The 120930-nt window shown below is 39.9% G+C and overlaps 3 protein-coding genes and 2 pseudogenes across 6 annotated transcripts; 3 read left to right on the top strand and 2 right to left on the bottom strand.

Annotated features, from left to right (window-relative positions):
* The first annotated feature begins 4224 nt into the window (after window positions 1-4224).
* On the top strand, window positions 4225-5879 carry UQCC6 (ubiquinol-cytochrome c reductase complex assembly factor 6). The gene is made up of 2 exons (XM_074226731.1): window positions 4225-4511; window positions 4987-5879. Exons 1-2 carry the CDS (start codon window positions 4404-4406, stop codon window positions 5083-5085), a joined length of 207 nt encoding a protein of 68 aa, XP_074082832.1. The 5' UTR covers window positions 4225-4403; the 3' UTR covers window positions 5086-5879.
* Window positions 5880-10922: 5043 nt separating this feature from the next.
* On the bottom strand, window positions 10923-27404 carry HSP90B1 (heat shock protein 90 beta family member 1). The gene is made up of 18 exons (XM_074226730.1): window positions 27149-27404; window positions 24210-24312; window positions 23230-23371; window positions 22667-22783; window positions 21823-22154; window positions 21343-21454; window positions 20886-20999; window positions 20314-20430; window positions 19381-19518; window positions 19200-19277; window positions 19036-19101; window positions 17680-17949; window positions 16909-17154; window positions 16203-16339; window positions 15748-15826; window positions 15490-15645; window positions 14122-14244; window positions 10923-13449 (listed from the first exon to the last, which is right to left on the bottom strand). Exons 1-18 carry the CDS (start codon window positions 27198-27200, stop codon window positions 13420-13422), a joined length of 2412 nt encoding a protein of 803 aa, XP_074082831.1. The 5' UTR covers window positions 27201-27404; the 3' UTR covers window positions 10923-13419.
* A 338-nt stretch (window positions 27405-27742) lies between these two features.
* Window positions 27743-110837, top strand: LOC141515287 (putative tetratricopeptide repeat protein 41). 4 transcript variants are annotated; one of them, XM_074226729.1, is made up of 18 exons: window positions 27743-27848; window positions 28530-28685; window positions 42432-42502; window positions 49858-50686; window positions 52885-53065; window positions 62751-62965; window positions 73524-73684; window positions 75953-76397; window positions 78230-78469; window positions 81893-82091; window positions 85016-85194; window positions 90039-90178; window positions 94890-95058; window positions 99276-99423; window positions 103945-104094; window positions 105160-105293; window positions 109945-110074; window positions 110160-110837. In XM_074226729.1, exons 4-18 carry the CDS (start codon window positions 50068-50070, stop codon window positions 110818-110820), a joined length of 3771 nt encoding a protein of 1256 aa, XP_074082830.1. In that variant the 5' UTR covers window positions 27743-27848; window positions 28530-28685; window positions 42432-42502; window positions 49858-50067; the 3' UTR covers window positions 110821-110837. The 4 variants fall into 4 exon arrangements, with proteins under 4 accessions (XP_074082830.1, XP_074082827.1, XP_074082829.1 ...); XM_074226726.1 differs by having other exon boundaries at window positions 49858-50830; XM_074226728.1 differs by lacking the exon at window positions 27743-27848 and adding an exon at window positions 27859-28010 and having other exon boundaries at window positions 49858-50830.
* On the top strand, window positions 28434-38688 carry LOC141512257 (p21-activated protein kinase-interacting protein 1-like; annotated as a pseudogene).
* LOC141510899 (epsin-2 pseudogene) lies at window positions 66573-67380 on the bottom strand (annotated as a pseudogene).
* Window positions 110838-120930: the final 10093 nt, after the last annotated feature.

The following is a 120930-nucleotide window of genomic DNA, read 5'->3' as shown; positions in this document are numbered from 1 at the left end:
CAGCTAGGCCATGATTAAGTGTCTGAGGTTAGATTTGAACTCAGGTCCTCCTGACTCCAGGGCCGGTGCTCTATCCACTGCGCCACCTAGACCCTCCTTTTACAATGGAGGACACAGAACCAGAAAAGCTAAATAATTATTAAAAAAAAAAAACAACCCTTGTTCATTAGTGCCACTGTCAGTGATATCTGAAAGGTCCTGGAGAAAGTAGGGTGGGTCATAGGCATGACAACATCCAGAACAGGGCCTACCAGTCTGAGCTATGTTCTTTTTGACAGGTCACAAGAGCAGTTAAGAGAATGCTATGGCTATGGGTTAGCTAGATTTGGACAAAGCCTTTCAGATTCTCCCTCCAGCTCCTCCCTCACCCGGGGAGAAGGCCAGCAACATATCAATTACACAATTGAAATCATTAGCAAAGCTTTTAATAATGTATCCCATACTATTCTTATGGAGAAGATGGGAAGGTGTAGGTAATTAGATTTAGAATGGTTGAATGCTGGGCAGACTCAGAGTCGTTATCTTAATTTGGCCAGAGGTCTCAAAAGGAGTGTCTCTAAAGCTGATCCTGTATTGTTTGACACATTTATTAATGACTTGTATAAAGACATAGATGATGGGAGCATCAGATTATTATATTACACAAAACTGGAAGGATAGATAGTACAATGGATAACAGTCAAAATTTAAAGAACTGTTGGCAGGCCAGAACACTGGGCTGAATCTCATAAGATGGAATTCCACCAAGATAAATTGGGGCAAAAGATCAACTTCATAAGTACAGAATGGGGGGACATGTAGTTAGGGAACAATTTTATTTTGTTAAGAGTTAAGGGTTTTTACACTGTACAACCTAAGAGCAACATGGGGGCAATGATCAACCTTGATGGACTCACTTATTCCATCAGTGCAACAATCAAGGACAATTTACGGCTGTCTTCAATGGAGAATACCATCTGCATCCAGAGAAAGAACTGTGGAGTTTGAACAATGACCAAGGACTATTATCTTTAATTTAGAAAAAAAAATTGATATCTTATTGTCTGATCTTGCTGTTTCTTATATTTTATGTTTCTTCCTAAAGGATATGATTTCTCTCTCATCACATTCCATTTGGATCAATGTAGACCATGGAAACCATGTAAAGACTGGCAAATTGCACTCTGTGTGTGTGGGGGAGGTAAGTAAGTTTAGGGGGAAAACTGTAAAACTCAAAATAAATAAAATCTTTAAAAAAAAGAGTTAAGGGTTTTAGTGGATTGAAGTTTAATATGAGTCATCAGTGGGATGTGACAGCCAAAAAAAAAGTCTATTCCACAAATAATAAGCTAATAATAAGTTAGCTTTTTACTCTGTCTTGGAATATTCTGCTGCATCTGAAGTACTGTATTTAGTTGTGATAATAAAAATGATATAGTGCTTTAAAGTTTGCAAAGTAATTCACTTTATTTTATCTTTATCTTTATTGATGATCATGGAGAACCCCGAGTGCATCTGGACAAGTAAGATGACTGTCTGTATAGATAGACAGAGTGAGAGCTCCTCCAGCCAGAGATCACTGCTACTGAGCTGTGTGGTTTTGCTCTTGTCTGGTTTGCAGCCCCAGCAGCTTGGTTCGAAGTGCACCACATTTTGGGGGTTTCTTCAGGAATGGTCTGAAAAGCTGAGCCCCCAGGTGCAGCGAGTGCTCAACAACCCTAGGAGTTAGGTACCCTTATCCTCATTTTACAGTTAAGGAAACTGAAGCTGAAAATATCCTAAAGTCACACAACTAGAATGTGTTTAAGGGAGGATTTGTACTCAGTTTTTCTCTAAGTTCGACATTTCATTACATAATTTTGTGTTACCTGTTGCACATATAGATTTGATATGTATTCATGAATTTGTCCAAATATAGCTTCAAGGGAAGCATGACTAGATATTTCTGGAGTTTTCTCCCCCAGCCTTCTCCAAGACTTTAATTCCTGCCAGGAAGCGAAGCAGGAGGTTGGCTGGGACTAGAGACGGGTTACTTTGTTATCCTCAGAGTCCTAGAATAACAAAAATATTTCCTCCCCATCTAAATATTGTTGGTCTAGGAAAAATAATGTTTAGTTACAAGCTGAACTTTTGATCATCACCCCATAATTGGGAAGTGTCCCAATCTATATATATCCAAGGCTTGACTACCTTCTCATCAAATTCCAGTTTCACAAATATCTAGGCAGCAAATAGCAAAGTAAACCCATTTATCTAAGATGAGAGCAAACTGTATCATAAAATTTATGCAGATGATAGTATAATAGTCAATAGAGTGAGTTATGTCATTGGAAATGAGATATCTTAGGGCAACCAAGGTCTTTTTTTTGTTGTTGCAAGGCAAGCAGGGTAAGTGGCTTGCCCAAGGCCACACAGCTAGGTAATTATTAAGTGTCCGAGGCTGGATTTGAACTCAGGTACTTCTGACTCCAGGGTCAGTGTTCTATTCACTGTGCCACCTAGCTGCCCCCCACCACGTCTTTCTTATCTGTACTTTTACCCAAGGAGAAATTTCCAAAAAGTCTCTTGCATGGCAAGTTGAAGATAGGGATGTGATTGAAGAGATAGCTCCCTACATGTTGACTTCTTCTCTTTTTTCAGGAACCTGAACAGAGTATAGAATCTCATATCTTTCTCAAATCTGAAAGCTAGAAGATTAGAATCTCTCCTCCCAAGACAAATTCATGAATACATATCAAATCTATATGTGCAACAGGTAACACAAAATTATGTAATAAAATGTCGAACTTAAAGAAAAACTGAGTACAAATCCTCCCTTAAACACATTCTAGTTGTGTGACCTTAGGATATTTTCAGCCTCAGTTTCCGTAACTGTAAAATGAAGATAAGAGCACCTAATTCCCAGACCTTGGGAGCTTTGATTCTGCTCCTGAATCTGGCATGGAGCTTTGAATAATTAGTCCACCAGTTACAAGAATATTAAGCTATTGGGCTTTTAGCTTTGGGTTTCACTAAGGACCCCAGTTTAAGGATATGATAACCCAGAAAGTGAGTAGAAATGGGTACTCAGGATTGTGAAGGGCTTTGATAATGAACAGACTTCACATTGTAAATGTTTTTCCGTTGTTCTTGAAGAGGACATCAGGGAGGTGATGTCATAATAAATAAGAGAATTGGATTTGAATGAGGGGGTGCTGTGCAAAGTCACCAGTCTCACTTTCTCCGCTGGGTCCAGTGGTCAGATAGGAATCAGGACAACTGAAGCTGACCCTCAGGTAAGGATTAACTGAAGGAAGTGGATATTTAGCCTGGGGAAGAGAAGCAAAGGGAGTTCAATTTTAACAGTTTTCATGTATCTGAAAGACTGTCACATTTATAGACTTTGAGGGCAGAGTAAGGGACCATGGGAAGGTGTTTCCAAAATTGCAATTTTAGGTTTGATAAATTGAGGGCATGCTTCCTAAAAATGAATTGTTCCAAATTTTAATGGCTTTTCTGATTGCCCTCATTGAAGATCTTCAAAACGCGATGGATGAGAGAAAGAATTGTGGACTTTGAACAAAGACCAAAGACTATTACTGTCAAATTAGGGGAAAAAATGTTATATTCAGTAATTTTACTATCTCATACTTTATTTTTCCTCCCTAAGGATATGATTTCTCTCTCATCACACTCAATTTGGATCAATGTATAACATGGAAACAGTGTAAAGACTGGCAAATTGCCTTCTGTGGGGGTGGGGGAGGAAGTAAGATTAGGAGGAAAAATGTAAAACTCAAAATCTTTTTTAAAAAAACGAGATGGATGACTTATTTATAGAATGCTGCCAGGGTCTCCGTCTTATCTCTATTTCTGATGAAAAATTGGCTTATCAGCCTCTGATTGGGGCTTGTAAATCTGCCCCCTCTGCCGGTGGCCTGGGCAAGTCTGCCCCAGTTGGCTCCTCTGTCCACAGAAATGACCGCCGGTGCCCGCCTCCCTAAGAGCCTCGGCCCGGCGCGAGGACCAGGCTCACGTGCGGGCCTGGCCCGGCCGGAAGCGGAAGTGGCCCCCGCCCGGCACGGCCCGTGGCTTGCGCCAGGACACTTAGGTCCCGATACGCCCTCTAGGGGGCCGCGCCGCGGGGCCGGCTCCTGGAGGCTGCGCGCGCAGCCCCGGACCTTCCCGTTCGGGCGGATTGGCGGCCCAGCCGGGGTGCGCGCGCAGCCCTCGAGCCTCGCCCGGAAGTGTCCGCGGCAGGTGGGGGGCGGGTGCTGCCCGGGAGTGGCGGCTCCAGACCGGAACACGTGTAGCCGCCCGCCGGAAGCGGGGCCTGCGAGACTCCGCCCCGCCCTCGCCCCCGGACCCGCGGGCCTTGGCCGCCCGCATCCGTTGCTTAGCAACCAGGCCTTCCCCGAGCCCCGGATCGTGGCGCTGCCCTCGGCATGCCCGCCGGCGTGTCCTGGCCCTCCTACCTGAAGATGATGGCGGCCAGCGTGGCGGCCATGCTGGCCGGGGCCGAAGCGGTGCACCGCTACTACAGGCCCGACCTGGTGAGTCCGGCGGGCAGCGTGCCAGCCGGGGGCCGGCGCCACCAGGCCTTCCCTGGCCCTTAGCCCGTGCCCTCTGTAGGGGCCTCCTTCCCCCACCCGGATTCACCGTCATGTTGGGTTTTTTTTTTGCAAAGCATTGGGATTTAGTGACTTGGATGGGCGATTATTAAGTGTCTGAGGCCGGAAGGTCTCCAGCCACTTGTGTACATTTTTTAAATTTTGTTTTGCCGCGTAATGGGGAAAAAGTGACTTGCTGCCACCTCCCTACAAACATGAAAGTGAAGCCCGGTGGAGGAAAGGGGCCCCCTCAGTTATAAGTGTCTGAGGGCATATTTGAACTCAGGTCCTCCCGACTCCGGGGCTGGTGCTCTTGTGCCACCTAGCCGCCCCTACTTTCATGGGACAGCTGCCCCATGAATGAGGCTGCCCGGCCCCCGCTGATGCCACTCTTCATCTCTCTTTGATTCCTTTTCAGACCATCCCTGAAGTCCCCCCAAAACGGGGCGAGCTTCGAACCGAGCTGCTGGGGCTGAAAGCCAGACAGGAGCAGGACCGGACGGCTGGGCAGCGGTGATCCCCGCCGGACACCCGCACGCTTGTCTTTAGGGACAGTCGTCTTGCTTTTCGACACGCTTCTCCGTGATAGTTAATAAACTCGGCTGTGATTTCTAAATTATATAAATCATAAGGTCAACAAATTCTGCTGTGGGGACTTTCACTCCATCTTTGTGTAGACCAGGACAGTCATCTCTTGTCCTGACTCCCTTGGGCTTCTCCTTGATGCTTAATGAACTCAGCTGTGATTTCTAAATTACATAAATCATAAATGTGACAACTCCTGCTATAGTGACTTTCACCCTATATACCGAAACAGTCGTCTTTTTGTCCTGATGCACAGGGCTTCTCCAGGATCTTTAATAAACTCGGCTGTGATTTGTAAATTATGTAAATCATAAATGTAATAAATCCTGCTATAGTGACTTTCACTCTGTATACCGGAACAGTCATCTTTTTGTCTTGATGCACTGGGCTTCTCCAGGATTGTGAATAAACTCGGCTGTGATTTGTAAATTATATAAATCATAAGATTAACAAATCCTGCTGTAGTGACTTTCACTCCATTTTTGTACATATGGGGACCGTAGTCATCTTGCTTGTCCTATCACTTGCGTTCTCCAGGATCATTAAACTTAGCTGTAATTTGTAAATTACTTAAATCTTTCAAATTCTGTTCACTCTGAATTGTATATAATGGAACAGTCATCTTTTTGTCCTGATGCACTGGGCTTCTCCATGATCTTTAATAAACATGGTTGTGATTTGTAAATTATATAGATCATAAAATTAATAAACAGCTGAAGTGACTTAGATGACCTGAGTATTGTTTGAATGACCTGTCCTCAGTCTTTGGAATGTAGTTTGGGAACTAATTTGGTTGGTTATGATGTAAATTTTGGAATTAGTAGTTGGCTTTGTGAAATGGCCTTTTTTTGATTATTGACTTAAACATTTCAATATAGAAAGACTAAAAAGAGGAATTTGTATGGCAGTCTCGATTTCTTTATCTCTAAAATGGAGATTAGAGTAATATTTACTTTACATGGTTATTGTATTGAGGTAATATGAAAGCATTTGATAAATTATTTTAATTCAGCAGTATAGTCATGATCTCAATAATGTGCAGATTTGCAACCCATCATCCAACAATATCTCCTCTGGTTCTTTTATTGTGCTTGTTTTTGGACAGATTCCCTGTAGAAAATGTATATGGGGGCAATTAGGTGGATAGAGCACTGGCCCCTGGAGTCAGGAGGACCTGAGTTCAAATATGCCCTCAGACACTTATTAACTGAGGGGGCCTCTTTCCTCCACCAGGCTTCACTTTAATGTTTGTAGGGAAGTGACAGTAAGTCATTTATTTCCCCATTACCTGGCAAAACAAAATTTAAAAAATGTATACAAGTGGCTGGAGACCTTCTGGCTCTTTCAATATTTCCTCAATAATGGTGCATTGCCCATGTATGTTGCTACTCCTAATCCTTGAATCAGCCTGGAAAAATAGATCTAAATAGGTTGTCAGAAATTTGTATTTTTATCTCATTAGCAATGGGAAGATAGTAAAGTTTCTAGAGCAAAGCAGTGATGGGGTTAGACCTAGGTTTTAGGAAGATTACTTTGGCAGTTAATGAAGGATGGATGTCTGGGGAGACAATGGATACAGAAGACCAGGAGGAGGCTGTTTTCATAGTCTTGGTGAGAGATGAAAGTTCTTTTGTGAGGAGACAGCAAAAGATGGCTGGCAAGGAGATAAAACTCAACAGGCATTTGCAACTGATTAGATCATGGGGGATAAGAGTGAAAAGTTGAGAATGAAAATTTGAGAAACTGAAATTGGGGGAATGCATGCCAAATGAAATGCTTTCTTTTATTTTTTTCTGTTTCCTATTTTTCTTAGAACTTAAAAGTGTTTTTAAAAATTTTTAATTCTTGACAGACAAGTTTATGTTAACTCTTGTTACCAAGGTAGGGACTGATCGCCATTCTCTGGTCCAGACTTGACCAGTGCCAAGAGAGACAAAGATTTGATTCTTTTTTTTTTAAGCTTTTTGCAAGACCATGAGGTTAAGTGACTTTCCCAAGGTCACACAGCTAGGTAATTAGTAAGTGTCTGAGGCCCCATTTGAACTCAGAACCTCCTGCCTCCAGGACTGGTGTTCTATTCACTGTGCCACCTAGCTGCCCCAAAAGTAGGATTTTCAAAGCTCTCCCAACCAAGGATTCAGGCCAATTCTGAAGGAAGAGGTTGGGGAGCTCCAGATTGATAAGATAAGTAGGTTAAAAATCAAAGTGGGCTACTCACATCAGGACAGTGGCTACACAACATATTGGCATTCACCTCAAGCCCCTGTGGTAATTATAGAAATCAGACAAAGAGAGGAGGAGTTATAGAGTATGTTGTTGTGGATTGGCTGCTATTTTTTGGATTTACTCTGCTCATCTCTGGGCTTAGGTCCCAGACACCTGGGTGCCCTATCAGTTCTGTTTTGGCTAGAATCCTGGATCATTGTTGTCATGCCCCAGTCATGTTTTCTTTTGGATTACATTAATCTTGGTTTACATTATTTATAGCTTTCATTGATAGGAGCTCCATAATTATTATGACTTTCATTGATAGAAATGTGCCAGGTAACCCACATTATTCATGATCTTTACTGCTAGAGACTTTTGCTAGGAAACCCACGTCATGACTTTCACAGCTTAAGGGGTCCACATAATTGTGGTTTTCACCTATTTACATTGACATGTCTTGAGGATGGGGACAAGAATGAAAAGAGGGCTCAAAACTATGGCCAGATGCCATGGAAAGAGTGATGAAGACAGAATATCTACAGTATTATGTTTCAACCCTAGCTCTGACAGTTACTATGGGACCTTGTAATTCTCTGGATCTCAGTTTCCCTATTTGTAAAGTGAAGGGCTGACCTTGAAGGATGTTTCTGACTTTAGGACCATAGTTCTAGCTAAGATATTAGCAGATTTAGCTATCTGAGGACCTTGGGATATTTAGCAGGAAAGTTATGGGTAGTTAGGGGAGTTGTCTTCAAGTATTTCAAAGGGTTATCCTGTGAAAAAGGGTGATGAAACAGTGGTCCCCTCCAGAGGGCTGCATTAAATAGAGAATAGAGAAGAAAATTTTGGCTCAAGATTAGAATTAACTTATTGAAATAGAAAGTTGCCCCAAATGGAATGACCTACCTGAGTTTCTTGTCACTAGCAATAATATGAGCACAAAATGACTATTGCTTGGAGATCTTGTACAGCATGAAGATGCTTCAGGTAGAGATAGAGAGGGAAGATCATAGAATTGGAGCAGGAGCCTTAGAAGCCTTAGAGATCAGCCCCTTTATTTGAACAGATGAGGAAACTGAGGGTTATAGAGTAGAATTTTCCCAATACCTAAGGGAAATCTTTGAACTCAGGTCCTTGAACTCAAGCTCTGAGGCTCTTTCTATTCTTCTAGGTTGTCTCCCCATTCTATTTAAGGTTCCTTATAATTTGGATTCATGATTTGCTTAGGAATGCAACTGAGACCTATTGATACGTAAAATATTGGGAGAGATGGAACCAAGATGGCAAAGGTGAGGACTCACCCAAGTTCACTCTGACCCCTCCAAATACCTTTAAATAATGACTCCAACCAAATTCTAGAGTGACAGAACCCACAAAAAGATTTTCCAGTCCAAGATACTTAGAATGTTGGGACTAATTTAGAAGGTAACAAACCTCAGCTAGTAGTCACTGAAGTGTTTTTTTTCTTCCAGTCTATCTCTGACCCCTTTTTGTAAGAGAGCTTTTTTCTACTTGGAAGGGGAAATTCCAGCCGACCCTTCTTATCAAGCTGGAGATAGTTTGAGTAGAGGCCCAGGAGCAGATGGACCTTCTAAACATCCTTTGAACTCAATCCAACCAAGGGGGAGAGGGTTTATTGTAAAGTTGATCATAGTGGGAGAATTTTTTGTTTTCTAGGACAGCTGCTCTTAGGGAACATCTTTCCTGCTGGAGGGGGCTTGGGGTGGAGAAAAACGGGGGGCAGTGGGATAGATCTATTTTGATAGATGAAACTACTTTGGCTCCAGCCATGGATTCTTGAAGTGGTAAAAGCCCATGGGAGTTTTTATAGTGCAGGTGATATAGTATGTAATCAAAAGACCAAGGGTCTTCTGCCTCTGACATTTGTTGCCTGTGTGATTGTGGACAAGTCCCTCAGTTTCCCTCTCAGTTAAAGGAAGGAGTTGAACCAGACCGCCTCTGAGGTATCTGTTAGCTCTAGATCTAGGAACCAGTAAGTCACATTATGTCTCTGGGTCTCATCTGTAAAATGGTGATAATAATAGCACCCACCTCTAGGTTTGATGTGAGGATCAAATGAGTAAATATTGAAAAAGAACTTAATGCATTGCCTGGAATAAAGCAGATGTTAAATAAATGATGTCACTGTGGCTATTTTATTATGATTGCTGCTTTTTATTATTTAAATTTTATATCATATATAATACTTTCTATAAATTAATATTACACATTAATAATTAAAATTCATCATAAATCATATAAATCATCATTTATACAAATATATTTCATAGACATCATAATTAAAATTATAGACAAATATGTTTCTGTATATTTATATTTATCATATATTTTATTATATAATTATAAATATTCCTATTCATATCAATATTTAGAATTATTTATTTTACACAATTTATATAATACTTCCTCCACACATCTGGACCAACAAAAGATTCATCCCAGTTGGTCAAAGCACAATACAGGTATGGGGTCTCACAACTCAGTTTCATTCAGTAAGCCCTTATTAGGTCTCAATTGTGCCAAGGGGTGAAGATATAGTGATGAAGCAAAAAAATAACCCCTCAAGGAGCTTCCATTCTAACAGAGGCGATAACATGGGCACAAATAGGTAGCTGTGGATGGACATCAGATACAGGCAGTTGACTACGGAGCTAGAAAGTCTGATGTTAGATGTCATCTAGTTCAACCCTTTCATTTTTACAAATGAGGGATGTGAGATCTAGGGAGGTTAAGTGATTTGTTTGGGGTCATACACTTAAAGGAATTCAAACTCTGGTTTTTACAGAAGTCAATCCTGTACCTGGGGCAGCTTGGTGAGGTCATAGTGCATAAAGAACCAGGCCTGGAGTCAGGAAGATGCAACAATCTGGGTTCAAATCGGGTTTTGAGACACCTACTAGTTTGTGTGACCCTAGCCCAGTCACTTAGCCCTGTTTGCCTCAGTTTCCTCATCTGTAAAATGACCTGGAGAAGGAAATGGAAGTATCTTTGCCAAGATAACCCCCAGTGGGTTTAGGAAGAGTCGGATGCAACTTAAAAACAACAAAAATCCAGTCCATGGGAAATAACCCTGGAAAGGAAGGGACTATCAACTGGAGAGAGGGGTGGTTTATGATGGTGCTAAGTGGGGGTCAGGAAAGGTCTCTTGTAGAAGGTGGGACTTGTGGGGCAGCTAGGTGGTGCAGTGGATAGAGCACTGGCCCTGGAGTCAGGAGGACCTGAGTTCAAATCCTGCCTCATAGACACTTAATTACCTAGCTGTGTGGCCTTGGGCAAGCCACTTAACCCCATTGCCTTGAAAAACCTAAAAACAAACAAACAAAATTTAAGAAATTTTAAAAAAGGTAGAACTTGAGCTGCAAATGACCATCAATATTGTAATTTGACTACCAAATTTCAGCAATACTTATTAAGTACCTACTATATTTGATGCCAAGAAAAATGTTGTTAAAAAGTTGACTTGGCTGCTTAGGGAAGGGGTGGATTTTCTCTCTCTCACTTTTGGGGGGGAGGGTTGTCTCAAAGTATTTATTGATCTAGTTTTTCAGTTTTATTGATGTATTTTGCTCTTATATTACAAAACATTTAGCATTTACTCCCAAGAGGTCTCTTGTAACAAGTAAAACTATAAATTAGCATTAATAATACAGCAACCTTATCTGAAAGTGCATGTAATACTTCTCAAATATAGCTATTAAAACAATGAACAGAAATCTATATAATTTCCTCCTATCTCTCACTTGGCACCTTAAATTCATCACTTGGATTTTGTGGTTAATCATCAGCTGTCTGAAGTTAGGAATGGTCATTATGGAGGCCATTCTTTTTAGCTTTTAGTGTTTAGTATCATTGTCAATTGTGTTTCTGGGTCTGTTCACTGCATTCATCAGGTTATATATGTTCTGAAAATTGTTTATATTTGATGTTACAAAATCTTCTGCCTCTCCTGCCTTTACTCTGCATTAGTCTTTTGGGGCCTTTATGAAATCAGCCATTTCATTTTTTAATGGCCTTCTACCTCATTCTTCTGGTCACTTACTTTTTTTTGTTTTGTTTTTGCAAGGCAATGGGGTTAAGTGACTTGTCCAAGCCCACACAACTAGGGAATTAGTATCTGAGGCCAAATTTGAACTCGGGTTCTCCTGACTCCGGGGCCAGCGCTCTATTCACTGTAACACCTAGCCGCCCCTGGCCACATACTTTTAACCATTATTCAATGTTTCCAACGTTTTATGATTGCTGTATTTTTATACATCTAGAACTATTTCTTATTTAGTCTCTTAGGGAATAGGCTTATTAGTTGTCAGCAGGGTCAAAGGAAAATGACTGTTTAATACCGTTTTGTGTATGATTTTAAAATGCTTGCCAGAAGCATGACTACTCATACCCATTCATGGATCCATCATCAGCTTACCAATGTGCCTTCTTTCCTACAGCCCATCCAAAACTGTTTTTCTTATCATTTTGGCCACTTTGATGGCTGTGATAGAATCTTAAAAATTTCCATTTCTCTAACATATAGTGATTTTGAATATTTTTCATGCTTTAAATAGCATGGGTTTTTCCCTTGAGAATTGCCATTTTTTTAATTCTGAAGACCATTTATCAAAGGGGAAGACTTTTTTTTTAACAATATGAAATCAGTTCCTTTATCTTGGAAATGAAACCTTTTATCAGAAGAATCAGGGGCAAAAATTTTTTTCCCCAGTTGATTTCCCTTTGAACTTTCTATAGATCTATTTTTTCCATTTCTATTTGTTTATGATTTGGCTTTTAATGTTACATACTCCTTTGAAGCTTGTCTTTTTTTAAGGTGTTGGTCTAAATCTTTTCCCATAATGCTGTTGAATTTTCTTCACTTTTTGTCAAACTGGTTTATCAAATACTAAAAGTACTAGATAAATTATTAAGCTAAGGCTATCTATATCCAGTGTAGTTGCAGATTCTGAACGCTGAGCAAAGCATACTATGGCCCACTTTTTTTTTTTAGTTTTTGCAAGGCAATGGGGTAAAGTGGCTTGCCCAAGGCCACACAGCTAGGTAATTGCCTTTGACCGAATCTGAACTCAGGTCCTCCTGACTCCAGGACCACTGCACCACCTAGCCACCCTTATGTTCACTCTTTAAAACCTTTTTCTTTCTCTCGTTCCCCCCCCCCTTAGTTCTACTACTTCTACAGTATGATTAATATGTAAATATGTTGAAAACTATCTTTGCATGTTATTAGAACTGATTATAAAAATCTAAGGCTAAAGTTTATGTGTGGTTACATCTGATGTTTTTGCCTACCCAGATTTTTTTCCCTGAGAAATTACCAGGCCAAATTCAAAGTGTGCCTCAGTCAGTGGAATGCCTTTATACTAATTTCAAACTCATTCTAAGGAAAGGCATCTTTGGCTATCTTTTAAAGGATCCTTGGTTCCTCTGTTCCAGCTCAAGCTGTTTCTTGCCCCTCCTTCCAAATTAAAGTCAGCTGAATTGTTGCTTTTTTTTTTGCAAGGAAAAGGGGTTGACTTGCTCAAGGTCATACAGCTAGGTAATTATTGTGTCTAAAGGCTGGATTTGAATTCAGGTCCTCCTGACTCCAGGGCCAGTGCTCTACCCACTGTGCCTCCTAGCTGTCCCTGCTTTCAGGTTTTCTTATATCAACATTTTCTTAAAAATGAAAAGAATTCCCTTAAATTTAAATGCCTTTATAAAGTGGGTAGACAACAAAACCACATGATATTTGGGAATTTTTTTTAATTTTTGTACACATGACAAGATTTTACACCAAATAGTTAAATAGTACAAATTTACATTCATGAGGAATGTTAAAAAAAATTTTCAACTAAAAAAAATCCCAAAAACAAAAACAAACAAAAACCGGCTTCTTCCTGGGACCCACAATTCTGACATTTTTACAGTGAAGGGGGTAAAAAAAAACAAAGCAAAAAAAAAAACACACAAAAAAATATTCCAAGCCTCCCCAAACAGAACAATTTATAAATTCACATTTTCTCTCTACACTGGATACAGTGGATTCCAATGGTGAGAGTTACAATTCATCTTTTCCGCTTGGAGATTTCTATAAAGACAAAACAGGCAAAAGGTAAGTAAATGTCAGGTAACTACATGAACAATAGCTTTCCAATGTTATAGAACATGACTTATTTTTGCATATATGTGTGATATATATATATGGTGTCTTGCCATGTTGGCTAGAATCACACTGGAGTCATTTAACAATATCAATTTCTTTCTCCTTGGGGTAAGGGTTTATCAACATTAAATATATTTAAGAAAAATTTGGCAGCTATAAAATGACACTGTAGCTTCTACTGAACCCTACCACCTCTCACCCTGACTAGAACCACTACTATCATCTCCCTAGTCCAAGACCTCACTAGAGACCTCTTCGTGGGCTCTCTTCCACTTTCTGCAGTGGATATTGGAGCACATCCCCTCCAGTCACTGCACTGGTCCAGGCCCCCACTCAGTCCTTTTCTATCTCCAGTTCTATGTCTACTGCCCCTCCTACCTCCTCCCATCTGGAGTACATTCCCTCTGAGCATCTCTGGTCATTCTTCAGTCTCAGACCAAGAGTCACCTCCCCAACCATATCCCCCTCCCATATACAGTGTGGGTAGGTCTCAGCCCAGGGGCACCCTCAGGTTCAAGGTCTTAAATTGAACAGGCAGTCGAGCGCCACAGCCCAGGACTGAACAGGACTAATAGCACAAATTCTCTCTGTACGTACTTTCTTTGTTTCTTCCTCTTCCTCTGCATCTATGTCAACTTCTTCTTCATCTTCTGGTTTTGAATCTTCTGATGTGTCTTCTGTCGTATCATCTTCCAGGTCATCTTCAGGATCTTCTTCCACCTTGGGTATAAATTTAATGTAAGTAATATACCTTCCAGCTTCAGTGTGCTGGGCCTGCATGAAGGTAGGCTGAATTTAAATCCAGCTGTGTGATTCTAGTCAAGTCACTTCACTCGCTTGCCAGTTCCCTCCTCTGTAAAGTGGGGATACTACATAGTGCCTCCCTGTCCCATGTTGTAGAGATCAAATGAGATTCTCAGGTAAAGCACTGAGCCTCATAACTGTCATGTCATTGTTACCATTACTATGATTAAACACAATGAATGGCAGAGGGGGCAGAGGAACAGGAGAGAGCCTCAGGGCCTTTCAGTTTCTGAAGAATCAGAACTGCAGGAAACAGAGGAGGAAGAACTAGAGCGGGGGAAGCCTTTTGATTCATGATCTGAGCCTGTGTGACCAAGCTCACACTCTTTTGATGGCAGGAGCAAAGGGGGGCAACTGCACTCACCCTGACCTTCTAGACATTCAGGTGCTCTCAAACTGGGGCCCATGAAAAAGGGTTTTTAAAAAAACATTTTGCAAAATACATTCCTTTGCAATACTATATATTTTGTGCACTAGAGTGACATTGCCTGGAAGCTTTAAAAAAAACTTAAGTCCTTGGAAGCATCATTTAAAAAAAAAAACCATCTCATGAATTTCTGCTTCTAAAAAAATGAAAATCTTTAATAAGCTGATCAGTGAGCTGGGGTAAAAAGTCTTTTGAAAATGGAGCTCACACTCCAGGGGGGAAGTTGGAACCATGGCATTCGTAAAAAGTGGATTTGGTAGGTTCCCCTGGCACCACGTGGACTGTATCTTACTGACTTGAAATACAAAAGCACAGGAGGGATGTGGCATCTCCTGACCTTAAGAAATAGCCAGGGAGGGTAGAGGAAAAGTCTTCTGATCTCCATTAAAAAGGCTATGTGATGCCTCCATTCTCCTTTTTGACAAGAATCGCCTCCATACAAAACATTTATTCCAAATCTTGGTATCCAGGGGGCAACTAGATGGTGCAGTGCATAGAGCACTGGCCCTGCAATCAGGAGGATCTGAGTTCAAATCTGACCTCAGACACTTAATTACCTAGCTTGTGTGACCTTGGACAAGTCATTTAACCCCAGTGCCTTGCAACCCCCCCCCAAAATCCCCCAAAAAAGTAAAACAAATCTTGGCATCCAGTACCATCAAAAATCCCAGTGTACCAAAGAAGAAAAGCTGAAATTGTTAATTAATAGAAACGGAAGAGAGAAAAGGACAAACCTTTGCATCTGGATCGATGTTCAAACTTAAACGAAGCATCCTTTCAATCCTGTCACCATATTCTTTGGTATTTGGTAGAAGGTATCCTGACCTTAGTGTTGCTGTTTCAAACAGGACCACAGCAAGGTCTAAAACGGTTTTGTCATCTTCATCTTCCTGATTGGGAAAGAGACAAATTTTATCACCATTAATAAGAAACCCTTATGAGTGAAGCTGAAGACTGAGGAGAGAAGGCCCCAGCAGCTCTTGCTGTCTCACCTTGACCCGTCGGAGCATGTCCTTGATCAGTGGATGTCGAGGGTTAATTTCAAGAGTTTTCTTCTGACTGGCGTAATAACTGTCAAAAGATAAAGGGAACAAATATACAAAGCTCAAATTTCATCCAGGGCTCGAAAAAATCCTGCATTTTTCTTTTACTACTTCCCCAGGTCAAGCTACCTCTAGAAAGGAGGAATTTGTACCCTATTGCCTTAGTAGGGGCAAACATGGGCAAGATGATAAGATGATGACTCATGTAAAAAAAAAAATCAAATCTGATTTCTAAGGTTTGTAGAACTTAGGGTATCGAGGGGTGGGAATGGGGGAGGAAAGGTGGCTTATACCTAAGCTGCCAATCATCTCATGAAGTGCCCAGCCCAGCAGCAGGGGTCCCTAGGAGCCCCCGGAAAGGGCCTGCCCTGCAATTTGCCAAGCCCCAGAACCTCTGTGCTTACTTTGCAGAAATATCCATGCCTGTCTGGTAAGCCTGAGCTTTCATGATCCTTTCCATGTTGCCAGACCAGCCGTACTGGCTGGCCACAAGAGCACAGGGAGACTCCGTCAGGCGCTGGGAAATCACAGCCTTTTCAATCTTAAGGAAAAAAAGGAAGCAAACGTGAGTCAGTCTCAAAGGGGACGACATATTTATTGTATTGCTTGTTTGTAATCAGTCTGGGCTACAAGGGGATCTCATGATGAGCCAAATACTAGTTATTGAAATTTGTCACTGGCAAGCTTCATTAATTCTACATCAGGCAATAAGACCTGGGTTTGAGGGTGGATTCTAATGGTGTGAGCTCAGGTGACATCACGAAGCCTCTCTGGGCTCAGGCAAATCGAGAGCCATTGCTAGTATGGGAGCTGCCTATTCTGGGCAAGGCACCAGGGATACACAATTTCTGCATGAAGGAAAAGGACCAGGTGATTGTGGAAGATGTCACATAGAGAGGAAAGCTCTGGAAACATTTTAGGAGTGGGAGAATATCAAGAACTTTAGAACTAAACAGAGAGGGAAAGGAGAGGAGGCAGCTTACTCAAACTATTCGAAGATGGCAGATCTGAGTTCTGAAGAGCCATCTAAGGAGGGGTAAGGGAAGAGCAGCACCCCTGGGCCCCAGATGGCCTATGCAGACCCACAATGAGTTAGTTTCAAGGGGTTACCTTGTCCTTCAGAGCCTTGTCCTTCATCCACTCCAGCAGGGGCTCATACTCCTTTTCCACAGCGGCTCGGCTTTCCTTCGTTTTCTCACTTTCATCAAACTTTACTCCTTCCTTGGCCACATTCTGGAACCTCTTTCCATCAAACTCTGGAAGTGCCTGGATACAGTACTCATCAACGGGCTCGGTCAGATAGATCACCTCGTAGCCTTTCTTCAGAAGTCTCTCGACAAATGGGGAAGATTCTGCCTGCAAAGTCAATAGACTTCATAGATGAGAGATTGTGCTGACAGTTCCTTTATATTGTGAAATAGCTAACTAAAAAAAAAATGACAAATATATTACATGTTAATATCAATAATACTTTTTCTGGGACAAGCTACATTTTTCAAAATAAACAAAAATAAGAAGAATGGGATTTGTTTTATATATTTTTGCATATCTTTGTTGTCTGATTTAACAAAAGACAGATTCTTATCAAAGCTTGTGCATTCAATCTGAAGTGATTTTTTTGGGGGGGTTGATATATATATATAATATATATATATATATATGAAGAAAATCTGACACTATATAGTAGAAGAGGGGGGAGCACTTTAACAGGGAAATAGCATTGAAGATCATGAAAACAGCCTTTTGACTTCAGGGATTTCTAAGAATTCACAGCCCAATTTGAGAACTGTTGTTTTCTAGTTCAAATTGTATTGCTCCCTGACCCCCAATAAATAGTGATACAATCTATCCTGAGCCTCAATTCTCTAACCCCATGCTTACCTCCTTTCGGCTAGATCCTGCCATGAAGTAAATTTTATCCTGTTTCTCCTTCATCCTTTCCACATATTGATCCAGACTGGTAAGGTCACTTTCATGATGAGAAGACTGGAACCGAAGCAGTTTAGCCAGACGAGTCCGGTTGGAATGGTCTTCGATCACACCGAGTTTGATGTTGGTGCCGAATTCTTTCCAGAAAGTTTTGTTATATTTCTCTTCAGCAATCTTCTTGATCATATCAAGGGTTTTACGGACCAGTTTCTTTCTAATAACCTAGAAAATTAAAGGTGTAACAGACAGGTTAGTAGGGATGATAAGATTTTCATTTAAATGAGATTCTAGGCAAGAAACAGATCTTAGCAAGTTAACAAAGCACAGGTCAATCTTTGGCTTGTCACACGTGGTCTCTGTGACTGGACCTCCTTTTCTTAGAATCATGCTTTTAAATTCATGGAATAAAAAACCTTTAGAACCCTGAATTTGTTAGGAACAGACCCTACACTAAGCCCCAACCTGCAGTCCTTCAGTTAAGACCCCTCTGCTTTGGAGGGTCTCAGCATGAACAGGAACTTCTTTCTACTCTGCTGCTTCTGCTTAGGGTTTCCTTCTGTTACCCCACCCCCCAGAGGTACCTCTAGGTTAGACCCTTTAACATTCTGTATGGGCCCCAAGACTCCATCATTAACTGTTGTGCTTTCTAATTCTGTGGCTTAGGAACACTGTGGACGACCAAGTTTGTGGACAGCCCAAATGTGGTTATTTGGCCTTAGTCTCAGTATTGGAGAACATGGAAATATGTGCCTTGAGAAGTCAGGGCCAACAGAGGAGAGATGTTACTTGCCCAGGGATCCCAGTGATCCTAGACACTTGCTGGCCCTACTTTTAAGGCCAATCCTCACATTAATGCTCTTTTCCTAACCACAGATCATGTTTGTCAAAATTTCACCAGGAATTCTTTAGCATTCTAAAGGAAAACCCTCTAAAAAAAATCCAAGGGGGAAACTGATCTAAAAAATGAATTAAAAAACTCAGTTAAAACTTTCTCCTTTACCCAAACTTATTTGGAAAATGAGATCGTACAGTGTCATAAGTCACAATGGGGGGCAGCTAGGTGGCGTAGTGGATAGAGCACTGGCCCTGGAGTCAGGAGTACCTGAGTTCAAATCCGGTCTCAGACACTTAATAATTACCTAGCTGTGTGGCCTTGGGCAAGCCACTTAACCCCATTTGCCTTGCAAAAACAAAAAAAAAGTCACAATGGTCCCTCAAGCACAAACGAAGGCCTCAGATTAAAAAACTTGAGCTCAGGGATTTGATGCATGTTTGGATGAAAGACTCAGGAAAGCTTCAAATGCTCACCTTAAGTAATTTATGTTGCTGAAGAGTTTCACGGGACACATTCAGAGGAAGGTCATCAGAATCCACCTAAATAAACAAGTTGATCAGTGATCATGCTAGACGACACAAGCCAATAACTAAAAACATCATCAGGACAATGCAGAAAAAGATCTTCATATACTTACAACACCCTTAATAAAATTAAGGTACTTTGGCATCATATCATGGAAATCATCTGTGATGAAGACTCTGCGTACATATAGCTACAAGAGACCCAAAATAAAAGTATAATCAGAAAATTATATTTCATATAGAATTTTTAACTTGAAGACAACATAAAACAAACTAAAAAAAAGCAAGTCAAACCTTAATATAGTCACTCTTCTTTGATCCATATTCATCAAATAATCCACGTGGAGCAGAAGTGGGAACAAACAGTATTGACTTAAATGTCACTTCTCCTTCAGCAGTAAAGTGGATAAAAGTCATGGGATCATCACTTTCCTGTGGAAAGAGATTACTTGACTGTTTCAATATACTCAAGGAAACAACATGAAAGCTAAATCTTTTCCCATAGGGAAGAGATATTGACTTCTGGTGAGCCACTGAGAGGCTAAGTATCATTTCTGAGTTCAGAAATGAAAACAAATGTAAATTTGCTCCTTCTGTGAACAGTTTAAGTCTTTTGCTTTAGTTCATTAAACTGTTCCACTCCTTTTGTAAACATGGGGGAATTATACAGATGAATTCTAGCTAGATAGAAGAGGGAAAAGAAAAAAGAAACATGGAAAGCTGTGAAAGTATGAAGAAATGGAAGGAAAAGGTCAAGGTAAAGTATGGGGGGGCGGTAAGGGGACAGGGAGTGTGGTTGATGAGGGAGAAGACCAACCGAATGGGACAGGAAGGAGACAAAAATGAGTTCCAAGGATGGAATTAAAAGCCTGAGTTTTGAATAATCACTAAGATCTTTCCCCTTAATTTATTTTGATTAAATAATCTACTAATAATTACTATGATAGGAATTATGGAAGGTATTTTAAGTCTAGATCCTATGAGAATAATTGAAACGAGTACTACAAAATTGGCTCAAGTCAAGTTAGAAACCAACCGGTGAAAAATCCAATAGTGTATATCAGCAGATGAAACTCATTACACAGGTTGTTTAGATAGTCCAGAAAAATAAAGCTTATTCCCCAGTCAGTTATACCCAGTAACTAAAAATTTCAGAGCTATGAATGACATACAAAATGACCCTTCCTCCTGTCTTCCAATCCAAACTATACATTTAGACAAGTTTACCTTTGAAAATGATTTGTAGAATGCTTTGTATTCATCTTCTTCTACTTCTTTTGATGGTCTCTGCCATATCGGTTTGATGTCATTCATTAGCTCCCAATCCCAAACGGTTTTCTCAACCTAAATTTGTAGATGTGATTGTTAGAAATACCTCCTTATGTCCTTACACACATATACATTCATGAGCCATATAAGCCCAGATTAATTCCCTTAAATTATCAAACATGTTTCTTCACCTTTAAAATGGAGATTACTTGGCACTTACACCTCCCAGGGTTGTTTATAAAAAAAGCTTTCCTCAGTTACAACTCACAAAGGTGTGATTGGGCTAATGATTGTTGTTTTAACTATGGTCATATGTAACATCCTCCAGGCTCTAAAATGACAAACTCTTCCACCTGAATAACCCTGACAAAGTCAGGGGAGAAGCATCAACTGGACCTCAAGTGCCTGGAAGCACAGCAAGAGCAAGGTTATTGTCTTGGGCCTGGAAGGCTTCCTAAACCCAAACCCACGTGTGGGTTCCTACTTCTCTGCTACTAGTCTCACATGAGTTCCTAAGAGGCCAGCCCTACCTTTTTAGTCTTGGGTTTCTTCTCCTCCTCATCTTCCACTGCAGCTTCTTCATCTCCTTCTTCTTTTTCCTTAGCTGCTTCTTCTTCTTCAATGGGTTCTTCTACGGTTTCTGTCTGCAGAGACCCAAACAGGGTTTTCTAAACCATGTCATCAGAGGATGCCTATCTAAGATTCATTCTGGGGGCAACCATAGTACAAGTTACTCCATAACTCTGACACTCCTTATCCCTTTTTTTCAGTCAGAAGCAGTTAAGCCTCAGACTAATTTTAAAATATATTTGTAGTTAGAAGAGAATCAAATCTAGGCTTATCTATCTGTGAGATCTAGATCAGAACCACCTTGAAAAGCAAAAATGCCAAATCCCTTCACAGTACAGAGCACAGAGCATTCAATGTAAGGTGGTTTGGAGGGGAGAAGGTTTGTTGTATGAATTCCAAAGCAAAAAGCACATTTACCTTGCTACTCCACAGGTATATAGGAAAGTTTATAAACTGTGAATATTTCTTGACAAGGTTTTTAATGGTATCCAGTTCAAGATAATCAGATGCTTCTTCCTTTAAAGCCAGACTTCAAGAGAGAAAGAAAAAGGTACATTTAGAAAAGACATAGCCTCATCTTTTTTTTTTAAGTGTCTTGTCCAAGGTCATACAGTTAGGTAATGATTAAGCATCTGAGGCCACATTTGAACTCAGGTCCTCCTGTCTCCAGGGCCGATGCTCTAGCCACTGTACCACCTAGCTGTCCCCCTGGCCTCATCTTTGAAAAGCATCCTAATAACAGTAATAAAGCAGCCCATATCACTACCCCATTGTAAAACTTACACAGCCCTATCTTCAGAACCCCATGAGGTAGGAAATTCAAGTCTGTAATGCCCAAACATCAGGAGTACAGACTATTATGAGCAGATACAGCATAATAGGAATTGTGATACTTACGTTATGGTGGTACCTCTTCCCAAAGTGTCTCCTCTTGGGTCAGCGATGACAGAAAATTCATTGGAGTCAGATTCCCAGATGTGTTGGGAATCATTATTATGTTTCGATGTAACAATAACCCTATCTGCTACAAGGAAGGCAGAATAGAAACCTACACCAAACTGGCCAATCAACTCTGAAGTTGACTGACCATCCCTCTGTGCCTCTGTCATTTTGTTTAAGAATTCACTTGTGCCAGACTTCGCTATGGTACCAAGGTTTTTAACTAATTCTTCCCTGGTCATGCCAACACCAGTGTCTGTAACATGCAGCAGGTTCTTCTCCTTATCACACTACAATCAAAAGAAGGACAAGATGTTGAAACCTTTAAGATGCTGAACACTCAAAGCAAATTGTACAACCTAACCCTGGGCTAGTACTCTCTACCATAGCCAGCTGAAATGAAGGTTTGGATCAAGGATAAAAATGCATTGCTATTTTAGAACAGTAAAAAATACTTCGAAATGAGCAAATGCTCTCCTTTTTTTTTAAAAAAGTCAAATACAATAGAATTTGATACACCACTAAGTCTATAGTTGATGTATTTAGAATTTAATTTGTGACTCAGGTATTTATTATACTTGAAGGTCCCCATCCATTAATGTTCACATTAACTTTCACTTTACATACACAAAAGTAGACAACATTATGCTCTCTCCCTGAGTGATGGCACAAACCCCAAGAGTCAATACGGGGAAAACCCAAATATATCAGGATGGGAGAAAAGACTGTAAATATTCTGTCACCTATTTTCTAGAAATTTCTTTTGATTTTAAGTATTAGTTGATCATAATTTCAAGCTTACCTTAATTTTTACAGTTAGTTCTTCATTTCCAGAAAGAGCATTTTCGTCAGTCAGTGAAATTAGCCTTATTTTATCTAAGGCATCAGAAGCATTTGAAATCAGTTCTCTCAAGAAAATCTATAACAATTTGAAAGAGAGGGCCCAGATAAAATACACATCAAACTTAAGACCCATTTGAGTTCTGTCCAAATATCCCAAAAAATCTAGTCAAATCTTATACCTAACTTCTTTTATGAGATCTCATTTGGTAAACTGGGTGATTTAATTTTCTTAATATCCAATTTGAGAAACCACAATCTACTCATCTCTCATTCAACTTTTTTTTCTGTGATAGGGTGAGTTTAAACATAATTGATCTTAGACTTATAATCACCGGTTCAAGATAACAAAATGATATTTTCTTGAGAAAAGGTAGGAAGGTTAGCACTGTTTAAACATCATTTTTACTACATTTGTGGACAGTTCTATGGAGATGTGGAAAAAAAAATCTATCTTGGCAGGAATTAAGAGCTATTGCCTTGCACATGTACTTTACATTAAGGGGCAAAGCACACAATTCTTACCTCCTTATTTTTGTACAAAGAATTGATTATAAGTTTCATCATTCTGTTCACTTCTGCTTGGAAAGCAAATTTCTCAGATTTTTCTCTAAGTTCTTTTATTTGGGATGCATTCAATCCATCCAATTGAATAGCTTCTTCTTCTCTATGGACAGAGAAAGAAATGTCATGCTCAATACAATAAGTGTTAGCAAATAAATACAAGGACCCCAGTGTTTAATATGATACTGGAAACACAATATTTGTGATCTGTTGACTCTTTCTTTTCACCCATAAATAAGGGTAAAATTGAAGTCTTTTCAACAAACATTTCTTTCACTCTATTATCATGTTGTACCAATAATGTTTACTAATCAATAGTTTGGGTAATTAATTTCAGCTTTAAAAACAATATTCCAACACAACTTTTCAACCTAAATAGGCTTTTAAGTTCTCTATGTTTCTACCCTGTGTTTTCTAATAAAAATACAACATATATATTTATTTTTTTTGCAAGGCAAATGGGGTTAAGTGGCTTGTCCAAGGCCACACAGCTAGGTAATTATTAAGTGCTTGAGGCCAAATTTGAACTCAGGTCCTCCTGACTCCAGGGTCGGTGCTCTATCCACTGGACAACCTAGCCGCCCCCCACATATATTTATTCTTGATATTCCCTTTTTAGTCCCATGGACATCACGTCTCTCCATTTGAGATTTACTTCTGATTTCAGGGGTCAGTTATACTTGGGACAAATTCTATTCTTACAAACCTGTTCCTCACCCTCATCTTCAGTTCTACTGGGAATCAAGAGGTAATCTTAACACAGGAAAATGAAATAAAATCTGACTTGTTTGTTGTGCCTTTGGTAGAGAACACTATCATTTCAATTTTTTTTCAGACATCTGACAAGATTTCATATGCCTTTTCCTTTTTGAGACCTGAGAACACAAACAACATCTGGCCCTTTTGTAGTAACTCATTGAGAGTTTCACATCACCACTAACCTCTGGACTACTTCATCATCTGTTCGAGAACCTTCTCTGCTTTTACCAAGATCCTCTTCCACTGTAGCATCCACATCCACTTGGTCGTCTGCTTTAACTGAGCCTAAGGGAAAAGGAGGTTCCTTGTGTGAGACAACAACCTTCCCAGTCACATGGGAGCAGATAATTAATAGGGGGCCCAGTGGTGCAGGAAGGGAAGGGGTGGAGCCCAGAAGCCTCGTGTACACGGGACTAAACCTCAAAGTCAGCTTCTGATTCAAGGTTGGGGCTGACTAAAGGGATGACCAGCTGCTCCGCCCCAGAAACAGATTCGTTAGTTTTCTACTTGGAAAGTCCTGGGTTCAAATGCCAGCCAGAATTCTTAGGCATGGCCTATCTCTTCTCTGGTCTTTTCCCTGCTGCCTAAACCAGACAGTTCCGCTGGCAGCACATACCTCAGAATTGATGAGACTCAAACAGACAACGCATAAATAAGGAGTTTGAATCCTTACTTTATGACCCTAATTGTGAACACCTCCCAGCAATGCAGAAAAATGGTTTTGGAGAGACTAAGCAGAGAGATCTGCTAAAAGGTCCTCAGGGGCCAGTCAGTCCCACCCAAGGACTCTGGGGGAGGAAGGGAATGTGTTTGAGAGGCCATTTAGTCCAACATCCTCCTTTTACAAGAAGCAGACTGAGTCCCAGGGAGAATAAAGTAATGTGATTACAGGTTTCCTCAACAAAAAGGATTCGAATCCCATTCCTTTGACTACAAAGCGAATGCATTTCTCTCTGGACTTCTTTTAGAGTAAGGAACTTCAACCCAGCTTGACCTCCAATACATAATCTCTGCAGGATCAGTCCCCTTTTAGAGAGGGGACTCCCAGGCTGGCCCTGCATCTATCACTCTGGAGCTGAGCATCATTATGACAAGACCTCCACTTATAATCATTATCCTCTACAAGAAGCCTCCACCAGGGCCTCCTTTGTTCTAGTGTTCTAATAGTATCACCAAAAGTTAGAACAGCATATTAAGATTAATGACAGTGTGCATCATGTTCACATAGCCGGCTCCCCTGACACTGGGAGCTCCTTGGAAGCAGGGACTGCTTTTTTCTCTTTCTAAGAATCCCCAGCACTTAGCCCAGGGCCTGCTACACACAGCGAGTCCTTAACACACACCAACTGACTTGATTTATGAATAAGAAACTGCAGCTGGGGATTGGGAGCAGAGAATGACAAGACTCGGATCCTTGTGGATCTGGACTCCAAGACCTGCCCCGAATTGCCACAAGATGCTGTGTCTTCACACATCCACTCTCTCCCTAGGATGCTTCTCTCCACGTGGTCCTTCCTGTTTTACAGAAGGGGAAATCAAGGGCCTCTAGGCTGCTCCCCTCTTCTCCCTGTGATTATTCAATTTTACATTAAAGGAAACTGAGGCTGCTCCCTTCTCCCTGGGGTCATTCTATTTTACATTAAAGGAGACTGAGGCTGGCCCCTTCTCCCTGGGGTCATTCTATTTTATATTAAAGGAGACTGAGGCTGCCCCCCTCTCCCTGTGGTCATTCTATTTTACATTAAAGGAAACTGAGGCTGCTCTCCTCTCCCTGGGGTCATTCTATTTTATATTAAAGGAAACTGAGGCTGCTCTCCTCTCCCTGGGGTCATCCTATTTTACATTGAGGGACACTGAGGCTGCTCCCCTCTCCATGGGGTCACCCTATTTTCCATTGAGGGACACTGAGGCTGCCCCCCCTCTCCCTGGGGTTACCCTATTTTCCATTGAGGGACACTGAGGCTGCCCCCCTCTCCCTGGGGTCATTCTATTTTACATTAAAGGAGACTGAGGCTGCTCCCCTCTCCCTGGGGTCATTCTATCTTACATTAAAGGAGACTGAGGCTGCTCCCCTCTCCCTGGGGTCATTCTACTTTACATTGAGGGACACTGAGGCTGCTCCCCTCTCCCTGGGGTCATTCTACTTTACACTGAGGGACACTGAGGCTGCCCCCCTCTCCCTGGGGTCACCCTATTTTCCACTGAGGGACACTGAGGCTGCCCCCTCTCCCTGGGGTCACCCTATTTTACACTGAGGGACACTGAGGCTGCCCCCTTCTTCATTCTACTTTACACTGAGGGACACTGAGGCTGCCCCCTCTCCCTGGGGTCATTCTACTTTACACTGAGGGACACTGAGGCTGCCCCCTCTCCCTGGGGTCACCCTATTTTACACTGAGGGACACTGAGGCTGCCCCCCTCTCCCTGGGGTCACCCTATTTTACACTGAGGGACACTGAGGCTGCCCCCTTCTCCCTGGGGTCATTCTACTTTACACTGAGGGACACTGAGGCTGCCCCCCTCTCCCTGGGGTCACCCTATTTTACACTGAGGGACACAGGCTGCCCCCCTCTCCCTGGGGTCACCCTATTTTCCACTGAGGGACACTGAGGCTGCTCCCCTCTCCCTGGGGTCACCCTATTTTACACTGAGGGACACTGAGGCTGCCCCCCTCTCCCTGGGGTCACCCTATTTTACACTGAGGGACACTGAGGCTGCCCCCCTCTCCCTGGGGTCACCCTATTTTACACTGAGGGACACTGAGGCTGCCCCCCTCTCCCTGGGGTCACCCTATTTTACACTGAGGGACACAGGCTGCCCCCCTCTCCCTGGGGTCACCCTATTTTCCACTGAGGGACACTGAGGCTGCTCCCCTCTCCCTGGGGTCACCCTATTTTACACTGAGGGACACTGAGGCTGCCCCCTCTCCCCGGGGTCACTCAGTTTTACACTAGGGACGCCGGGGCCCGGCCGCCCCTCCCCCTGCGGGCGCTGCGGTGTTCCGTGGCCGGGGGGTCCGCGGCCATGGGCGGCCCGGGCCGGGCAGACGAGGCGCGGCCCCGGGGCGGGTCCCGGCGGGCCGTCGGCGGAACCTTCCAGAAGGCCGCGGCCGCTCACTCACCGCAGGCCAGCAGCAGGACGCAGCACAGGCCCAGCAGCCACAGGGCCTTCATCGCGGCGGCGCGCGCTCAAGTCCGGCACGGCGCGTCAGGCTCCGGCTCGCAGCCTCGTCCGTCCGTCCGTCCGTCCGTCCGTCCGCCTCCCCCGGCGGGGCTCCGCTCCTCACACCCCGAGCTGCGGCGGCGGCGGCGGCGGCGCAGGGGCAGCGACAGCAGCGCGATCCGCCCACCACCCCCCGAGCCGGGCCGCTCGCTTTTCACCCCCCACTCCCTGCGGGCGGGGGACGGGAAACACGAACCGGCCAATGGCGCCGCACCACGCACCCCGCGCGGCCAATGGAAAACAAGGGCGGGGGGAGGAGGCGGAGACCCGCCAATGACAGCCCTCCAGGTGAGGGGCCCGAGGACCGAAGCGTGGCTCCGGCTGATTGGCCCGCAAGAGCTACGTCGCGTCCGGCCAATCACCGGTCTCCGCGGGCCCCTGGCTCGGTCGGCTCCGACGTCGGCCAATGAGCGCGAACTCGGGAAGCCCCTCCCCCTCCCCTTCCTTGGGAGAAAGTCGCGCCCCGGAAGCACTTCTGGATTCTTCTTCGAAAGTGTTTACCCCGTTGCTAGGAGAAACGGTGGCTATGGCAACACTTTCTTTGCTTTTCCTCCCTAGAAGAATACGCTGAGAGTCGTATTCGGCCCCCAGTTCGGCAAGTAAGGCCTCCCCCCGTTGCCGCAGGCCTCTCGGGAAACGGGACTCTCAGGCGTCCGAGGAGCTAGCTAGCGGCCCAGAGAAACTGGAAGGGGCGGGGCGAGGGTGGCACGGCGCGAGAGACTACATATCCCGGCATGCAATGGCCCCAGAACTACCCTTAGGTGCATGCCGGGAAAGCCCCCGGACTTGCCTCCTGAGCGAACCATGTGCGGACTTTTCCCTCCTCCTGGCCTTGCGCGCCTTCGGCCCTCCCCTCCCCCAGTCTGCGCCCCCCCTTCTCCCACCCGGTGCCAGTCATAGATGCCCCTCAAGCTGGGAAGGACCTGGCAGGCCATTATGTCCTACAACTGTCCAGCACCCTTGGATGGACAGAAGGGGGAACTGAGGCTCAGAGGGGGTGGCCGACCCATTGGAGGCATAGAGCCAGGGCTGGAAGGGACCCCAGAGGTCATCCAGTCCAGCACCCTTGGATGGACAGAAGGGGAAACTGAGGTTCAGAGGGGGTGGCCGACCCATTGGAGGCATAGAGCCAGGGCTGGAAGGGACCCCAGAGGTCATCCAGTCCAGCACCCTTGGATGGACAGATGGGGAAACTGAGGCCCGGAGCAGTTAAGCGATTTGTCCCCAGCTCCTATCAAGGTGGGATGGCTCTGTCATCTCAGTCTCCTTTCTTCCCACAGCATGTAGGAAGCCTCTGCTGTCAAAAGGTGCTTCATGTCCCCTGGCTTGAAGTCTGCAACACCCTTCCAGATTCACTTTGAAGGAGAGTGCTAGTGACCTTCCCTCCCATCTCTGAAATTCTGTGTGTGTGAGTTGTCCCTGGCTGGCCCTCTCAGGTACAAAGACCTTTCCTGGAAAATAGCCATTCCTTGGGCAAATAAGTTTTGATGGAATTCTGGAGAGCTAATGGCCCAACTTCCCCTCCCCTCCCCTCCTCTCCTGGTCATAGCTATGGAGAATGGAAGTGGGAGAGACCTGGGGAGGGGGGCTTCCAGCAGCAACCGTGTCTAGCTCCTTTAGGATCATAGGCTTGGCCCTGAGTCAGACCCAGGGGACAGGTTAGATGCCACAAAGCAAGGAAACCAGATCTCAAAGGAGTGTTCAGAGAGGATGCACCTGCAAAACATTTGAAAGCAAAACCTGTGATGAAGCAAATGAGACAATTTTAACTATTCTCTGATAGGTAGGTGCAACACTGGGAAAGTTTTCAATGTAACAAAAGAGCTGAGATGCTAACTTGCTACAACAATCACCTTTCCTGGAGAGGGAGATATATTAGTAAGTCGGAAAGACATCTTTAGTTTCTCCTTAGTAGCAGTTTATAAATTCCTTATACATTGATCAGTCAGAATTTATAAGCACCCTCTATGTTGAAAGTTTTCTTACTAAAGCTCTCAGAGATACAGAGGCAAAAGATGATCCCTATCCTCAAGCCTAATGAGGCAGACCACATGCAGACACCAAGCTCCATACAGGAGAGATAGGAAATCATTAAAAGAGTTTTATATTTAAAATACATGTACTTTATAATTTTGGAACCTCTTTTTTTTATAAACATCTTTATTTGAATTTTGCAAGCTATACCTACATGGGTCCTTGGGGGAAACAAGCTTTTTAGGATTTGACTTAGGTCATAATCTTTGACACTTCCCTTTTTAGAATGTCAGTAGCCATCTGCTTGTGGTTCCTGTTTGTTGACTTATCATGGTAAACAATTTACATCTATTTGGATGAACTGTATTTGTTATTAATGAGCAGACCTAGTTTCACAATTCCCTTTTAAAGCTGTGCTTCTTTCTTTGTTGGTTACATTTTTGCAGTCAGGTTTTTTTCTGACAGTTTTATTCATATCTTTAATGTTTCAATCATTTCTGAACATTCCTTTTCTCTCTACCCAGCTAGTCTTCTTTCCCCTGTAACACTATTAAAAAAAAAAGAAACAAGAATAGGAAAACAGTTCAGCTAAAGGAACCAAGCACACAAAGTACCTCTGAAAGAATATGCAAAATGGGGATTCAATTTTGATCATTTTGATGTGGTTCATCTGGAATGCAAATAGTGGCATTTTGTAACTTTGGTGAGAGAAGACTATTAAATAAAGTTGCAAAGGTGATTTTTGAAGATTGTCCACTGGTTAGTCTAGTAAAAGGTATCAGCCTGCATAAAAGTGTGGATGTGTATCAGTAACAACCAAATTTCCTCTTGGACAAAAAAGGGAGAGATTAGGGTGTTGTTTGAAGTTTCTAGCTCTTAAGTTAGTGGTCTTTCAACAGGGAAATGAAGGAAGAATAGAATTTCCTTAATTCCTAGACTCCATCCTTGGGATAAACTCAACTCCCTTAAGCTGTTAAATTTCACAATCTTTTCCGCTTTTCAAAACTACATGCTCTTTGTTTTAGTTTTTGTTTTTGCAAGGCTATGGGGTTAAGTGGCTTGCCCAAGGCCACACAGCTAGGTGTGTCTGAGTGTCTGAGGTTAGACTTGAACTCAGATACTCCTGATTCCAGGGCTGGTGCTCTATCCATTGTGCCACCTAGCCGCCACACTACATGCTCTTTGAAAGAGAGTTCTTCTACTCTCCCCATTCCCTTTTTTTAACTGTGTATTTTTTTTTGTCTCTACCCAAGCCACTAGCATCACTAGCTAAATTGAGATAGAATAGAGATAGATAGAATGGAAATAAGGTCAGTATTTCCTTTATCCTCATTTCTGGACAGCAGTCAGTCTGTCTATAACACACTAATACATTTCCCTGACCAATATATATATGATGAGTTTTCTCTCTCTCTCTCTCTCTCTCTCTCTCTCTCTCTCTCTCTCTCTGCAAGGCAATGGGGTTAACTGGCTTGCCCAAGGCCACACAGCTAGGTAATTATTAAGTGTCTAAGGTCAGATTTGAACTCCTGCCTTCCTGACTCTAGGGCAGGTGCTCCATCCACTGCACCACCTAGCTGCCTGGTCCATGCAGTTTCAACTCTCTTCCCTACAACTTTTTACATTCATTGTTAATATCATACAATGATGATCGATAATTTATGATAATGACCTTAAGACAATATGGGAATCTGAAGTGCCTAAAGAATAATTAAGGATTAAATTGAGATTCGATATAATTTTGTATTTTAATTTAAAAAATAGCACTTAGTGTATGGCACAGTGAATCAATTGAAGTCAGTTTAAGTGAAATTAACCTCTCCAGTCCCACTGGTTTCTGATTATGGAAATCTGTCTTATTTCTAACTCCTTTTAGAAACAAAAATTATATTATGAACTAATTATAAAAGATTGGAGGGGGCTGGACTTGTGATTTCCCTGGTAGAAGTTCCTTCTTCCAATGCAGGTCAGAATTTGCAACTTATGGTCTTAGAGAGGTGTTCTAGTGGTTCAATGACTTGTCACTTTGCTAGTAGGAATCCTTGTCCAGAAGGTCTGCTCTCTCTCTCCCCTATGGCTTATAAATAGAAAGCACTCTACATTGAGCTTCATCTTTGACAGCAGCAGTGTCATGCTGGCTTGGTCCACTGATTCTCCTCCAGCAGTGGGCTGGTATATTTCTACAGCAGCATCTTGACAGCTGCCAAGTCTTTCTGGCATGTCAAACTAATGGTGTCCCCTAGATGGGAAATAATGCCCTCTCTGGAGGAAACCATCTTTCTCCTCCCCAGTTTGCAGTGCAAGGATTGAGAACCAGTAAACAGGCACTTCAGATGTGCACCCATATAGACACCCAGATCCCCAACAAATCTGGAGGAAGTTAGAAAGCAAGGCTTAACATTTGGTTAAAGTCTGTACTTAAGAAAAGTTTCTGCTCTCCAGATGTGATGATATTTGTCCTTCATTCTTGAAGAAGACCATGACATGGGGGGGTGATTCCATGAGAAGCACATGAATTGAATTTGAATCATGGGGGACTGTGCTAAGTCCCAGTGTCACTGTCTCCTCTAGAGCCATCTGGGTCCAGAGTCACTGGCCAGATAGGCATCAGGTTGACTGGAGATGGCCCTGGATGTGAGGCAGTCATGGTTGAGTGACTTACCTAAGGTCACATAGCTAGTAACTATCAAGTGTCTGAGGCTGGATTTGAATTCCAGTCCTCCTGACTCCAAGGCCAGGACTTTATCCACTGCTTCACCTAGCTCCTGTCCAGGAGCTTACCTTCCAATGGGTAAAATAGCATTAAAATAACTAGGTATATATAAAATATACAAATTAGATGGACAGTAGTGATGTACATTGGCAGCTGGGGGGAGGGGAGACTATGCAAGGGGGGAGCTTTTAGCAGATACTTAAAGGAATCCAGGGAAACTAAAGGGTAGTGGCCTGGGGAGTCAGAAGAGCCCTTGGATTTCTGACCACCCTGAGGTTTTTGTGGGTAAGCCCTCTGCTCTTACTGTTCCAGACAGTCTCATCCATCCCTGTCCTGTCTCTGGTTAATCTGGGGTTGCTTGGGCTTTCCCTGACTTTACTGGAAGCTTTTCTTTCCTATATCTCACAGGGTTCTATGACTTCTTGTATAGTTCTCAGAGGAATAAACCATTTGTTAGTGTTTTCATTGAATTTCTTGGTTATTCACTTCAGTGCTGACTTCAGGGTTTTGCTGGAGTAGATGTGGGGAATGGCCTCCTGTTCACCAGATATCTCTAAAGCCATGTTCTTAACAAAAGATAAAACTTCATGAAGGGAAGATCAAAGAAGTTGAGTGGGGAAAAAAAGACCTGGGGGCGGCTAGGTGGAGCAGTGGATAGAGCATCTGCACCCTTCCGACCTCAGACACTTAATAATTACCTAGCTGTGTGGGGCCTTGGGCAAGCCACTTAACCCCATTGCCTTGCAAAAACCTTTAAAAAAAAGGACCTTAACTGTTATGAATTATACCATTCTCTTTTTGCTGGTTCTCTCCACTACTTTTAGTTTAGATAGAAAATATAGAGTTATCTTGTGAACGATAAGATAGTCCCTAAGCAGAGAGGACCAGAAATCTTTTTTTGTTTGTTTGTTTTTTTGTTTTTAGTTTTTGCAAGGCAGTGGGGTTAAGTAGCTTGCCCAAGGCCACACAGCTAGGTAATTATTAAGTGTCTGAGGCTGGATTTGAACTCAGGTACTCCTGACTCCAGGGCTGGTGCTCCATCCAGTGCGCCACCTAGCTGTCCCAGGACAGAAATCTTAAAAGATTAGTCTTTGAAGCCTCTGATTATTAGATCTCCTCTGTGACCCAGGTTACCTGCAAAGAGGTCCTAAGTGACCTGTTTTCAATCAGTAAGGATTTGTTTACCCTGTGATATTCTTTCATTGACACTAACTCACAGAAATACCCCACAAACAATGGAAATTCCTGCTCACATCTTTGTGTTCATTCTTACTGGGTGCTATGTTCACATTCTTCCTTCCACAAAATCAGATACCCTGGTATGGTTTTCAAATTCTTATTGATGATGAAATCATTTAAATATATTATTTGACTATTAAATGATTCCATATTTCTCAGATTGTCATGAAAAGCCGTGATGTATATATTGTAATAATAGCACTTATTTTGTAAAAAAACTTCACAAATGTTATCTCATTTTATCCTCCTGTAGCATTGGGAGGCAGGTGCTATTATCCTTCTTTTACAGAGAAGGAAACTGAAGTAGATAGATGCTCCAGGTATATACAGCTGGGAGTGTCCTCAGGTGTTCCAGATTCCAGACTCAGTTCTCTATCCACTGTCCCTGTTTATACAAATGTCATAACTGACCCATGCACACAGATGCATATGTGTGTGTGAGTTTATATTTAAATTTAAAAGTGTCCGAGGCAGCTAGGTGGTGAAGCAGATAGAATCCTGGAACTGGAATCAGGAGGTCTCTGAGTCCAAATTCGACCTCCGACACTTTTATTAGCTATGTGACCCTATTTGCTTCATTTGTAAAATGAACTGGAGAAGGTAATGGCAAATCACTCCAGAGTCTTTGCCAGGTAAACCCCAAATTCGGTCACAAAGAATCAGCTATGACTGAAAAGACTGAACAAAAGGGTCTAGAATACTTTGTTTTTCTTCCAGCTCACCCCTAATAGGGTAACTTCTAGAAAAGGTGCTCATTGTATCCTTTCTGGATTGCCCAAGCAGTTCCTAAGGTCCAACTCTTCTGGCCAGCATAGCCTGGCTCTTGACTTCTTCCATTTTCAGGATGATTCTGGCCATGGTTATTTTTTCCTTTGAAAAACTGCTGTTGCAGTAATCATCTTCTCCCATTGAGCAACCAGAACTTCACTCAGGAACTTTTAGCCTTCCAAACCCCCAAAGTTCCAGGAAGTCCATTTTTAGAGTCTCCTAGTGCTGGCAAAAGAAACAAGAGGGCAGGGCCACTAGATAAGTCATGCCCTTAGTGCTGATGGCTGCTATTGCTAGTGGGGGGCGGTGATAGGAGAGAGAAATCTCCTCCCTCACCCCTTTGTTGGAAGTTCAAGAGAAAAGAAGTGCTAAATGTATCTTCTAAGAAGCCCCTGCAGCTCCTCTTTTGGCTGTTCAGGCCGATGCTTCTTAAGGGATTGTTGTAAGGAAAGAACTCTGTAAAAACCTTTGACATGCTCTAAAAGTACAGGGGATTGATTTGAGATGCATTTCTCTGCCTCATTGTCACAGGGGTCCTCAGGACTTGAGCCCCCTTTCCTCTGAACTGTCACAGACTTTTGAGGGGGTAGTTCTGTGTCAAGTATATGTCGCCCTTGTAGATACCTGTTTCTAAAAGCTAGTTAAATCTGTCTCACTAATGGGTAGCACCAATTGATAACCGTGTGGGCAAGTACAGAAGAAGGGGCTCATGAGGTATTGCGTTTCAAGACACCCCTCGGGGATGACCCTGGAGCTCTACGGAGAAGTGTAGGAATGCCCAGCATGCAAGTATTCATGGAGCTTTGGAGAGGAGTCCCAGAGCTTCTCCACACTATGACTGGATTTCCATCTTCACTCATCCTTCCAACCCTTAGATAATAAAAGATTTCATTAGGTTCTTCCTCAGAAAGAAATAACATAAATCTGTAGCAGGTTCATTTTTTTTCTTTTTTTAGGTTTTTGTAAGGCAAACGGGGTTAAATGGCTTGCCCAAGGCCACACAGCTAGGTAATTATTAAGTGTCTGAGACTGGATTTGAACCCAAGTACTCCTGACTCCAGGGCCGGTGCTTTATCCACTATGCCACCTAGCCGCCCCTGTAGCAGGTTCTTTAAGGTGTGCGGTGTGCAGGGAGCCTGGTCCAAGTGAGAAAAAGATTCCCCAGGGCTGACTAGACCCACTATGGCCATGATGTCTCCTTGGCAACAGTCACTTTAAAAAACAATTTTATAGTCACTGGAAGCAAAGATGAATCAATTCACATCTATTGATAGGAAAAAGATGATAGAACATGGTATATTGCTCTGTCATACTGACTCAATAAATTGCCTGTAATTCTTTGGTAAGGGGCAATTAATCAGTGCAGGAGAAGATGGACTAATCTGTATCTGAGATAATTAATCAGTGCAGGAGAAGATGGACTAATCTGTATCTGAGATACAGAGAGATGGGAATGCTTCAAGTCCATTAACACACATAAAGGACAGGTGACTTTTCTTTCTGTTCATCCTTTTGGCAAATTAGCTCTATCAATGGGAACAAACAACATGTTACATAGAACCTTACTGAAGGAGGATATATCTTCATAAAAAATAGAAAACCAAATACCCACAAAGTGAAGAGAAGAATATAGTTACCATAATAAACAAAGTAGACATACATCACCAACTTAAATCTGCATCCATTGCTAGAACCATTACCACTTCTCACAACATCAGAAATTTCTTCTGTTAATTCATTTCAGATTCCACATTTTCAGGGGCTGAAGATGAAGTAGGTTGTTTGTGATTCACTAAAATGTCTGAGAATTGAAGTCTCCTGAAAACAAGTAAAAGACACAGGCAGCTTTGAAATATCAAAGCATCCAGTTATTGTTATAGCATCTGGGGATAGTTTCATCAGAATATGGATCCAAATAAGAAGACTCCCCCTTCTTGATTACAAGATAGAAATACTGAAGGCAGACTCACATGCTTTAGAGTTCAGCCTGGTAAAGCTGCAGCACTTTTCTCCTATAAATAGAGAAGATAAAAGGCTAAAACTACCCCACTACCCCAAATCTGACGTTTCAGCAGGCAAAGAGCAAAAATTCAAGAAATTTGGTTGGACTGAGACAGTAATAAACCACCAAAAGCAGGCCAATGTCAGTCAAGAAAATAAAATTGGAAGATATATGAGAAAAGAAGAAAAAAATAACAAAGTACAAATCAGTGACTAAATCTTTTAAAATTTAAAAAAAGAATCCAAGACAATGTAATTATTAGATGATTGGCTAGAACTAGGGACTTGGGCAGAATACAAAGGGAAGTACATTTTACTGAAAATAGACTTATTCAGCTTGAGGCTGGATAAGAAAACTGCTAAGGTTCTACCCCAATCTAATGGTTTATGAAGTCTAAATGTGGCGGAGTCACTCTCTGGGACTTTGGGACCCTGACTTTTCTAATTCAACCAGCCTCAGGGTGTGATTTGTGTGTGGCCCATTCTGACTCCTCACTGTACTACCTTTCCCATTAACCTGGCTGACTATCTCAGTTTTGTTTAGGAAGCTGAGGGGCCTTTCTTTCCTCTCTTCTCATAACATCACAGATGAAGAATTGGACATAGTCATTTAAAGTTATCTAGTTTTACAGATGTACTGAATATCCTACTGGTAACAAATAGATGAGTTGAGATTTGAATCTAGGTTCTTTGATCCCAAGTACATTAGCTCTTTTCATTAATCCGTGTTGCTTTTCTTAATCTTCCCAAATCATACACAAACCCTTTTAAGGTTATTTAAACTAAGCCATGGGGAAACAATAGATGGAGATAAAATAACAAATAGGAAAATGAACATTTGCCAGTTCTTAAAAGTTAATTGTGCCAATTCTTAAAAGTTAATTTGTCAATTCTAAAAAGTTAAAGGCATAGCAACTTATGAATATCTTCATCTCAGCCGATTTTATTACATAAAACAACTCTAAGTTCTTTTCCACATTAAAAATGTAACACCCCTTTTGGAGAAATGACCTCATAGCCCTTGTATATAATATGGCCATATCCTGTCCAGAATTCAGATCAAACATTTAAACGATTTTTGGATGGATCTAGGTCATACTTCATTGTCTTATCCTAGGGTCAAGAGACCAAACCATTTCCTTTTCTTTTTCTAGCTCCCTCTTCTTCTAGGCCTTCTATTCTTGAGTCATTCATGTCTAAGGTCCAATGTTTGTTTCCAGACACATTACGCCCTCAATTCATCCTGTCTCTTTCAGACAGAAATGAAATCTAGAATCCTTTCCTTTTTTTCTCCCTCTCCTAAATAAGACTTTAGGGTGAGAAAGTGAGGCATAAACAAAATCCATAATTCATGATCTAGATTCCAGTCCTTCTGTCATCTTATAAAGCACAAAGGGGCTATCTTTTTTCTAAGGGGATAGTGTGCATTTAAAAAAAATTTAATTTCTTTTATTTAAGGCAGTGGGGTTAAGTGACGTGCCCAAGGTCATATAGCCAGGTAATTATTAAATGTCTGAGTCTGGATTTGAACTCAGGTTCTCTTGACTCCAGGGCCGGTGCTCTATTTACTGCTCCACCTGGCTTCCCCAGATAGTGTGCATTTTTAATGCAGCAAAAATACTAGGATTATTTTAGGTGATGAAATCAGCTTCATTTAAGTTATTCATATCATAAAAATAATAGAATATTTTCTCATCCAACTTTATTGCACAGAAGAGTTCAGAGAGGTTATGGCCAAGTTGGCACAGATACCCAAGTCTCCTGACTTACAGTCCAGTTCCCTTTTTCAGTACAGCATACAAATCATAACAAGGGTTTGAGATTGTATTTTAAAAATACACAGAGCCTGGCACAATCAGTCTTTAATAAAAGCTTATTAATTGATTGAAGTAGTAATATATCTGGAGCATTTTAAGTTTTGCAGATAACCTTATTTGTTTGCTCATTTTGAACCTCCAACAACCCTGTGAGGCAAATGTTCTTATCCTTCTAGGGGTTCTTATCCTTTTTGGCTTTTCTTTGTCCTTCCACTTCTAATACAGTTCCAATCATGTAGTCAGGGCTCGATAAATGCTGACGATTTTGCAACTGAAAAAAAAAATGAGACCAAGATAATTTAACTGACTTGCCTAGGATCCTGAAGTCAATCATGATCAGATCCTCATCTTTGTGACTGCAAATCCTCTCCTCAATACTGTTTTTATTATTTTAAAAAGATATTTACAGGGGCAGCTAGGTGGCACAGTGGATAGAGCACCGGCCCTGGAATCAGGAGGACCTGAGTTCAAATCCAACCTCAGACACTTAATAATGACCTCATTGTGTGGCCTTGGGCAAGTCACTTAACCCCATTTGCCTTGTAAAAAAAAACACCTAAAAAAAAGATGTTTTAGAATTACTTATATCACATTCATTTCTTAGGAGAAACAAACAAAAACAAAAACCTTCCTTCCCCATGACAGAAACAATGAAGGGGAGCATCCAATATGTGGCCCCATCTGACAATGAGCACAGCAGTCTAGCCTAGCAGGCTCCCACCTGCAATCTGAGAGGAGAGAGTGACTTCATTATCTCTTCTCTGGAACCTTGATAGGTTTTTTTGAGATCTTTTCATTGATATTGTTGCCCTTGTATACATTGCTCTCATGGCTCTCTTTATTTTGCTGTAGCTCATTTTTTCATTCCTTGCTACACAGTTCTATTCTTAAGCCCCCTTACCCTTGTCTTTCCAGCTGTTGCCTTGACAAACTCCAAATTTCTCATCATCCCCATCACTGACCTCCTCTCCTCTGATGCTAGAGAAAAATCAGGCAGGAGAGCTCATTGTGTCCACTGCAGATTTATGGTATCCAGTCTCAACTGGGCATCCTAATATCAAAGCTGCCTTTTTTTTTCAAGGCAATGAGGTTAAGTAGCTTGCCCAAGGCCACACAGCTAGGTAATTATTAAGTGTCTGAGGCTGGGTTTGAACTCAGGTACTCCTGACTCCAAGGCCAGTGCTCTATCCACTACACCACCTAGTCACCCCCAAAGCTTCTTTTTTTAAAAAATTATTTATTTATTTTGAATTTTACAATTTTCCCCCTAATCTCATTTCCCTCCCCCCACCCCCCACATAACACAGTCTCTTAGTCTTTACATTATTTCCATGGTATGATTGATCATGTGATGAGAGAGAAATTATATCCTTAAGGAAAAAAGATAAAGTGTAAGAGGTAGCAAAATTACATAATAAGATAAGTTTTTTTTTTTTTAAATTAAAGGCATTAGTCTTTGGTCTTTGTTCAAACTCCACAATTCTTTCTCTGGATACAGATGATATTCTCCATCGCAGACAGCCCCAAATTGTGCCTGAATGTTGCACTGATGGAATGAGGGAATCCATTAAGGTTGATCATCACCCCCATGTTGCTGTTAGGGTATACAATGTTTTTCTGGTTCTGCTCATCTCGCTCAGCATCAGTTCTTGAAAATCCTTTCATGCTTCCCTGAATTCCCATCCCTCCTGGTTTCTTTTTCTTTTGTTTTCTTTTTTTGTTAGAAAAGATTTTATTTATTTTGAGTTGCACAATTTTCCCCCTATTATTGTTTCCCTCCCCCACCCCCCACCAAAGACAGTCTGTAAGTCTTTACATTGTTTCCATGGTATACATGAATCTAAGTTGAATGTGATGAGAGAGAAATCATACCCTTAAGGAAGAAAAATAAAGCATAAGAGATAGCAAAATTACATAAGATAACAGTTTTTTTTTTTCTAAATTGAAGGTAATAGTCTTTGATCTTTGTTCAAACTCCACAGTTCTTTCTCTGGATACAGATGGTATCCTCCATCGCAGATACCCTAAAATTGTCCCTGATTGTTGCACTGAAGGAATGAGTGAGTCCATCAAGGTTGATCCTCACCCCCATGTTGCCATTAGGGTGTACAATGTTGTTCTGGTTCTGCTCATCTCACTCAGCATCAGTTCATGCAAATTCCTCCAGGCTTCCCTGAACTCCCCTCCCTCCTGGTTTCTAATAGAACAATAGTGTTCCATCACACACATATACCACAGTTTGTTAAGCCATTCCCCAATTGATGGACATTCACTCGATTTTCAATTCTTTGTTCACAGCTCCACCAACAGTGTAATAGTGTCCCAGATTTCCCACAACCCTTCCAACAATGATCATTATCCTTTCTGGTCATATTGGCCAGTCTGAGAGGTGTGAGGTGGTACCTCAGAGAAGCTTTAATTTGCATTTCCCTAATAATTAATGATTTAGAGCAGTTTTTCATATGGCTATGGATTGCATTGATCTCCTCATCTGTAAATTGCCTTTGCATATCCTTTGACCATTTATCAATCGGGGAGTGGCTTTTTGTTTTAAAAATATGACTCAGTTCTCTGTACATTTTAGAAATGAGTCCTTTTTCAGAAATACTAGTTGAAAAGATTATTTCCCAGTTTACTACATTGCTTTTGATCTTGGTTACAGTGGTTTTATCTGTGCAAAAGCTTTTTAATTTAATGTAATCAAAATCATCTAGTTTGTTTTTAGTGATGTTCTCCATCTCTTCCTTAGTCATACACTGCTCCCCTTTCCATAAATCTGACAGGTAAACTAGTCCTTGATCTTCTAATTTGCTTATAGTATTATTTTTTATGTCTAAATCCTGTATCCATTTGGATCTTATCTTGGTATAGGGTGTGAGGTGTTGGTCTAATCTAAGTTTGTTCAATGCTAACTTCCAATTTTCCCAATCATTTTTATTGAAGAGAGAATTTTTATCCCAATAGCTGTACTCTTTAGGTTTATCAAACAGCAGATTACTATAATAATTTCCTACTATTTCACCTAGTCTATTCCACTGATCCATGACTCTATTTCTTAGCCAATACCAGACAGTTTTGATGACTGATGCTTTATAATATAATTTTAGATCTGGTAGGGCCAAGCCACCTTCTTTTGCACTTTTTTTTTCATTAAATCTCGGGAAATTCTTGACTTTTTATTTTTTCCTTATGAATTTACTTACAATTTTTTCTAACTTTCTAACTTTTTTCTAACTTTTCTCTTTCAAAGCTTCTTTTTAGTCTTCCCTAACTGAATTCTCCCACTGCAGCTATTCAAAAACTCCATCTCTCTTCATCTATCCTCCTTTTCCTCTCATCAGAGAACTTGCCCTCCTAATCTTTTACTGAGGACATCGTTTTTTCTAGAAGTTTTTGTTAGATAATGAGTTCTTGTTCCCCAAACTGGGATCTTTGGGTTTATCAAACAGTAGATTACTGTGGTCATTTGCTGTATCTTGTGTACCTGATCTATCCCTGATCTACCACTCTTGTTTATTACCTAAAAGCTGACTATTTTGATGATTTCTGATTTGTAATATAGTTTGAGATCTGGTATGTCTGGGTTACCTTCCTTTACATTTTCTTTTCATCAATTTCCTTGATATTCTTGACTTTCTGTTCTTCCAGATTGGTTTATTTTTAATTGAGAAAATAGAGACCATTTGATCTGAGTGCCTCCTCCCCTGCTCTACATCACATAGTCCTTTGAGATCAATCCCCATTCTTTTCTCATTAACTTAGATCTTGTTCCCACTTTTTCTTGCTTAAGCCTAGGTTCTTGTCCCCTTGAACCTCCTCCTTTCCTATGAACTCAATGCTTATCTCTAGGGAGTTGATACCTAAGTCTATATATCTGGCTCCACCTGAGTTCCAGACCTGCATCTAGAGAGGCTCTGTAGTTTCTTCCTAAATTTACCTAACTTCCTCATTTTCCTCTTTCTGTTTTCTGGTCCCTGAGTCATATTCCTCACCTTCCCTGATGCTTCACTCCTCCTTCCCCTGCATCCAGTCAGTAACCATGCCTTGTCTATGATACCACCACCAGAGCCCTACTTTTAGTCACAGTCACCCCCTCTAATCCCCTCTCCAAATCCAAACTAGACTCCCTGCCTCAGCTCTCTCTCTCTCTCTCCCCTCCACTCCTTCCTCTGCACAGCTGACCAAGTGAAAATACTATAGGACAGGTTTGACCATGTCATCCCTGACTCAAGAAACCCCAAAGGTTCCCATTTCCTCTAAGAGAAAATCTCATCTACTCTGCTTGGCAGAGTAACTTTCCAAGTTAGGTAAAAATAGTACAAATATTCCCCTTTACCTATTCTGGGATGTAGCTCCTCTGGCTGCCTTACTATTCCTTATAAGCATCATTCTATCCTGTGTTTTGTCACCAGGCCTGTCATAGCCTCCCTTACTCAGTCAGTGACCTTCTTCTTGAAGCCTCTGCCTGCCTTAGAAGTTTAGCTTCTGATGGGGGATCTTTCGTAATCCCTCTGGTGAGCTTCCTCCCTGTCCCACAAATTGTATTGACTTGGACCTCCTTGAGGGCACCATTGGTTTTGTTTCTAGCCACAATTCTTCACACTTAATAAATGTTTGTGGGACTGATGAGATTTTTCCATGACATAATTTGTTCTTGTTTTTTTTTTCAGCTGTGTAACCTGGAGTTGGACTAGGCATGACCAGTTTGCCTGAGGTGGAGTGGACAGTATCCTCTACATAAGTAAGTGGCATGGGCGGCTAGGTGGCGCAGTGGATAAAGCACCGGCATTGGAGGCAGGAGTATCTGGGTTCAAATCCAGTCTCAGACACTTAATAATGACCTAGCTGTGTGGCCTTGGGCAAGCCACTTAACCCCATTTGCCTTGCAAAAACCTAAAAAAAAAATAAGTGGCATGGCCTCCTTTAATAGACTGCCTTTTGTCTTTAAAACTGGTGAGATCTTCAGTATTTCCTACCATTGTTGCTGCTCTTTTTGGGATGACATGAACTCACTCAGAGGGGAAGGAAAATCTTTCCTGATCCTTCTTCTTTTACCCTCCCTGAGAAATGGGTCTGGGGGTGTTTATTTCTGTGCTGCATTCTTTGCCCACCTCTTTTCAGTTGATGGAGGTCATTCTCATGGTCCTGGGAATTTGAGCCATGAAGACATTGCAGGCAGGATGGTGAAGTCAGCTAGGCCAGCATGGAAGCATTGAGAAGCCAGGGTGCCAGGGTTTTGAGGCCAAGGGGGATTTTGGACTTGGAGCTGGGAGTATGCTTTATGGGGATCTAGCTAAACTATGAACCTAAACCCTTTCCACTCCTGAAAGAGTGAAGTGATGTTAAGAGGGGGAGAGGAGTATTATACTTCCATGTGTTGGGGGGGAGTAAGTTTGTAAATATATGAATATATAATTTTCTGCAGTAAACATTTTTTGCAGAAAGTCCAGTGTTATACTTGTCATTTCACTGCTACTGAAAGTTACAGTTCTATAGGCAACTCCAAATGGGACGATAGATTCTACTGATAAAAATTTTATTTTTAACATTCTTTTGCTTTTTGAAATTTTGAGTTCCAAATTATCTTCCTCCCTCCCACCCCTCTAAGTGAAATCATAAAAATGTATTTTCATATTAAACATAATATAAGAAGAAGTGAGGAAAAAATAAGAAAAGCGTCCTATTTGCTGTCAGAATTCATCAGTTCTTTCTTTGGAGATAACATTTTGCATCATGAATCCTTTGGAATTGTCTTTGATCATTGTATTGCTCAGAGTAGCCAAGTCTTTCACAATTGATCATCATTAGATTTCTGTTACTTCTGTACAATGATCTAGTTCTTCTCACTTCATTTTGTTTTAGTTCATATAGGTCTTGCTATGATTTTTTTTTCTGAACCCCCAGCCCCCTCAGCCTTTCTTATAGCACAGTATTGCTCCATCACAGTCATATACTACAACTTGTTTAGCCATTCTCTAATTGATGGGCATCCCCTCAATTTCCATTTCTTTGTCCACACACAAAAGAGTTGCTCTAAATATTTCTGTATCTTTGATCTCTTGTTATTCCTGGTCAAAGGCTATGTAGAGTTTTATAGCCCTTTGGACATAGCTCCGAATTGTTCTCCAGAATGGTTGGATTAGTTCATTACTCCACTAACAGTACATTTAGGGTGCCTATTTTCCCCCATTCTCTCTAAAATTTCTCATTTTTGATAGGTGTGAAGGTGCCTCAGAGTTGTTTTAATTTGCATTTCTCTAATCAGTAGAGATTTAGAGAATTTTTTTCTTATGACTATAGATAGCTTTGATTTCTTCTTTTGAAAATCGCCTGCTGTTATACTTTGAACAGTGTGACTGGTGTGACTCTGGTTTCTAATCAATTCTGCTATCTGCTTCCATTTTATGGGTGAACTCATCCCATTCATATTCATTCTTATGAATACTGTGTATTTCCCTTTATCTCAATTTCTTTTATTTATTCTTCTCTGTCTTTTTATTCTGTCTCTCCTCAAAAGTTTAATTTTGCTTCCAACCACTACTTCCCTTAACCTGCCCTCCCTTTTGTCACCTTCCCCTCCCCCCTTCCCATTTCTCTAATTCTATTCTCCTTCTATTTCCCTATGGGATAATTTAAATTTCTATATACAACAGACTGTGTGTGTGTGTGTATATACGTGTATATTTATACATATATAGTTATATTTCTTTTGAGTCTTGTGACTGAATGTCAGATTTTCTTTTCAGCTTGGATCTTTTCATTAGGAATACTTGAAAGGGGCGCCTAGGTGGTGTAGTGGATAAAGTACCGGCCTTGGAGTCAGGAGTACCTGGGTTTAAATCCCGTCTCAGACACTTAGTAATGACCTAGCTGTGTGGCCTTGGGCAAGCCACTTAACCCCGTTTGCCTTGCAAAAACAAAAAAAAAAAAAAAAAAGGAATACTTGAAAGTTCTCTGTTTCATTAAATGTCCATTTTTCCCCAGAAGGATTCTTGATGGTAATCTTTACTCCTTTGTCTTTTGAAAAATCATATTCCAAACCTTTGCTCCTTTAACACTAAGTCTTGTGTGATCCTGGCAATAGTTCCACAGTATTTAAATTGTTTCTTTCTGGTTTCTTACTATATTTTCTTCTTGACCTGGGAGCCCTGGAATTTGGCTGTAATATTCCTGAGAGTTTTCATTTGGAGATCATTTTCATGAAGTGATAAGTGGATTATTTCAATTTTGATATTATCCTCTTTAGCTGTGTCCAACCAGAACCTGCAGTCAGCCCTTCTGGCCCATTTATATGAGGTGGTTACATTGTGCCATGCTCAGTTGGTAGTGTGGGTTGCATTGTATTCATGAATAACTTTTGAATTCTGTTTGTGGCCCTTGGATTTTTGTTGGATCATGTGGCCCAGAAGAACTAAAAGCTTGTTTTTCAATGGAGTGGGGCAGGGGGAAGGCAAGGGGGAGTGAGTGAGTGAGCCTTCATTCTCGTTGGAAATGGCTCAGGGAGGAAATGATATACACATTTAATAGGATGAGGAAATCTGTCTTGCCCTGGAGAAGGATGAGGGGGAGTGGGGGGAGGGAAGGGGGTAATAGGTGATAGAAGAGAGGGAAGATCAAGGGAGAGGATACTCAGATACAACACACTTTTGGACAGGGCCAGGATGAAAGGAGAGAGAGAGCAGAATAAATGAGAGTGGGGAGAAATAGAGTAGAGGTACAGCTAGTAATAGCAACTGAAGGAAAAATATCAAAGCAACCTCTCTGGTGGACTTATGATAAAGAAGGCAACTCACCCCAGAGACAGAGCCATTGAAATCTGAACACAAACTGAAGTACATTTTTTTTCCTCTCTCTCTATTCTTGAAGTTTCCCATCTTCTTGGGGGGGGGAGTTTATATTTACTCTTATGTTTACTCTTATAACATTTAATTTGCATTAATGTATGGCATGGAAACAATGTAGAGACTGTCAGACAGCCTGCTGTGGGGAGGAGGGAAGGGAGGAGGGGGAAAAATTGTAGAATTCAGAGTCTTGCAAAAAATGATGGGTATATATTACTATTGTTTATAATTGGAAAACAAATAAAATGCTAAAATGTTAAAAACAAAACAACTAAAAGCTTGGATATCCTGCTCTAGATCTAAGAAAACAGGGCAATTTTCTTTGACAATTTCTTAAAATAAGATGTCTAGAATCTTTTTTTGGGTCATTGTTTTCAGGGCATCCAGCAAGTCTTTTTTCTTTTTTTTTAAGGCAATGGGGTTAAGTGACTTGCTCAAGGTCACACAGCTAGGTAATTATTAAGTGTCTGAGGTTGCATTTGAACTCAGGTCTTCCTGACTCCAGGGCTGTCTCTATCCCCTGTGCCACCAAGCTGCTCCCCAGTAATTTGTAAATTATTTCTCTCTAATCTACTTTTCAGGTCAGTTGTTTCCAATAAGATATTTCACATTATTTCCTATTTTTTTCATTCTTTTGACTTTGTTTTGTTGTTTATTGATTTCTCATGAAATTATTAGATTCCACTTCCTTAATTCTAAATTATAAGGAATTAGTTTCTTCAGTGAGATTTTGTACCTCTCTTCTATTTGGCCTATTTTGTTTTTAAGGAGTTCTTTTCTTCAGTGAATTTTTGTTCCTCTTTTATCATTAGGTCAATTCTGTTTTTTTAGTCTCTCTTTTACTAAGTTGTTGCATCACTCTAATTTCTTTTCCTTATTTCTTCTCTACCATATTTATCTCTTTCTTCAATTCTACCAGGAATTCTTGTTAGGCTTGTCTCTAATTAGCATTTTTCTTTGAGAGTTTATTGTAGCTTTTTTTTGCATTTGTGTCTTTTTCTGAATTTGGATCTTGACTTTCCATACTTCCACAGTAGTTTTCTTTTTGTTGTTGTTGTTTGATGATTTTTTAGCCTATTTCTTGTCTTTGAATTTCATATTAAAGTTGGCCTCTCCCTCTAGGGTGGAGAGGTACTGTCCCAAGTTCTAGGCTTTTCTGTGCTTCTATTTTCAGAGCTAGTTCTGGGAGTCTACAGGTTTTTGTAGTTTCTAAGATATTGTGATCCTGGGTGAGGTTTGGTCATTATTTTCCTGGTCTGTGCTCTGGTCTTTAGCCTGGTCCTCTGTGCTTCAAGCACTAGCACTCTCTTGGCCCTGGAGGTTCACTAGGGGAATATTGCCACTGAAAGTGCTAGTGCTCCTCTTCCCCTTAGAACTGTGACCAAGACCTTTCTGCTTCTTCTATGTCTGGGCTGTCAAGGTGCCAATCAATACCAGATTTCTGACTAGTTGTCCAGCCCCTTTATTGTTTCTGGACTGAGAGATCCAGAAGCTGCTGCTCCGTGTTGTGGGCCTGTGATCTCCCCAGTGTTAGAGACCTCTCCTGTGGACTGCCTAAGTTGTCTTAGGTCAGAAATATCTCACCCAAACCTTTTTTTTCCTGCTTCTCCAAAATTTAATTGGAGGTGAATGTTGGAAGAGTTCAGCTGGGTTGCCACCTTGTCCCCAGACAGAGTTTTTTAAGACAACTTAAAGTCTTAGTGAGGAGCTTGGGGTCCTGAGGGCTTAAGGGACTTACTTGTTTGTGACATGTATCTGGTCCAGTTGCCCAGGAGCTGGTTCCCTACCCTTTCCTAAGGAATAGTGTTCTTGGACTCTTGTGTGCTGGTATGTGTTTAATAACCAGCTCTTATTTAAAAAAATGTACTCACAAAGCATTTTGTATTATGAATATTTTCTCCATCACTTTGTTAAGTCTAGACAATTAACATTTGATTCCCTACTTGGTAGTGTTTGTCAGTAATTTGCCAAAATTTTGCAAGTAACTTTTGGAAGCCAGTCTTAACCAATTTCAATACGTCCTTGGCTTGTTGGGTTGTTGTTGCTGTTGGATTCTTTTTTCACTTTGCTTCTGGGTTCAAAGCTTAGTTCCACATGGTTGTGGTTGTTTGACTTCTGGATATATGGAGTGTGACTGACAAGTTGGATTGAGTAATAAGTTTATTAAATATTATAATATGCACTGTATGCTGGGTTTTATAGATATGCTGCCTTTCTTTAAGTGTTATAATCTGGAACTCCAGAAGATCCCTGTTACATGTAGGATCAGATATAAAACCTTCCGTCAGCATTGTGGTTCCTTCCATAACCTCACCGGCTCATGCCCACAATGCAGCTGATGTATATCCTTATGTGGAAGAGGTCAGGGAGCCTGGATCTGAGAGAATTATGATGATGTGTCAAGGGGATGCTCAGAGAGTCTTTGGCACAGGTCTGACCTGCTGACCAGTGGTGTGAGCAGCAGCCTCTTTGATGGACTGCAGCTGCAGAAATGGAGCTGGGGGCACCTTCAGAAAGCCTTTGATCATCCCAGCCTCGTTTTCTCTGGATCCAATTTCTTTGACTGATTTATTCCTGTTAGACAATGTCCAGTGAAGGATAGGCCTCTTCCCATCTAGGCCAACACATTACCCTGTATAAAGGGGTTTTGGTCCTTTGCATTGTCATTGCTTTTCTTTTCTTTTCCCTTAATGTTAAGGACATTAATCTGCAGGTTAAGATCTTGTGGGTTTTGAAAGGTCAGGAAACTGAACCATGTAAGAATTTGAGAATCTTAAGAGTCTGGGAGCCAGCTCTGCTAAGAGGAGTGGCTTCCTGTCACAGCTGAGATGAGTACTCATCTAGAAAGGAGGTTCCATTTGAATGTGAACTTGGTGGTGCTAATATTATGGAGAAACTGTGTCTTCAGAAACTGAGGTGGCAATGCAGGCAAGCTTGCCCCTCAAGTTCTGGGAAGGAAATGTTTGTATTTCTATTCCTGCTATATCCTTTCAATAATTATCCCTTTGTAAAGTTCATTGATGCAAATAGATTGAAAAGAACTGGGGAACCAATCACTAGGTGCTAAAGTATGTGTTTGTGTGTGTGTGTGTGTGTGTGTGTGTGCATGTATGTATGTGTATAAACACATTCAGAATGGGGACTCAAGCCAATAACAATAGAGAAGCTTTCAGAGGCACCTCTAGGACACTGAATGAGAGATGTGGCTTCTGGTCTCTGAGATAGGGAGACCAGAGAGCATCCTTGCTCTCTTGCCACCTTCTAGACTTCTGACACTTGAGCCTCTGGATCCATGATGATCTAGCTGTGTTGGCCTGTTATTGCTCCTTATCCATGGCAAGCCATCTCATGTTTCTTTGCATTTGTATGAGCTGGTCCCCAGTTCTTGGAACATCCTGTCTCTTGGTTTCCTGGTTTTCATTAAGACTTCCTTCCCAGACACCCCAGCTTCTACTGCCTTCCCCTCTCCAGTTCCTTTCCTTTCATTCTGTATGGATCATTTATGTCCCTCGGGTCTCCCCCATTAGAGTGGGAGCTGTCGAGGGCAGGGGCCAACCCCAGTGGCCCAGCCCAGTTCTCAGCACACAGGAAATTGTAAATACTTATACAGTGGTCAACATGAAATGTTATAATGGGAAACAGAAGGAAAAACACCCTGAACCATTTACCTTGTCTTGGATCAGTGTAGACTTTGATGTCTTTGTCCATGACTGTCACACACCCTCCAGGAGCTCAGCTGAGAATTTTTAGCAAACGTAGGGAAGAAACAGAGTGAGTCATGGGCAGTATAACTTGACAATGGTCTGGCCACCTCTTTTCAGGTATCAGGTATATTCTCAGTCTCAACCTTTACTTCAGTCCTCCATTTCCCCCTCTTTCCTCTCAGATCTCTTCCTTAAGTCATGATTGTTACTTCATCCCTATATTTCTCCCCATTGAGGGATCTGACCCCACAGCTATTCTCCTTGTCTTGGGCGTGAACATTGTTCATTTTAGCTTTGGACATAGTTGACCAACTCCCTTTTAGTCTGCTCTCTGGGCAGTTATAATTTTTACAATTTGTACATGTCTTTGCTGTGGGAGTTGATGTTAGGTGCAATGGATGCCATGAGGTTACTTGATAGAGGGAATGAATACCTCTATAATCATTATAATTATAATCAGCCAAGTCTTTTCAGGGAAGATTAAAAAAGGCTTCCATTCCTGGTAACCTTCAAAATGAATGTGGTTTTTACTTGTTTATTTCTTCCACTAGGTTGTTTCAACTCCGACCTCTGTTGATTTTAAGCTGCTAAGGGAGAAATGAATCATATTGGGGAAGAAGTTTAACTTTCTTGGTGTCCGATGTTATTGGGGGACATCTCAGAAGCATTGACAACTAAGAGCTGAGTCACCCTGCAGGACATCTAAGTAAAACCCGGGTCTTCTTGAGTCACATGAAATGTTTTAGAAGCCTCTTGAAATCATGGAGAAGACTCCTCAGGCTGTCTCAAAGCCACAGCCCCCAATCCGGCCTTACATATGTTCCACTCTCAAGGATTTCCAAGAAGAAAGAGATTTCTTAGCAAACAACATCTTCCCTCAGCTTAATGAAATCTGCAATTCCCGGGGGACGTATTTCAAGGCCATTGACCTAAGGTGGCCAGCAACTGAGGCTCATGACCCCCTCTATCCTAACTATCGTAGACAGTACAGCAGCCTGCAATCCCAGCAACTGAAGCTTTGCCTCGATTACATCAATAGCTCCTTCCCTTTTTTTCTTTGCATGCTGGGACAGACCTATGGAGAATTCCTCCATGAGGATACAAATTTCCTGCCCACTGGCAGCCCCGAGCTGCCAGGGCTCTCCAAGGTAGAAAAGAACCTCTATGTGGCAGCCCACAATGGCTACCCTTGGGTCCTGGAGAACTTCACCTGCAGCCTCACAGAGCTGGAAGTGACCCAGGCGGCCTTTATGAATAATTCCCAATTTCAGTATTATTATTTTCGGACTGGTGCCATGCTACTGAAATCCTTAGAAGGTGAAAAGGAAAAGATTACCTCTCCACAATCCCAGCAGAAGGAATACGAAAAACGACGGATTGGTGAGCTCAAAGCCAAGATCATTAGCAAAGGGCTTCCAGTCAGGTTTTACAGAGATCTCCAGGAGCTAGGCGAATTGGTTTTTAAAGACTGGTCAGCTGTGATAGAAAAACTTTATCCTGCTGCTGCTCCATCAGAAAATGTAGGTTAGTAAACCACCAGGGCCTGGAGCGGAGGGTCCTCATCATACTTTGTCTTTGGGTGGGCTTTTTAAATCCGAGTGTCACAGAACATTTAAAGGTAAGTAGCTGTTACAGTATTCTGATGACAACTGGATCTCTGCCGTATTGAAATGAGCTCCTGCCAAACCTATGAACAAACTGGAAAACAGAAGGGAGAAAGATGATGGGCTGGTTTGCAGGAATTACCCAAGTCAGTCAGTCAATACACTCTCATGAAGTACCCACTCTGTAGCAGATGCTTTGGCATAGAATCACCAACACACCTTTCCTTGGAGAGCTGGTTCTCTGATGTTATCCTGACTCTAGACATAGAAAGAGCATGTGTACAAATTGGATTGTAGCAGGGGATAGACTCAGAAAGGATTTCCTGTTTCTAAGTAGTGGGCTCAGGAAGAGCATATAAGTGAAGCATGTCAGCAGGGAAAAGGTAGAGTAAGATTGCTGGGCAAGTCCACAACAGCCTGTTTTAAATAGGATGTGCCATAAGTATTGTGCTCTTTCCCCTTGGACTCCAGAACCCAACTGCTATGTACAGTTTCATTTTGAGGGTAAATGGAGACTGAGTCCCAAGGCTCGCCAAGGCTGGAGTGGGCTGGGGCTCAGAAGTGAGGAGGAATAGAGATTAGAAGCTTGAGGTCCTGTGATTTAGGGGGTAGCTTCCTGAACTTGGAGTTTAGATGACCTGGGTTTGAATTCCATCTAAATCTCACTAGCTGTGTGACCATGGGCAGATTATTTTAATTTTTCAGAGCCTCAGTTTCTCCTTTTGTTAAATAGTAATAATAATTTTTGTACCATGAAGCAAAGTGGCATCATGGATGGAGAGCAAGCAGGAAGATGGGGGTTTAAGCCCTGTCTTTGATGTATCCTGTCTAGATAATACCTCAACAATACAATTTAATTGGGAAATACTTAACAAAATGAATAAAAATCACAATAGAGGGGCAGCTAGGTGGTGCAGTAGATAAAGCACCAGCCCTGGAGCCAGAAGACCAGAGTTCAAATTCAACCTCAGACACTTCATAATTACCTAGCTATGTGGTCTTAATTCCATTGCCTTGCAAAATTAAAAAACCAAACCAAACCAACCCCCCCCCCAAAAAAAAAACCCCTAAACAAACAAAAAACACAATAGGACATATTAACATTTTCTAAGTCAATATGCTGGCCTATTTTGTGTTTGGATTTGACACCACTGTTCCAGGTGACTTACTAAGACTGCAAACTAAGACCTACACTACCTATGTCTTAAGATAGTCCTGCAGAATGTAAGGGTTGTAGGAATGTGAGGCTATGAGAAAACTTTCTCACTTGTAGCTGTGTGACACCTCGTGCACCTGGGGTCTCTCTTTAGGACCCATATCTTAAGTCAAAGGCCTAGATCACTGTTGTATTGGGAGAACTGAGTGCTGAGTGGCAGAACCTGAACCCCGATCTTCCTGACTCCTAGGCTGGCTCTCTGTTGCACTTTGTACTGCAAAGAGACAGATAACCAAAAGCCAGGGAATGTAGGGGTCTCCTAAATGAGTACGTGTTGAGTCCTTTTGAACTGAATTTAGCATCCCAGAAATTCAGAGTTAAAAAAACTGTAAAAACCCCCTAGTTCCGTTTTTTAAATTTACACATGAAAGAACTGATCTCCAAAGAGAAGAAGGGCCTTGTATGGTGCTATAGAATCACCCTACTGTATAGCTTCACTGGTGTAAATTTTCCTTTTCTTGGGAAATAGCATTTTGTCCTTCTGTTTTCCAAAGTTTTTATTTTTATTTAAATCTTTCTTCATTTAGGTTTTATGTATTGTTTGTTTTCCATTAGGAATCCATTTTGATTCCTTCAAAATCTTTTATTTGAAAAGTACACATTGAGGAGGCTTCAGTGTTGGCTCATGGTTTAGTCTACACTGAGGCTGGCCCAGACACAGAGGGGCAGGCGTCTGTGTGGTGTAGTGGATATGCGCTGCCAATGACTGAACCTGTCCTTGTCAGGTAATAACAGAAATGTTTTTTTTTTATTTCAAGACTATGAACACAACTTTGAACGTTCTTATCATGAAGCTTTTACTGCAAAGTGTCCGAAGATGTTTGTGTTGTCTAAAGAATCGAAGCAAGCAATTGATGCTTTGGAAAAATTTGTGATGAAGGAACCTCATAAAGATACTGGGAAACAGGAATCTGACAGCTCTCTGGAATCTGTCCTCAGGTAACAGAGTGAGATGTTAATGATGTCTTATGATTGGGTTGAGGCAATGCAGCCACACTTTGGCAAATGGGTTTTCTTTGGGTCTGGAATGGAAATGTCTTCAGAAGGGCTCACCATCTCCAACAAGTCTTCCTTGATCTTACATTTCCCTGACTCCCTTCAGAGTCATTATCATTCATTTGTATGCTTTTCCCAATTTTCCCTCCCTATTTGTATACTTCAGCTTCTCCAAGAAGACTTGGAAGCTCCTTCAGAGCAGGGGTCTGCCTCCTAGCTTTATCTATTTACCTATCCATTTCTTTATTTCTTTATTTTTAGATTTTATATTCCTCAAAGCACCTCTTATAGTGTTGTACATGAGAGAAATTCTTAAGAAATGCCTACTGAATAAATATTTGACTTTACCTCCCTGGGCCTCAATTTTCACATCTTTAAGATGACCTTGAAATCCCTTCCATCTCTAGTTTCTGATTCTGTGTGATCCCAAGATTCAGAAAGTAGAAGAAGTGAATTTGGGAATTATAACCTCTTCAGAGGCTTTATTAAAGTCATGTATTTTGGTAATAGCTTTAGCCTAGAGAAGCAGCAAGACCTTGGAAGCCTGGAAGGCCTGGATTGACCCTCCTCTCACTCATCCCAGTTAAGTAACTGTAGGCAAATCCAGAATATTCTCCAAGACTGTAAGATGAAAAATAGGCAACAAAGTGATGGTGCCATCCATAGTGGATAGAACCCAGATTTGGAGTCTGGAAGACTTATATTCAAATCCTTCCTCTGATACACATTAGCTGTGGGACCCTGAGTGAGTCCTTTAACTGTCTTAATCTGCTTCAATTTCCTTGTCTGTAAAATGGGAATAACAATATCACTGACCCTTCAGGATCAAATGAGATAAAGTGCTCATCAGTATGGCTTGGTGGAGGGTTTTCACACGAGGATGTTTTCTACCTTTACTCCACCATTTTGGTTCTGCCTTGAGCTTGTTTCAGGAATGGTGGTGGGACGTGGTTCAGTGATTTCACTGTTAAAGGGAACTTTGGCCACCAGTGTGGGTCAGTACCTTCTCTACCATTTGGAGTCTTGGGCATGGTCTTGAATGATCTGCTACAGATCTAGTAATTACTAGCTACAGAGCTAGTAATTGTCAGGCACAGGGCTTGAACCCAGGGCTTTGTGGTTTCAAGGCCACTTCCTTGTCCAGTCAGTCAGTAAGCACTTATTAAATCTCTACTGTCTGCAGGCACTGTGCTAAGGGCTGGGTACACAAAGAAAGGCAAAGGACCATCCCTTCCTCCACTCGGGATGGGGGGGAACTGGGACCCTGATGCACTGTTGGTGGCATTGTAAACTGATCCCACCATTCTGGAGAGCAACTTGGATCACACCTATATAAACCTGTGCATACCCTTTGATCCAGCAATACCACTACTAGGTTTGTATCCAAAATAGATAAGGAAAGGACAGAATAGTGATAGCAGCTCTGTTTGTGGTGGTAAAGAATTGGAAATCGAAGGTATGCCTGTTCAATGGGGAATGGCTGAACAAGTTGTGGAATGGGATCATGCTGGAAGACCATTGTGTGTTCTATAAGCAATGATGAAGGGGATGATGCAGAAGAACCTGGGAAACTACATGATCTGAAGCAGAGTGAAGTGAGCAGAACCAAGAGAACACTGTACACAGTAATAGCAATGTTGTGGTAGTGACCCACTGTGAATGACTCTGATCAAGAAGGTGATCCAAGACATTTCCAGAGGATGCACGATGAAAAATGCTTTCCTCTCTTCCAGACAGAGAACTAAGGAACAACAAAGACAGATTGAAGCATATTTTTGAGAAATGTTTTACATGATTTCACATGTATAATTTCTTGCCTTCACAATGGACAGGGGAGGGTTGGGAGGGAGGGAGAAAACTCAGAACTCAAAATTAAAAATATATATATATATATATATATATATATATATTCACGTGTGAGAGTCCAGGAGCAGCATTCTCACATCCAACTCAGAAATCCTCAAAGCCTGACCCACAATATTTGACCTGAGATTTTTCCCCCAAGGGGAAACTACTGTTGAGGATCAGCTAATTGTCAGTGTCCTAACAGAAGACCAGGTTCCCTATAACAAGACCATTGGGACTGGTACCATTGCTATGTCATGTGCTATCAGTATCTTTTTTTTAATTGATATTTTATTTTTCCAGTTACATGTTAGGAGTTTTTCAGCATTCATCCTCTTGAATATTTATAAGTTACAGATTTTTCTACCACCCTGATTGTCTTTGTCAAAAAACTACAGTGTTACTGCAGAATCACAACTGGTTGTTGTTATACCAAGAGAGAGAAAGTGGTCTTAATTTGGTCCAGTGAAATATGAATATTTTTTTAAATTTATCATTCCCAATATTGTTAGGTATAACAATAATTTCAAGCTGCTTGTTTCCAGTCCAATGCTTATTTTTGACATATGTGACTTGGAAGATCAGTGACTTTCCTTAAAACCATGTTATTGAAAGTGGCTGCAATCTGGATTCTGCCCATTCCCATTACCTAATGGGGGACAGACTCAATGTCCATTCTTCAAATTGTCACAGGTGGGTCCTTGGGGAATGTAGAAACTTCAGTGTTCCTGTATAGAATGGTGTGAATGTTGCCCATATTTCAACTGCTTTAGGAACTGATACTGATTCAGATGATCGAAAAGATGTTGAAAGTGGTTATGAGGTGATCAAGGTGAAGGGCTACACTTCCTGGACTTTGACTTGTCTGATAGAAAGCACAATGTAACTTAGGAGAGTACATCCAAATTCCACCATGATTAATGGATGATATTTTCCAAAATATTTATAGTGACTCTTTTTGTGGTGATAAGAATTGGAAATAGAGGGGATGTCCATCAATTGGGGAATCTGGTTAAACAAGTCGTGGTATATGATTATGCTATAAGAAATAACAAGAAGGATGATTTCAGAAAAATTTGGAAAGATTTACATGAATTGTTGCAAAGTGAAGTGAGCAGAACCAAGAAAATATTATATACAGTATCAGCAACATTGTGCGATGATCAACTATGATAGACTTAGTTCTTGGCAGCAGTAAAATGATCCAAGACAAACCCAAAGGACTACTAATGAAACATGCTATCTGCCTTCAGAGAAAGAACTGATATTGTTTGAATACAGACTGGAGCATGCTATTTTTCATTTTCATTCTTTTTGTTTTGTTCAAGTCTTCTTGTACAAAATGAACAAGATGGAAATGTTTTTACATGATCGCATGAGTATAACCTATGTCCAATTGCTTACCATCCCAGGTAGAGAAGAGAAAAGGTGAGGAAGGGACTGGATTTGGAACTCAAAACTTTAAAAAGAATGTTGAAAATTGTTTTAACTTGTAATTGAGGAAAAAATAGTATATATATAAAATATATGTATATATATATATATATATATATATATATATATATGAAAAAAGTGATAATATCTTCCTCAGAGTCCCATGTGTTCTGAGGCATAATGGAATTTCAGATGTGATAAAAGTAAACCTGAATCTGGAGGAGGAGGGCCATTTAAAGAAGAGTGCAGAGAGTCTTTGGGGAATCCAAAAAGAGCTACTGTTTTAAAATCCTTTAATGTGCTGCCAGTTTAGCATCTAGAGAACATGATGAGATTAAGGGATTGTGTATGATCAAGTAGGTCAGATCCTTCCTCTGATTAGTGATTCTACACCAGAAATGTAAAACCTAGCCTCTTCCTAGAGTTACATATAGGCAATAAGACCGTGTAACTGCTATTTGTTAAAGTCTGTTGTTTGCAGAGTGATCCTGGATGTGATTTGAACAGGCTTGAAGTAGTTGCTTTAAAATAGAGCCAGCACCCCAGAGGTATATAGCTGCCTGCCTTGTAGGTGTGACAGGTTCCTGGAGGTGGTTGATGCATTGATTCTATTTGTACCACTCCCCCTTCACTCCATTAGGGTGCTACAACAGGGCTCCATGTATCATCTTTTAGAGGACCTCATTTTGTGTATGTGTGTGTGTGTGTGTGTGTGTGTGTGTATGTGGTTGTGTATAAACACACATACATACATACATACATGCATGCATATACATATAAGATAGTAATTGTAAAATTCCATATCATTAACAAAATATCTACTTTTACATATATAATACATTTATATATAAAAGATATATTCTTTTACAATTTTGTGTATATGTATTTAAGTTCAGTTTTGGCAAGATGTTAATTTTTATTTGCTAATAAGCAAGGTGTGTTGTAGTTGCCTTTAATAGAATTATTTTCTGGTTTAAATAAAATCGGGGCTACTTAAACTTGTTTCAAATTGAAAGTGAAGAAGCTTACTTTGCTTTGCACTAGAACCAGTCAGTGGACCCAAGTTCCAGTCTCAATTGGAGGGCTTCCTAGCTGTATGATCTTGTCTAAGTCATCTCATTTCACCAGGTCTGTGATGATCCTGCCCCCTATTGGGGGGCAGGGAGAGAAGCTCTACCTGTCATGCTTAGCAGTAAACATTAACCCTCTGGGCTGTTCTAAATATACCAGTACTGGGTCTGATGGTGCAGGCCATGATCAGTGGAAGGTTTCATCCTTTTCCTAGGAGATGAAGCCTTGGGGAGGAAAGAGAGGGGGTACTGTCCCTGGTGATGACTAGAGGAGAATTTTGTGATGTCTGGCTCACCATGGGCTGAGACCTGGTGATTCATTTTGGGTGCCTCAGAGACTTGAAGCCCAAACCAGTTTTTGTTTTTTTTTCGGTTTTTGCAAGGCAAATGGGGTTAAGTGGCTTGCCCAAGGCCACACAGCTAGGTAATTATTAAGTGTCTGAGACTGGATTTGAACCCACTGACTCCAGGGCCAGTGCTTTATCCACTGCACCACCTAGCCACCCCCAAACCAATTCTTGTAGACTCTAAAACTTTCTGCCTTTTCTACATTCTTTTAGAGAAAGAATGAGTCTTAATCTTTCTTTTCCATCCTGAATGGCAGTTTAATGTTTGTAGTTAAGTCTTTCCCTTCCCTTTAAGAACTGATGCACTATATAAAATATAATGTGTATAAAATGCAATAGCTGTATGATAAGATCATCTCTGGGGTCCTTTCTATCTCCATCATAAAGTTGTGGCAGAATCACCATGGCCTTGGCAGTTTCCATTTGGAAATCTCTCTCTCTCTCTCTCTGATTATGCTTTCAGTTTGCTATTTCATTTGACTAGATTATGTGACTGTTTTCATCTTTTGGCCTCATCTGTTTTAAGCTCGTACACTCAGTAGAAGTAGATTGTTATTTCTTTCTTAACATGACTGTGCAATTTTCTAGCCACTGCAATCGACTCAAGTCCTCCAGCCTCATTGCTAAGAGGGCTGAGGATCTTGGTTCCAGAACAAGATGACAGGAAGTTCTTTAATCATTTTCATTAACAGAGGTACTGTAGGACTATAGACTTAGAGTTGGCACTGGGAGTCACTCCATTTTGGTTCTGTTGTTCAGGAAAAAAAGAGCATTCTTGTGGAGCCTAAAAGCTTTGGCTTAATTCCCACTTCTCTAGGGCAACATAATTAACTTGTAACCTTGAAGAAGGAGACCCCAGATGGCTTGATAATTTTCCCATTTTCATATTGATATTTTCTATTGATATTCTATGTTATTTTGGGGAGGAGCTGATGAAAAGTCTTCTTTAATTTTACTGTTATATTAGTTTTTGTCCTAAGTGTGACATAAAATCAGATCCTATAATCTGTATTTAAAGTAGTGAAAACTCTATTTATAGAGAAAAACCAGAGCATCTAGTCTAATTTCTTCATTTTGCAGGTAAGAGCAATGAGGCCCAGGGACTTCTGTGTTATCATCCAAAATGGGTTTTTTTAATAGAAATATTCCTTCTGTTGGTGCCCTGCAACTGCTTTGGCTCTTAATTATTCTATAAACCTACATAAATTTCAAATAGATCTGATTCCATATCTCATCTTTTGTTTCCAACTTAGAACATTCCTAAGTGGTCACTGATTTGTTTCAGTATCTTTATGAATTGTGAGACCCACATCAGAGAGGGTCCACAGCTAGGTTCTCTGATTAGTGTGACTAAGGATCCCAAAATATATTCAAATTAGAACATTTTGAAGTTATAAATATGTAAAATATGATAAATGATTCCAGTGCTTTGGAAAGTATCCAGTACAAATTTGAATAATGCAGTTACTTCCTGGGCTATTTAATAGGAACTCTAATTGGGACCCAGATACCATTCTTTCCCGTGAGCATAGCATAGCAATTTAACATGTGTTTAAAATAGGCTTTCCTCGAATTTCCTAAATCATATGTTTGAAAACCTAATCTTTTTATTTTTTAATGGTAGGTATTAACAGTGTTGAGTTTACATAAATTTTTTTTAAATAATTTTTTTTCTTTTTCAGTCAGTAACCACTCAATGAATTCCTACTGTGCATTATTTGAAGTAGAGTAGTCAAATAGGCCCTGCCGTGACACATTTTTTTCCCTAAAATACTTTTAATCTAGATGTCCATGTTGTTTAGTTTAGCTGTTTGCTTTGTAATCATGAAACAATAACTGGCACTGGGGGTTACTCTGTGTTGGTTCTGTTGGTCAGGAAAAAAGGAGCATTCTCGTGGAGCCTAAAAGCTTTGGCTTAATCCCCATTTCTCCTAAGGCAACATTTCATTTGTAATCTTGAAAAAGGAGACCCCAGATGGCTTGATAATCTTCCCATTTTCCTATTGATATTTTCTCTTGATAGTATAAGGGAGGAGGTGATAAAAACTCTTCAATTTTATTGCTATATTAGTTTTTGTTCTGTGTGTGATATAAAATCAGATCCTATAATCTTCATTTAAGGTAGTGAAAACTGTGGCTCCAGATTTATATTTGTAAAGAAAGAGTCACTATGAATGTGATGCCCCCACAAGCTCACTCTGATGGTGCTAGATCCTTATCCAGATACATCTGGTTTCGAGGTTTAGAGCAGTTAGACATGAATTAGCAGATAGAGGGCATCCCCAAAGTCTTAGTACAGTCTTAAGCATTAATATACTCCAAGGGATTCTGTTTAGAAGATTAGGCTTTTGGAACCTGGATATTTTGTGGTCATAGAAGGAATATTCTCTCTTGGTATTCTCTGTCAGTTCTCTCTAGTTGAGTCCGAAATAAATAAACCAAAAATATGTAAATCCTGGGGCTATGTTATATGAGTAGCCTTGATCAGGGGCAGCTCAGTGGCACAGAGGCTAGAGGATCTGAGTTCAAATTTGACTTCAGATAATTACTGGCTGTGTGACTCTGGGCAAGTCACTTAACCCTGATTGCCCCCATACCCCCCCAAAAGAGAAGTTTTGGTCAAAAAAAATTCCTTAGTCAAAAGTCATTTTTCTAGAAACTTATCTGGGCTTTGCCCAACCAGTATACAGAACAAGGTCTGTTAATAAACCTTACTTAAACCCAATTTAGATTTAGTTGGGCCAGCAAGGGCTTGTTCCCTGATAGCATGACCCCTGGGAATGCAAGAGTCACCCCTGATCATTAAAACTGGACTTTAGAGGAGGAAACTGGGAACTGTGGAGTCTGACTGGATGAGGCCAGGGCTCTTGATCATTAATGATAGCAGTAACAGCTAGCATCTATATGCTGCTTGCATGTATTATCTCATTTAATCCTCACCCCGGGATGTAGGTGCTTTTTACAGTGGAGGGAAGCCAAGGAGGAGAAGGATCAATCAAGGAGCACACACTTAGTAGGTGTCTGAGGTTGGATTTGAATTGAGGTCTTCTTGACTCTTAACTCCAGCACTTTCCAAGTCCTGGCTGCCCTGAGAAGAATTTAAATTCCTTCAATCCCTTGGAGTGAGCATGAGGATGTGAAGAGGATCATGGCCTTATTTGGGCTAAGATGAGTTGGAGGGGGGGTCACGTGGTAGAGGGATTGATGTAAATTTTTTTTTAACATAGATTCTTTTCTTCTTTATTTGACCTCTATAGGCCTACAAATGATAAAATGACCAAAGAGTATGCATAATTTAATGACCATTTGGACAAGAGTCCCAAATAAATTTCCAGAAAGGATGAACCAGTTCACAGTTCTATCAATAATATAGCAATTTGTCTGTTGTTCAAACTCCTTCCAACAATTGTCACTTCTAATTTTTGTTCATCTTTGTCAATTTATTGGTGGAACCTCAGAGTAGTTTCAATTCTTATTTCTTTAGTTATTAGTTATTAGTAATTTGAAGCATTTTTTTTACATGGCCATTGATAACTTACATTTCTTTCTTTGAGATCTTCTTGTTCATAACCTTTAACCATTTATTTAATGGGGAATGGTTTTTGCTTTTACATATCTAAATCAGAATCATATATCTTATATATCATATCTTTATTAGAGAAATTTGCTGATGTAAAAGTTTTAAAACTTAAAATTAATAATAGCTAGAATTTATATATCATTTGACCCTTCATGTTATTTTTTTCTAAAACTTATTTTTTCTTTAAAAAGATTTTTATTAATTTTGAGTTTTACAATTTTTCCCCCATTCCTGCTTCACTATCCCTATTCATACCCTCCACAGAAGACATTCTGTTAGTCTTTATGCTGTTTCCATGATATACATTGATCTCAGTTGAATGTGATGAGAGAGAAATCATATCTTTAAGGAAGAAAAATAAAGTATAATAGATTGCAAAATTACATAAGATAATGTTTTTTTTTCTAAATTGAAGGTAATAGTCTTTGGTCTTTGTTCAAACTCCATAATTCTTTCTCTTTGGATACAGATGTATTCTTCATTACAGATAGCCCAAAATTGTCCCTGATTGTTGCATTGAAGGAATGAGCAAGTCCTTCAAGGTTGATCATCACTCCCATGTTACTGTTAGGGTGTACAGTGTTCTTCTGGTTCTGCTCATCTCGCTCAGCATCAGTTCATGCAAATCCTTCCAGGCTTCTCTGAATTCCTGTCCCTCCTGGTAAAACTCTTATTTTTAAAAAATTCAATTTTATTATTTTTTAAATGAACAAGTATTTATTTTTTCTCCTTTCTTAATTGAACAAGAAAAAAAAGAAAAAGGAACTTCTTATAATGAATAAACATAATCAAGCAAATCAAATTTCCACTTTTGGAGATGTCCAAAAAAAAAAAATCTGCCACATTCTGTATTTTGAGTCTGTTACCTCTCTGCCAGGAGGTAGTACCTTCAGAGGTGGATGCTTTGAGCCAGAGAATGTGACATGCTGAATCATGGTCATATTTATTAGTGGCAGAACCAAGACTAGAGCTCTGTTCTCCTGATGTGAGTCTAGGGGACTTTGTATAAGCCACTTTATACTTATTTTTATTCCCTAGGGAGTTGGGATGGGGGTAGGATAGTAAATTCTACTATGTAATATATACCCAATACTAATTTGGTCATGATGCGGCTGGACTCAGTGAAAATGCCTCTGAATCAGTTAAGTTTTTGGAGCTATTTTCACGATCAAGTTAAAATGTATGGGAAAAAAGGATGTATACACAAATATGTGCGTTATATAGATATACAGCACAAAATAGACATATATACACACTAACACATATATGTGTACATACATGCATATGTATTTTTAGGGAGACATCTTTTCAAACAAATGCATTTAAAGTTTACTTGTTTTTTTCCCCTCCAGAATCAGACCTATTCTACCAACCCAGTCCATTTTTCTTCTGTCTGGAGAACGTGGCTGTGGGAAGTCAACACTGATTGCAAGTTGGGTGAATTCTTTCAGAGAGAGAAATCCTGATACCTTAGTAATCCCTTATTATGTAGGAAGCAGCTGTGATCATAGCGACATCATGTCCGTGATGCATTACTTCATCACTGAATTACAGTACAAGCAATTTGGTAATTATAGAGCTTTGGAAAATGCTTCATTAAAGTATATTGGGTGGTATTCTGGTGCTTTCTTCTTTTCTGACTCTGTTTCCTCTTCCCATCCAACTCCCTCCTCAACCCAGCTGTGATCTTATTCACTTCTTTTCTCACCAAGTGAATCCTATCCTAACCTAGGATTGTATGTGTGCATGCATGCATATGTATGTGTGTGTGTGTGTGTGTGTGTGTGTGTGCGCACATGTATAAATCCTGGGGAAGGCCTTGGTGTGGGTAGTCTTTGTTGTCAAAGAATTTACAATCTTAGTCATACTCCATTAAATAGGTTTATATTTAATGAGGTATGTGTGCTGTTCTTATGTGGTTGGATGTATCTGTGTTAAGTGGGGATGAGCTGAGATAATGTAGGATGTGTTTAACTAAAAAGGGGTGAGTTCTGGGGGGGCAGTATATGTGAATTTTCAATCAATGACTTGTCTTTGGGGCATGTGGAGAAGGGATACCAGGATTAACTAAGGGAGATAATAGTAATAATAATAATAACAATAATAATAATAATAAATATTCATGTAGTGCTTGAGTTTTTTACCAAAAGCTTTCCAAACATCTCTTTAATCTTCACAACAGCCCTGTGAGCTAGCTACTATCCTAATTTATAGATGATTAAACTGAGGTTCAGAGAGGTTAAGTGACTTGCCCTGTGTTAACAGGTAGGAAGTGTTGGAGGCAGAATTTACATATTCTTCCTTACTCCAAGCCCAGAGCCTTATTTATTAAGACACTAGGTTGCCTCAGATGGGATTAATTATTAACAAAAGTGATCTTTCCCAAACACATCAAGACAGAATTGGTTGAGCCTGTATAAGTCGTGAATTGAAATATATTTATTCTATTATTCCAAAGGTTAATTGTCAGTATTTCAAAAACAGTTTCATATGCTAAGATTTTCCTTCAAAAGAAAACAAGGTGATTAATTACACAAATCATTTGACTGAGTACAGAAGTGTTAATGTAGATAAATCCTCCAATATTTTTGTTCAATTATTCAACTACTATTTATTTTTAAAACTTAATTTATTTCTAAAAATGTAAAAAAAATCTGTTTTTTCTCCTTCCTAGTTCCCTTAATTGAAAAAAAAAGAAAACCTTTCCAACAAATATGCAAAAGAAATCCCCAAGTAAGAACTCTTTATTAAGTTCTACAATGTTGCCAAATATTATTCTAGACCAACCATTAAGTAGCCTTATCTTTTAATCAGAAAAAGATTTCCATAGGGCACCAGGAGCTATCCCTCTGCCATCAATGGAAATCAGTACTCTAGAGGTGGGGTCCATAGGGGTTAGAGAGGGAAGGAAGTGTCTCCTCACAGGAGGAACAGAACACTGTTCTCCATTTCCTAGATTGCAGGGTATTGGCCCTGCATTGGGGCAAAGTTTGCAGCCCAAGCAGGAAGGGGAAGACAAAGAGAAGCTGGGTCTGAGCCAAAGGGGCAGCCAGTCCTGGAGAGTGGCTCTTCTTGGCCAGATAGGCCCTATTTCCTGGAAGACCTTTTGGCGCAAGTTCCCATGCTTGGAGAATGGACATCCTGGGTGCAGAAAGCATTTTAGTTCCATTCTCTTTGCTGCACGTGACTGGTGCAATCCGAGCAGTATCTGGTCTCCAGAATCCCTCAGCCCGGAGAGTTAAGGATCTCTTTTGTTCAAGGGTCAGAAGATTTAAATATGAATGAGATAGGAGAGTTTATCTAGTCCCAACTCTACCCCTTCTCCCAATCCCCTCCATCTGAGCCTGGGAGCCATTAGAGGACCAGCCCAGACTTGGGGGGACCAAGGACCAGAGCTGGCACTTGGATGTGGGACTGCCTATCTAGCCTGCCACTTTCTCCCCCTCTGCCTATGCCCCTTCTTCCAGGCTCATTTTTTCTTTTTTTTTCTATTTTTCACTTTAATTACTGAAATCTCTGGCAATGTCAGGATGACAGCAATTGTTTACAGCAAACCTTAATTCAATCAAATTTCCTTTAAAGAACAAATTCAGCAATCTGGGACAACATAAAATATAGATGAAAAGCAGTACAAATAAACATTGGGTTTTTTCCTTTTATACAGAAATCATGTTAATTTTTGACCAAGGCACAAAACATTTAGTGCATAAACCAGTTTCTTTCAGGATTCAATATTTTAGTCTCTTGGACCACTTGTACCCAATTTACTATTCCACCAGATACTGAACTTTTCTAACAAAATTAAACATGATTTCTGACCAGATTGGTGGTAGTGTAAACAATCTTAATGATAAAATGTGTGCTTAAAAAAACATCGTGTGAACAAAGAGAACAGTACTTTAAAAGCTTGCTTTTTATCTTTAATGCCTTCACTATTACATGCAGAACAATGAGTAGTCACTGGAAAGAAGAATTGTATGCTATTATGATAAGTTCCATCATAATCTAGTCTTTAAAATGGAATCTCTACAGAAGCAAGAAACATTTTCACTTCTGGGTCATCAGAACATTTTAAGACAAGTCTGATGAAATGAAGTTAGGGACTATCTGCCAGGACTAGAGTTAGATGAACCAGTAGAGGCCAATTCTTCTAAGTCATGACTGTAAACCACAAATTTATGTTCAAATCTCTTGCACATCATTCAGTCCAAACAGAGTTTTGTTCATTTTAATCCAATGAAGACTTCAATCTGCAAAATGTTCTGGAAAAGAAACTCTGTTCATCTGGGATGTTATAAGAGGAAAGGGTTGGTTGTACTTGTGGACTGGGATGCAGGTGGAGGAATTTCTGTACTGTGAAGAGGTTGGGACATAGATCCTGACATGGTTATCCCATGGCCCATTCTAGTCAAAGATGTCACATTGCCCAAAGATGGTATTGATGCCTTTCCAACAACTACCAGTGCCATGGAAGGCAGAGGTATTGGTTGCATGCTCATTGATGACATAGTGCTGAAAGGACTTATTCCCATGATGGGGCTTGCTCTCATCTGATTTAATGTCAGGGACTGAGGCTGATTCACCTGGAAAGGATTGATTGGAATTGGTGCTGTGGAGGAACCTGGGGCTAAGAATGGATTCAGTGAAGGAACTGGTTGTGATGGCTTGGTTATTTGAGAGTCCAGATTTACTAAGGCTGCACTGGGGCCCAAGGAGGACTCTAGTGTTTTCCAAGTTCCACTATGTTTGCCTGAGGCCAAATTCACATGTTGATAATTAAAGGCATCTGGACTTGTTTTGGGATGGCAAAGAAAAAACTGATTCAGCTGTCCTTTTAGAAGTTCAGAGGTTGTCAAATTTGGAAAAATCATCTTTAAGTGTACCATTGAAGTTATTGAAGAGATCAGAAGATCCAGAAGTGGAAACAGTTTTGTTAGTAGCTGTTGGTCTCCAAGGACCTGTGGTAGATTTTGCTACTCCACTAGCTGATTGGGAAGGTACCCATGGATCTGTGTTCTTTGGAAGTGACTGAGCAGAGGATCCTGCAGATGCCATCCATGGGTCAATGGGACTGCAGGATTGGTACCAAATGATTGCCAAGGGTTAGAAGTAGTTGATGATGTAGTTGCAGTTCCTCCCCAGGGGTCAGTTTGGTTGGTTATAGCTGATGTTCCCTATGGTTCTTCCTTCTGAGGGGCAACAGCTGAGTTGGGTAGGGCATTCTTCAAATCCAACAGAGTATTATGCTCTTTCATTCTTGGAATTTTAAGTATCTCTATGACTTTCTTTCAGAGCCATTTGTAATCTTAGATCATCTCCCTGTCTGAGACATTCTCCCTGCTCTGCAACTTCTCTGTTCATTTCTAATGCAAGCTGTAGCTGAAGTTTCTCTTGTCTTAGGTCAGGCCTGTTCCAGCTCCAATGAAACATGAGGGGAAGTAGAGCCATGATAAGATGCTGGGGAGCCTCCAGACTTGCCATAGTCTTGTTCAGAGTAGCTAGTTGACAGGTTGGGATGACTGGAACCTCTACCAAAGGTAATATGGTTACTACCAACCCCAGTGGTCACCTGAGCTATTTGCTAAGTCATTCATCATCCTTCAGAAGGGATACCAGCTGTTTAGACTTCTTCCTTACATTAGTACCTTGATCTTTACCATCTCTATCAATGTACTGGAAATCTTTTAGTGTCTGGATAGTAAATATATTTTCCTTACATTGCTGTGTTACTCATTCTGAGCCAGTTTTAATCAGGTAATCCAAGAGTGTCAGGACCTTATACTCCAGTTCTTCCCATGGTCATTTAGCCATTTTCTGATCATACTCATGATTTCAGAAAATGCCACCACATTGTAAGTCAGGTCTGCTATTTGTCATTAGAGAACTAGAAGAACCCCAGGAGGTGGCTTCTCAAGCTTTAATTTCAGCCTCAGAATAATTGTTCACAATGTTTATCTGCCGTCTTATAGACAAAGTCATCATTTTTATTTTGTTATACTTTTAAAGTCCTTCAAAAAGAAACAACTTGGTAGTCAGCAAGTTTATGTCCTATGGTATTTCAGTGAATGATCTGAAGCAAAGACTTTACAAAATAATTTTCTTCTGAGTCTCAGAGACAAAAAACTGGAAGCCATGATCTTCTCTTTTCCTTCTCCAGTCCCCCACCCCGGGCTGGAAGCCCAGATATAGGGCACCGGGGAGGAGATGATGAAGGGAAGGAGTTGGCTGGTGGGGAGCTATCTGCCCAGCTTACTCTCAGCCACCACATCTGCCTCCCAGCCCCTTTTTCTTAGTAAAAACTGAGCAGTCTTTGGTAGCTAGCCCCTTTCACCCTCCTCTAATATGGAGCCCACTCTCCCATCAGAGAAGTAAAACCAAGAATGCTCCTTCCTCCGGCTTTTATTTCCTCTTCTTGGAAGATTTCCTTGCCATGGGATGGAGCCTGTTTTCTTGAACAAACTTAGTGCTCTATTCACCCAAGTTGAAGCAGCCTGGCAGTTAGCATGGTATAGAGTTAACAAAAGAAATGGGTAGGTTCTGGGACTTTCTAAAAGCATCATCAGAGAGAACTGATTTTCTCCCTTCTAAGTTTCTAAGACATTAATACTAATAATCTACACCTAGTTTACAAAATACTTTTCCCATTTTATAGATGGGGAAGCTGAGGCACAGAGTGGTGAAGGGCCTGGAGTCAGATACCAAGTATTAGAAACAGGATTCAAACCCAGGTCTCCTGAGTCTCAGTTCAGTTCTCTTTCTTCAACCAATTGTGTCTGATATGAGACCAGAACAGCCAATTTAAAGGTGAATTATTTCTTCCCAGTTGGGTGTTTGATGCCATAGAATTGGTTTGATTGATTTCCCTGATTGTAAGATTTGGCATTATAAAGTTATGCTCTAATTAAGAAACCATGTCACTGGTTCTTTGTTAACTTCATTTGATTTCGTCCAGAGTTGTTTAGGGCCCTCTTCAAAGTCTTTAGAATTTTTTAAAAGACTCTTGAAAGCAAAAGTCTTCCTGAAGTCCTATTCTGATACCTTAGCATGATTGGGGGGGGGGTTCCCTGAGTTTTCAAAAGCTGTGTATACAGTCTAGTTTGTTACCCAAGGACCAACCTAGTCACATGCAAAGTCTCATCATTGTTAGGTGATAAGTTATTTGAACATGCTGATCTGTTAAACAGAAACATAGAGAATGGGCTTGTCTATATTGCAGTAATTCAATGATGGTGGTGAAGTGGCAAGAAGGGGGCCAGAGAGTGCTGGGAGTCATCCATTTTTAGATTGTCCATAAATAAGTGTTTAATTATTAATACTTTATGTATACCATCTCTCCCTGTTTACTGGCTCATTTTCCTCCTGCCTACAGATATGCCCATGTTTTTTCCATCTTGAAGAAACCCTCACTTGATCTTTCTATCTCACTCTGTTCCTTTATGTATTCTGCCTTTTGTAGCTTAACTCTTCAAAAAGATGCTCCCACTTTCTCTCTTCTTCCTTTTTTTCTCATCCCCTTACAATTCAACTTCTGACCATATCATTCCACCACAATTGCTCTCTCCAAAATTATTCATGATCTCTTGCTAAATCCAGTGATCTTTTCTCAGTCCTCATTCTCCTAAGCCTTTGACACTGTTGATCACTCTCTTCACTCTAAGTGTTCAGATACCTCCTATACTCCTGTTTTTCATCCTGCCTATATGACTACTCCTTCTTGGTCTACTTTTGTTGTATCCTCCTTCAGATCACACCCTCTAGTCTGGGCCCTCTTCTCTTCTTATTCCTTTGCTTGGTGACCTCATCAGCTCCCATGGATGATTCTCAAATCTCCCTTCTTGCTCTAACCTCTCTGCCGACCTCTAGCTGGCATCTCCAATTGCCTGTCAGACACCTTGAACTGAATGGCTATAAACTTAACTTGTCTAAAACAGAAATCATCATCTTTCCCACTCAAGTCCCCCCCCCCTTCCTATTTACTTTCCTCTTACTGTGGAGGGCACCATCCTCCCATCCCTCAGGCTCACAACCTAGGATTCCTGGACTGGTTACTAGCTCTTTCACCGCCCCCCCCCCCCCCAATCCAAACCATTACCAAGACCTGTGATTTTGTCTTCACATGAAAATAGCTCAGACAATCCCCTCTTCTCAACTCTGACACTGCATCCAGATTCTTACACCTCACTCCTGGACTACTGCAATACTTGTTGGTGGGTCTGCTTTTCTCAAGTCTTCCTTCAGCCACTAAAGTGATTTTTCCTAATTGCTGATCTGATCATGTCATTCCCCTATTCAATAAACTCTAATGGCTCCCTGTTGCCTCCAAGAGCAAATAAAACATTCTCTGTTCAGCATTTAGAGAACTTCAAAACTGACCTTCCAAGCTCCTTTCCCACCATCTTTCTAGAATTCTTACACCTTACTCCCTGACTACATGCTCTTCCATCTGGTGGCACTGACTTCCTTCTTGTTTGAAAAATGAGATACTTCATTTCTTGGTTATAAGCATTTTTCTCCTTGACTTCAGGTTCCAAGAAGTCTTTAATATTCCCTCTTAATTCTAGTGCCTTCTTTTTGTTAATTATGTCTTATTTTTCCTACATACAGCTGTTTTATATATGTATATATATATATATATATATATATATATATATATACATATATACACATATATCTGCTTGATTTATCCCTCCCATTAGATCTTTTTTTAATTTAAGGCAATGGGATCAAGTGATTTGCCCAAGGTCACACAACTAGGAAATTATTAAATGTCTGATGTTGAATTTAAACTCAGGTCCTCCTGACTCTAGGACTGGTGCTTTATCCATTGCACTACCTAGCTGCCTCCCAACCCCCCCCCCCCCATTATATTGTGAGCTCCATGAGGGTAGGACTATCTTTTGCCTTTTTTGGTATCCCCAGCACTTAAGACAGAGCTTGGCACATGTAATAAATGATTATTGATTGCTTTCTTTGCCCATTGATGATCCCTGGAAGATGACATGGACCATATCAAAACTGATATCCTCACAGTAAATTAATTGACATGATACAAGCAGTTGCAGATACCTCCTTAAATTCCAAGGAGCAAATAGATAGCAAATGGTACAGATTTGTCAGTGTTTCTTCATAATAATCCCTTTTCATCATCAGTGGCAATAGAAATAACATAGAGACTCAACACTTTGTTCCTCATGTAACATATTAGGATGCAGGAATGTCACTTAAGAAGATTAACTGAGCAGAGCATTTAAACCAGACCACAGACACATAGAAGTTGTATCTACTAGAGGTGATAAAGCTTGAAAACAGTGAAGGCTCATTTTCTCAAATACCTTCTAGAAAGGAAGTTTCCCCAAAAGAATGAGGAAAAGTAGCATAAGATTCTGTTTCTCTAAAAGGTAGACCTATATGCAATCTTTCTCATCTTTATGAAATTTTTTTGAAATGTTATATCTATATATTTAACTTGATTTTTATAAGCTATATTCAAAACAGATCACATTTTTCTAGATTCACAATTGACTAAAAGGGGTAGAGACTGTAATTTTCCCCAGTTATATTGTTGGTCGATTTCCTTAAAGATTATTGTCCAGGGGTGGCTAAGTGGTGCAGTGGATAAAGTGCCGGCCCTGGAGTCAGGAGTACCTGGGTTCAAATCCGGTCTCAGACACCTAATAATTACCTAGCAGTGTGGCCTTGGGCAAGCCACTTAACCCCATTTGCCTTGCAAAAACCTAAAAAAAAAGATTATTATCCAATAGGTATAATTTTATTTGATCTATTTATATCATGAGCCTTAAAAATGGGAGACTTTTGCTTTAAAAAAGTATTTTCTACTATCACAGAGCATTGAAGAATTCAAATGGAAGGATTCCCTATAGCTAATGAGGGTCTCTAATTTATTTTCTGTTTATTAGAAACTTTATACTGATTGCATCAGCTTTAAAATCTTAAACTGGGATCCATGAATCAGTTTTAAAAGCAAATTTAATAACTATGCTCCAATATAGTGGCTTTCCTTTATGATACTATGTATTTTATTTTATTCATTTAAATGCTCTTAAGTTCACCTTTGACCTCAGTGTGACCCTTTGATCTATTCATATTATTAAATAGGTCAAATGAAGAAGGGTTTGTTCTGAGCTTCTTAGAAAGGTCCATGGTCTTCATCAGATTTCCAAAAAGGAAGCATGACACAATATGTTTCAGAACTTTTGCATTAGAACATTATAAAGCATCCTCCTGGAGATCCATAATCACCTAAGAGTTTTGCTCAAGTATTCACTTAGGAAAAATTAAATGGATGAAAAATGCCCTTTGATTCTATGCAGTAAGTTGGGTACTCCATAGAATCAGTCCATAAGTACATATATTTTTGACAGACCTTATGAACAAACAATCAACTGGTCCCAGAATGGATAAAAAGGAAAAGAACTGGATTTTTCTTTTAATGATCCCCAGGCTTTTCTTTAGCACAACAATCCATCTTTTTAACATTAATAATCTTTGGTGATGCCGCAAGTCTTCAAGTTGTGAAATATTGCAGTCTGTGAAGAATTCCAGTGGATGGTTATTGGAAGGGCTATTGAACATTTCATACTGAGTATGAAAAGGCTATCACATATCATCATTGGAGAATAGTACAGGAGGAACAGCGCAGACTCCAAACACAGAAATGTGTGACTGGAAAAGCAGGTGGTTTTGAGAGCTAGATGTAACTGAGAGATTTCCTGTGTATGGCTTTGGGTACCTCATCATTTCAAAAGATTTAGAGGTAGGCCCCTTACATGGAAGGCCCTGTGGAAGACCTATGGACATCTTTGCAAGATGCCTTCTCACTCAAAAATTCTTTGACTTGAGTTGAAGTAATAATCACTCATTTAAAAAAACTTATATTTTTTTTCCTGTAGAAAACCAATCTGAAGCAAAATCTCATCTTTCTACTATTAATGTTTCTTCATTTCCCCCTCTTTTAATGCTTTCTTATTCTTTAGGACAGTGGATATCATTATTTTTAAAATTGTCCTAACAGTCTGGTGATGTCAATTTGTATATCTGCTGGAATGTGCCATCATATTTAAGATTTTCAAAAATATAGAGCAGCATTTATTCAGATTTTCTTCCTTCTTTGCATTCTTCTCTTGAAAGATACTTCCATGCTTATAACATAAAATGACTTAGGGTGAAAGTTACCTAAAAATGATGAGCTTCAAGTTTCTGTTGGTAACTTTACTTGCTTAGACTTCAGTCTCTCTCAGTGCCTATGGAATTGATTTGCTTTTGTAAGAAGAGAAACTATCTGAAATTTGCATCAAGAATGAATAGCACTAGAATTTTTGATGATTTTGTCACTTGGTTGGTAAGTTTTGTAAATGTGCTTTGAGGTCTCCCATGATCTTACTTTGACTGACCATTCCTAGGACCCAAAGGATTTTTGCAGACTTAGAGATTGTTAAGCAAAGCGACTCCCAGGTCATCTAGTACAATCCATATGAAAGAAGAAATCCTTTTATGTTATTCCTGAGAAATGAGACACACCCAACTTCTTTTTTAAAGTCTTATTGAGAGGGAACTCGTGGGGCAGGACATTTCATCTCTGAGTCAAGGGGTTTTAGAAGTCATGTAGTATGATTTGTAACTCTTTAGCTTAGCTTTCTAATTAATTAACTTAATTAAAACCATCTTAAGCACTGTGTGGGCCAGTCACTTAACTTATCAAGGACTCAGTTTTCCCTTTTCTAAAATAAAGATTAATATTATTTTCATTGCCTACTTCAAAGGGGTATTGTGAGAAACTTGTTTTTAAAACTTAAGGACCATGTAAATGTGAGTTATTTTGAATAAAAGAAAAGTAGGTCTTTGCATTCTGTAGTCTCTTCCATCTAAGTTTTTCCACCTTGCCTTGCAGACATCTGGTGGTGAATCTCCATTGATAGAGATGGACACATTTGAGATGGGAAATTGCTGATTTTCAGCAGCTTGGCTTATTCTTGGTCATAAGTCATATTTTAACTATATATACATATATATATATATATGGTCTGTATGTATGTTTGTTTTGACATGCTTTTAAAATATTCTTATGAAAAGGAACAGATTTTTTACCTAATTTTTTGTGCCTGTAGGTACCCAGATTGAAACAGATCTCATTAATGAAGATTCCAAAGTATGGGTTTTTTCACTTCTTGTAGAAATATTCCTGGCTTCCATCAGTTTAAAGCCATGTATATTAGTACTAGATGGAATTGAAGAACTCATTGGTATTTATGGAATTTCAGGACAGAAGGTACAATTTTTTTTCAAAATTATATTTCTCTGTATTTTATTATTTGATAATTGATGAATTAAAAATAATATTACTCACCAGCTTTTTACTCTATATTTCAAATTTCTTTTTTTTTAGCAAGGCAAACGGGGTTAAGTGGCTTGCCCAAGGCCACACAGCTAGGTAATTATTAAGTGTCTGAGACCGGATTTGAACTATATTTCAAATTTCATCCTTCATATTCAAATATGATACTGTTGACAGTTATTGAAGGATGTAATATCATGGCTAAAAATAGTACTAGGATTTGCAATTTTCCATTCCATTTACTCTATCAATCTATCTATCTACACTCATATATGTAGATATGCACATGCATAAACACATAAACAAGGGCTCATAATTTAAATAGGCCAAATAAAATGTGTTTTATAGTATATATATATTTATATACAATATATAAATGATGGGTCAAGTGCAACTTATTTTATCTTTATTTTTCCTCTCCTTATATCCAGAAGGAATTTTTAAGCAGAAGAATAAATATACTTTTACCATGAGGTATTTAAGTGCTGCTAAACATTGCTTCTGAAAAAAGTTTGCTCTACATGCCTATTAAAAAAATAACTCTCTAATAAAATAGTAATAATGAAAGCTCCCATTAGTATAACACTTAAATTTTGCAAAGTATTTTGTGTAAATTATTTCATTTTATCATAAAGACTTTTTTTCTTCCTGTGGTTTGGAATGGCAATGTTGAATAATTTGTAGCTTGAGAAAGCCACTAATAATACCTGGTACATACATACTTGTTAAATTTAGCTAGCTACAGACATCCTCCAAAAGGGTATTCTTTTATTAAGGTAATTGTTCTCTTAAACAATTTTTATGAATATTCTTTGTTTTTTTAATATACCTTAATTTTTAGATAGATTACTCCCTTACCCAAGGAGCCTTTCTTGATGACATATCATTTTTGAAAGAGGTGGAAAAAAGCACTTTATTTAGCAAAAGTAACTACTGTGTTAAGGTCTGACATGATATCTAGTGTTTCCCAAAACCTGCATATCTCCTCCCTTTCCTCCCCTCCCCCTGCTTCTATAAAGAAGGGAAGGAGGTATTTTTTTTTATCTCTTCTTTAAATTAAGCTTGATCATTTTAATTAAATAAAATTCAATTTATTCTTTTTTTACTACTGTGCTTTCAATTTATATTGATGTGATCATTGTATATATTGTTTTCCTGTTTGTTTACTTTACATCATTATAAATTATACAATAATAAAATAAGGACAATTTTGATGTTTTGTTAAAGTCTGTAAAGCACTTTCTGTAAAAGATGTTTTTTCTCACTCTAGGAGGTAGGTGTTATTATCATCATCATTTATCATCATGTTTCAGAAACCAAGGCAGAAAACAGTAAAGTTGACTTTCCCAGAGTCATACAAGTAGGAAGAATTTGGAGGTCTTCTAACTCTAGTCCAGTGATCTCTCTCTACTGTGCCGCATTCACATTTATGATTTCTTTGGTACAATAATATCTGATTACATTAATGTATCAGTTCATTCATCCCCCAGTTGATACCAATTGTTCTTTAAGATTCTAGTTGGTGGTTTTTGTTTTTCCATTCCCTTCAGTTCCAAATGTTGCAACAAAGATGAAAAGGTGAAGAGAGAAAAACAAACTGTAGTTCAATGAAATAGTTAATACCCCATTGAACTTGGTTTAGGAATTCCTAAATGGATGTTAATTGTTCTTTAAAAAACACTTTTTGGTGTCTGTATTTGCCAGAAAAAAAAATTTTAAGGAAAAAAATGTTATTTGATACTTTTGGCTTTTGATGCTACATTTCATTTTCCGAAGTTCCTTTTTCTTTTTTTCCCCTCAGGACCTTCCCTTGGAACAAAGAATATATAAGCAAAACCTGTGAACATATCTTCCATTCTGATGGCTATTCCATAACCATAGTCACCCATATCTCTGCTGAGAACAGATAGATATGTGTTGTACTCAGCAGCCAGGTTGGGTGATTGCAGTAATTTTAGGCCAGCTTTCTTTCATTTGTATTTGCCTTTATCTTAATGTGGTTGTATTCATTGTTTTCTTAAATTCTTAATATGCTAGAAAAATGAGTGACATCGTATAGAATAATACTGTGAATCATATTTCTTGCCATCTTTGCTTGTTATGAGACTGTATCAAGTTATTCTAACTTTGTAAACCATTGGCAGAATTATTTTGAAAATAATCCTAAAAAATGTAAACATTTCTTTGACTTTTTTCTATTAGGCGAAGGACTTTTCCTGGCTGCCCCCCTCCATTTCCCCTAATTGTAAGTTAATCATGAGTACAGTATCCTCAAGTCTCTCTTACAAATCACTGTCTGCCCGATCAGATGTAAAAACAGTGGAGCTCACCATTGCCTCTGATGAAAACACGATTATCAAAATTTTTGAACGGTATCTCACAGTACCTTGCAAAAACATTTTATTTCATCGAGAGAAACGTAACTCAAGAAAAAAAACATCCCTAAGTCCTTTGAAAATTGCAATCTTGGCCAATGAGTTTCAAGAATGTTTACTCTACCGAAACGCACCAGAATGTATTCAGGAATATCTAGAAGTACTTTCCCTTCAGGACCTGTGGGAATTAATTCTCAAACGATGGGTTGAGGACTACAGTTGGATTATCAAACCCAAAAAGATAATAACAACTCAACTGGACACTAAAGGCCGTAAGTGCACTTTCTAACCAGTGATTGTTTCTTTTGGATCCCAAAGCAGTGGTATGAACAAAGATAGAGTGGAGATACTCCAGAGTCTCAGACCAGCAGTACTCATAGAAGGGAATGAAGCTGTTCCATTCACTTTAGCAGACACATTTATTAAATGCTTCTGTAAGCAATGTATTGTATTTGGAGGCTTGCCATACATTGTTTAAATAAGTCCCATAGTCCCTCCCCTCATAGAGGTCATTGGGTTAGGGAAACATACCCTACAAAAACCAAGGCAAGCATGGCATGTAAAATATCCAAACCAGATAAGCACATAAGACAGGTGGGAGCACAGAGTTACATGTTCTAGAAGGGTCAAGAAGAGAATGGCTATACTTGGAGGTGGGAGGAAATGGAGGGACGCAGGGAGGATCATTTATTCCAACTTGGACATGTGACTTGTCAAGATAACTCAGATAGAAGTCATCTAAAGGAGAATCTGAACCCAAGTCCAACTTGAACCTAACTTGGCTAATGAGTGTCTAAGGCAATGTTTGTACTCCATTCTTTTGATCCAGTGACACTGGTGCCCTGGATATTTTTTTTTTTAGTTTTGCAAGGCAATGGGGCTAAGTGGCCCGCCCAAGGCCACACAGCTAGGCAATTACCAAGTGTCTGAGGCCGTATCTGAACTCAGGTACCTCTGACTCCAAGGCCAGTGCTCCATTCATTTTGCCACCTAGCTGCCCCCTGTACTCCATTCTTCTCTGTCTCTGGTTTGGAGTTTGGGAGATCAGCTTTGGGGGAGTCATCTGTGCAGAAGTTCTAACAAACTGAGGCTATAGGAGTGAACTAGCCTGTCCGGAGAGAGAGAAGCCAGGCTTGCCCTTTAGGGAACAGCTTCATTCAGAGTTGGGGAGGAGGGCCCAGGGAGGCAGTGGGCCTGAGACTGTTAGGTAAGCCCATGCTGGGGCCAAGAGAGGGAGGGAGGGAGTGTGGCAGCCATCATTTGGGAAGATATCAAGGGCTGACCATTGACTCATAGGAATCTCAGCTGTATATCCAAGCCAATCATTGTTCTGTCCATTCAGATTCTTGAGGACCTTCTGGTGTAGAGGGGTGGGGTTGGATCTGGTGTCCCCACAGACACATAGGCAGATGGTTTGTGTGACTGGACACCACCTCATGCAAACCAAGTCAGAAGGTTTTGAGGATGGGGATGATAAAGGAGCACCTTTCTCCCATCCCTCAAGAATCAAGAATTGATCAAATGCTCCTATGGGCCATCACCATCATGCTAGGGTTATTAGTACAATGAAGGGGGAACGATCCCTGATTATAAGGGGGGAGGGCTGGGGAGCTCTCTGGACATGGCCATTGTGTCCTCATTTCTCTTCACAGCCTTAGTAAACTCTTAGGTTTGGTTGATCACAAAGCCAATGAGGTGGGGTCATTCAGTCAATACAATGGGTGCTGAGCACTTGGAGGCCAAAAATAGCCTTTAATCTCAAGGACTAGATAGTCTAACAGAGAAGAGAAGATGAAAACAAATTGGTGCAGAGTGCAAGGATATGGGTGAAGAGAGAAATAAGACCTGGTACGATAGCCTCTGATTTCTGTTTCTGGACTATTTGGGTGGCAGCAGGCCTACCCTCCAGATCATTCATTCACATAAATATAAAACTGGGTTTGGGAAACTTTATATAAAGATGTTAAATCACTTTTTTGTTTAAAAAGTATGCACCAGCATCCTTATTGGCAAGTGCCACTAATTTCTAAGCAGATTTTGGATGCATTTTTTTTAAATGGTTACATAACATATTTCTGAACATCTTGTTGTTCTCTTACTCCAGGACTATATGGCTGGGTGGTAGACACCTTATGTTTATTAAGTGTCTCTAATTGCGGATTGACTGACCATGAGATACTCCAGCTTTTGGATGTTCTGGGGTATAAAAATCGTTACAAGGTCACCACTGCCCATTGGGCAGCCTTTCGCTTGGCTACAAAGCAGTGGATCCAAGAGAAACCAAATGGTCGATTGCATTTCTGTCATCAGTCTCTGCGACAAGCCGTGGAACACAAACTGCTAGGTAAGGAATGACTAAAGTTTTTAGTTGTAGTTTCTCTAGAAGAACCAAACATTGCAAGTGATGATGATCAATTGAAATGGTTTTCCCTTCTGGCATCAATGGTGGCTCAGTGGACAGTAGAGGCTTTTATTGAGGTCATTCATAGAAATAACAGCTCAGGGGGCACTTAATTCCCTAGCAACCATATAATCATTTTCTTTTTTTTTATGATACAGCCTTGATTAGGGCAGTTAAGAGTTTGGCTGAAATAAAAAATAGTGCAAGTCTGGAAGGGAGAAAAACAAGTTAAAATAGCCTTTATTTCTTATATAGACTGTTCAGTTTTGGCCTAAGGATTTAAAGGGCTTCTAAGTTGTAGCCAATGAAACCTTGTTTTTTCTTATATACTTAGCAATTATCAACAAACATCAACACTTTGTTATGCAAAAGACAAAAAAGAATTGCATTTAAAACAATGAATTTCTGTTTTTTAAAATGAATATTAAATTAAATATGACAATAAGAAAATAGCTCTATTTTTGTTCCACATTTTTTTTTTGTATTAAATATATTGTGTTCTTTTTTGAAAAAAAGTTAGGGTTTTAGGGAGTATGTTTTGACGAAAGAACATGCCCATAATTTTGGTCAAATCAGTCTTTGTTTAGCCTCTTCACTTACGTCCCTCTCCTTTGAAATGGACAATTCTCTAACTTAAGATCCTCAGTTTCTAATCCAAGGTGCAATCTAGAACTGAGACTCCACAGTCTGAAGTAATCTTCCTGCTTCTGAATTGTAGGGTGATCCCAGGAATGCCCACACCTTCTTTTCCCCTCTATTCCTGTGGGTGAAAGTAAAAATTATCTCCTTTGTTGTTTGCTACCTGGCGTGTGTGTGTGTGTGTGTGTGTGTGTGTGTATGTGTGTGTATGTGTGGTATGTGGTGTGTGTATATGTATGTGTATAAGTGTGTGTGGGATGTGGTGTGTGTATGTGTTTGAAGGGTGTGGAATGTATGTGTGTGGGGTATGTGTGTGTTGTGTGTGGTTTGTGTGAGGTATGTGTGCATTGTGTGTGTGGTGTGTGTATGTGTCTTGTGTGTGTTTGTATATGTATATGATGGGTGTGGAGTATATGTATATGGGGTATGTATGTGTGGTGAGTGTGGTGTGTGTGTGTGTGTGTGTGTGTGTGTGTGTGTGTGTGTGTTTTGGAGGAATGGCTGAGGGTATGGATGGCAGAAACTTATTAAGAAAGCAGCTTAAATTCTCCTCCTTTGAGGGAAGAAATGTGTTTCATGATGGTCACTATCTTAAGTTGTAAAGAAAGGTTGTAGGGGGGCAACTAGGTGGTGCAGTGGACAGAGCATCAGCCCTGTAGTCAAGATGACCTGAATTCAAATTCAACCTTAGACACTTAATAATTGCCTAGATATGTGACCTTGGGCAAGTCAAGATTCAGCCAAAGATTAACCATATATTAAACCAAAATTATAGAGCCCTCAAATCTGAAGAAACCTTGGAAGTTGTCTAGTTCAGTATGCCTTTAGAAAGGAAGAAATGAGACCCAGAGAATTCCAGTGACTTGTCCAAGGTCACCTAGCTAAATAGTATCAGAGTGAGGACCAGCCAGGGCTTTGGACTCACTGTCCAGGATTCTTTCCATGCTGCCACTGTGTCATGGGAACCCTGGGGTGGTGACCACTTGTACTAACCTCCATATGGCTGTTGGGATTCTGGTCAGGTTGCCTTTTTCTAGGCATGGCAGGAATTACCTTTCTCTCAGCCCTAATTAGCATCATCTTGAGAGCAGGAGGAGCCCTCAGCCTTGACCAGATGGACCCAGAAGCTGAAAGAATAGGAACTGAATGCATCATGGGAAAGAAGGATCTAGAAAGTTGGGACCTCACTGTCTTTCTTCTTAAGGGCTTCTAAGCCTGGCCATTAGAAAGCAAAAAGAGTGTAGTCCTGATTCATTCCTGCCCTGTGGGTTGTATGTTATTGGCAAACATGAACGTGCTCCTGCCCTTCATGCCATTCCCTGGCTTAAGCTGACATTCTGGTAGCCAAACCAAAATTTTCAGTCCTCTTCCTTATTCTATCCAATCCTTTTATCCTCCAAAATAACCTTTGTGTGCACATGGTGAGTGAGGGACTGGGGTGGAGGGGGGTCTTAATTAAATGGTCTTTCATCCTACTTGAGGGACCCTAATTCCCTCAAACAGGTATGAGCTCTCGTTAATATTTTAATAGTAGATCTGAACAACTGCTGGAACAAGCTCTCCTTTTTAGAGGCCTAGTTTCTAATGTGATGTCATCTGTAAGTGTTTGCTGCTCAAAGCCCCCAAATGGGATGTTCATGTTTTAGATTTCTATAGATCCCCATGAAATATCTCCATTGTTTTTCTGTGATGCTTTCTGACAATTATGATCCACCAGTGCCATTCCTAGGGAATGCTCCATGTAAATACTGTAACTTTGTCTTTTTAGCCTTTATCTTGCCCTAACTTAGTAACATAAAAAAATATAAGATTGCTACTTCTTAAGTGGCAGATTTTAATGGTAACCAGGGGCTGTGTGCTTCCAACAGAGACTTGATTTTATACATGTGATTGCTAGATGTACTTAAAAAAAAAGAGAGAGAGAGAGAGAATCAATTCTGGCTGGTGAAGCCTATTGTCCCCTTCTCAGGATTATATTTTTAAATATATCAAATAAAAAAATAACCAAGGGAAAGGAGGGAGGTAGAAAAATGTGGGACTCAAAAAACTTACAAAAAGATACATGTTGAAAACTATCTTTGCATGTAATTGAAAAGATAATGTTCAAAGAAATGTTTAAAGAACCGAGATTATGAACTTTTTTAAAAAATTTTTTATCTGGGGTGGCTAGGTGGTGCAGTGGATAAAGCACCGGCCCTGGAGTCAGGAGTACCTGGGTTCAAATCCGGTCTCAGACACTTAATAATTATCTAGCTGTGTGGCCTTGGGCAAGCCACTTAACCCCATTTGCCTTGCAAAAACCTAAAAAAAAATTATTTATTTAAGGCAATGGGGTTGTGACTTGCCCAAGGTCACCCAGCTAGGTAATTATTTAGTGTCTGAGGTCAGATTTTTGAACTCCATTCAAATTCCTCTTGATCCCAGGGCCAGTGCTCTATCCACTGTGCCACCTAGCTCCCCCAGATTATGAACTCTTGACATAGAAGAAAAATAATTGTAGTTGGAAAATTTCTATTCTACCCAGTTAATAATTAATGGGAATTCTTCACTGATCCAGACTGATTTATATGAACTTTTTGGTCTGGTTTCCATATATCCTGGCCTTCCTGACCTCTCCAGTCATAAAATAGATTTGCTGGTTCTGTATTTCATAAGACAGGTTTTAGTAGGTTGGATGTAATTGAGAAGAACAGGAAGGTGGTTAACCTGTGACTGGTTTTGAACTAGGTGTAATCACGCCTGTCCGAGAAAGCAGTCCATATTCCTTTCAGAACCCCATGAATTGTAAGAAAACGAATTTACATCGCATCCTGACTCAGTTCTTCCAGAGACGAAGCAGTTTTTGGAGAGCTTATGCAGAGTTGCCTTGGCATCTGAAAATGAGTGGCAACTGGGAGGAACTATGTCATTTTCTTGCAAATCCTAAGTAAGTGTCACCATTTTCATATGATTATATTTTGTGGAAGGATTCAAAGGGGTTTGTTTTGTTCTAAGGTTGAAAGGTGGAGATGCCAGACACACTGGCTTTGAAAGCAGGGATGGGATGCTTTTTGTTGGCTTGTATCCTTTGGCACAATATCTAATCCCATTCCCTACCATCTGCAAGAACAAGAAGGAAAGGGGACAGAACCAAAGCACATCCCTTGGAGAAGGAAGGTGTTTGTCCTTTAGACAGTGTTTATATTTGGCAAATGAGGCTAATTCAGTAATACTTTGGTGTAATTATATAAATCAGGAATCTTATATTTTAGCAACTGGACTTTCCAACTACCTAGGAATTTTTTCCCCTTCCAATTTTAGTAAGAGTTAATTCAAGCAATTTTTTCAGTTTTGTTTTCTTTTTCTTTTGGAACTTAACTTTTAAGAGTTTCATAAAGAGAAACCAACATTCATTTGAGGGATAAGAAGGAATACTCTTATCTAATTTCTAGAAAATGGTTCATTACATCAGCAAAGCGAAGCATTAGTTGCTTTTTATAAAGGCCTTTCACTGAAGTACGTGCTAGTAAGTCGTCTTATAATGCAAATTACTAGATAGGACATTTTCCCATAGGAAAAATAATAGAATTAGAGAGACTGTGTTTTCTTCCAAGGTTTTAGCATTAAGTATGAATCATACTTTTGATCAATAATATGTCATAAAAGCAAAGATTGAATAATTACAAACTTCTCTATAATATCAGCATTTATTATAGCACTTTATGATTTGAAAAACACTTTATAAATATTCTCTCATTTTATCTTCACAACAATCCTGGGAAATAATATATTATTCTCATTTTATAGATAAGAAAGCTGAGCTTGAAGGTTAAAATATGACCTGCCAGGGCGGCTAGATGACGCAGTGGATAAAGCACCGGCCCTGGAGTCAGGAGTACCTGGGTTCAAATCCAGTCTCAGACACTTAATAATTACCTAGCTGTGTGGCCTTGGGCAAGCCACTTAACCCCATTTGCCTTGCAAAAACCTAAAAAATAAAGTATGACCTGCCCAGGTTCATGCAGCTCTTTCCTAACTCCAAGTCCAATGCTCTATCTATTGTACTGCCTAGGGGCCAGTCCTGGAGGCAGTAAGACCTAAGTTCAAGTACTGCCTTTGACATATATGTGCTGGATGATCCTGGGCAAATCACTTAATCCTTTCATAGCCATAGGCAATTCTCTAAGAGAAGGTTCTGAACTGCATTGGTAAGATGGAGTTCCCTGTGACAATTGAAACTGAAATCATTAGGTTCAGTTTCTATCTTTATCACTAAGACAACAATATCAGAAAAATACAACTCTGCTATATTAGAAACTTGACCCAAAACCAATATAGTAGCTCTAACAAGCATTAAGTAATATAATATAAATAATTTTGATTGTGTTTTTAAATGTTAGGAGGACTTTGGAGGGCTAATTTAGTTGGTACAAAGCTCTCTTTAAAAAAAGGCATTCAAGAAAATTTGGATTCAAGGCATTTCTTTTCTCTTCAATTGACCCTGTAAGTCAGCAAGTATCTTCAAAATAATATTCTTTTCATTTTGTAGTTGAATTGTAGTCAGTTTTAATAAGTGGTAATGGTTGATGATGGGGCTTTTCTCATTGAAAGCCATACTAAAAAGTGAGTTTTCTCCTTCCCCTTCTTTCCCTTCTCCTGTATTCTTACTTCATTCAAATTTTTGCCATCAGTATCTGAGTATTGTGCCACCAGGAAAGGGTTATGAAGTCTTAAGGGGCAATCAGTACACTTCATATTTGCTTGGAATCTTGCGGTGAAGCAGGGGGAAGGAGGGAACCCAGTCATCAGACCATCAGCAGGGACTTTTTGAAGTGGATCTCCCAAACATTTCTCTCAGAATTGCCTATGGTTGACACAAGACAGTTCTCAACAGTACAACACACACACGATCTGTTAACCCCCATGGGGTCATGAAGAGTTGACTATGACTAATTGACTAAACCACAAAGTCAAGTTGAAGAGATAAAAGACTGAGAAGAGGAAGTCTGAGTACTCAAAGACAATCCTTGGTGATAGGAGTCTATATTCACTCCTTTGGACTGAGGACTAGGAGCATGACTTGGAATATAAGAAAGTCATTGATTCTGCTCATACTCCTATTTAAGGTCTGATGTTCATTATGTAGAGGTGCTAATATTTAAAAAATAGCTTTGGTTATTTCCTTTGGGTTAAAAGTAAAACTTATGAAATTAAAGAAGAAAGACAAGACTAACCCTGTGATTCTTTGGTAGAGAGAACTCCCAAGCAAGGAAAGTCCTTCCACCAATGCAGGTCACCACCTTCTCTGCAATTTAGAGAGCTGCTCAGGGAACACTAATTCTTTTTTGTTAATACTCAAATTAATACTTGTAATTCAAGTAGATTTGTTTATTTAAATAAACTATAATTTTTGGAGAAAGATACATATTGAAACAAAACAAGGAATTTGTTGTAGATCTTAGTCCAATCAACAAGTGTTTATTAAGGACCTCCTATATGCTAAGCACTGGCGATGCAAAGAAGGGTACAAATAGTCCTTACCCTCAAGGAACATCCAGTCAGAGGGGGAGACATTGTGAAACAAATCTGCCCTTCAGTCTGTAACTGTGATATTTTAAAAAACACATTGGATTTATAGCTGTTGTCCAAGGGACAGTCCTCTCTGTGTTTAGATCAGTGACAATGGTTGTATTTTTCCATCTTAGGGTTAAAAAAAAAGGTTTTGATGGGCATCATATTCAACTTGCTACCTAAATCCTATTGATTCAGAAAAACTTAATTTTAGTAATGACTTAATTTGTAAGTATCTCAAGAACAGCTTCTTTCAAGTGCCAGATTATGTACTATTTTCTTAATATACTGTTTTAACAGAACTCTGGCCATAATATCCCAAACCACAAGGCCAACCTTCTGGATAAAGCTCCATCTTATTCATTATTGGAATGTGCTTGCGGAAGCTGGGTGCGATACAACAGGGGCCTTCCTAAGTATGGTGAAAAAGATGATAACCTACAAGACGTACAGAATAAAAGAAAGGCAAATGTGGACAGGTATGGTGTGACTGATGGCTTAGAAATGTACAAATAAGGGGCGGCTAGGTGGTACAGTGAATAGAGCACTGGCCCTGGAGTCAGAAGTACCTGGGTTCAAATCCGATCTCAGTTACTTAATAATTACCTAGCCCTGTGGCCTTGGGCAAGCCACTTAACCCCATTGCCTTGCAAAAAAAGAAAAAAGAAATGTACAAATAAGAAAATTTTAGCAGTCAATAGCCTTTTTGTTCTTTGACCTAGATGCATATGGGCCACATGGTGTCCAAACAGGATTGGAATGCAGATCTTCCTCGACTTCAACTCTGATGCTCTATTCACTGCAATACCTGAAATCCCATATGACAATTGCTTTCTAGGTCTATAAGTATCTTTAAATTGTTGTGAGTAGGAAGGGGGAAACCAGATATGACTGACAGTTGGCTTATTAAGTAGCCTCATCCTATTACCTTGAATTTCTTCTACTTATTCATGCACACTATCCCACCAAACAGAAACTTGGCTACTTTGATGGCGCCATGATCCCTTGGATAGGCTGCTTTCTCACATTCATCTCCTATGATTCTCATCCATGTCATCTTGTGGAGGATCTACCCAGAGATCTTTCTTTAGGTCTTTTCTTGGAAGGTTGACTGTCATCCCTGTTTTGCTTTCTTGTTATGTACCTGAGCCACTTACTTTTCTTTTTTTAATTAAGGTTTTACAAGTTTTATTTCTTGGGGAGGGATGTTAAGACCCTGTTGATGTGGTTGAAGGGCACAGTAGGTGATGCTGGCTTGCAGTGAAGAAGATGAAGAGTGTAAAAAATGATGAGTATCTGATGATTGGTGATGATGGAGTGAGGATGGGGTTTGTGATGGGGATAGGTAGGGAATAGGTAAGGTAGAAAGATCATGATGATGCAAACATTGCTGCTTCTGGGGTGCGGAGGTGTCAAGCTGAGGTGATGTACAATGCCTTCAGTATCCTCAGATCCAAAAGGGTGAACATCTGCGCCAAGTGGACACTCTCCAAGGATAGAAGTGACATAGGGAGACAGGAGCCTGAGGGAGGGGTGTGGCACAAGAGGATGGACTGGTCACCCTCTAGGATGGCAGGTCTATGAACATGATTAGGATGCATGGAAATCCAGGGTTCTGGGTTCTCAGGTGGAGGCTATAAACAGCAAGGGGTGACATTGTTTAATGAGTCCTAGGTAATACTGGTAAAGCTCTGCCAGACCTGGACTCATTAACAAATGTCCATTGCTATTAACAGCTTCCACTTGAACCCAGGACCCTGCACTACTATGCATCCTAACCATGTTCATAGATCTGTCTCCCTAGCGGGTGACCAGCCCATGTTCCCTCATGCTGCTCTGCTCCCACCGGTCCCTAGATCTTGGTGTAGGATAAGACTTGTAGAACTCCTACATCCAGGTTATCATGCTAAGGTCATGATGGCCACCACTGGGGTAGAAGGAGAGGAAACGGATCAAGAGTGACAGTCACGTGTCTTATGAAAATGGTGGTGGCAGCTGTGGGAAGGCCAGATTGGGCAGAGGAGAGACTAAAGGCAGAGAGACTTAGGAAATCATTATAGCAGTCAAGGCAAAAGGCATCCAGAGCCTGAACTAGGAGGATGGTGAGAGGGGCATAGACTTGGCATCATAATCTTCACCTTTAACTTGGTCTTCAGTGTTAAACAATTTTCACTCTTCTGAACTTTGAACTCAAGCAGAACATCTTCATCAGCATCCATGGAACCCAAAATTCAAATGAAATCCATTGAATTACAGCTTTAGGATTCAGCTGATTTTATATTGGCTTAATTCAATGACAAAACACTGCACCATTAGAGTTCATTGTCGAACTAACCCTGAAGAGCCTCTCAGCAGTTACTACTTCCCCCACAAGATGGCAGGCCTGGGCCACTAAAGAGGCCGTCTCCTCAGCTTGATCGAGGAAGAGTTATCTAAAAACTGGAAGCTAGCCAGTGTATTTCAAGTTTAATCCTTAGGAGGGAACCCCCCCCCCATGTTTCTTTTGCATAAATCTAGTACTTCCATAGTGAATCTTTTTTTTTCTTTTTGCAAGGCAATAGGGTTAAGTGACTTGCCCAAGGCCACACACCTAGGCAATTATTAAGTGTCTGAGACCGAATTTGAACCCAGGGACTCCTGACTCCAGGGCTGGTGCTCTACCCACTGCGCCACCTAGCAACCCCCATAGTGAATCTTAATGATAAGTCCATGAACTGGGGAGAATTCAGTGCAGTTTACCAGACTTTCCCTTTCCCTTTCCCTAAGGCCCTGTTTATGAGTTACTGACCGTCTGCTTGTCTTATTTCTAATATAGAGACAACTTCCTCTGATGTGGAGATTCAAATGTTATTTAGAACTCGGCTGAAATTGTTGAGATTGTCCTCCTATTTTTTTACAGTTAAAAAGACCCTGTATCTTTTCTCATGGACAAGGCTGTTTAAATATGGGTTCACACTGACCAAAAGGCCTTTTTGGTGTCTGCTGCCCTTTAAAGGTAGACAAAGAGATCCCAGTGGGCTTAAACTGAGATACTTGGAGGAGATGAGGCCAGAGCCTGGGAAGGTCTTGTGCCAACCCTGCACCAGGGGTGATCGGGGAATGGTGTCAGTAGCATTGAAGAGTTGGGGATCTGGGAGCCTCTAGTCTTGATAAGTTTGTCAAGAGCTTTATTAACAAAGGGGAAGAGAGAAATGAGACTTAGAGAAAAGGAAGGGGAAGCTTGCTGCTAACTTCCTCCCTTCCTTCCTTCCTTCCTTCCTTTCTTCCTTCATTTTTCCTTCCTTCTTTCCTTCCCTTCCTTAGGATAAAGGAAGTTGAGAGTATTTCTTTATTTTTTCTTGAAAGTAAGACAGAGAAAGCAGAGAGATTTTGAATTTTGGGTAGGATACAAATGTCTGTCAAATCATGGAAAGCACTCTCTATAAACATAAGGCTGGACAGGAGTGCATGAAACCATGATCTTGTCAGAGTAGCCATTTCTTCCATCTTCATCTTCCTATCCTGGGGGACTTGTCCAAGTCAACTCCTCTCATCAGTTAACCACAGCAGGTTCATTTAATGTGCTGGGGCCAGCATCAGGATACCAGTGGAGTTGTTGCCATTGCCACTTGTTTTGACTTATTCCACTGAACTCCAGTGACTCTGGAGAAGAGAATGAGGCTGATGATGACTTTGCCCAAGCTCTCCCCCATTTAAATCCAATCCACTTACCAGTCAAACCATTACCCTCCTGATGTCATTGGTCCTAGAATGAAGGAGGAACAGCAATCACCAGTATAGTATGGGGGATTTCTCCTGATTATGAATGTGACCAGCCCTTATTTTTTAAGTAGCAGTGACTATAATGTCATTGTTGGGACTATCTTAAAAATGTCTCTAAGGAGGGGGAGAAGGTTCGGTGTGCACTTTCAGCTAGATGATCTATGATTGAATCTGATTACAATGTTATCATAGCTGCCTTTTGAGTAAGTTGGGTCCTGGCTGTAGCTGGGAGCCAAGAGACAGCTGTGAGAGTGAGTGAGTGTGTGTGTGTGTCTCTGCATGTATGTGTGTGTGTTGTGTTGTGTTGTGTGTGTATGTGTTGTGTGTGTTTATATGGATCAGACACCCTGCTTACTTGGGTCAGTTTCTCAGTTGATCTGTACAGACTCAAAGGCAATCATGTATATTGGTGATAAAATTATTTTCTCTCCTCCTCTCTAAATTTCTTAGCTAAATATCATCACTCAAGAAGCTTGATTCTCTATTGCCCAGCAAGGTTAACTTAACTTGGGTGCTACTATTATATACTTTGGTCCTTCTAAAGAGCTGGAACTTTTTTTTTAGGTTTTTGCAAGGCAATGGGGTTAAGTGGCTTGCCCAAGGTCATACAGTTAGGTAATTATTAAATGTCTGAGGCCAAATTTGAACTCAGGTCCTCCTGACTCCAGGGCCAGTGCTGTATCCACTGTACCATCTAGCTACCCTGAAAGCTGGAACTTTCATTAAAGCCTCCTTCATGGATATAGGATTTTAGAACATACCTCATCTCTCTGCTTTAGTAACAATTTTCTTGATTGGCTTTAGCCAAAAAAAAAATCCTTATACAGTAGTCATTTTTCTGGTGATGATACTAACTACCTATATGACCCTAGGTAAATCACTATATAACCTTCCTGGGATTGCTTCCTCATCAGTGAAATGAGTGGGCTGAATTAAATAGTCCCTGGGAGCTTTTCTAGCTCTTTTAAATCTAAGATCTACCTCTGGCACTTTCTACCTATGAGCAAGCCATTCACATCTCTCTGCCTCTGTTTCTTCATCTGTAAAATGTATAGGCTGGACTAGATGGCTATTGAGGTCCCTTGCACTTTAGATCTATAATCCTTAGTGTATGAACTCCTCTAAACTTACCTGAGTAGTTGACAGATTTATAATATGTCATTATGTCTATACTTGGAACTTTTCAAAAAGTTAGGACCTGCCAGACTGGGCTTTGCTAGGTGACTTTGAGAACCTGGAATCTTCTCCATGCAGTGTTGGAGGCAAAGGATTTTGGCAGAGGAAAATACTAATCATGAGCATTACTTTAAATGCATTATTTAGACAAAATAAATTATAGCATCATAGGCTTTGCAGACAGAAAGGAGTTTTGTCCAACTCTTCATTTTTCAGATAAGAAAACTGAGTCCCAAAGAGGGTAAGGGAAGAGTTCAAGGTCATAGTAGTAAGCATCAGAGCTAGTAATTAAAAAGAATCCTGTTCTCTGCAATACAACTCTGCCTGTGAGTACTTTTGATTTTCAAGTGCACTGATAGATTGTTTCCATTTCTTATTATTTTAGAATTGAATTGCAAAGTTTCTGACTTCACAACCAATGAGAAATGCCAGCTAATTTGCTTTGTTGCAAGGTTTTTAAATTATTTAGGCAGGACCACTGATGCAGAAGAATTGTTTATAATTGCTGAAGACTTGTTGATAAAGGTGAGTACAGAAAGACTTTAAAAATTATTCTACTATTTAGAAAAGAAATTCAATCATGGTTTTGCTATTGTTCACTGGTTCTACAAATACTGGAAGAAATAAGTTGAGACTGTGACAAAAACAAGATTGTGTTATTCCCTAAATTTTGTGATTAATACCATGCAATAGCAGAGAGAAGATAGAAGTCAATAAATGTCCCTCTAGTTTATAAAAAATGTAGAAATTAAATGATAAATAATAACGGTGAATAAAATTTTTAAAAGTTTTATTTTTGGTGAATGACCTTAATAAAATCATTGGAAATATGTACTGATTTTCTTTTGGGAGAGGAAAGTACGTAATGATTTTGCATCTGGTTCCTGGGCTCTTCTACTTACTATCCCAGGCAGTAAGCATTTATTAAGTGCCTGCTGGATTCCAGACATTGAGCTAAGCACATTGGATACCAAAAAAGCCAAAAGACAATCTCTTTGTTCAAGGAGCTCACAGTTTAAAGGATTGATGCTTAGTGACTAGGAACTGTGGTTGGGATTTTCACAAGTTTTCTAACCTCCATCTATAAAAGGGAGATAAAAACACAATATTGATCTGGTGGAGGAGCTAAATGAGACAAAATATGTAAAGTGTATTATTCGAAAGCCATATATTGTGCTTCCTCATTGGATTCCCAGATACATTGGTGTGGGGTATGACTCTAGAAGGGCACATCATTACCTATACATAGTATCTTCTTTTTTCCTTCATTTCATTTATTTTTTGCACTTAATAGTATTATATTTTTCTAATTACATGTAAAGATAGTATTCTACATTCATTTTCATAAGATTTGGATTATACATTTTTCTCTTTCTCTCCTTTCCCTACTTCCTTCCCAAGAGAGCAAACAATCTGATATAGGTTGTACATGTACAATCATGTTAAATGTATTTTCACATTAGTCACATTGTGAAAGGAGAATGAGGGGGGAAAAGGGAAAAACGATAAGAAAGAAAAATCATAGAACTAAAAACAAAGTGCAAATAGTTTGCTTTGATTTGCATTCAGACTCCATAGTTCTTTCTTGGATGTGGATGGCATTTTCTATCACGAGTCTTTTGAATTGTCTTGGATCAATGTATTACTGAGAAGATTGCTAAGTCTCTCATATCTGATCATCACATAATATTGCTGTTTCAATATTCCCCTGGTTCTGCTCACTTCATTCTGCATCACTTCATGTAAATCTTTTCAGGTTTTTCTGAAATCTATCTATTCATCATTTCTTATAGAACAATTACATCCATTACATTCCTATAATATAACTTGTTCAATAATTCACCAATTGATGGGCATCCCCACAATTTCTAGTTCTTTGCAACACAAAAAGAGATGCTATAAATATTTTTGTCCATGTGAGTCCTTTTCCTTTCCATGATCTCTTTGGGATACAGATATAGTAGTGGGTATTGCTGGTAAAGGGTATGGCACAGTTTTATAGTCCTTTGGGCATAGTTCCAAATAGCTCTCCAGACTGTTGGATCAGCTCACAATCCACCAACAGTGCATTAGTGTTCCAATTTCCCCACATCTCCAATTTTTATCATTTTCCTTTCTGTCATATTGGTCAATCTGGTAGGTGTGGGATGGTACTTCAGAGTTTTTTTAATTTGCATTTTTCTAATCAATAGTGATTTAGAATATTTTTTCATTTAACTATAGAGAGCTTTAATTTCTTCCTTTATAAACTGCCTTTTCAATCCTTTGACCATTTATCAATTGAGGAATGACTTATATTCTTATAAATTTGATTTCAGTTCTCTTTTAGAAATGAGGCCTTTATCAGAAATACTGATTATAAAAATTGTTTCTCAGATTTATGTTTTCCTTCTAATCTTGGTTGCATTGGTTTTGTTTATGCAAAACCCTTTAAATTTAATAAAAAATCCAGTTTGCATTTCATAATGTTCTCTATCTCTTATTTTGTCATAAATTCTTCCCTTCCTCCATAGATCTGACAGGTAAAATTCTTATCTCTCCAAATTTGCTTATGGTATCACCCTTATAAATCTTGTACATTACTTATACACATTTTGACCTTATAAAGAATGTGAGATGTTGTTCTATGCTCTGATAATTTTTATTTATTTATTTGTTTATTTGTTTGGGTTTTTTTTGCAAGGCAATGGGGTTAAGTGGCTTGCCCAAGGACAAACAACTAGGTAATTATTAAGTGTCTGAGGTCGGATTTGAACTCAGGGACTCCTGATTCCAGGGCCAGTGCTCTTTCCACTGTGCCATCTAGCTGCTCCTATGCTCTGATAATATTTTAGGTTTTTTGCAAGGCAAATGGGGTTAAGTGGCTTGCCCAAGGCCACACAGCTAGGTCATTATTAAGTGTCTGAGACCGGATTTGAACCCAAGTACTCCTGACTCCAGGGCTGGTGCTTTATCCACTGCGTCACCTAGCTGCCCTTCCGATAATTTTCTAAGCTTAAAAACCACCTTGAACCATGAAACTCTCCCTCTGATTTTTTTTATGATCATGGATCCCATTGGAGCCATAGGATTCCCTCCTGTTTTTTCTTACTCTGACATGACTGGTCCATCCTCTTTGCCTGTTATACATATCCTGTGACAATATTTTTTTATATATTTACTCATACACAAATCATTTTTGGATATATGCTACCATCCATTTAGAATGGTAGGAACATCTGATTAGAATAATAACTAGTATTTATAGATCAGGTTAGAGTTGACAAAGGATTTTACAAGCATTGTCTCATTTGATCTTTGCAAAACCCCTGGGACCTAGGGGCTATTATTATTCCTGTTCTTTACAGCTGAAGAAACTGAGTGTAGAAGAAGTTAAGTGATTCACCTAAGGCCCACACACAGCTCTGTTTGCAGAGAATCAATCAATTATAGAAATTGTTGCAACCACATATAACATTGAATATAACAACTTCCTAGTTTTCAGGAGTGTATATAAGAATTAGGAAATGAGCTCTTCTAGGGTTTTGCTATTGTTATTTATTCATTTACTTAGTAAGAGACTGAGACATAATTGGAACTTGAGTCTTTCTGAGTCCAAGTTTGGCACTCTCCACAATGTGCCATCCTGCTGCTTGATGAGACAAGCATTTGGTCATTTACTCTTTTTCTTTTTTTTTTCAAGGCAATAGGGTCAAGTGGCTTGCCCAAGGCCACACAGCTAGATAATTATTAAGTGTCTGAGACTGGATTTGAACTCAAGTATTCCTGACTCCAGGGTCAGTGGTCTATCCACTGTGCCACCTAGCTGCCCCTGGTCATTTACTCCTACAATTCTTTGGGGATCATGGCATTCCATCATTTGCAACCATGTGATATAAGTGGGAGGACTCTGGGCCTAAAAAAGTTGAACTTTTGTGATGATGAATACCTGAGGGTCATCAAAAGCTGCTTTAAGGTTTCCCAAATGTGATTCAGCATAATCTCTTCCTAATGTCCATTCGTAGTTCTGTCCACAGTATCATAATGTGCCGATGTCCAGATATGAACCATTTGTCATTTACATGCCATGGTTGGAAAGGCAGACTTTTAAATTTTTCTTCCTTTCTCTAGCACAGACGGCAGACCAATTTCTTTTGAAAGACCATAGATTTCATTGAGGAGATTTTATAATGTTTCAGGGGTTGAGGTAATGTGTACCATGCCATCTGCTGATGGGAACACAGGAATGACTATGTTGTTGATTGGGAATATCTAAAATCTTTATATGTGGGTTATCTTTGAAGATTACTTCAAGTGAAAATATGCCTCTCTGCTTCAGATCTCCCTTAGCCCTGATAACCGGTAGGTTGCTCAATAAAGTGACCTTTCTCTTGCACCATAGAGGAACCTGGAATGGTTTTTGTTTGCATGGGTGACAGCTTGTTTCTTACCCATTTACTGTCTTAAGGGTCAGAGTCGTGTCCTTGTAGATCATGTTGGTCTTGGAGGAGCATTTAACATATTTGAATGATAGAATCCAAGTCTAGAAAGATCTCAACAGGTTAGAATGAAAAATCTGATTACATTCTTTACAGTTTGATAGGATATACTTGGGATTAAAGAATCAACTTTCAAAATGTAGGCTCAGTCAATAAGTGTGCCCTTTATTAAGTGCCTACTATGTTCCAGAAACTGTCCAAGGGCTAGAAATTCAAAGACCAAACTAAAATAAGCCCTGCTATCAAAATCAAATGAAGGGGGGAGGAGAGAAAGAGAGACAGACAGACAGACAGAGACAGAGAGACACACAGAGACAGAGAGAGAAAGAGAGACAGAGAGAAATAGAGAGAGTCAGAGACAAAGAGACAGAAAGAGAGAGAAAGAGAGAGACAGACAGATAAAGGGAAGATGAAAGAGAGAGATAGAAACATAAAGAGAAGAAGAGAAAGAGAGAGAGAGAGAGAGAGAGAGAGAGAGAGAGAGAGAGAGAGAGAGAGAGAGAGAGAGAATGGCAGGGGAGGGGGAGGCAGGGAGGATGTTGGACTCAACTTTCCCTGTCCAGGTCCCAGACAACCTCTAAGCAATGGACTTAACATGTTGCCAGAGGTTGGTTGTAATGCCCTGGGGCCTCCCAGACAGTGACTGTGCCTAGGGCCGGTGAGCTGGCTTCTGGGCCAGGCCTTCTCGCCACCTCAAGGGGACACGCAAGTTGAGTTTGTCCACTTACTGCTCTGTTCTCTTTTGTTCTTTTTTGCAGCATGATTTGGAATCGGAAATACTCTTCAAAGTCCAGCTCAGTTTGGGAGAGCTCTATTTAGAAATCGGCTCCTTAGAGAAGGCCTTTTTTTTTTCCCAAAGAGCGTGGGTCACATGGAGACATTTGCCTCCCAATGGCTCCTACAATCTGGAAAGACTGAAGCAGAAAGGTAGGGAAGGGGATGCTGACAAGGAACTCCACCAGAGCATCCATGAGAAAAGGGAAGTTGTGGCCTGTCCTGAGGCTGCTTTCCTAGGGGCCACCCCGGGGTCCCCTGAGAGGATGAGCTTTAGGTTCAGATTGGCTGGGGTCTAGTCAGGGCCATGTGGGAGCCAGCTTGGATTGACTGATAGTTATTAAGAAAGCATTTTAGTGTGAGCATACACACTTGGAAATCACCAAACATAGGACTTGAGTTATTGTTTTGTTGCTTGTCTAAACTTAAAAACATGTTAGAGAAAAATGTTAAAAATAATGCAGATTAAATTTAAAAGTGTTCTACATTTATATAGAGATACATGTATATAGGTGTTGGTATATTAGAAAATAAATATATATATATTTATTTATATAGACATATATATTTATTAATTTGTTAAATGTTTGCCAGTACACTACTGGTTCCATTCTTTGCTAACTTGATACTGGGTAAGTTGCTTCTCCTCTATGTGTCACAGTTTCCTCATCTGTAAAAAGGAATAATTTTACTATAGCCGCACTATCACCCAAGTGTGATGTCAACTAAATGAAGTCTGTAAACTCAACAGCATGGAATAATCTGTGAGACCTGAAATTAGGAAGATGTGGGTTCAGGCCCTTCACCAGGTTTGCGACCCTGGGCAAGTCCTTTAACCATGGTGTACCTCAGTTTCCTCATCTGTAAAACAAGGAGCCTGGCCTCGGTGATCTCTAAAGTATCTTTGGTTCTCAATCTATTCTCCTAGGTACTAAATAGATATGAGCTGCTGTTATGGTGATGTAGTAGCTGCAGGAAGAGTCAGAGCCTTCCTTGGCCCAGGACAGTTTTGGGTACAGTTTCCAGATCCCAGCCCCAAGTTCTTTGCATTACTAAAGAGAAGTGAGCCCAGCCCCTAAAAAATCTTTCCTTTAACATTCATCAGTGGGAGGCAGAGCAAGCCAAGGGGTGCTGATGTCAGAGCTGACTATTGCCATCAGTATTATCCAGATTGATGAAGATCCAACAGCTAAAGATCAGTGCTGGCAGTGACCTTGGAGGCCCCTTCCTTTTGCAGAGGAGGAAACTGAGTCATACCCAAGGCATGTCCCTCAGACTCTAGCGCCTGGACTATTCCTACTCTACCTGTGATAATGTCACATTGTGTGTCCACTCACCTGCATATGTGGTTGTATTCCTAAGGTAATGCACTTTCCCAAAAGTCTGGCTGTCTCTGTTAATAGACTTAAGAAAGACTTCCTCCTTTCGGTCTCCTTTAGGCCCCCCAAAATCCCATCTTCTCCAGGACCCCTTCTCTCTGTCCATTCTTTCCTATCAATCCTGTCTAGAGCTTGTTTATCCAAAGCTGTTTGCATGTCATCTCCCTGTTAGATTGTAAAACCCCAAGGACAGGGACTTTCTTTTATTGTTTTTTATATCTCAAGTGTCTAGCATAGACCTTCCACAAGGAGGGTACATAGTTTAAAACAGATTTATTGATTGATTTAAAAAATCCTTACCTTTCATTTATTTCTTTGAAACATCTTCATGGGGCAGCTAGGTGGTGCTGCAGTGGATAGAGAACTAGACCTGAGTTCAAATCCAACCTGTTTGGCCTTGGGCAAGTCACTTAACCCAGCAAAAACCAAAAAAAAAAAATTCCCCCAAACCCCCAAAACAACTTTGTGTGTGCATTAGGGAAGATCTTCTTCCTCCTCTTTCATCCCATATGTAGTCTCTCCTTTCTCTCCATGGCTCCATCTCTCATTTGTGATCTTATAAATAACCTGGGTATTGTCAGGAGTCTACTAGATAAACCCTTCTTTTCTCTGAGGCTCCCGGCCCAAATCTCCTCTTTCCCACCTACCCAACCACTCATACCTAACTCCAGCAGCTGAGCCAGGGGATCTTGAGTTGAAGGAGCCATCAGGAGGCCTGCCTTCACTTAACCCAAGAAAGAATGATGGCTCATAAGAGGAGCTCTTATCACAGACAGCCTTTTCCTCTAATATCCAGGACCACCTCCTCCCTATCATCTGCCTTGTGCACTAATGACCCACTATATTAGACATTTCTCTCCCCTTCCCTTTCTGTATTCCATTTGGGAATTAACAATTAATGTTAATTGACCTCTCTGCCCTCAGCTCTCTACCTGATGTTCATCTCCTTATTTTATGGAGGAGAAAGATGAGAGCTTGAAAATGGATGATTTTTTTTTTGGGGGGAGAGGTTGGTAATTAGCAGCAGTAAACTTGGTGGGGTCTTGTATCCTCTGCCCATGTGGATCCCTGTCTGATGGCTGGCTCAGAATCAGCCAAAGTATCTGCCTGTCTAGCCCCCTTCTCATTTTTTTTTTCATCAAGGATGCCCTTGATACATGTGTTGATCATTTGCATGATTTCATAAAAATTTGAAAGTAAGCCTGCTGTGTCTTTTGAGAAGTGATTTCATTCATGATTTTTTTCCTTCCCTTGGTAGACCACCTGCCTCCCAGGGTTGTGGGAATCTGAGGAGATAGTCATTGTAAGATGCTCTTCACAGCCTCTGGCTTGTGGAAGGAGCTTAAGGCATGGTTGTTCCTTCCACCCTCCCCTCTCCCACCTAGGATACCTCCTAACACAATCCCTTAATGCTTTTAAGGTTTCTTTGGTGTGTGTTGGCCTAGCAGGCCTAGCAGAGCCTAGCAGCACTCTTCTCAGTTTTGTCTTAAGGCCCATTTCTTCTTTCTCACGGTGTCAGATGTTGGGAGGATATGAATACATCCTTATGCCCCCTGCACTTGGAGTCATAGAAGCCAGCAAGCCCACTAGCTGAATTACCAATTTGAGTATCTATTATGTAGATTTTTGTGCTAGGATTTTGGGGCACACATACCAAAATTCTTTGCCTTCAAGGAGGTTTTTATTCAACATAGAAACAGAAAGTAAATCCAGTTATCTATACAAAGTAAAAGAAAATGACAGGAGAGAGAGAGAGAGAGTACTACTAGTTATGGTGATGAAGAAAGACATGTTAGAGGTGAAAAAGAAGCTTTGCTTTGAAAGATTTTAGGGATTTCTCTAATGTGGATGAAGAATACCTTCCAGATGTGGGATGCTCTTGTACAAAGGAGTGAAGATGGGAGAAAGAATATCATGAGTGGAGAATAGCTAGGAGGCCAGTTTGAGTTGAAGAGAGAGTGAGGAAAGGGGAGAAATGGAAAATAAGACTGCAAAAGGAAGTGGGAGTCAGCTTGGATAGGGCTTTACATGCAAGGTGGAGGACTTTGCATCTTATCCCGGTGATATAGGGAGTCATTGAATATTTGTGAGCAAGGATGTGACATGGTCAGATCGGTATCTGTCTTATCTATCTTATCTATCTATCTATCTATCTATCTATTGATTTATTTTAGTTTTTGCAAGGCAAATGGGGTTAAGTGACTTGCCCAAGGCCACACAGCTAGGTAAATTATTAAGTGTCTGAGACTGGATTTGAACCCAGGTACTCCTGACTCCAGGGCCAGTGCTTTATCCACTGCGCCACCTAGCTGCCCCTATTTTATTTTTTTAAAGCTTTTAAAAATATATTTTTTATTAATCTTTTTTTAATTAAAGATATTCACGCAGTGGGTAAAGCACTGGCCCTGGAGTCAGGAGTACCTGGGTTCAAATCCGGTATCAGACACTTAATAATTACCTAGCTGTGTGGCCTTGGCCAAGCCACTTAACCCTGTTTGCCTTGCAAGAAAAAAAAAAACTAAAAAAAGATATTCAGATCGATATTTTAGAAATCTCAATTTTGGAGCTGTGTGAGGATTCTATGAGGAGGGCATAAACTATGATACAGACTGTTTGAGTGGAGAAAAGGGGGTGGACTTGAAAGGCATGGTGTAGGTAGGATTGATAAGATTTGGCAGCAGAAGCTGTAGAAGCCATTTAGACCAATTGCCTAATTTTACAGATGAGGAAACTGAAGTCCACAGGGGGAGATGTGGCCTGTCTACTTATTGCATAGGTAATAATTTGCATAGGTCATAATTTGATTTATAATTTGAACCTCAGGTCTCTGTGAGCATAGCCAGTGTTCTTGCCACAAGCAAGGTTCCCATGAAGTATTCTTGGCTATAGAAGATAAAGCAGAGATTGCCAGAAATCTTTTGTATCTTGACATCTTGCCAAAACCATTTCGAGCAAGCATCACCTTCCTTTTTTGATACCTTTTCCCTGCAGGAAGGGCTTTACATAACCTGGCAAAGACAATGAGCCAAGGATCTGTAAAGGAAAACCACTTGGTAGAAAATACTGTTGACCTTTCGAAACAACTTGCTTCTAATCCATACGATTTTGCTATGCTGAGATGCACAGAAGGTATTCTGAAGTAAGTATGTCTGTCATTTTAATATATTTTTGCTTTTATGCAGTCTTTAGTGATGACTCTGTTTCATGCAAAACCTATTCCCACCTGTCATTTAACTAAGTCCCAGAAGTCTAATTAAGGTCTTCATAATCCTGACAGTCCTTGACCTTAATTTAATTACTTACAAAGGAATTTGGCTGAATGTGGGACTTAATTTTACTTGATTGTGCTTTGTAGCAGGGATTTTATGAGAGGAGGACATTTGAGAGGGAGAGAGTGCAGACTTGAAAGATTTAGTTTGAAAAAATAACTTAAAGGGGAGGATTCTGGGAAGTTGGCAAAATACTTAAGAAAATTTTTGGCTCTCCCAATTTCCTCCGCCAAATAGGCAGAATATCACTTCAGAAAGATAGCAGAATAGTGGAAATAAACAAAAGTCAGGGTAAAGTAGTTGTTCTCCTAAGACAACCTGAGAAGACCCCAGGAAAGACCTTCAGCCAGAGTGAAGTTCAAACACCTCCCCAACTCGCCCTGGAGGCAGCTGGCTTTAGCAGTAGCCTCAGCCTTGGAAGCTTCCGTCTCAGGACAGTGTGGGGTGGGGTCTGATGGCTGAGTAGAAGATTGAAGGACCGGGGATCTCCCATTGCCCAGGGACACCAAGCATAGCCTGGGCTGTGGCTGCAGGGGAGGAGCCAGCACACACCTGGGAAACAGGGGACCAGGAGAGCAGAGGTCCTGGTTTCAGTTCCAGGACAGAGAAGATGTACTTTTGTAGCCATTGGAGCAAGATCATTTGTGGGACAATACCCTAGCTGAGGCTTAGGAGTGGAGAGGAGAGCTCAAGGTTGGGTCCTGGGACAGAGCTGGGACCTGAGACTTGGAGCAGCATTCCCCGTACTGCAGGACTAGAACTTGACCATTAATAGCTTCTAAAAACAAAATAAAACAAAGAAAGAAGTAAAGGAGAAAGAACCCAACCATAGACAGATACTATGCATATAAAAGATCTGGGTTCATATTCAGAAAAAGATAATGGAGTTTAAAAAGCCACATCTTTTTTTAATGAGAATTGTCAAATGGTCCCAAGCGCAAAAAAGAGTTCTTGGAAGAACTTAAAAAAAATAACTTTAAAAATCAAATAAGAGAGATCGAGGAAAAATTAGAAAAAAATAAGAGCAATACAAGAAAATTTTAAAAAATTATGAAAAGACTTAAGAAAACTATTGAAAACTAGAATTGGACAACAAATAATAAAATAGGGGCAGCTAGGTGTCACAGTGGTCATAGAGCACCGGCCTTGGAGTCAGGAGGGTCTGAGTTCAAATCCAGCCTCAGACACTTAATAATTACCCAGCTGTGTGACCCCATTGACTTAAATAAAATTTTTTTTAAAGAAATAAGAAAATAAAAATTTTTAAATGGTAAAATAGAAGAGAGTGAAATGTCATCAGAAGAACAACTAATCTGGGGAATAGATCAAAGAGAAATAACTATAGTCTGACTACTTGAAAATGATGAATAAAAAAAGAATTGTTAGAATGAGAAGAATTAGAAGGAATTACCAAGGAAAATTGCCCTGAGGTCCTCGAAGAAGAGGGCAAAGAAGGAATAGAAAAAAAAAATCCAGATTCCAGGAGGAAAGCTCTGAAACTTGGCTTTGAATATTGCTTTAAGTTTTTCTCTTTACAGCAGTATCATAGCCAAGTTCTGAAGCTCCCAGGTTAAGGAAAAAATATTGGAAGCAAGGAAGCAATAAGGAAAAAAACAATTTAAATATAATGGAGCTACAATAAAGATTACACAAGACTAGAAGCTACTCCATTGAAGGACCTTAGATCTTGGAACAGTATATTTGGTAGCACAAAAGAGCTGGGATAATTTACCCAGCAAAGTTAAGCATAATCCTGAATGGAAAAACAAATGGACGTTTAACAAACTGAAAGGCTTTCAGGTTTATGTGACCAAACCCCTCCCCCAAAAAATTTAAAGGAAAATTTGACATAAAACATCCAGAAAAATATAAAGCAAACTTTAATGACCAAAAGGACTTAATAAGGTCAAATTGTTAAATAATTATATGTGAAATTTTGGGTAGTTTGAAAGAAAGGCTTATGATACTTGTAGTCCAGAAACTGGATTTTATTTTCAGTCTTCAGCTCAGTAATTTGACAAATAGGAATTCAGTTAACTTTAATTTTGAAACCATTCTTAAAGCACTCATTGTTAGAAAACTGGAATTTTTTGCTGACCTTGTAATCTACTAAAATGATAGGCTATTGAAGGACTCTTGAGAACATTCTACATTCAGAAGTTTTGTAAAGGGGTTGCGGTTCAAAGGGGGGGTGTCTTCAATGTTTATCTTAAAATAAAATAAGTTTCTGTCTTTTCTCAAAAAAAAAGAAAGAAAGGCTTAGACTGAGCTGAGTATGATGGCATGATTCTAAAAAATAAATTTGTATAGAAAGAGATTTAAAAAAGTAATTTTCTTATACAAATGAGGTATTAAAGGAAAAATTGATATAGAAGAAGCTGGTAGGGGGTGGGTAGTGTTGGAACCTTACTCTCATTGGGAATGGATCAAAGAGTGATCTCTCTCTCTCTCTCTCTCTCTCTATGTATATATATATATATATATATATATATACATATATATATATGTATATATATGCACACACACACACAGAAGGTTATAAGTCTCCTAAATTCAGGGGAAAAAAAGAGCAAGAGGAGAGGAGGAGAGGGTAAGAGGAGAGGATAAGGAGGAGTGGGTAGATTAAGAAATAGGAGGGTAAGGTAGATAAAAGTGAAGCAGAGGAGTGAGGAGGAGAGAATAAATAGGGAAAAAGAATAGTGAAGAAAATAAGGAATTTACCCATAAAATGAAAATAAAGAGCAGATTGAAAATGTGAATTTGACTTTTAGGAAACACTATAAAAATGAGAGACACACATAACAGAAAAACTAAAGGACAGGAGGAGAATTTAGTATGTTAAAATAGGGATAGTACTCATGATATCAAAGTTAAAGTTAAAATAGGTTCAATCAAAAGAGAAAAGAGAAATTATATTATGTGTCAACAGTATCATTCAGTATTGTTTTAGATCATTACCTGAGCATATACCTCCCAAAATAGACACAGGAACTATATGAACATAAACATAAAGCACTTTGTATACAAAGTCAAGTCTAAATAATTGAAATAATATTTATTTGTTTTAATATAAATAATATAAATATAAACAGAATATATAATATATAATTAATATGATGTAATATAATAATAAATATAAATAATAATCAATAAAATATAAAATATAATATAAATAATATTTATTGTTTTACCTAAATTATTCATTTAGTGTCATACCAATTAAATTACTAAAAATTATTTTACTCAGAAAAAATAAAGAACAAAAGGGGGAACTTCAAAGAAACCAGGGGGGAAAATGGGGAAAAGTAGATTAAGCAGTTTAAACCATATTTAAAGATAAGAGCATTGTTGAAGTATAAAATGGATATTTTGATTATTTTAAATTAAAATTTTAATGTATAAATAAAGTCTATGTATCCAGAACAGAAGGAATGCTGAAAATTGGGGGAAAACTTTCAAAGACAGTCTTTCAGACAGGATATAATTGAGTTGGAATCTTGCTGTGGTGTAGGAAATTCTGAGTTGGTTGATTCAGAAAAACTTGGAAACACTTGGACTTATGAAGGAAGATGCTATCCACCTTCAGAGAAACAGATGGACTAGTTGAAATAAGCATTGTATGGTCTTACATGTATGTGTGTATGAGCATATATGTGTATCCATGTATATGCTTATAGATATCTCTATCTATCTATCTATCTATCCATCCATCCATCCATCCATCCATCCATCCATCCATCCATCCATCCATCTATCTATCTATCTATCTATTGTATCCATTCTTAAATATAGCCACCTTAGGGGGGGAAGGGAAGTGAAAAAAAGCAGTGCATAGCTGAGATAAAAGAAAACCAACAAGAAGCAAAGAAAAACTAGGTAACTTTGAAAAACTTTGAAAACTTATATTAGATTTTCTTGAAATAGAAAATTATTCTTTTATGTTGAATCCTCTTTTACATTTTGCTCTTTATGTAGCAATGTATTTTTCTTTACTCATTTTGTATTTGTTTAAAATAAATATACATTTACAAAATTTGTTTAAAATAAAATTTAAGAATTTACCAAAAAAAAAAGAAACTTGACTATTATCTCTGTACACTTTCTTGTCACCTTGCCATATTTGATTAATTTGGTAATGTCTTTTGCTTTCAGCTAGTTCAGCCTTTGGTTGGCTAGTAAATATATGTGAAGACTTTCTCTGACTTTGAGTGGCTAGTGACCCATCCTCATGGTGCACCTTGAACCTAGGGTACTCTTTGGGGAGTTCTGGAGGCTATATATAGACCACTGAGTTTGTTTCTCCAGTTATAATTTTAAATGAAATAAAAGATTAATTTGAGGGTAATATTTATGATGTCTAGTAAATAACACATATTCTATTTCCCTTTCAGATCTCTTGTTGGGAACTTTACAATTGCAAAAATGAAATTTCAAGAATGCTTACATATCCGAAAAAGTTTGTTTGGAGAGAACCATTTCTTAGTTGGAGAAATTAAAGAATATTTGGCAGATTTAATAAGTGGCCATAAAAAGACTGAAAAGTAAGACTGAATAAAGAATTCCAAGTGATGGAGTTTATGTTCTGTGATCCTTTTCTCTGAGATACCAGTGGCTAGAAGGGCTGAGATTCCCCCCAAGAGGGATAATTTCCCTTCTAGATGCTTTGGACAACTCTCTGCTTGCAGACCCACTGACCATAATGTCCATGTCCAACTCAGTGAATAAGTGTTGAGAATAGCAATGAGGCCATAGCAACATGACAGTGAGACAGAGTAGCCAGGAAGCTATTGGCAAGGCCAACTGAACTTAAGAGGGGAGGCCCTAGGTATAACTGAGAAGGAAACAAGTTTCTTTTTTTTTTCTTTCAAAAGAAGCTCTTGCCTTCCCTTCCTGTGTTTTCCCTTCAGTTTTTTCCTTTCCCCCCTGCCTCTAATGCCAAGTCCCAAGAACTGCTCCTTCAGTAGGAGAGTGGATTGAAGTCACTGACACATAAAACCTTCTACCCATATAAAAGGATTGGCCTAGTGAGAAACTGGAGCTACAGGGATGAGGGGCAAGGCTGGGTGAGTGAGGCTGCAGAATGGGCAGAGAAAGATTCCCAAGATAACCACAGAGGGTTGGGGAGTATGGCACAGTCAATACCAATATTCTTTAGCTTAAATCAAATTTACTTCTCTTCCTTCCCTCCTTCCCTCTTTCTTTCTTTCCTTCCTTTTTCCTTTCCTTTCTCCTTTCCTTTCCTCTTTCCTTTCCTTTCCTTTCCTTTCCTTTCCTTTCCTTTCCTTTCCTTTCCTTTCCTTTCCTTTCCTTTCCTTTCCTTTCCTTTCCTTTCCTTTCCTTTCCTTTCCTTTCCTTTCCTTTCCTTTCCTTTCCTTTCTCCTTCCCTTTCCCTTCCCTTTCCCTTCCCTTCCCTCCCCTTCCCCTCTCCTTCCCCTTCCCTTCCCTTCCCCTCCCCTCCCCTCCCCTCCCCTCTCCTTCCTTTTGTCCTTCCCTTTCCCCTATCCTTCCCCCTCCTTTCTTTCCTTTCCCCTTTCCTTTTCTCTTCCTCTTCTCTCTCTCTCCCTCTGTTTTTCTCTCATTCTCCCTCTCCCTTTTCTTTGTTTCAGATCACAAAGAAAATATGCAATCCAGTGTTACAGAGAAGTGATAAACATAAAAGAAAACCTGGAATTCTTGACTAATTCCTTCCAAGTGAAAAAGCAGCTTAATCTCAGCCTCAGCAATATCTTCTGTAAATTAGGTAATTAGCCTACATTATTGGTAGTTTTGGGAGGCAGCATAGTGAAGGGAAAGGGGCCTTGCCCTGGTTTCAAGTCATGTGTCTGATACTTAGGGGCCATGAGAGCAGAGGTGAACACTTATTTTTACAAGGTTATTTTGAGGAAAAAGGAGATATGGTCCAACATATCTTACTCTTTAAAGTACTATGTCAGGTGGCTAGGTGGCGTAATGGATAAAGCACCGACCTTGGAGTCAGGAGTACCTGGGTTCAAATTCTCTGTCTTAGACACTTAATAATTACCTAGCTGTGTGGCCTTGAGCAAGCCACTTAACCCCGTTTGCCTTGCAAAAACCTAAAAAATAAATAAATAAAGTACCATGTCCATGGTCAGCAGTAATTATTCTGTTCAATCCAAACCCTTCACCTTCATTTTGAAGCAAATCAAATGACAAATATTTGTTAAGCACCTACTAATTGCTGGTCACTGTACCCTATATAGCCTACAAAAAAAAATGAAAGAATCCTTACTTGATGAGAGTAGCAATTTGATGGGAAAACTACAAATGTGTATGTGTGTATAATATCTATATCTGTATGATATAGTGTATGCATTTATCACTGAGCATGTCTGCTACATAGTAGGCATTTAATAAACGATTGCTGACTGACAGTTGTTCAGTTGTTCAGTTGTGTCCAACTCTGTGTGACCCCATGAGCATGGCACCTTCCACCCTTTTGTCCTCCACTATCTCCCAAAGTCTCTCCAAGCTCATATTGGTTGCTTCCCTAATGCTATCTATCCATCTCATCCTCTGCTGTCCCCTTTTCCCTTTGCCTTCAGTTTTTCCCAACAATGAATTTCAAATCCCCCATCATCATAAAAAAGGAGCAATTATAGTGGAGAATATGAAATTCTTCCTTGACTGAAAAAATATCTCAGTTAAATGGGATTTATTTTAATTTTTTCAAGAGTAGGTTTAATGTTCTCTGAGTCATGGGCCAAGAGGGTCCCATGAGAATGGCAGCTGTGCTGAAGCTTTAGCTCTTGACCTCCATTAGGACACAGCCCCAATCCAACTTGTCCTTTCAATTCTGGGAAGATGAGTCTCTTATCAGCCTTTTAATTGCTTTGTAAAACCTTTTAAGGTCTGTGATTTCACGTCCCTGCCTCAGGCCCTCTATAATATTGTCAGTGTTCTTCATGAGTTGCTATGGGGATGAGCCTCTCTGACCCTGGCTAGGTCAGCCTTGGACTAAAAACATAGTCATACTCATTATCACTGAGCCCATAAAAGGTTCAGTATGTTCTATTAACAGTATGTTCTATTAACTGATGAAGTCCTTGGAAATTAGGGGGTGGGGGGAGCTTTAAGTCAGAAACAGGCTGTGCCGGAACAAAGAGAACGCCACTTTTATAGATGTGTGGCAGTGGGCAGGTAGGGGCTACCTGCCTGGTTCCCTGTAGTGGCAGTGCTGCTATGTTCACACTGAAATCCACCCCCCCCCCCCCCCAGCCAAGAAGTGACCCTTCCTGACTTTCAGCCATATGACTTCACCCAGCTGCTTTCAGAATTTAACCTGAATCAAATTTACTGAATTCTGAAAGCAGCTGGGTGAAGCCATATGGCTGAAAGTCAGGAAGATTAATGTCTTGAGCTCAAATTGGCCTCAGATGTTTACCAGCTGCGTGACCCTGGGCAAGTCACTTTACTCTGTTTGCCTCAGTTTCCTCACCTATAAAATGAGCTGGAGAAGGAAATGACAAACTTCTCTGGTATCTTTGCCAAGAAAATCCTAAATGGGGCTCTGAAGAGTCAGACACAGCTGGAAAATGACTGAACAGTAACAGTGGTCAGAGGACCGCTGGACATGTACTCGCCATACCTGGCCAAGTTTAAGGAGTGTGAAGGCAAGTAGCAGCCGCTGCGTCTCCTTGTCATGTTCATCCCCAAAGCTTTGATGGTAGTTTCTCACAGAACAAATAAACACTAGGAGGGAAATGCTCTGACTCTTCCCACACTTGGGGGGCCACTTCAGCTCCCTAGTGGCTCTGTGAAATAGGTCTGGATTAAGGTCAGGTCCAGGGGCTCCTTTCCACTGTTAAGTTGATGAATCAGGTTTCATCAGAGGAAAGCCCAAGGTTAGAGCCTAACCTGGAGCTGTCCTAGAGATTCGGAGTTTGTCTGTCAAGCTCTCCATCCATTTTAAGACCCAAGCAGCTCAGTGGAGTACAAATCTTGGGGGCTGCCTGGTTAGATGGGATGATTCAGAAAAGACATTTGCTTAACCAGCAGGGGGCAGCTTACAAAGGCTGTCAGAATTCTTAAGATCATAAGATTTAGATTGGGAAACCACACTGGAAAACACCCAGACCAATTCCCTTATTTTGTTTGAACATTTTATTTCTATCTTTTGTTGCTGACATCACAATTATTTCCCAATACATAGATTTATGCTATATGATGTAAGCTACTAGTCTAGATCCAATTCTTAACAAATCACTTCCCAGTTTTCTCAGCAGTTTTTAGCAAACTTTCAGTAATTTGTCCAACTTCAGAGTGTTTTTGAGTTGATTGAACACTCAACCTTGTCATATGGGGAGACTGAGGCCCAGAAAGATATATATCCTAATACCACATGGATCATAAGTAGCTGAACTGGGGTTGAAAACCAGGTCCCAAGGCACTTACATCTTGGCTACCTCCTGAATTCTATAAATTAACTTAAAAGGAAGAAAACTAACCATGGATTGCTAAGTAGAACCAACCTCAAGAAAACCATTCTGGAGTTCAAGGATCAGACCATTAGTTGGTGAGTCATTAAACATTTATTTTTTTACTTTGGCCTGGGCATTGTGCAAGCTCAAAAAGAGTTTGTAAAAGACAGTTCCTTCTCGAGGAACTCACAGTCCAGTGAGGGCAACAACAAAGGGATATGTACAAACAGATTATATACAGAATAGAGGGGAATATTAGGGGTTGGGGGAGGCTTCTTGTAGAAGATGAAATTTTACATGGGCCTGAAGGAAGTCAGGAGACCAGGAGGCAGAGATTGGGGGGAGAGGTTCCAGGCATGGAGAATGGGCAGGGAAATGGCAGGAGTTGAGAGATGGAGACAACCAGGAGGACAGTGTCATTGGATTGAAGAGAAATATCAGGGAGTAAGGTGTAGGCAGACTGGAAAGCTAGGAGAGAGCTGGGTGATGGAGGGATTTGAATGTCACAAAGAGGCTTTTGTATATGATCTTGGAGGGAACAGGAAGCCACAAGTTTACTGAGGAGAGGAATGTGGCTCAAAGTATCCCACGGACCATAAAAATGAAGTAGAAGTTGTGATAGAGAACTTTGCAACTGAAGTCACTGTTGAATAGATCTAGGTCTCATTGGCCCCTGTTAGCTAGAGAATGGACAAAGGCTGTTAGGTCTTGAGTCAATCTTTTCCTCCATGTTGATATATTAGAGTGGGCCTCATAGTCCTTCGGGCATAGAGTAATGCCAATAAGATTTATGTATCACAACTTGAATTTTAAGTTTATGAATAACACTATAAATTCAGCCCTTTTGTAATAGCAAGTCCAGTCTATTGTGGGCTAGCTACTATGTTGAGGACTGGGGGTTCAAAGAAAGGCACAAGACTCTTCCCACACTTGGGGGACCACTTCAGCTCCCTAATGTGCCCTCAAAGAGCTCCTAGTCTAATGGGGGGAAATTCCACGTACAAACCAAAGATGGACAAGATAAATTGGAGATAATCAACAGAGGCATTATGGAAAGGAAATAGAGAAGTGTAGATGATGGAAAGGTGGAGAAAAGCAGTGACCTGTATTTATGGATGTTGATGAACCCTGACTCATCAATTTAACTATGGAAAGGAGCCCTGGACCTGACCTTAATCCAGATCTACTTCCCAGAACAACTAGGAAACTGAAGTGGCCCCCAAGTGTGGGAAGAGTCAGATCATTTCCCTTCTAGCATTTGTTCTGTGAGAAACTACCACCAAAGCTTTAGGGATGAGCACGACAAGGAAAAGGGGAAGCTGATGCTTGCCTTCACACTTCTTAAGGTGCTTAAAAGGTGCTCTCCACCTGTCTCTTCCTCCTAGTCTCCTGGCTTCCTTCAGGCCCAGGTAAAATTTCATCTTCTACAAGAAGCTTCCCCCAACCTGTTAATTATCCCCTCTTTGTTCTGTATATAGTTTGTTTGTGCATATCCATTTGTTGTTGCCCTCATTAGGCTCTGAGTTCTCTGAGAAGGAAACTGTCTTTTACAAACTCTTTTTGAGCTTGCATAGTGCCCAGGACAAAGTAAAAAATAAAGATCCTAAACATAGATCCTAACCATAGAAGGAGATGGATTATAAAATACACTTGACCCTAACTAATTGTAAATCACATTTAAATCATATTTTTCTTTGGCAAGGCAATGGGGTTAAGTGACTTACCCAAGGTCACAAGCTAGTAAGTCTGAGGCTGGATTTGAACTCAGGTCTTCCTGACTCCAGGGCTGGTGTTCTATCCACTGTACCACCTAGAAAAGCACACTTAAAGTCACTAATAGCTCTTTTACAAATGTAGCTTTTGTTTCATTTTATCCATTTTAATAGTAGGTTTCCAAAGGTGCAAATTCAAATGTATGTGGATTAAGATGTATTTCTTTTCTTTCCTATCTAGCTGATCAATTGATTAAAATGAATGGTTCTGGTAAGATGGAGCAAGAGGCAACTGGACTTTTACACAGGGCACTTGATTTAAGAATTACCTACCTGGGGCCTTCTCAGCAATCCACAAATGAGCTCCTTCGGTAAGTATCTTTTCAGTCTTTGAGGCATATATTTCCTGGAATTCATGCAACATGAAGACTACCCACTCCCTTTTGCTTTCTATAGCCTCCTGAAGGAGATTGAGAAAAAAGGCCAAAAAAAAGGGAGTCTTCAAGTCTGGAGCTCAAACCATGAAAATTTCAAGGGGATCTTAGCACAGGAGAAAATCTCAAAAAAGAGATTGGTCTACCACAGACCACAAAATTTCGGCATTCTGAAATCTCCACTTAGCAGCACTGCTGCTAAGCTACAGAGAGCCATGAGCGTGGACTCCTACAAAGTCTCAGAGGAGAACAGCATGAAAAACATTTCAGGGAAAGGGCAGAAGAGCATTACCTATGGCCCGACAAAGGAGATAATAAAGCAGCAGGTACAGAACAAAACGAAAATATCTAACTGTCAAGAGGACAACCCCTTGTCAAAGAAAGAGAAAGATACTTCTTGGAAGAACACAACTTTCAGCAGCCCAAAAAACATGTTAAAATCTCCAAGACAAAGGGCATCTTCAGCTGGCCCACATATGAGGGACATACAAACTCCCATAGCTGGGGCTTTTAATACCATTGGAATTGCCAAGGAAAGTTCTAGCAGGTCCCAACATTCACCAGACAATCAGCTCTTTCAGAAATCAAGAAGCCGTATAGCTTTCCATAAATGCATTCCACCCAAAAAAGAGCAAACTGATGTGAAATTGTTGAAAAAACTCCATGAAAACAATAAGAAATAAAAGACTGTTGTACACAACATCTGCTAAACATCTGTACTCTTTCAAGTGTGGCTTTATTTCTAAGCATCCATTTAGCTATTTTTATTATATTTGGAGAAAATAAAGCGCCATCTTAATAACTTGATTAAACTCAAGTTGGCTTGCTTACATGGTATGAAAACTCTCCAGAACTCTGGTTTCATAGGGAAAGAAGGATTCTTTTATAATTCCTGAGTGCAGGTATGTAGATAGAATTATAGGGACTTTATGAGATGTTTTACCCTAGAAGTGACATTTTGGGGTAAAATATTAAATAATATCCAAATGTTCTAGAAAATTATGTTGTGCTGGCCTCTATGATAGTCCAGAAGTTATGGACAAAATTCAAAACAATGTCATGATCTCCAAGTATTTTCATGGAATAGGAGGAAAAATCCTAAATTTAGATAAGAGTAAATCATAATCTGGGTAGCCAATTATCATGATGAACAGAACACTGGGTCTGGAGTCAGGAAAACCTGAATTCAAATCTGGCTTCAGACACTTACTGGTGGTGTGACCCTGAGGAGAATTAAATCTGGTTTGCCTCAGTTTTCTCATCTATAAAAATGAACTGGAAGAAATGGAAAACCACCCCAGTACTTCTGCCAAGAAAACCCTAAATGGTATCACCAAGAGTCAGACACAACTGAAACAACTGAATATAGCAACAAAAACTACAGTTCTAGAATTGAAAGAAAGTAGTAAGACAACTGTGCAGGTCCTTTCTCAGATTAGACTAGTAAGAAAAATGATGATGATTCTATCTTATGTTTATATGTAACATTTTACAGTTTATACTTTCATATATGAGGCAAGATAGGTGGTACAGTAAGAGGGTTGGGCTTTGAGTTAGTAAACCCTGAAATCAAATTCAAGTCCCAGCTATGGGCCTCAGCTATGTGATCTTAGTTTCCTCAAGTATAAAGTGGGAGTAATTATAGAATCTATTTCCCAGGGTGGTTGTGAGGTATCCAATGAGATAACATGGAAAATGCTTTCAAACCTTAAAGCACTGTTTTTATTATTGTTATATTTTATAATAACACCATCATAATTAATGACACTATAATAATATAATAATATAGTTATATAATTATTAACATCATATTTTAAATTTATAATGCTGTTATTATTGTGATAATTCTTCTGATCAAGAAAGACAATAGAGCTGTTCAGGTTGTGCTGCGTGATCTTTTTGTCTGCATCATCTTCCATATAGAACTGGCTGATCTGGCTAGAAAACCTTTCTCTGGACTATGGGCCCTTACCTTGCCCTAGAGCTCCCGAGGCCCTTGAAGGCCTTCTCATCTCATCTCTTCATTTTATAGATGAGGCTAGTGAGACCCAGGGAAATTGTCCCTTGCCTACAGATGTATAGGCAGTAAGTCCTGCTTGTTTGAATTCATCTTCTGACCCCAAAGCTATGGCTCTTTCCCTTGTCACATTTGTTGGGTGCTAGTAGAACACCCAGATCATCTGTCTCTGAGTAGTCATAACTATACAACTGGTCCAGTCTGTCCTCTGTTGTGTCTTTGCATTATCCTGCTCACCTGTAGCTTGAATTCTTTTCATATTATAATGTCTTTTTTTTTCTTTTTAGTTTTTGCAAGGCAATGGGGTTAAGTGACTTGCCCAAGGCCACACAGCTAGGTAATTATTAAGTGTCTGAGGTGGAATTTGAACTCAGGTACTCCTGACTGCAGGGCCAGTGCTCTATCCACTGCACCACCTAGCCACCCCATATTATAATGTCTTAAGATTTGTAACTCTACATCATCAGTAGGAAAAATATAATAGATAATACATTACCTTTAGGGAGCTTTAACATTAAGGGAAAGCTTGGTCTCATTGAAAAGATTTGTAAATCACTCAGTAAGTATTTATCAAGCTCCTCAAATTCTTTTTTTTTTTTAAGGTTTTTGCAAGGCAAATGGGGTTAAGTGGCTTGCCCAAGGCCACACAGCTAGGTAATTATGAAGTGTCTAAGACTGGATTTGAACCCAGGTACTCCTGACTCCAAGGCCAGTGCTTTATCCACTGCCACCTAGCCTCCCCTAAGCTCCTCAAATTCAATGAGGAGCCTAGCACCTGCACCTTTTCTTTGTGAAATTATGTATGGGATGTTCAAAGGGAACTAGCCCCACTGGGGAGGGCTGCTGAGCCCTTTCATGGGCTGCTCATCCACCTTTGGTATCAGTCTTTCACCCAATTATCATAACTGAGTCATGTTCAGTCACCACACCTGGGTCTCTTAAATGTAACTAAATGAAATCTAATTCACCCTGAAGTCAAGCTATCCATCACCTGTGATGTCATTAGCCCTCTTTAAAATGAAGGATGAATGATAATAATATGTGTACACACATACACACATACACACACACACACACACACACACACAAACACGAGTATGTACCATTGGGTTAACTCAAATGGATAGATAGTCTCTCCAACTGCTTGCCATAATATCATAACCTGGGTCATATATATATTCCAATACCTCCCCTTGTGAGTTATTAATTGATTTCTTAAATACCATATATCTCAAAGAGAAAGTTCTAGAAGATTCTAGGCCTCAAGTCAATAAATTGTTCTCTATGTAAAAATATATATATAAAGATAAATGTATTTAAAGCACTATGTAAAGATAAAAACAAATCCTTGCCTTTAAGGAGTTTACATCCAACTCAGTACATTCCAAGAAAAAGAATTCCTGGAGAACCATTGAACTTTTTAGTTAATATATGCCTCCCTGTTTAATGCTTCATTTAACATTGATGAGCAGAGTAGTTGTAGAACAGATTTATCATTGTTTGATCTTAGTGTACAGTGGAAAGCCATTAAGACTGCCCTGGCTCCCATGGAGACAAATGCTTTTTTTTTTTTGGTAATCAAATGCACCCTGCAATGGGATCTCATTCACTATCCCTCTCAGTCGGTTGTGGGAATATGGTCTGCTAGGTGACTTTTATCAGTCATTTTGGAAAACTTGCCCTCATATTTTAATTAAGAATATTTTTAATATAAAGGTTTTTTTTTAAAAGATGAGGAAAAATAGGAATATGGGTCAAAAGTTAATTGATGTCTTCTCAATTGTTTCTTTTGTTTGGGAATTACCATCTGTAACTTTTTCTATTCATTAAGTATTTTCTTTTGGATATTTTGAAAAATGAACCAATACTCTCAAGTGTTATGCTACTTTCAGAATGGGCTCCCCTCCCCCCATATACTCACTCAGGTCTAAGTCATCTTTTTCTCTTAAAAATGCCATTTACTTCACCTTTCCTCATTGTGTAGCACATTTTAGATTGAAGTGACCAATCTAAATGGGGAAGCTCCATATATCATGCAACATATGAAGAACAGTGCTACTTGGGGGTGGCTAGGTGGTGCAGTACATAGAGTACCAGCCCTAGAGTCAGGAGTACCTGAGTTCAAATCCAGCCTCAGACACTTAATAAATACATAGCTGTGTGACCTTGGGCAAGCTACTTTAACCCCATTGTCTTGTAAAAACTAAAAAAAAAAAAAAAAAAAAAAAAAAAAAGAATAGTGCTACTTAATTGTTCCATTTTTGGTCTGTTGTCCTTTCAGGAACATAAAATAATAATGCCCTTGGGATATAAATGCTAGAAATATTCAAAGGATGATTTTGCTTCGTTGGAGACTTGGTCTCCTACTCAGTATAATTTTATAAGATTATACAGTGTATATCTTTCTGCTGTCTTCCTCCTTGCCAAAGAGATAAAGTATTTGTTGGCTAAAGTTGTTTCCTATTATAAATGACTTGAGAATACTTAGTCCAGAGTGATTAAAATGGTTTTTATTAAGATATCTTAACAAAATGGCGCACCTCTCTCATTGTGGGAGAGAGGGGTGGGGGAAATGCCAACATACAAGCTCTTTTATGCACTTTGAAAGACTTTGTTCCTGCCCCATTCATGCCAATCATAGGCCAGAGTCACAAATCTAATTGATGAATTGGTTCCTATTATGTTTCCCCACCCTGCTCATTATACTAATGAGCAAGAACATCTAGATCTTTTTGAGCATGTGCAAAGGAGAAGGTCAAGACTGGGTTACTCCTTGTAGTAATAAATGGACTGTTCCTTAGAATAATTAGCAGTATATATTTGAAACCATCAACAAGCATTATATTCAATGGGGAGAGGATAGAGGCATTCCCAATAAGATCAGGGGTGAAACAAGGATGCCCATTATCACCACTACTATTCAATATCACATTAGAAATGTTAGCTTCAGCAATTAGAGAAGAAAAAGAAACTGAAGGAATTAGAATTGGGAAGGAAGAGACAAAACTCTCACTCTTTGCAGATGACATGATGATCTACCTAGAGAATCCCAAGAAATCATCCAAAAAAACTACTGGAAACAATTAGCAATTTTAACAAAGTTGCAGGTTATAAAATAAACCCCCATGAATCCTCAACTTTTCTATATATGTCTAGTAAGATACAGCAGGAAGAGCTAGAAAGAGAAACCCCATTCAAAGTAACCTCAGACAATATAAAATACCTGGGAGTCTATTTGCCAAGGCAGACTCGGAAACTTTTTTGAAAACAAATATAAAACACTTCTGACACAAATTAAATTGGATTTAAATAACTGGGCAAATATCAACTGCTCATGGATAGGTAGAGCTAATATAATAAAAATGACAATTCTACCAAAACTGAACTACCTATTTAGTGCCCTACTAATCAAAATTCCAAAAAATTACTTTAATGAGTTAGAAAAAATTGTAAGTAAACTCATATGGAGAAATAAAAAGTCAAGGATTTCCAGGAACTTAATGAAAAAAGTGCAAAAGAAGGTGGCTTAGCTCTACCTGATCTAAAATTATATTATAAAGCATCAGTCATCAAAACTGTTTGGTATTGACTAAGAAATAGAGTGGTGGACCAGTGGAATAGACTAGGTGTAAAAGCAGGAGATGATTATAGTAATCTGCTGTTTGATAAACCCAAAGAGTCCAGCTATTGGGATAAAAACTCTCTCTTTGATAAAAACTTCTGGGAAAATTGGAAGTTAGTATGGAAGAAATTTAGATTGGACCAACACCTAACACCCTTTACCAAGATAAGATCCAAATGGTTACAGGATTTAGACATAAAAAACAACACTATAAGCAAATTAGAAGATCAAGGACTAGTTTGTCAGATCTATGGAAAGGGGAGCAGTTTATGACTAAGGAAGAGTTGGAGAACATCACCAAAAACCAATTAGATGATTTCGATTACATTAAATTAAAAAGCTTTTGCACAGATAAAACCACTGTAACCAAGATCAAAAGAAATGTAGTAAATTTGGAAGCAATCTTTACAACTAATGACTCTGACAAAGGACTCATTTCTAAAATGTACAGAGAACTGAGTCATATTTTTAAAATAAAAAGCCATTCCCCAATTGACAAATGGTCAAAAGATATGCAAAAGCAATTTACAGATGAGGAGATCAATGCAATCCATAGCCATATGAAAAATTGCTCTAAATCATTAATTATTAGAGAAATGCAAATTAAAGCTTCTCTGAGATACCAGCTCACACCTCTCAGACTGGCTAATATGACCAGAAAGGATAATGATCATTGTTGGAAGCATTGTAGGAAATCTGGGACACTATTACACTGTTGGTGGAGTTGTGAACTCATCCAACCTTTCTGGAGAGAAATTTGGAACTATGCCCAAAGGGCAACAAAAATGAGCATACCCTTTGACCTAGCAATACCACTACTGGGTCTATATCCTGAAGAGATGATGAAAAACGGTGAAAAACATCACTTGTACAAAAATATTTATAGGAGCCCTGTTTGTGGTGGCAAAGAATTGGAAATCAAGTAAATGTCCTTCAATTGGGGAATGGCTTAGCAAGCTGTGGTATATGTATGTCATGGAACACTATTGTTCTATTAGAAACCAGGAGGGATGGGAATTCAGGAAAGCCTGGAGGGATTTGCATGAACTGATGCTGAGTGAGATGAGCAGAAACAGAAAAACACTGTACACCCTAACAGCAACATGGGGGTGATGGTCGACCTTGATGGGCTCACTCATTCCATCAGTGCAACAATGAGGGACAATTTGGGGCTGTCTGCAATGGAGAATACCATCTGTATCCAGAGAAAGAACTGTGGAGTTTGAACAAAGACCAAGGACTATTACCTTTAATTTAGAAAAAAAAACCTGATACCTTATTGTCTGATCTTATCTCTTATACTTCTTCCTTAAGGATATGATTTCTCTCTCATCACATTCAATTTGGATCAATGTACAACATGGAAACAAAGTAAAGACTGACAGATTGATTTCAGTGGGGGGTGGGGTGGGGGGAGGGAAGTAAGATTGGGGGGAATATTGTAAAACTCAAATATCTTTTTTTTTTTTTAGTTTTTGGCAAGGCAAATGGGGTTAAGTGGCTTGTCCAGGGCCACACAGCTAGGTAATTATTAAGTGTCTGAGACTGGATTTGAACCCAGGTACTCCTGACTCCAGGGCCAGTGCTTTATCCACTATGCCACCTAGCCGCCCCCTCAAATAACATCTTCAATAAAAATAAATTAAAAAAAAGACTAGGTTATTCTTGACCAGTTAAGGACTAGTTTCTTCTAATCTAGTTTGTCATTTTGGGAATTGGATTAGGAGAACTCTCCCAGTTTTGTGATTGACTGGGGCCATTCCCCCTTTGCAATGCATTTCAAAGGGGTCCCCTTCCACACCCTGTGAAGACCAATAATGACCTTCATTCCTCATATTTCCTAAACTATTTTAATCTCCTAACTATGGTGATTGCTTTATGGAGGTTAAATTTCTATGGGACATGGAGATATTTTCTACCTATATTTTCTCCTTTATCAGTTTCCCATTTTTTAGTATTAATAGTTTGTTTGAATTTGTGGCCTTTGATACTGTTAATCACCCTCACCTCCTTGATCATTTTTCTTTCCAGGTTTTCAGAGTATTGCTTTTTCCTGGTTCTCTCACTGACTACTCCTCAATCTCCTTGGTTGGATTCTCATCCAAGTCATGCCTGTAGGTATCCTCAGAGGGTTCAGTCCTAGGCCAGCTTCTTTCCTTACTCTGTACTACTTCAAATGCTGATCTTATCAGCTCCCATGGATTTAATTTATCTATCTATGCTGAGGATTCTCAGGTCTACCTATCCTGTCCCAATCTCTCTGTTTCCCTCTAAACTCACATCTCTAACTGCCTTTCAGACATCATGAATTGGATGAACAGTAGACATCTTAAATCAAACATTTTCATCAGTGGAAGTAATTTCTATATCAACAATATGTGTGAGAGGCAAGATTTGAATCCAGGTCTTTCTTGACTCCTAGGCTGGCTCTCTGTCCATTAAAATTGCTTGGTTTGCATATTAGGTTTAATACATGTTAGACTAAATAATATTAGAATCCATGTTACAGGAGGGATATTAATGTGTCCAGAGGACAGCCACAATTTTGGGAAGCTTAAAATTTAGGGTTCTAACAATGGAAGGAAATGTATAGGTCACCTAGCCCAAGCCCCTCATTTTCCTGATGAGTTTACTGAGGCTAGAAAAAGGTGTTTCTAATTGATTGGGCTGGGATTTATTTATTGCTAGCTAGCCTATGGCCACACAGCTAGGCAATTATTAAGTGTCTGAGGTCGGATTTGAACTCAGGTCCTCCTGACTCCAGGGTCGGTGCTCTATCCACTGCACCACCTAGCCACCCCATATTAGGCTAGGATTTAAAACCAATTCCCTTGATTCCAATGTCAACCAAGGATTGGTTAAAGAAGCTGAGGATGTTTAGAGTTGGAACCTGGGTAAGAGAAGACTTGGGGAGAAGGGAAGCATAATGGATGCCTTCAAGTATCTGATTGACTGTAAAATGAATAAGAAATTATCTTTGTTCAGCTTGACCCAAGAGAATGAGAAATAATGAATGGAAGCTTCAGAAGCAGATTAGCTCATTATATGGTTAAACTTTCCAATCCAAAAGTGGAGTAGTTTGGCAGAATGTCCATTTGATGGGGATGTCATTCAAACAGGAATATTCCCATTACCCTAGATGACCCTTGAGGTCTTTTCCAAATTATGTGATTTTAAGAATGTTACTGAAAAATACACTTAGCAGGGAAAGAAAAATATTTTTGAAATCCATTGAGAGACTCCTTTGTCCCAGAGCTGATTCTCCAATTGTCACATTATGAACATTTTTGAGAAATGTGAGAAGTGGCCCATCAAAGCCATCAAGGAGTCACTCCTGTTTCATTCTCACCACATCAGAAAATTAACGAATTAAGGTAGACCTTGCATCTCTGAAGATAATGGTTGGAAGGCATCATGAAAACAACTCATTCTCCTTTCCATCTTGGAAGCTAGTGTTTGTAGTTAGCAGGGACCTAACCAGGAAACTGATGCAGCTTTTCCAGAGTTCCAGGGCTGTAGGGGACCAGGGGCCATTCTTGAGGAAGGACCAAAATATCAGTCAACATTTTGTTCTGGCTGTTTTATGTCACACTTTCAGGTACTTTTTTACAACTAAAATGGATTTTTAGCTGTTTTATAGTTCTGTGCACATTTCCATTGCTCATCTCTATCCTGGAATACTATCTATTCTTATCCCTGCCTTGCAAGAACCCTCATCATAAGTATCCTCTCTTCCACAAAGGGGTGAGAAAGACAGAGACAGACAGACAGAGAGGGAGGGAGGGAGAGAGTCAGTCATATGGGTTCAGTAGCAAAACATAGATCAGGGTGACTGGAGATCCAGAATGTACACAGGTGGCCACAATAGCTGCTGAAGAAGCAGCTTCTGGAACTTTCAGCCCAGAGACAGTAAAGTGGGAGATGGGGTAGGGTTAGACAATAAGTCAGAAAGAGATATCAGGGGACCTTTTGCTGACACTGGGTGCAGTTGGCACTGATTATCAACAGTATTGTCCATGCAGTTCTGGGTTGCAGTTCCCAGACAGAGAGGAGTGAGCAGTGTGACCTCACTTAACCCCATTGTCCTGCAAAAACCAACCCCCCCAAAAAAAATTAGAATTGGGCAATTAGAATTTAGAAGCAATAAAACAAGGTCAAAAGAATGAAAAAGAAAATAGACGACAATGTGAAATACTTATTGGAAAAATAACTGACCTAGAATTTAGATCAAGGAGAGCTGATTTAAGAATTAAATTAAACAACCAGAAAGCCATGATCAAATAAGGAGCATAGATATATTTCAAGGAAGGAAAGCTGCCCTGATATCTGAAATTCAGAAGGTAAAATAGAAATGGAAAGAATCCACTGATCACCTCCTAAAAGTGATCCCCAAATAAAAACTCAGAAACATTATAGCCAAAATCCAGAGTTTCCAGATCAAGGAGAAAATATTGAAAGCAGAAATATTGTGGAGCCACAGAATCACATAAGATTTAGCAGTTATTACATTAAAGGAGTAAAGAGCTTGGATATAATATTCCAGAAGGCAAAAGAGCTAGGATTACAATCCAAAAGACCTAAATAACAAAACAGTGTAATCCTTCATAGGAAAAATGGATATTTAATAAAAAGAGAACTTTTAAGCATTCTTTTTTTTTTTTAAAGGTTTTTGCAAGGCAAATGGTGTTAAGTGGCTTGCCCAAGACCATACAGCTAGGTAATTAAGTGTCTGAGGCTGGATTTGAACTCAGGTACTCCTGACTCCAGGGCCAGTGCTCTATCCACTGTGCTACCTAGCCACCCCTTTAAGCAGTCTTGATGAAAAGATAGAGCTGAATAGAAAATCTGACATTCAACCACCGTATTCATTAAGTAAAAATTCCTTAATTTTGCAAAGATGATTCATGTAACTCCAAAGAATTTTATCACTATTAGGGGAGTTAAAAGCGAGTTTATATAGACAAAGGGCATAAATATAAGTTGATTTTATTGAAATGATCTCCGGATAAAAATGAAGATGTGAGAAAGAGGGATGCATTGGGAAAAGGGAAAAGGAAGAAGCAGAAGGAAGGAAATGACATTTTCTTAGATAAAAAGAGAGACACAAGGAATTCCTTTTACAGTGGAGGGGAAAATGGGAAATGGTGGTGGGCT

This window comes from Macrotis lagotis, chromosome 2, assembly GCF_037893015.1.
Source record: "Macrotis lagotis isolate mMagLag1 chromosome 2, bilby.v1.9.chrom.fasta, whole genome shotgun sequence".
Taxonomy (NCBI): Eukaryota; Metazoa; Chordata; class Mammalia; order Peramelemorphia; family Peramelidae; genus Macrotis; species Macrotis lagotis.
The sequence above is the reverse complement of the archived record's forward strand: the minus strand, read 5'-3'. Positions and strand labels throughout refer to the sequence as shown.

Coding starts and splice junctions, on each gene's coding strand:
- UQCC6 (XM_074226731.1), top strand. CDS start 4,404: ATGCCCGCCGGCGTGTCCTGGCCCTCCTACCTGAAGATGATGGCGGCC. Junction 4,512..4,986: donor GCTACTACAGGCCCGACCTG/GTGAGTCCGGCG, acceptor ATTCCTTTTCAG/ACCATCCCTGAAGTCCCCCC.
- HSP90B1 (XM_074226730.1), bottom strand. CDS start 27,200: ATGAAGGCCCTGTGGCTGCTGGGCCTGTGCTGCGTCCTGCTGCTGGCC. Junction 22,155..22,666: donor AACTAACTGTAAAAATTAAG/GTAAGCTTGAAA, acceptor TTTTGATTGTAG/TGTGATAAGGAGAAGAACCT. Junction 21,455..21,822: donor GGAAGAGGTACCACCATAAC/GTAAGTATCACA, acceptor TCTCTCTTGAAG/TCTGGCTTTAAAGGAAGAAG.
- LOC141515287 (XM_074226726.1), top strand. CDS start 50,068: ATGGAGAAGACTCCTCAGGCTGTCTCAAAGCCACAGCCCCCAATCCGG. Junction 62,966..73,523: donor ATTACAGTACAAGCAATTTG/GTAATTATAGAG, acceptor TTGTGCCTGTAG/GTACCCAGATTGAAACAGAT. Junction 95,059..99,275: donor GGAAAGACTGAAGCAGAAAG/GTAGGGAAGGGG, acceptor TTTTCCCTGCAG/GAAGGGCTTTACATAACCTG.